This window comes from Triplophysa dalaica, chromosome 1 (assembly GCF_015846415.1).
Source record: "Triplophysa dalaica isolate WHDGS20190420 chromosome 1, ASM1584641v1, whole genome shotgun sequence".
In the NCBI taxonomy this organism is placed as follows: domain Eukaryota; kingdom Metazoa; phylum Chordata; class Actinopteri; order Cypriniformes; family Nemacheilidae; genus Triplophysa; species Triplophysa dalaica.
The window spans coordinates 19,185,817-19,317,201 of NC_079542.1; the positions used below are offsets into that span (position 1 = coordinate 19,185,817).

At 38.3% G+C, this 131,385-nt stretch overlaps 4 protein-coding genes and 3 long non-coding RNA genes across 11 annotated transcripts; 4 read left to right on the forward strand and 3 right to left on the reverse strand.

The window, feature by feature from the left end:
* Nucleotides 1-2,827: 2,827 nt before the first annotated feature.
* anp32a (acidic (leucine-rich) nuclear phosphoprotein 32 family, member A) lies at nt 2,828-8,342 on the forward strand. 2 transcript variants are annotated; one of them, XM_056760353.1, is made up of 8 exons: nt 2,828-3,286; nt 4,598-4,662; nt 6,711-6,860; nt 6,958-7,080; nt 7,222-7,420; nt 7,506-7,624; nt 7,702-7,756; nt 7,922-8,342. In XM_056760353.1, the coding sequence occupies exons 1-8, from the start codon at nt 3,271-3,273 to the stop codon at nt 7,984-7,986; spliced, it is 792 nt and encodes a 263-aa protein (XP_056616331.1). In that variant the 5' UTR covers nt 2,828-3,270; the 3' UTR covers nt 7,987-8,342. The 2 variants fall into 2 exon arrangements, with proteins under 2 accessions (XP_056616331.1, XP_056616253.1); XM_056760275.1 differs by lacking the exon at nt 2,828-3,286 and adding an exon at nt 3,699-4,212.
* Nucleotides 8,133-50,548, reverse strand: coro2ba (coronin, actin binding protein, 2Ba). 2 transcript variants are annotated; one of them, XM_056760077.1, is made up of 13 exons: nt 50,355-50,548; nt 25,320-25,520; nt 20,979-21,095; nt 15,916-16,065; nt 14,909-15,073; nt 14,447-14,563; nt 13,896-14,000; nt 13,688-13,784; nt 13,353-13,465; nt 12,419-12,509; nt 12,188-12,327; nt 11,677-11,878; nt 8,133-11,544 (listed from the first exon to the last, which is right to left on the reverse strand). In XM_056760077.1, exons 1-12 carry the CDS (start codon nt 50,367-50,369, stop codon nt 11,717-11,719), a joined length of 1,473 nt encoding a protein of 490 aa, XP_056616055.1. In that variant the 5' UTR covers nt 50,370-50,548; the 3' UTR covers nt 8,133-11,544; nt 11,677-11,716. The 2 variants fall into 2 exon arrangements, with proteins under 2 accessions (XP_056616055.1, XP_056616138.1); XM_056760160.1 differs by lacking the exon at nt 50,355-50,548 and adding an exon at nt 27,047-27,186 and having other exon boundaries at nt 8,133-11,878.
* A 12,011-nt stretch (nt 50,549-62,559) lies between these two features.
* itga11a (integrin, alpha 11a) lies at nt 62,560-110,641 on the forward strand. The gene is made up of 30 exons (XM_056752344.1): nt 62,560-62,682; nt 69,242-69,353; nt 81,145-81,257; nt 81,724-81,815; nt 82,450-82,564; nt 83,809-83,936; nt 84,028-84,176; nt 84,807-84,951; nt 85,279-85,444; nt 85,760-85,830; nt 88,676-88,820; nt 89,316-89,464; nt 90,138-90,281; nt 93,567-93,770; nt 95,633-95,763; nt 95,851-96,017; nt 97,865-98,004; nt 98,130-98,240; nt 98,370-98,455; nt 98,530-98,734; nt 99,088-99,183; nt 105,773-105,849; nt 106,473-106,556; nt 106,639-106,729; nt 106,823-106,936; nt 107,099-107,182; nt 107,547-107,657; nt 108,576-108,671; nt 109,244-109,357; nt 109,494-110,641. The coding sequence occupies exons 1-30, from the start codon at nt 62,631-62,633 to the stop codon at nt 109,569-109,571; spliced, it is 3,570 nt and encodes a 1,189-aa protein (XP_056608322.1). The 5' UTR covers nt 62,560-62,630; the 3' UTR covers nt 109,572-110,641.
* On the reverse strand, nt 90,325-95,768 carry LOC130425914 (uncharacterized). The gene is made up of 3 exons (XR_008907109.1): nt 94,531-95,768; nt 91,742-91,853; nt 90,325-90,884 (listed from the first exon to the last, which is right to left on the reverse strand). It is a non-coding gene; the product is annotated as an uncharacterized LOC130425914 (long non-coding RNA).
* Nucleotides 110,642-119,779: 9,138 nt separating the features above from the next.
* On the reverse strand, nt 119,780-121,443 carry LOC130424876 (uncharacterized). 2 transcript variants are annotated; one of them, XR_008906996.1, is made up of 3 exons: nt 121,228-121,443; nt 120,528-120,606; nt 119,780-120,125 (listed from the first exon to the last, which is right to left on the reverse strand). It is a non-coding gene; the product is annotated as an uncharacterized LOC130424876 (long non-coding RNA). The 2 variants fall into 2 exon arrangements; XR_008906995.1 differs by lacking the exon at nt 121,228-121,443 and having other exon boundaries at nt 120,528-121,220.
* Nucleotides 121,444-121,464: 21 nt separating this feature from the next.
* LOC130424885 (uncharacterized) lies at nt 121,465-123,812 on the forward strand. Of its 2 annotated transcripts, XR_008906998.1 has the most exons (3): nt 121,465-121,503; nt 122,199-122,333; nt 123,400-123,812. It is a non-coding gene; the product is annotated as an uncharacterized LOC130424885 (long non-coding RNA). The 2 variants fall into 2 exon arrangements; XR_008906997.1 differs by lacking the exon at nt 121,465-121,503 and having other exon boundaries at nt 121,589-122,333.
* Nucleotides 123,813-124,932: 1,120 nt separating this feature from the next.
* mns1 (meiosis-specific nuclear structural 1) lies at nt 124,933-129,010 on the forward strand. The gene is made up of 11 exons (XM_056751213.1): nt 124,933-124,949; nt 125,728-125,864; nt 125,980-126,204; nt 126,315-126,442; nt 126,520-126,622; nt 126,698-126,927; nt 127,064-127,280; nt 127,373-127,480; nt 127,699-127,956; nt 128,100-128,225; nt 128,682-129,010. The coding sequence occupies exons 2-11, from the start codon at nt 125,862-125,864 to the stop codon at nt 128,787-128,789; spliced, it is 1,506 nt and encodes a 501-aa protein (XP_056607191.1). The 5' UTR covers nt 124,933-124,949; nt 125,728-125,861; the 3' UTR covers nt 128,790-129,010.
* Nucleotides 129,011-131,385: the final 2,375 nt, after the last annotated feature.

Sequence of the window (131,385 nt, forward strand, 5' to 3'; positions counted from 1 at the left end):
AATTTATGTAAGTATTCAAACATAAACCTTCAGGTGAAAAGATTTTAAAGGTTGGGAGAAACATTCAGTGATTCAAAACTTTGAACTGTAGTATACACAACATACCATATAGTAGGCTACATATGAAGTACTTCATAGTATTTTTATAATTCAATTCAATTCAATTCAAGTTTATTTTCACAATGTTCATTGTTCCAAAGCAGCTTTATAGGGGCAAACAGGAAAAACAGAAAAGGTAAAACAAAGCACAGTGCATTGTGTTTATAAAACGAGCAAGATCATTCTAATAAATAATATCTAATAAATAAATAAATAAATAAAGTCTCCCGGTGAGCAAGCCAACACTGCCCTGCTGTGGCGAGAAACCCAAACTCAAATGATTGATTAATAGAGATTACACACAGGATTCAAATATGCAGGAATCATTCTTCGCACTAGCTTTTTATTTTTTGTTAGTCCTTTACGAGTCTGTATGTGTTCGTTTGTGTCGATATGTGATTTTTTCTAAAAGTACTTTAATTATAGAATAATCTTAATGAAGATACTCGTTTGACATTTCTTCCATGTCACCGGCAAAAAGCATTTGAAGAACTTCCGAGGAACAAACCAACAGAGGGCAGCAAAATGCAATGGGTTTATCACGTGTCACAAGACAAAAATACTTTTACTGCAAGACAAAAAAAATACTGGACAGCAAAATGCTTTTTTCTTTACTAATTCCTTTATTTCGTAAAATACAACAAAAATAAGTGAAGTTGATTTAGAAAAAACACGTTATGTAGTAGTGTGTTTTGATGCTAATGAATTGAGATGAAGGTAGAGGGATTGGCATAAATATAAAAGATATTGGAATGTTATCATAAACAATATTTTATACATTAAATATTTATTTATATAAACATATAAAGTTTATAAATTAAACTACATTATATAGGCTAAATTATTCTTTAATTAAAACAATTTTTGTCAGTAGCTATCAGTCTTCTTGGGTCCTCTTTGGTAAGCTGCTGCATTTCTTCAGCCAGTTAAAGACTGCTGTCTAGTGGTGTCTGAGTAGAATGCAGTTTTGACACGTTGACAAAAAATATTACACCACTTTAACGGATATCTAACAGGCAAATAAAACTTTCCACATGTTTTACTCACCATCAAGGCATCGTAACAGAATATGACTTTCTTCTTGAAAAATAATTATTTTATCGTTTGATAACTCCGACTGCATTATTCTTCAAGAAGAAATCATATTCAGTTAGGATACCTTGAGGGTGAGTAAAAAATGGGGACATTTTTAGATGCCGGTGAAATATCCCTTTAAAAACACAGGTCAGAATGTAGGTCACCTTTTCACAAACACACTTCTGCCCATCTTCCATTGGCACAACATGTTATTGGTGTGGAAAGCCATTGCAGTTCCTGGAGACCGAAATCTCCAGCAAGCTGGATGAGACAATCAACATAACTAACAGAGACCAAAACAAGATGAACTCAGTGCAACATTGGAAAAGGCTGCCAGACTCCTATTCTGCACATCTGACCAATAACAGTTTTATCACTGACTGCTCATTTCTCTTCTATGGTTCTATATTCTCCAATATACTGAGAGGTACACTGGCAATCATTTGATCTCCATCAATGGCTGGCATGATGCAAAATGTATGAAGCATTAGAACAAGACTGTTGCCAACACCTGTCATCCAGAAAATCCCCATTCATAAAGACACTTAAGAATCAAAACAATTATGCAAAAATGCAAATGGCATGAGCAGGATTAAACAGCACAGGGACCTGAGCCGAAAGATAAGGCCTAGTGTTGAGATCACTAACACAATTTTGTGGGAATCATTGAATAATTCAGTAATTATTCAAAGTTCTGAAAGATTAGTAGCATCAGGAAGTGTGATGCATTTGTAATTGTAATGCCGGTTAGGAAATGCGAAGAAGTCATGTGTTTCTTTATTGCCCTATTTAACATGAATGTGTGATCAAGGTTGCTTTTATTCTTGTTTCATTATTCCATAACTGGGATTAGCTGGAATTCCATAGCATGGAGAAACAGGGGTCTCGTGTATGGGATGCAAATTTGATACCCACAAGAAGCCGTAGGCTATATGAAATTTCACCATTTGTGTATGTACACCACTAAGTGTACAGCAAATCAATTTGGTTAACATTGGCTTTTACAGATGACTGTCTATGAAACGAATATTCCTGGATTAAAAATTGAGTAAATATATTGTGCTAAAACTTGTTCTTTTGTCTTATGGAGCATAACCTGGCAAGAAAGAAACAGGCACTTGCGTCAAAAAGTGCCCTATTGATTTTCACTATAATTGCACACTAGTGTTATAATGTCTTTTGTAGTCTACATGTCTCACTTTTTCAATCTTGCATGTAGAATAGTTGTGATGTTTTTGAGAGTAATATAACCCAACAAAATACTTATTTGAGGAACACAGTAAATGTTCTTCGGATACTGCAAAATAAATGATCTGATGTAGAAAGGTAAGATGTAACTTAAAAGTTCATTCAGGCTAATTTTGCAAGTCACTGAGTTCTTGTCAAGGTTGATGGTTGGTGACGTGACACTTTGTGATCTTTATCACAAATAAACAAAAAACCTTTTCAGTAAAATGTCAAATGTGGTGGGCAGTACGTGTGGTCATTTCACATTCAAAACACGGTAAAGCCATCCGCGTAAAAAGTAGATTCCTGGAACTACTTAGTATTACATGCTCAAACATGTTCATGTAAATTGACTAATACGGTTTGTCCTAATGACGTTATTTGCCATTCGCGCACATAAAAGATAGCCGTCCGTGGCGTGAAAAGGAGAGACAGTGCGCGTTCGTGTGCCACAAACCGTGCGAATACAATTTGGCTCTGCGCACATCTCGCACGCACTCTGCAATGCAATCCACACACAGTTGATGCGGTACTGCTAGCAAGGGCGTTCAGACAACGAGTGAGACACACCCAGAGGAAAAATGGTCTCAACTAATGCGCAAGTACAATCAAAAGGGCTTGAGAATAGCCTGCTTGCGCGGGTTGGAGTCAATGGCCAGATCGAGGGAAGAAGATTTTTTCCTGATTTCTTCAAGGGCAAAATGTCCTGGTATGAACAGATTTCGAAATAACGTTATAAAACGACAGAGTCGCCAGTGAATTGCGCTCTCGCAACAAACAACCCAGGCGGTGCACTTGTGAAAACAATCATGCGCCAAGCAGTTGCTCTACAGTTTTTTCTAAGGGGTAGCGGAGCGACACACAGACATGACATCAAATATAGGTAAAGTCTACTGCTTTTTGTTCGTTTTAAGAGTCAATAAATGGTTTAATAAATATTTGAATGTGTTGTATTTTGCGAGTCAAGATGGCGCCGGGCACAGTCAGGTGACCTTGTTTTTTCCCTGATTACCAACAATAGTCAAAGCGAGAAGCGGAAGTGAATGCTCCCCGAAATATGATTGGCTGGTTTGAACTGTAGGAAAAAAAGCGTGGGCCCGTGGTTGGAGTGTGCGATGTGGCAGTCAAGTGCTTGTGATGAGCTTGTTTTTAATAAAACCAGCGACTACTGGAAACTTGTGTGCGCTGCTGTAGCACGAGACCTGTACAGCGCGATCAATCGTAAAAATAAACTGCGTCGATTTTTAATATATCAATTTATTTGTATTACAAATGCATGTTTAATGCTTTAAGCGTTACTCTTATTTCATTAAAAACAGCCCTTCTTGTCCAAAAAATACACCCTTGCTGCTCGATCTACTATAATACTAGTTGCATTTACATATTTCGGGCTCAACGAATCAGTTTACAATGATGATCGGTCAACTCACTTTCCACGGGTGAATGTTATTGTTAAGTTACGTGTCTGGATAGATTAACGATACGCAGAGCATGCGTTCACTGCGTAAACTAGAAGAAAAGTAATAAGGTTTTAGCGCAAATGCCTCTGTGGTTGCCACTGTGCATTCCCTCCTGAACCGACCCTCAAAAGGGGGAGGGGTCGTGTTTTCCTGATGGTTTAACATCTATCAGTCCAAAGTGACTACTACTTGCCAAGAAACTATCAGCTGTAAGCCCGAGAGCAGTAGTTTATTATGTTTACATTCATCGTCAACTTCTTTCACGTGACTGTTGAATTTTAATCCAACCAACGCAACGGTGTATTTTAAAAGATGTTCAAGAGGCTCTATGTGTACTCCCGCAACTCATGTAAGTGTACATAAATTTGTAAAAACAGAAGTAACCATCCTACCCTCGTTTAGTCTTTTGCGCTTTCGACAGTTCGGTTGATTTTTTTTTTTTCGCATAGATGTCACCCTAAAACAAATTCGCCGAATCAACCTAACAGTTCATGTAACCCCACCCAGTTTCTGGTCGAGCTTTGATTGGTCGCCGTACCAGTTGAAAGTATTTTCACATTCCATTTTGCGATTCTAATTGGTCGCCGGTGACGACAATCCCACACCCAACTCCCACCCATTGAGGCATCATGTTTGTGAGACTCGCAATAGCTAGTTTGTTAAGAGGCTATAGCTGAATGTGCTGCAAAGACTTCAAGTCTAACTGCGCTCTTTGGTTTAAATCACTCATTTAGCGTTCAGTACGATGGATATGAAGAAGAGAATTCACCTGGAGTTGCGGAACCGAACGCCGTCAGACGTAAGCATCTTTATTATTCCCGAGGGGTATAATTTCTTAAAACTGTTGGTTTAGAGGAGTTATGCGTGGATGGGCAACGCGAGATGTGCACGCGTCAAGTTGATGATGTCTTGAATGAAAAGTTCGCGGCGACTTTGTTACAAGCCTAAACCCCTAAATATTGTTATCTCAGTATAGCCATATACGAGGTGTAAGTTTGAGTTTTACTGCTTTTTACTTCAGTTTTGAGAGAGCTTTTAATTGATGATGTGGTCGGAAACTGAGAGCTCCATGCAGTCGGTGTATAAACAAGGGAAGCGGCGTGAGAAGCCATATTTGTAACTTTGTAGCCCCCGAACGCGCCCTTTTCCCTCGCATCCTTAGTGCTGCAAAAGTAGCCTGCCGTCAATTCATGTCTCTCACACTTTTCGCACATCCATTTTCAAATCAACATTCATACATCCCAGTCAAAGTGGTCGTTGGCCTGTTCGGTAACTTGTTGTGTATTTCGTGAATTGGTGTGCAGATGATTTGACAGGTAGCTTATGATATCCTGATCAGTCATTAAATGTCGTTGTATCTCTTTAACGAGATGGTTTACTATAGATTAAACCTCAACGGAACACATTTGTAGTTTTTTTCTATTCACAGAAAGTTATATAAATGCTTAGGCGGGATCTTACCGTGGGGGTTTTGTTACGTTACTAAATGTCACATCTTGGTTGAGAGGAAAATGCGCGGAACCACGCATTTGTTGTTCAATCGTGTTGTAGAAAGGAATCCGTGCCACAACATATCTAGTTGCGTAAATGTAGTCAATCCTATCTAAAACTGCATTATATGTCGACGACATTGATTGACTGAACGCAAAGACCAAATTAGCGCTCCCCTCTCTTTATAAATAACCCCGTGTTTGGGTTTTTTATATCAATGTCCCCATACGTGTAGCTGCCGCGTTATGTGATCAATTCAGTGCAACATAAGATGTCCCTGTTATTGCTCCTTTACGCATATCTAAACACTTATCATATAACTCGTAATTAAAATGTCTTAACCGCGTTCAGGTCGGTTGTGTGGTCTCTGTGCATATCCAGTGGCGGCAGAAGGAGATTTTCAGCCGTGTGGCTTTGCTTGTTATTGACACAGACCGGTCGCTCATGTGAGCCCTACGCAACTTGAAGCTGCGCTGCTCTAGTTCCCAGATCTAGGACAAGCCGCCATTTTAACCAGCAACAAAGACGCACGGTATTTAACAGAGCAGAGTCCTCGTTGCCGCTTAAACCCTTTGCACGACTCTGAACAGTTGACAATCGAGAGTGGAGTGAACACGAAGCCTTAATTTTCGATTTTATTTCATGGAAGTCAATACCTTTGGCTTAAAGATCGACTCCGTTGCATTGTCATGCGCTTTTTGCCCCTCCTACTCGAATTCTTGTGTCCCTCCTCGTGTCTTTGCTGTTCCGAGACAATGTAATGGATTTTGTGTAACACGCAGCTTATGTTTAACGCGTCTTCTCGTTGCCTTTTAAGCATGCAAACACTAGTAAATATACTCTACCGTGAGCAATGTACGCCGCTTGTTGCGGAGTCAGCCATTTTGTTAGACGGGGTGAACTGAGTGGGAGTCAAATGTGTGATTATTGTCATTTACACGCGTCGAACATACTCCCATATGTCTTACTGTTGACCGCATACTCCTGTTGTGATTGGCCTCGGTGCGCATATTTCAGCACTTTTATGTCTTCATTTGTAACATCTTAATTGTATTTATCTGCTGTTCAGAATGAACATTAATTTCTTCCAGTTTAGCTCAATGTTGATAATTATGGGCTAACATAAAGTAAACTATATGAACATTAGACATTTCTTAGATGTATTACCATTTGTTCAAACCATTCTCAGTGTAATATAAGCAAAATTATACAAGCTTCTTGTCATCTAGCAAGTTATTAACATGTGTCTGGTTTTAGCTGGTTTCATCCTGTCTGCATTAAGTTGTTAGCAGGTTAGCAACAGACTGTTACAAATGTTGCGAGAAGTAACGTAATGTTGCTTTGCCCTGTTAACAGGTGAAAGAACTTGTGCTCGACAACTGTCGGTCAAATGAGGGCAAAATCGAGGGCCTCACTGACGAATTTGAGGAACTGGAATTTCTAAGCACAATCAACGTAGGCTTGACATCAGTTGCCAATTTGCCGAAGCTAAACAAACTCAAAAAGGTAAATAACGTTCAGCTTAAATGCTGTTTCTATTAGTTTTAGTACACTACTAAGAATAATTTCGGATTTTTTTAGTAATATTGCACATTCTCTACAGCTTGAGCTTAGCGATAACAGAATCTCAGGGGGTCTGGAGGTACTGGCAGAGAAATGTCCAAACCTCACCCATCTCAACCTCAGTGGCAACAAAATTAAAGACCTCAGCACCATCGAACCCCTGGTAAGAGCTTATGAACTTGTTGTAGATTACTTGTTACACAGTTTCAATTAAGAGAGGTTGGAATATATTATTTTTTGTCTTGGTGACAAATTTTTTGGTTTTCGTAAGTGCTTAAGAAATTTTGACTTTTCACCCAAACAGAAAAAATTGGAAAGCCTCAAAAGTTTAGACTTGTTCAACTGTGAGGTGACAAACCTGAATGACTACAGAGACAACGTTTTTAAGCTACTCCCTCAGTTGACGTTTCTCGACGGCTATGACAAAGATGATAAAGAGGCACCAGACTCTGATGCTGAAGCATACGTTGAAGGGCTAGATGATGATGACGATGATGAAGAAGGTAAGACTCTGAAGGGTCTAACTAAAATTCACTCTTATTAATATTTAGTAATTTATTTGTCATTGACGCTTTTTTTTGTCTACAGAGGGGGAGGAAGAGGAATATGATGAGGATGCAGCTCCAGGAGATGAGGATGAAGAGGAGGGAGATGATGATGATGAAGAAGAGGGAGAAGAGGAAGAAGAGGAGGAAATCAGTGGAGAGGTGAATGCTGCGAAATATCGATGGGCTTGCATATATAAACCCATACATGGTTTAATAAATTTTTTTCTCAATTTTAGGAAGAGGAGGAAGAGGAGTTAAATGATGGAGAGGTAGAAGATGAGGAAGAATGTGGTAAGTGAATCGTTTTTGATAGTATTCTGCAAATTGTAAAAGCTACTATCGCTAGTTTGAACCTTAAATGCCGTTTCCCGATGGCTGTTCAGTTGTTTAAGCTGTAGGTTGGAAGTAAAACAAAAGAAGCATTTAAAAAATGGTCCTCCATTGTTGTGCTTACAGAGGAGGAGCGGGGTCAGAAGAGGAAAAGAGAGCCGGAAGAGGAAGGCGAGGAAGATGATGACTGAACCCCCAAATCCCCCTTGTGATCTGACCGTTTAGCCCCTGTATATCTGTCCGATTGTCACTCTGCGATGGTTTGGGGAGGTATTCAATGGTAGGGGTGGGCTTAGTATAAATGAGGATACAGTTTAAATATTTGTTTTTAGCTTCAATTTTATTTTTATTTTTTTCTTTTGGTTTGGTTTGTACTTTCAGTTTGATTCCCTTCATTATCTCCGAAAGCTCTTCATGGCTGACAAGACCGTGTGGAAAATTATTATTGTTTGAAAAAGACCAGTATGCTCTTTGTAATTTTGCCCTCTTTGCTGTTGATGCCTAAATGCTGGTGATGACTTATGAATTAAAAAAAACCAAAAACCTTTTAGAAGTGCATGGCTGACTCTATTTTAAAGTTGACTACTGGATTTCAATGAAGAACATTTTCTAACCCACTTTTTTATTGCATCTTTTATTTGTGTAATGCGTTTCTTTTGGCGTTTTCATCATTCTCGTCATCATCACCACCATGTGACATGCTGTTTGGGCATGAAGAATATATCATGATGTCTATCTGGACATGCACAGTTCAACCTCTCAATGTGATTTTATTTTATTCCTTTTTTATTTTAATGTTCAGAGCCGAATGTCTGCCCTTGTCAAATGAGTCCCAAATCCCTTTCTCCCTTGTGTGGATAGTTCAGAAGTTTCGTGTTCTTTGTAAATAATGACCAAATATATTTTTTTTCTGATTCCCTTTGATAATGGCAGACATTTTCACAAATAATCTCAGTTGTAACCATTAACTGTAATAAAATGAATGAAAACAAGCACCTGTATGGTAATTTGAAATATCTCTGTTCTAGCAGCCAACATATTTTTGGCCATAGAACCTCCACATATTGTAATGGCTGTGTTCTTCGAGTCTTGTTAAAAGATGGCAAATGTTTAATGTTGCCACTGATATTTTGGGCTAATTTAAGATTTTGAGGTTAAATTGCATTGTGACGCTCAGGGAAAATAGCTTGTGTATTGTTTTGATGATACATAACTGGATATTATGTAAATACCTATAATTGACTGGCTGATGGTTTAGAAAACAAGTATACGTAATCTAACTGCGCTGTATCCAGTTGTCAGGTCGTTCTGGTTGAAATTTTTATTAAAAAGAAGACTTTCAGATTGCTCATGTACAGAAGTCAGCATTTTTGTCAAAATTTAAGATTTACTTTGAAAGCATGTGTTAATTTAAACATACAAGCATTGAAGTCGTATCTCAGTTTATATGAGGTGCCTTGCTTTAATTGCTTGGTTGAAACAGACCGCTTCAATGAGTCAAGACAACAATAGGTTTCAACTACAGCAGCTGTAGTTTTCCTCTTCAGAAAGGCCTTTTTATTCTGCTTGGTATGCTGTAGTCAGACTGTTAATCGCAGAAATAGAGATAACCTATAAATGTACTTCAATTTATTCGAAGACAGGTTAGCCTAATGTCGTCCCTTATAAATCTTAACCAAACTCATGTTTGTGTAGACAGTGTTTAACCAAACAAAGGGGCCAGACATTTTCATAGATATTAAGGCACTTCACACCAGTAACATCCAAATTTGCACAGTTTTATAGACTATCCACTATAGAGCATGAGAGAACTTGGATTGTACAGCTCAGTGTGACAACAATGTTTTAGGCCCACACAAATACTAATTTAAGCAGTGAGTAAAAGGCCAAGGTACTAAGTGTCCCCACTGCACCACTGTAACAATGTCTGAATTGCTCGAATGTTTCAATGTAGCAATATTAGTATGCTGTGTAGTATGCTGTATCACAGTGCGTAGGCCTTTGCGTCGCTATCTGCAAGACTGTGCTTTTACTGCCCCCTAGTGTCGGACTCCTCAAAGTGCACCCTTTCTTTCACAAGGCAAGACTAGGCAAAAATGAAGCTGGAGCTCACAGGAGTTTGCGTTATTGTTTTATGAGGCAAACTATTTACAAAGCTTGAGGCTCATAGTGTTTCACTAAACAGTAAATGCAAGAAAACACTCATTGGCTGTATACAAAGTTAACTTTGACAGCCACTTGTATTACACGCTGGTCAATGGGGGTCTGAGGCCTAATTTATAATCAATGGATCATTAATGAATTGAGCAATCAGAACATTTTAGTAAAGATTAGGGAAGAAAATGTTGATAACGCTCGAAAACCTGATCACAGCTGGTGCAGTAAATGGTAAGTTTAGCTGTTCAAGATCTTGGCTTTATCTATTTCAAGACTATAATTTATAAGGTAAGCTTGAGAGGAGGAGTGATTAATTACACATGTATTTTTTGGCATAATTTGTCCACTTTGCAATCAAACATTTGAAAGGGCAAACATTCAAATTTGAAAGCTGAATACAATGCACAATCATTAGGTTTCTAATTTCAGAAGCAATCGGTATAATGATTAAATTTTTGAATATTACATGTAGAAGGATAATTCTAAGCATCAATCTCTTCAACAAATAACATTTTTTAAAGGTATACGCGCTGAAAAAAGGTAAGAAACACAAATAATGGAATCAATAAATAGGCTTGTTTTTTATGAAACGTTAAGAAAAAGCAATTCTTCATTTTGCCTTTTGAGTCAGTCTTTAAAACAGTACCAGCATAAATGCATCTTATTGCTGGCCCCAAATCAAGAATTTACCAGCACAACTCTATCTCTCTCTTTTCTGTCGCTCTCTCAATTTTGTCCCTCTCACTTTAAGTCCCTTTCTTTTTTAAACTTTTCCAGATCCTTCCTCTAATGTTTTTATTTAGACATTACTTGCTGTTCATGTCTCTCACTTGGTTCTCTTAATTTTGTCTCAAACCAATTTAAAACACTCTTTAGACTGACTTCAACATATTTTTTTGTGTTCTGCATTCAAGTAAACTACGTGGAACAACACATAGTTCGCCACAGTGCCCAGCTCACGTTAGTAAAAACCCAATTATCAGAGATTGTGACCACTTGGATAAATACGATCTATTGTGTAGTATTACTTAACTGTGAGTTTAGATATTTTACATGAAATCACTACTTAACAAGCCTATTCAATGGTCCAATGAAAAGAATAAAGCCTGTATATTTGACCTTATTAAAATACTGTCTTAATGGCTATGGCTCTATGTTGAGTTTATAAAACTATTGATAACAATGATGTATCAGGTAAGGTAAAAACGAAATAAATAATACTAACAATTAAATAAAGCAAAGTCTAAAATGATGAGATGATAATGTCAATAGCCTGTACCAAGTTATTTTAAAAGCAACCCAATGCAAGACTATAACTCTTGCGGTAAACTTCCATATGCAAGAAAGAGAGAGAGAAAGTATGGTTAAAAAGCAAAAAGAGCCCTCTCGGTTCATAACCCTCTACACCCCCCTTTAAACCACACCTCCCCTGTACGTACATGTGAGTTTTGCATCTTTACTTGAAACTCTTCATTTCACAACATCTGGAGAATCAATCCACTGCAGGTTCATGGAGGTATGTCATTGGATGGAAGAATTTTCACAGGGTTAGTGAACCATCACGCCGTTAATGTCCGTTTAGCACACACTAGCTGTGGGGCGAACACTGGGGGTTAAACACTGCTAAAGAAACTGCCTTGATCTTCTGAGATTTCTAGATATTTGTGTGTTTGGAAAAAGAAAGCCCATGTGGACTTTCAGCAGTGCTGGGGACCTCCAGTTACCGTAGGAATGGAGATCAAGAGAGACAGTACAGATTCCATATCAAATGCTGCAACCATTGCTGTTGTTATTGTTGTTGATGTTTGGGCTGTATCTTATGTTATTGAGCTCCAGCTCAAGCTGTCGGATCTTAATGTCCTTATGAGTGAGTTCATCCTTTAGTCTCCGTAACTCGTCCTTCTGTCTGAAGAACATTCGCAGGAGCTGTGGAGCACAAAGCACAGGGTTATTACACACATGGATTTTAATGTTGTTAATAGCTTCTCAATTGACAGTATACATGACTTGTAAAAGCAAGACCGTATTGAGTTTCATCCCTTTCTACAATCACCTTTAGCTTCCTTCCTTATGATATATTAAGGCTGTTTTTTAAGCTCTAAACAAACATTTTCCATAAGTAAAAGGTCAATACACTTCTCAGCAGTAATAGGTACCCACATGCACAATTGCATTGCCCTTTCATGAGATCAACCCCAATAAATCTTCATTGTGCTTTAGTAATAAAATAGTCACCTCATTTTCAGTACGGGGAGGGACGTTTTCCAGCAGGTCAATTCCATTGACCACCACACTCTTTTTTTCCTTAATAGGGGCCTTAAAAACCAGATTATTGGGTTGTGTGTATCCCTCCTTCAAGGACATGAGCACAGGACCTAGAAGCGCAGACAAATTTCAATTTCATTTCAGCCTTTAGGTTTCATTTCTCCTTCAAAGTGGTTGTTGAAAATAAATGTGAGCCGTTACCTCGGTTGATTCCACTAAGCCACTCATCAGCTGACAAAGCAGGTTCTGTCCCAGCAGTCATGGGGTATATGTCCTCCTGATATGTTTCTGACTGAATAGAAAGAGGTCCTCATTACTGTTTTTACACTATTTGCATGGTTACATTTAAATTATTCAGTAGCTTAGGTTTTAGGTACATGAGAATGCAAAGTTAAACAAACACATGTAAACAAACATCTGGAGGGTCATAGAACGATCACCACTTAGCAGGTGGGCTTGCATAGTCGCAAGGCGTCTGATACATAGACCTACCGTCGTTGGGTCAAATGGGGACAAACCCAACGGCTGGGTGAATCGAGGTTCAATAAAACGAAGGAAGGAGACGTTTGATTACGTGATTACCGGTGCACGCACAGCTGGCGCTCATTAACAATTAATCACCGATCTCGTACCACGGTCCGCCCCGCCTACTCAACTACATTGGGTTTGTCAAATTATGGTTATATTTTACCCAACAATGGGTTGAAACAACCCAGCATAGGTTTATTATAACCCTATGGTTGGGTTTGTCCATTTTTTACCCAACGCTGGGCTGAAATGTTGAACTTTGAATAAATACTGAGTTATGGGTTTAATTCTTGATTGGTCCAATGTGTCATTCTGTCATTTTTGTCAATAATTAGTGGATGGAGATCATGCATTACATTCGTGGGGTTGAGAAGATGCAATCACTCTGTGCCTTAAAGTCCTTAAGATAATGGGCCGGCAAATGTGTATGTAGCACAATGCTGTATCACACGGAGGATATTACATGGCTCACGACTCTCATCTTAGTGAGATGACATTTACAACTGCAATTCAGAGATGATGGATAAAACTAAATAACAGATGCAACAAGTGTTAATAAGTTATAAGGGAACACAGTGAACTAAAATAGGTTGAGAGTTTTGCTCACCCTTCTTGGAACGATCATAGAGATCGGCTCAATGAGGCCCTTCAGAGTCACCAACTTATAGAATCTGAAGACCTCACATGCTCCTACTTCCAGTCCGTGTTTCGGCATCACTCCTATCAAAAGACATGTATGACAAAACAACAGATGACGTTGAAGACTGCTATTATTTGCCTGGTCCAGAGCTTAATAGATAGAACATCGCATTAGCATTGCAAAGGTACTGGGTTTGATACCCAGGAAACACACATACTAATTAAAAACATGAATTCACTGTAAGTAAATGTATTTAAAAAAGGCATATATAATTGTTATTAATGGGGAAAATTCAGTCTTACCAAGACCTTTCTGAGGTGCAGGGGACCTAAACTCCATGAGATATTGCAGATAAGGTTTCTCCTGAGTTATCTCGTAGTACCGGATGTTCCCATCACCCTACAATCACACTGTCTTAGTCAGTAAATTAGTTTTTTCCCCTTAAGTCATTATTGTATTCATACATTTGATTATGTTTGAGAATCCATATCTGTACAGGTTAATGTGTACCTTGCCTGCTAGATAGAGCATATGTGTGTCTGGATCATAGAAGGGAAAAAGCAGTCCTGAAAGTCCATCAATCTCTTCCTCAATGATAGGCATCGACAAATCCTCCTGTCAATGAGAGGTACACATAACTTTAAAACACAAAGAGCCTTTTTCCAGAAGATAAGTGTTCATATATGATGCACTGACTGTACACAGCAGGACTACACATTTGTACATATGTAGTTTTACCCCTTTAACAAAACTGTTTTGGATATGTTACAAGATATTCTCCGAGCCCCAGCAATCATCTGTTGGTAAGGACAAAGCGATACGCTTCTTTGTGAATATTCTCTCCTCATTGTGGTGGGTGTAACTGTTTAGCTTGAACAATGAATGTGATAATCAGACAGTATTCACAGGGATAAAACAGGGATGAAGAAAACATAATGACTTTCTAAGGGGTGATATCTTTAGGGCAATGCAGACATCGGGGAAAATATGTATTCCTGGTCGAGTTTAGGGAATGAATTGCATAGAAAACATACAGACGTGCACACACAGGTTGTTCTCACCTGGTCCCAGAGAGCAATCTGACGTGTGTTCCAGCGAGACACACCTGTGGTTAGGAGTCGCTTCATGTTGCCTAGGAACACAACACGGTTCACTTTATGGTTCTTAAAATTCGCCTCCTGATGGACAGAAGAAAAAGGCAACAAAGATTTCAGTTATGCAAACTATTTTCTTACAAGCTGTCACAGTTCTGTTCTGTAAACATCAGGGTTCAAGAAAAAAAATTGATTATTCAAAAATGTTCCCTCTTTCTCAGAGAGCAGAACATTAGATTTAATCATTGTGAGTGAACAGGTTATTGTGTTAATTGGATAGGCCTCTATCAATAATGTATTTCATATAGGAAAATGAATAAGTATAGTAGCAGTCAATATTAAGGCTGAGTTGATCTGAATGTTTTATACAGAGCTTTGAGTGTGTCTATTTAGCACATTAATAAATATTTGAACGTTACTAAACCACACCTGTAGCACCTTGCCAGAGCGCGGCTCAATGACACGGAGTTTCTTGTCTTTGCAACTGGTGGCCAGCAGGCTTCCGTCAGTGTTAAACGTCATGCAGAGGATCACATCTGTGTGACAGTCAATCATTTTCACTGGCTCACCGATCTCAAGATTCCAGATAAGGATCTGCAGGAAGACACAATCATCAGATACAATTTAGGGTTTTGCTGTTAAATATGAGACATTATTTACTTCTCAAAAGTCACGATCACTGTAGACAATTCTGAAGAAAAAAAGATAGAAGAGAATTGAACTTTCTACGGAGCCCTTTTAGGGACATGGTGGTGGAAAAAAATGAGAGGGAAGAGAAAAATATTTTTTAAAGCTTTTGCGTTATCTCGCTAAATTTTTGCGTTCCTCCGAGAAACATTGCGTTATCTCGCAAAACTTTTGCGTAATCTCGACAAAACACATTTGAGTTATCTCGACAAAACATTCGTCAAACGTCCGAGGGGCTCGATTTGTGGAAAATTAAGTTCAAGTTCGTTTTCAAGTTCGTTTTCAAGTTCAAGTTTGTTTACGTTACGTAGAATGAGGTGTCTTTTATGTTATAAGAATGTTCAGCTCACTAGTTATTAGTCTGTGAATCTGCGTCTATAAACCAATGTTTAAGGAGCTAGTCTCAAACTCAGCCAGCAGAACATTAAACATGAAGTGTTTGTCCGAATTCAAAATGGTTTGCGAGATAACGCAATGGTTTTGCGAGATAACGCAAATATGTTTGCGAGAGAACGCAAAAGTTTTGCGAGATAACGCAATGTTTCTCAGGGGAACGCAAAGATTTTGCGAGATAACGCAAAAGCTTTAAAAATATTTTTCTCTTCCCTCTCCATTTTTTCCCACCACCATGTCCCTAAAAGGGCTCCGTAACATTCTGTTTACTGTTATTTGTAAACTATGAAATAATATCTGTCGCTTTTTTAATTACATGTTAGAATGCCAAACGACATTGCAAAATAATTCATTACCTTGTAGTCATAGCCAGCACTAAAGAGAATCCCACTAGAGGTTGGATGCCATTCTATAAGTCCCACACGCCTGCTGTGGCCATACAGTTCTAATACAGCTTCCGTCAAATTCCTTCTTAGTCCACCATCTGGAATCTCCCATATCCGCACCTGAGACATACAGTTTATACTTGACTCGAAATGCCACAATTGACTAATTCCAAGTTTTCCAGAGCACTAGAATATAACCTTTTTGTCATTGTTAAGGGAAAAATGAAATACAGTTTAGCATCTCTTCTGGATGACAGTTGTTACAAACATAAACAAACAAAGGTATATATACACACAATATTATAGAAAATATAAATCCTCTGAGGTAGTGCAGTAAAGCAATAGTGCAACAGAGTAATATAGTAGGGGAGGGTTCTCTTTCTGTAGGTCTCTCAACGTTGTGTCAAACCGACAAATGGGGTTTGTCTTGAGAAAGAAATCAAATTAGACTAGACTTAGAAAAGGCCAATGAAATTGACAAATTAAATTTGCATGCCAGACTCCGCTCCCGGATAAACGGGTTTAAAAGTGAGACAGCGTGATGCATTCATTCAACTTTTGTTCTTCGAAGCCATGATTCATGATCGACTTCAGAACTAGCGTTTCCTACCACACTTCTACCAGATTCTTACGACGTGGTGCAGCTCACTGTCCCTTCCTGCAACGACTTCCCCTGGCCATCTCGGCGGTTCCAGAGGTGTTGATTCTAAACAGTGTTGGGTGTAACTAGTTACTAAGTAATTAGTTACTGTAATTAAATTACTTTTCCCTTGAAAAAGTAAAGTAAGGGATTACTCATATGTTTTCTGTAATTTAATTACAGTTACTTTTGATGTAATTAAACTAAATACATTGTGCAATATATTGGTGTGCAATAGTGTAATGGACATCAAAATTCAAAGTCTTACTTTAAAATCTGTGCTTTCATGTATAATTATCACATTTGTAATACTTTGGTCAGTTAATAATATTATTTATTGGAATGAATTAAATAAGCCGTTTCATGTCTATCCTTGAATCACTTAACTAATAAAGGTTGATGTAGGATAAAGAAAGTAATTAGTAATGAGTAACTAAATACTTTTTGGACAGAGTAATTTGGACAGTAATCTAATTACACTATTGAATATGTAATGAGTAACTAGTAATTAATTACTTTTTCAGAGTAACTTACCCAACACTGATTCTAAAAGAGCTTATTTCCTCCAGCATGGCATGTCCCGCTGTTCTCGTGGGTGTGATACCCTCATCATCTGCCTCAAGTGTTTGGGTCTTCAGCAGACTGTGGCAGCCTTTGTGGAGACGTCCTGCCCGCACTTCTGGCAGATGGCGATCGAGACATTGCAGTCACGGGTGGCTGTGTTCTTCTGAGATCCAGCCACCACCTCGCTTGCTTCCCGGGCTGTGACAGCAGTGGCCAAGACCCTGCTGTCCGTCAGGTGAGCAGCGAGGGTGATATGGGGACTACTGAGAGCTAAAAATCCATCAGCAAAGCATTCGGGAACGGTGCATGACGACAATGAGATGTCTATCGCAGCATCGGAGGGTGACTTGCTGGCATCCGACCCCAATGATTTCTCGGAACTGCCCCATTCGGGGGGTAGAGCCCAGGAAGAGGCGGACGTTGAGACGTCAACCGTGCTTTCCTGAGCAGCCGTGAGCATTGGGCTGCAGTGCTCTGCCCCTTCCCCAACTCTCATGGCTGGACACATGTAACCCTGGGTCGGAGTGCAACTCTAAGCCGCGCCTGGCTCCGGTTCCATTTTTCCCGGAGGTGCATGAGGAGCTTAGTAAGACCTGAAACGCCCCATTTTTTGGCTCGTCAAACTACATTCGTTGCCCTTACTTCCCCAGATGGTGGGGCAGCTTGTTGATGTACCCCAGGTGGAACGTGCAGTCGCGGCCGCCTGGAGAGATCGACCTAGACTCCCATCCAAAGCGTGTACGTTTTATATATCCTTGGTGTCGAAGGCTTACACTTCTGCGGGCCAAGCTGCCTCCTATCTCCATGCCCATCCTGCAGGTACACCAGGCCAAGGAGTTGAAAGAGCTCCACGAGGATAAGTCTGACCCAGGGTTGATAAAGAACTCCGCACCACGCCCGACCTCGCTCTACAGGCGACCAAGGTGATCGCACAGGGCCACAGCCACTAGGCAACTAAACGCCTATAAGTTGCGCCTCTTCTTGTCCTGGTGCTATTCTCGAAGAGAAGACCTGCGTTGCTCGATCGAGAATGTGCTGTTCTTATTACAACAGAGACTTGTGAGTCATATCTCCCTTTCAACACTGAAAGAGTATGTAGCCACCATTGCCACTCATCACGACCCAGCTGCTTGTAAGTCTCTAGGACAGGAGGCCCCCCTTCGAGCCCCTCGGAGATACCTCTCTTTGTCAACTCACAACGAAGACGTCTCTCCTGATGGCGCTCGCTTCCATCAAGAGGGTAGGGGACCTACAAGCAACTTCACATTTTCTGAGGGGTATGCGAGATCAGTATTGGCGCCCCCCCATCGGCTACCCCAGTATAGAAAACACACAACAAATAAAAAATCCGCAGACAGATGGAATATTACCTTTTTTGATCATTGTTTTTTTTAATCGGATAACATGCTAAACTATTTTTTATTTGATCTTTTGCTTATGATAACTGAATAAAACACCAAATAAGGCTATTTATTGTATTCTTTGAAAAGTGAGTTTCACTTATGTACTATAGAATTTTGACATCCATCCATCCATTTTCTACCGCTTATCCGAACTACCTCGGAGAATTTTGACATTTAATACCTTTAACAAAAAAACATGTCCTGTTTTAAACAATAAAACGTCTTTAAATATCACAAATAAATGTAACAATAGAGTTGTAGCCCATCAGAGATGTGCTGGTGAGGAAATAAACTTATTTTAAACTTATCACATGACATACTCGTGTTTAATGCAAATAAACAAACAGTATTTGTTTTTTCCCACTTAGGTCTACTTTAAAAAGAATGCTTAGTTTGTGGTTCATTAATATTTAATAAAAATACATCAATAAAATAACCCATGTTAAACATACTTTTACTTACACTTTATAATTAAACTTTTATTGAAAAACGAAATAAGACGGATAACAGACATTATAACGCAAATAAATAAATAAATCATTGGATTTTTCCCTTTCCTTAAAATATTTTAGTTTGTCGTTCACATTTTATGAACACACATCATTAAAGTAAAACAAAGACAAACTCACTTAAATTGAACTCACAAATTATAACAAATGTTCTTTTGCGCTCATGTCTCTGTCACCCTGTAAATCATTGCGCTGTTTCACTGTCCACACGCAATCTCTTCGGTCCTCTGTGCTGCACGCTGTTTGCAGGAGACGTATCTGCTTGCGTTATATGAAGAACACTGGCCTGACGTTAAAAAACTTATTTACTTATCCTCAATCCATTTGGTCATTTGACTGTCAAAGAGTGATTGGTTGACTTAATAAATAAATAAATATTTATTGAACTCATTTAAAATTGTAGACAAAAGTGAAACTAAAACGTTTTAGATGATGACTTTTTCGTAATTTTTTTTTTTTATTTATAACGTTTTATAAAAAAACCTTTAAATAATATTTTGACACAATAGCGCCCCCCATGTGCAGTACCCCTATTCACACATATACTGCATACCCCATATACTGGGCCCGGTGATTTTCAATTTAGCCTGAGACCCCAGCCTGGCTACGTGCCCAAAGTTCCCACCACTCCCTTTCGCAACCAAGTGGTGAACTTGCAGGCGCAAGGAGGAAGACCCAACCCCATCCGTGTTGTGTCCAGTATGAGCATGGCGCTTCAAATTGAGAGCTTCAGGCGCCCTGAGCAGCACCTTGTCTGTTTTGGAGGTCAGCAGAAGGGGAGGGCTGTCTCCAAACAAAGAATGGCGCACTGGATTGTGGATGCTGTCACTATAGCGTACCGGTCCCAAGATAGCCTGTTCTAGGCAGTGAGAGGCCACTCTACCCGGGTATAGCCTCCTTGTGGGCACTGGCTCAGGGCGCCCATCTGGCACGCATCAGCCGCCTCTGCGTAGAACCGGTGTTAGCTCGAGTCTTATATGGCAACAGGCAACAGGGACCCCCATTAAGGGAATATCACTTACCCAGTGTCCTTACGGTATCTTGCTGTTAGAGAAACAAGGCTGCCGCCTGTGATGACCAAAGGCAGGGGCATCCCACCTTTCCAAAAGCTCTGGGACCCCCTACCTAACCACTGGAAGGTTACAATTTCGCGCTAGCGCTCACGTCTGACTTTGCTAGAGATTGTGACGTGCCACAGCACCGTGGCATTTTCCATAGGAACCCAATCTGTCGGTTCGACAGAACTTTGAGAGACCGACAGAATGGGAACGTCTTGTTGCCTCGTGCCACAATGCGTGCCTCCTGCTGCAGTTGTGTTGAGAGGCTCTCAAGCTTCTCAGCCCAAATATGAATGAATGCAGCACGCTGTCTCCCTTTTATACGCGGATATCCGGGGGTGGAGTCCGGCCATGCAAATTTCATTCACCAATTTCATTGGCCTTTTCTAAGTCTAGCCGAAGTTGATAGGTTCTCAAGACAAACCCCATCTGTCGGTTCGACACAACGTCTCGTTCCCTCCACCGGGGAACTGAGGTTACATCCGTAACCAAGACGTATAGGAGTTACTATGCAATGATATTGTTGTTTGTTTAATAATGTTGTAATCCATTTTACTTTTACACCAAACACTGATGTTTTATTGTAGACATTTTCATGAATTTCATCCTTTTATTATTTTTTCTTTATTCCTTTCTTTGCTGTGAATCTGATATTTTGACATTTAGTTGCTATTTGTTGAAATGTCTATGAATGTCTGTCACATGTGTGTACATGAATACATTGTAACACCAACATAATGGAAATAGCAATTTCAATTAATAAAATCAGAAATAAACAACTGCAACAGATGTTTTCATTGCACCAGAAGGGGCTTCTTAATAGTTTCACCTGATGTACACATGACCAATTCATACTCACAGAAGAGTCTTCTGAACAAGAAGCAATTATGTTGTCATGGAAAGGATTCCATTTGATATCCAGCACGTTGCCTTGGTGACCGCAGACCTTTGGATGGTGAGCTTCAATACGGCCAAACTATGGGAGGGAATCACAGGTTAATGATGTCCTTTCAATAGATAGACTGATTGAACTGACTGTTTTAACATTGTAATGTTACAAATGTCCACTGTATGGCGCTACAACATAACTACAGTCTTTGCAGTGAACAGTAGAATGTCGGTCATGATGTCATGAATGTTTGATGTCATGTTAGTCCATTGACCTCCTTCTGAGGTCCTTTGGGATTTGTAGTTTAGGTCATGTTTGATTAGAGAATGAATTGGTCGGTTGATAAAGAGTCTTATACACTTTTAAATCTGGATTTGTTTAAAGCAATGCACTGGGATAGTGTGACGTTTGGAACGAAAGGGGTTAAGTACAAAAGTTCCTTGATTCAGAACAGCCTGTTTTCTTTATTGCATACGTTAAAGCAATGAACTAATCTCAGAATGAATGTCACAAACTCCTCCAGCTCCTCATCTCTATGAGGTCTCTGTGCTATTTTATTAACATATGATAAAAGCTTGTCATTTTCCAAGAGTATTTAAAGCTCTTGCATGGATCCTGTGCCCACTCATAAAATAGATTCCTTGTCTCTAAAATATCAGAAATAAAAATGATGTTGGGTAGTCAGAAACAATGGAAATGCGGGGTGATGAGGAGAGAAAATAATAGATTATTACGGTTTATTAAGAACAGATTATTGAGATACAAATACAGTACTTTTACATCAACTATTAACTATCAACTATAAGTGCCTCAGAATGGTTTGCTTTCCAACATTCTTCAAAATATCTTATGTAGTGACTGGATCATTGAGAGGAAAGCTATAAACTCTCACTCTCTTTTGTCCTGGTTTCTAAATACCATCATCAAAAGACCATAGCAAACCTGGCTCCATGAGTCTGGTTTTAGGTTTTGAACTCTCACCGAGAGTGTGATAACCCTTTGGTTTCTCTGTAGGATATTTACGACTCCTTAGCTTCAAAGCATTGGTGATAAGTCTCTGTCTCATCCCTAACTTAACATCTGAGGCTAACCAGAGAAACTTCTATGACAAATAGGAACTTGTATGTTATATGTTTCAAATATATCTCTTATGTCCAGACGCTGTTTGCAGTTGAGCACCTACTCAGAGCCCTGACTCTTCTGACGTTCTTGACTGCAAGTGGCAGGGATATAAAAAAAAAAAAATATTGCGATCACGCAAAGGAGACAGTATAATTTCTTTCTAAAAATTGATTAAGAACAGCACCAAAAACTAAACACTGGCCAAATCAAAAACAGCTATTTTTTTGCCATGAGGGCTTCTCTATGTTATGTTTTGGTTAAGGTCTTGGCTCTTCAATATTATTCAGCATATTCCAATACAAAATTTTTCCATGGTTCCCAATTAAAGTTATGAGCAAAGGGCATTTGAGTTCTCTGAGCTTATTATGTGTGTTAGCCGAGGCATTATAAAAATGGGTGTGGGTCTAGTAAAAGAGCTTTTAGGCACAATAAGGTAGCCCCAACTGGTTGGCAGTTTCCTATCAGTGTTGCCAGATGGCCCAGGCTCCCTCTTATGTGTTTATGTATTAGTGTATGTGCGTGTCTGTAGCTGTTTTCTCGCCTGCTTCTGCGTTTTAATGAATGTTCTACATTATTTTAGGAATTCTGATATCATCCCAAACTGTTAGCGCTACCTCATTACCATTTAAAGACAGTTCTGTCGACAGCTGCCTGGCAGGTCAAACAAACAAACTGTATTTCCAAATGGTTAAACAGTTAATGATGACATCATCGCAAATACCACAGACTTCTATTCATTCTCTTTTTTTCTCTCCTTCCACGGGCCATCCCATCATGGTTTCTGTATGCAGTTTCCATTCCACAACTATAGCTCCTTTGTCATATGAGGAATTCAATTTCAAAGGCCAACGTTCTGCTACTATATTGCTCCCATGTGTCTGAATCTCTCAGGGAAATGATGATCCATCAGTTGTCGATCTAATACGGCCTTAGGAAAGGATTTAAGCATTATTATGGCTCAAACTTATTTTGGTTAGAATAAAGATATAAGACCATAATATTTATGTGATTAGCATATCCTGTACATAAATACATGCAAAATGTCATTGAATTGGCAGACATCTTATTGATCAAGCTGGTAAAACATGGCTTTAGCAACACCAAGATAAAGGTTTCAACTCACTTCATTGAAGAATGCAATGAAACTTGCTTTATGAATTAATTTGGCTGCTAAGTAAATAACATATACATTTAATGTAAGTGATTGTAGATGTTTGTCTGTTTGTAAATTAACCTCACAATGAAATACAATAAGTGGATTTCAGTGCTGTCACCAGTCTACCAGTATTTAAAATATGTGACAAGTGATATGGAATACGAAGATGTAAAAAAAGCTCTCCCCAATGTGGTGAGAAAGACATATTGGGAAGTCCGATGGACTAAACCCTGTCAACCGCTCTTTTCAGGCCTGGGAGCACAGCTGGAGTTAAAAACTTTGTAAATGAGCACATTAAGGGCGCAATGCTGGCCTTCTACATCACACATTAACTGGATGGCTTCGAATGCTTATCACAAAAGGGCTATTGATAGTTTCTCTAATTTGGCTGAGACTATTACCAAGGATTTCTAGGCACACTGAGCAGTTAAGCATTACCGGATGCTCCCAAGAAGCGACACAGAAGAAAAGTCAGAATAAAGAGAGGAGATGACTGTGGGGTATAGCTGGATATGAGAGACTGCGTGCTACAATCTCATTGTCAAATGATTAAGTGTGTGTCATTCCTTCTGTTTGAGCTCCTAGTGCAGTACAGTAACTGGCTGGGTGGTGGAATTTGAAGTAAGACGTGCAAATTCACTATAATTACACACAATATTTTAAGACAAAAACAACTTAATCTTAAAATTCCTTGAATTAAATGCATGCTACCATTGCTACACTGTCTTTTAGGTCAAAACACATGTTTTTTTAGGCTAAACTTGATCGTAGAATTTAAGGCTGAATCTTGATCAAAATGAAAGTATGGTTTAAATAAATTATCTGCAGTTTTGCATTATAATATGGCACAGATGTAATGAGTAATGAGACGTCAGAGAAATGTTAATATCAATGTCAGTAGCCATGAGGTTACAGCTTTCAGTTCTTGTCTAATTTACAGCATTAAAGCAAGTAAACGAAGTAAGAGCATCTGCTTCTGTCCATTATTAAGACTCTGACACAGACAGTTAACAACATGACGGAACTTTGAGCAACAAACATCAACACAGCATAGGATGCAACAATAAACACTTCTGATCTTACACATTTTAACACTATATTACTTAGCTTTATAATTTATAGCACAACAGGAAAAGCTTTTTAAACTTATTAGTGTGACAATTTAAAATTTGGAAGAAATATTACAAATAAGAAAGAGATAATTTTCTTTCAGAACAAGATTGTTTTAATAAAGCATATTGGTATTCATTGCTGCTTCCTATAAGTACAACTGAAACTATGCAAGGAAAATATGTCCCACACCACAACAGAGTGAACTAAACAGTTTTCTGTGTGTACTGTAGAGTGTGAGAGGCCTGTGGGTTTCTTTCAGTATGCGCCACATGTGCGTTTGTACATTTATAAAAACTGTGTGTGGAATGATTCATCAGTGTGCAGTGAAGTAGTGAAGATGTAAATAATTTATGCATTGCATCTATTAGTACTTCACTGTAACGTTGCTTGGTTTGCAATCACGTTATTGCTGCTTGTGCATTGTGCATTGACATCAAAGTACAAACACATGCTCAGCAGTATCAGGCTTGTGGAATGTGCAGTTTAGATGACTTAAATGATCATGACTTGAATGATCATGGATTACCAGTGTTGTTATTTCGAAACATCTTTTTGAAGTGAATTGTGTGACATTTAATTAATTTTGATTTCATATTGTTTTAAAAACAGTATTAGTGGAAGTTTAGCTGCAACTCTTGGAAGCGACTGCTCTGAATATGGCGTTGTAACTTGGCACCTTTACATTCCCTCGCAAATTCGATAATTCCCACTTCAACACTTAAATTATTTACGGACGCTACTCTTTTAATGTTAACAGATACGTCTAATGTTTTAAAGTTTCCTGAATAGGATCCTGAAAAGTTAACAACATTCCCTCCATGCTCCTGTTTGTGACAGTGCATTGTGGTGGTCACTGGCCACCCTGAGGAAAACGCTAATACGCGTGTGGACTTGATTTAATTTGGACTGTAGCCGGTTACCTGAGTAACTGGGATAACAATGAATGATCCTCCTCCGGCGCTCTCCGTTACTATGGCGAGAAACTTGGCGTTGACGGCGCAGAAGTGGTTGTCATGGACGTTCTTTGTGATCGGGATACCTTCGAAACAGTGCTCCCGGTTGGCCACTTTGCCGTAAACGTTTCGAAACTTGGAGCTTCGGTAAGTCGGCCGCCATGACATCTGCAACACATATGAAGAGAGAAGTTGTGAAATAAATAAAGCGACAGAAAGTGACATTGTTAGTTCAAGTTAGTTAAATATGGACATTTGATAAATGAGGACATCTCCAAAAGGAGGATTGGGTTCAAATTTACCCCAATATATGGTTTAACAAACATGCATACCTAATAAGAACACTTTAAAAGAAATATGTAGGCTAAACAATGATCCAGAAGCACTTTCAGTTTCAGATTTTTTAATTTGTATTATTAATATTATATTAAGTCGTAAATATATAATACATCTTAAAGATATTTGTTAAACATTTTAAATCGGTTAGGCCTATTCTGTTGGTTGTATTTTGTAAAAACATTTGAACACACACACACACAATCCAAGATTGCAGTGCTTTTGAGATATTGGGGAGAAACATATGTATTAAATACAGATTTCAGAGATAAAACACATATGATCTGATATGTCAGCAATAGAGATAGGCAAAATATAGAGATTTGACCGTTTAGAAGAACTTATTTTGGCTCCTTATTTGAATAAAACTTCATACTCCAGCACTCAAACAGGAAGTTGGTAAATGCCTGTAAAATTTAACTTAGAACTCAAACCTCAAGACTGTTTGTAGTTTAGCCTAAAGGGGTGTGTAAACAGGGGTTTAGGCTGAGGCTCTAAGGAATGAGAGATTGTGGCATTCATAGTAATCACTAAGCAAAACTGACCTTAAGTTAGAACTCATGCAACGAGAAGATAAAGAGGAAGTGTTAAATCATTAGTGAAAGATTTATCACCAGTGATCTAAAGCTTTATGTGAGATTGACAACACTCATGACTGAGTGAATTGTCTTGTAAATGTGTGTGCATGCTACTTGTTCATTCACATAAAGACGTGTACAACCATAATGTTCATTTGTAAATGTACATGCCACCTGATCAGAAATCGTGTTAGTAATAGCTTACTTAAAAAAAGTGTGGCTGGAAATGTTCAATAAACAGTGGGGCATTAAACTGTAAAAATGATCTTACTTCCATCTCATCACTTTTTTCCTTTCTCCCTACTGTCTAATTTTCAGTTCTCCCACTGTGTATGTGTGTATTTACAGCTGTTCTATAAAGCTTTAGACTTTTTTTTTGTGTGTGTGTGTGTGTGTGTCTGTTGTCCTGCCTGCTTAACCATAAACGCATCAACAGTAGAGAGAAAGGCCTTGGGCAGAGCTGCTGTGCCTTTGATTTGAATACAAGGACATTTATTCAGTTGATGCTGCATGTACACGCACACACACACACACACACACACACACACACACACACACACACATGGCCATATTTTTTTGCTTATAGTCAATGTTTTATGTACAGCTGCTTTGTAACAATGAAAATGTTCAAAAGTGCAATACAAATAAAAGTGGAGACACACACAGTTATTTATACTCTTCATGTATTTACATATGTAATATTTTAATCCCCTCAAATTTGTTTATCCAGTATATGATAATCCAATAATCATAATCTAAGGTATAATGTTAATGTCTTACCTTTCCCCTTGGTTTTGTATTGAGGACCCTCTGATAACAAATGACTCAGCGAGCTCCAGGAAGAGCCTGTGTCCTCTCTGGCTTCCTGCGTGCTTCTACTCTACAGGCCTGAACTACTTGCCTCTGTTTCACGCTTTCCCTTTTCCTCCAGGACTTCTCCTCCCACAACCTCCTTCCATCCCTCCCTCTCTACTTCATTCCCTCCCTCTTACCAAGGCAGACAGCCCCACATCTACTAATGTAATACAGTGCCCTCCACTATTATTGGCACCCTTGGTAAATATGAGCAAAGAAGGCTGTACAAATAAATCAGCATTTATTTTCCTTTTGATCTTTTATTAAAAAAACTACAATATTCCAACATCTCATTAAAGTAAACCAATTTGAAGTGGGGGGAATATAACATTAATGAAAAATGTTTTTCTCTTGTACACCCTGGTCACAAATATTGGCACCCTTAGAAATTCTTAGTAGCGAAATATCTCCCAAGTATATTCTCATTGATATTTATATTTTCTTTGCACACCAAGGTGACTAGAAACATGATGTTGTCCAGTCATAACTTCTTGTTGCACAGGAGAATAAATATTACACAAAGCCTAAACCGGCTTAATCATTTATCACAATGGTTAAAAACCAAATAATAAAGTTCTGATGTGCTATATAGTTCTGTTGAGCTACACAAAACACATAATGGCTTTAAGGAAATAGTCAAAACAATGAAAAATCTAATTTCCATCATCAGGGCAATGATCAAGAAGTTTTAATGGACTGGAGTTGTTGAAAATCTGCTTGAAACAGGATGTGTGTCTATATTGTCTCAATGCAGCGAGTAGAAGAATTTGAGTGGCCAAATACTATTTAAAGAGCACAGATGGAAAATTGTAGTAATCAGTTGTATTTCTGGTCAGAAAGCATATTAATAAAAATATAGGAAAACTGCACCTCCATCACCAAAAGTTGTTTGGGACACTGTTCAAGAAACAAATCTTCTGCTCTCATGCAATAACAATCTCCACCATATTAATCTGCCATGCTGGAACTACAACCAGGACTGGTTCTACGGCCATATGAAATGAAAAATATATCTCTTGTCAGGAATAACTCAAGATAGGTTTGGTGCACACAGGGATAAAAATCCACATGTCCAGAGTTAAATATGTCGCCAGATCTTTATTGTTGTGAACCTAGTTTTATGCCAGAGGTCCTGGACATCTGTTCAGATCCATGGCATCATGTTTTATCAAATACCAACAAATTTAAAAATTTAAACCTGACTTGCTCTTATAGAAATATTTTAATTGGTCATGATTAGATCTTCCATCAGCACATTGCTCAAAATAAACATTAAAATCAACAAAAATGTGTCACTGGACGCAAAATCAAAATCCTGCCATAGCCACCCCAGTTCCCTGATCTGAACACAATAGAAAAGGAGTGGGATGAACTGAAGAAAAGAGAGCACCATCATTTGAAGGTTTTTAAGAGATTCCCTATGATGGAATGGACTCTGATGACTTGCCATATATTCTCAAACCTCTTCAAACATAAAAGAAGACTCATATTGTTTTTCTTTAATGCAAATGGAAAATGAAGGTTGCAGTTTTGAATACAAGGATGCCAATAATTGTCATCAGGGTGTGTTAGAGAAAAAAAATCATAATGGGATAATCCCCCCCACTTGTTTTACTTTAATGAAATATTGGAAGATTGTAGATTTTTTAAATAAAAGATCAAAAAGAAAAACATGCAGATTTATTTTTACAGCTTCTTTGCTCATATTTGCCAATAATAGTGGAGGGCACTGTATAGAGGTTCAGCCTATCTTTCTATCCCAAACATCCAGGGTCTCCCTTTCCATTTTAACATCTACACAGCTACAAACTGCTTCATCTTTCCCTAAGGACAGTGGTTTTGCAGTGTCCTTTGCAGTGTGCCGTAGACTTACTTCATGATTCATTATAGCACTCATTGCATCAATATGTAGCGATCAAAACTCAAAACATGAGGCATTTGCACTTTTGTCTACTTCTGAGAGTGGAGTTGACACTTGTCTGAGACAATAATCCTAATTTCCTCTAGCCAACATTATCACTGATGCTGTATCTGCACCCACATGACAGCTGTGGCCTTACAAAACATCATTATACAAGATTTATCTTTGTTTGTTTTGTTTTCTGTTTTGTTCTTTTTCTCTTGCCTAGCTGTCCATTCAGTGTTTCCCAAGTGTTATGTTACAGCCTTGCCTCTGAAAGCTAAATGCAGGTTCGCTTTGAATGCAGTCACATACATCATGTTCAAAAAAGTAATCATCTTTCTTTCTGCTTTTATTCTTTTTACTCTGCGTCTAGTTTGGGAAGGGTGTCCCAAACTGACCCCACATTAATTACATGTGAGAGATTGTTGATAGATAATTGCTATAGATATTTTTAGCAAGAAACATCAGAATGTTAATAAGACCTAAAGGTCTATAATAGAACATGTGCATGTTCTGAATCTCTCTCTCTTTCTGTCTAATTATCCTGAATGATTAAATGGGATATTTGGCTAGCTGTTGACAACCACAAAGCAGGCAGATGAGATTTATTTGATTTTAGTTAGATCTATACTTGGCCTGCCCTTCAGCTTTGCTCTCTGCTCACCATGTGTCTCTCAAATTCCTAACAGATATTCTGTAGTCTGGGCAGTCTGGTAGGTACTACTACAGACATTATAACAAATTCTGTCCGGAGAATATTTTCATCACTATGATAATAGACCACTTCAGAAAACGTCCAAAAAACTCTGGTCCAGAAGAACTTTTAACACCACACAACCGACTGAGCGTTTATAACCAAATCAAAATATTAAATACAAATATCTTTAAAACATAAACTAAATATTAATGAAACTGGAAGTGCTTCTGGACCAGAGGTCTATAGATTAATCCATGTTTGAGTGTCTACTTGTAAGCGTCTGTGGACTGATTAACAAGAAGAACAATGGCTGTATTCAGTGTTGAACTTGAAAATACAAGAAAGGAATTTGTTTAGGTGCACTGGTTCTTGTATCTCAAGTATGCTAAAGAATTTCAGTATGAAGAACTTGAAGAAGTCTTTATTCTCATGTGTAAATAAAAAACATTTTTCTATATATTACCTATCAATATATTAAATCACTTAATAAATGTTTTAAAATATGAAGAAGAGTACATTGGTAAAATGGTACAATAATGTAAATACCTAAGAGGGGTCAAGTGTGCGACAGTACACCCACATCAGGGAAAATCTTATTGAGAATAAAGATACACATTTTTTTCATCAGTCCCCATTCATGAGTAGCAAGTTAACACACATTGGGTTAACTATCTGATCAGAGAATCCTTGGCCACAAAAAGCTACAATAGGGTGAAACTGGATGCCACTAGTCTAAAGGCTGGTTTTGCGAGACTACTGGAGCGTATATCATTTTGTCTGGGCTTGTAAAAGTGCAAATTTAGCAGGCTGCTTAAGAGAACTTTATTTGTGTAATGTGCGTATGTGTGTGCACTGATCAGCTGTGTGTGCGCAGGAGATCTCTTTGCTGCAGGGTTGAGAGACTCTGGAGATTACACAGTTTATTGACTTTCCCAAATCTGGCCTGCAGTCTTTTATTGACTATATTACACTGCTCTGTTATGTTTTCTTTCTTTCCTCCATTAACACATCTTTCTACCATTAAAGCCCAACCTGCATCACAACCTTACCTAAATCTCACCACCCTGACCTAAATCTGAATCTATGTTCACTTTTATAACTTGCAGCATTTCCGTCTAACTGCACAGACTTGATCTCCAGCACTTGCTGATGAATCCAAAAGCATTATTCATCCCACTTTTACAGCCCTCCCCCACCCTTGTCTTGATTTGAATATTGTTCATTTTAATAATTAGATTAAAATTCCAGCAACATCCAAGACAGGAAGCAGGCCTCCTCTTTCCACAAAACGAACACAAAAAGGGATGAAAAGCCTTCAGTGGGTCACAGTTGTTTATCGATTAGACTGCTGTCAACCCTTCATTTCCCCAGACAGCCTGTTTTTGTTGAGCATTGGAGTGTTCATAGAAAAACTCTAGCTCCCATTTTTAAATGAAGGGAGTGAGTTCCGGTAGCGTTCTGTGTCAGTGGGATTAAATGACTCTGCGCCTGGAGACCCGCTGGCTGTTTTGGAAGCTCTAGTTCCAGCTGTGAGTGAAATACAGCTGGGAGAGAGCCAGGACGAGCATGCTGTCCTTTCAGACACAGAAGTCCGAAATGAATGCTGGTGACTTTGGAGACAGATTTTGGTGTAACCTATAATAAATCGTATCCTTATATTTGTCCCAAGCGCCGAATCTGTCAGTTCTGAACTTTAGTTAACATGCCATAAAGAATTGAACATTTACTCGTTGTGGGTAGACATGTATCGAACACGACATAAAGAAGTTGATATGATTGCCAAAGGAAGCTGAATATGAAAATATTTAACTAAATTCTAAATAAGTATGTTTACATGGTTAGTATTCAAAAACACCACAGGTTTTTGTTTAGTCAAGCTGCAAGATATATCTCTGATGTGGCATAGCCTACATGACACAATGAGTATTGAATTGTACTCCCCTTACCCCTCTTTTTGGTGAATGTGTGTAAGTGTGTTCAGTTAAAAGCACTTGTGTGATGTTTTAAAAAGTCACATTTTTGATTGTGGACTACAGGAAGCTTTGTGAGGTCCAAATAAAGAATAGAATTAAGTAAGAACTGATAGGTTCTTAAATACGCAGTGGGAGGAGCTGCAAGGTTTTAAGGAAAACAAAATGTATTGTTGGGTTTATATGACTTATACCACAGAGCTGTTGAATGCTTCGATCTGATTGGTTGACGTTCTATAGGTATGCATTAAAGGTCCAGTGTGTAATTTTTTGTCGGATCTATTGTCAGAAAGGGAATATAATATACATAACTATGCCTTTTTAGGTGTATAAAGCGCTTACACAATTATGTTTCCATTCCATTCCATTTTCTACCGCTTATCCGAACTACCTCGGTTCACGGGGAGCCTGCGCCTATCTCAGGAGTCATCGGGCATCAAGGCAGGATACACCCTGGATGGAGTGCCAACCCATCGCAGGGCTATACTGAAATCGAATAAATAAAATATATAAAACATACTGGTTCGTTTCCTCTTCCTGCTGATTATAGAAACAATATGAGGAATAAATAGCCTAATTTATTATCATCAGCTTCTCTGTCACATAACTTGAAACATGCGGTCTCTCACACGCACGTGCGTACATACATGTAGCAGTGGCTCAAGCTTCCGTATCGGTTCACTCTTACAGATGCTTGAAATGTGATGCGCAAGAAAGTATCAACAGCATTTTATAGGCGATAACATGACTAATGTTGAAATTAAACATTTGAACAATGTGCTGTGGTGTGGTAACCGTGGTATAAGTAGAATAATTGACTGTTAAATTATTCGAAAGTTAATGCACACCCGAGGTATAACGGCCAATCCGCTTCGCTTCCCACATATCCCTTACTTATACTTCCTCATAAACACGAGAAACAAGAAACCAGCTTCCTCCTCTTTGACTCTGTGGGTGATCGGACACAAACAGACAGGATGGGTGCAGTCAAGCTACAGGATCTTTAGCTGAAAGACTGATAATGCAAGAGGGAAAATATTAGGTCCTTTTTTTACAAGTGGAAACGTTTTAGCGTGGCAACACAAAATCATTTTTTATTGCATCCAAGACTTGTCAACAACAGCACACCCAGCATTAATGCTTTGCCTAGGCCCCTTTCCTTAAAATGAACGGTTATTAACCTTACAGGTTTGCATTTGATATCTCATGGACAGAAATCTTTGGTAAAGTGTAAAGTGTGACAGTTATCTGAAGATGAACACTGGGTTGTCTTTGCACTTAGAGGGGACAGTTTCCCTCAAAATAAAATTCTGTCTTCATTTATTCACCCTTGAGTTGTTCCTAATCTGTATAAATTTCTTTATTCTGATGAACACAGAGAAAGATATTTGGAAGACTGCTTGAAAGCCAACAGTTTTTGGCCACCATTGACTACCATAGCAAAACAAAATACAATGGTGGTAAATAGTGCCCCAGAACTGTTTTCTTTCATGCATTCTTCAAAATATCTTCTTTTGTGTTTATCAGAATAATGACATTTATAAAGCAATTTTCCCACTACGGTAGTCAATGGTGGCCAAGAGCTGTTGGCTTACAAGCATTCTTCCAAATATCTTTCACCCAAAATCAATATGTTAGTCAAACTCTTCAATTTATGCATTTCAAAAAAGAAACAACTGTACAAACATTAATTTTTTCATAAAGTAATGCTCGTGATGACCAAAAGAAATCAAGCGTAGTTTCAGTCCTGGCAGGTCACGTTACTCTAGCTTGCATCAGCCGATCATATCAGGTGCAGCTAATCAATGTTAACCAATAGTCATACAACACATACTAGAATGTGTCCTTGTTAAGTTGCATTTCTCTACTCCTTATCAGCTGGGTAAATGGGGCTGCATTAAAAACCCACCTCCATCCTCAACTCCTCCATATGTGCCTGTATCTGTTGGATCATTTTAATTTAATCCGGTTAAACATCATGAACTGCTATAGTTCCCAGGTGGGGGGACATGTATTGCTGCGCTCCCTTTCTGTCCATGCAAGGCTGCATGAACAAGCGGGAATTTCCCCCAAACAGTTTCATTCCTCCAACCTTAAATATTGCTATATTGTTCAAATATTTGACGATAGTGGTCCCGACAGAAAAACATTTATTGTAACACTTAAATATATGCAATTGATTCAGCAGTGTATCATGGCACAATATTTGCAAACATTGCCCTTTTAAAATGTCTTTTCTTGTCGTTGTGTTATTGCATTGACAGCAAGAGTGTCCCCTAGAGACTGACATAAGATGAGCCGTGTGTTGTTTTGCTCCCTCTAACCTCTCTGTGTTGTTAATGGTCTAAGTTTGATAAGCAGATATGAACAGATGGAGAGATGGCTATTATGGAGTGGGGGGGTTGGTGGGGTCTGGGTGCAGAGAGGATGTACGAAGGATGGCACTCATTAAGAGACAGAAGGGGGCTGAATGATAAAGAACTAGAGGCGGTTGATCATTATGGTCACCACTGAGACTGACAGTGCTAGATATTGAGTTATTGAGTGACTCTTTGCTTATGTGTCGATCAAATGAGGTTGCAGCATGAAAAGTAAAGCTTCTAAATGAATTATAAAATTAGACATTTCGTTTTTTGTAAACGATTTGTTTGGAAAGCAATGCATTGAGAATATAGAGCGACTGTTATGCGTGACCAGGTGTGAGCTGTGTGACGCAGCGTGAGATGTGCCGATGCCAACTCTAAACCGCATGCAACAAAAACACAAGCCCCAGTTACAATGACTGCCGTCTGGCAGGTCCTCAAGAAAATGTTCAGTAGTGGCAGTTTGCCTGCAAGGGACAAACAAACATGGGCAGACACAGGCACATCACAAAAACTCAAACAAAATAAACCAAGACCACTGTGGTATTTTATAATACACTGTTGCAAATGAAATCTACTAAATTTAAATTTAAGTTTAATTGCTGCCTCAAATTATCTCCGCTTCAGACGGCACACCCGACAGACTGCCCCCGTCTGTTCACTAATGCATAATGAAAACAGTACTGTAAAGATTTTTTTCAAGCTTCGCCAGCACTAATGCAATGTGTTTTATGTATAAATGTTTGTGGAGAGTGCCATAAGGTAAAAAACTTAACCAGGTCTATTATTTAAGCATAAAATATCTCTGGTAACACCTCCAAGAAACTGCAGGCAAAACAAATCCTGTCACTGAGTGCTTTACATGCCCGTTAGACTTTTCCTAAGGGTCTTTGTCAGTTGAAGCACCTTTAACTCAAACTTCTGTCACATTCAAAGGTCTGGCTGTAACTATCTGTTAAAATGATAGTTCACCCAGAAATGGAAATTTGTCATCATTTACACACCCTCAGGTTGCTAAAACTGTATAAATGTCTTTGTTCTGGTGAAGAAATGTCAGTTATCAAACAGATCTATTCCCCCATTTACTGCCATAGTAGAGAAAATAAATACGGGGTCAATCGGGGTGAGATCTGTTTGGTTACTGACATTCTTCCAAATATCTGTAATGTTAATGATGACAGAATTTTCAGTTTTGGGTGAACTATCATTTTAAGGATAATGGATTTCCTCTAATTAAAATTCTAATAGCAAATAATGAAATGGATGGATAAAAAGATATTAAAACATAGTGATGATAAAAATGTTTGTTCTTTATTCTTGGCCTTATGAAAGATGAGTCAAATGGGGTTAAAATCTATTCTGTCTGTGCTTGGCATGCAAGACTCTTTCTACTGCAAAAGCTACTCTCTGCTTCCAGAATACTTTTCATTATTTAGAGCACTCCAGCACAGATGTAGATGCACTTTGCAAAATGATTTCTATCCTAACCTACATAATTCTTAGTTTTGGAGTCCCGCAAACATGCATAAAGATTAACAGCTTGTCATTTCTGATTCAGTAGATGTCCAATTCACCTGTCAGTAATAATTTATTGACAGCTTGAGAAGTTATAACAGCAGTTGGCAGTTTTTGATTAATAATAGCTAAAACAAACCCAGCAGTCTTAATAAATTTCTTAGTGTGACTGTAGATATAATAATCATGCATGACAGCAAGATCGGTTAGTTACGTGATATTTTAACACTAAATTTCACATTAATTTAATCATTACACTCCTAAAGTAAAGGTGATATCAAGAGTTCTCTAAAGTGATGCCATAGAAGAACTTTTTTGGTTGCTCAAAGAATTTAAAGAACATTTCACTTCTGTGAATGTAAATTGTTCTTTATAGAGCCCAACCATCTTGCAGTCTTATTTTTAAGATTCCAGTGTGTGCACATCATTACTTTTAAGTGCACTTGCTGAGAAACTCTTAAACGTGGGAGTCACAGTTCAAAATACTTGACATGCTTTACTGTTCTTTCTGATCCTATGAAAGCTGCACAGAGGTAAAGTCTGTTCAGTGTTCCTCATCATAGTGAATGTCTTTTTACAAATTGGATCAAGGTATTCAGATTTGGCAGTGGTTTGCTGAGTGGACAGACCATCTCTCCTGCAGTCTGTGGCTCCCTGTGTAATTTAGCAGTCTGCTCCTGTATGATGCAGAGAGGGAGGGCATCATAGCTCAGACGTGCCATCTGCCCAGACACACCACACCCAAAACTCCTCTCTATTGTGCCACTATAAACTAAGCATTGTATTCATTTCTGTATAGAAGGCAATATCCATTTTTTTATAATATTCCAAATCCAAGCAATTTTGTTACATTATCTATCAGTACAAGAAGACTGTCAAATGTCTTGTTCACAGTGGCATGCTAATACATATTGGTGTCATCTTAATATTTGCATTTTGAGCATATGCATTGATTATATTATCTCTAAAGGATCAAAGTGTAAATATTATGCTCAGGTTTCAATGAGTTTCTATTATACCATCACTTTTGTATAAGGATCTGCATAGCCACTTCCTCTCACTGAAGGTGATTTAGACAAGGACACTCATTTAACCTTGCAGAGCACTGATGATTCAGATGGTGCTATGACAACAGCAGCTCGGTCGCAGTGGTGTAATGATGTTAACCATCTACTGATGAGCACTGTGACCTTCCACACTGACATGACAATGTCGTATTAGCCTGTTGTCTTCCTGCTTTGCTAATCTCATCTGACTTTGTCAGTGCTGGCAGGATTGTGTTTCAGTGTGATTGCTAGCACAGCACTCTTGCCTAAAACTGGCTTCTGCAAGGTGTGCTCTGAAATGTTCTCAGGCCAATGTATAAGAGGATATTTAAGGATGTGTCATTCTGTTAATAATGACTGCATTCAAGGACAAAAAAATAGTAAATTAAGTTTAGTGGAAAAACTGTTTGGAAAAAGGAGAAGAAATGATGAAAGACATGCTTAATGTCACAATATATATACTCTTAAGTAATTCCTACATTTTCTGTTTTGAACACAAATACATGTTTTTCAACAATTTAACTGAGGTCATGTCAGGTTTGTGAAATGAAAAGCTGATCTATTTTAAAATGTCCTTAAAGAAACCAGGTAGTTTGCCACAAGGTAATGCAGAGGGAAAAATATCTAGCTAGTCAAATGTTGATGACAACAACCTGATTTGCTTTTGTTTTATTTCCATTCATTGCGATCAACAATTTACTTGTTTTACTTGCTTGTGTCATGGATGTCATCAGCTGTTAAATTCAATCTTTCCCATTGACAAATGGATGTTTGTTTACATGTGTCCTATATCTAAAAGCTGAGGATATTTAAATGATGCATGGGAAACAAAATTGTCACGGATTCTGAATGAATATCATTTACTCTATGCATTGATAATCTTGTTCATGATTTAATATATTATGAATTGTTCATAAATATTCAGACTATCCGAAATGTTTAGCTTTGAGAAATTTATTTTCAAAATATAATGACATCTTATTTTTTACCGGTAATACATTCCACTTATCAAACACTATGGTTATGCAAGGAATTTAGTGACAGGACTGTTTACTAGTGTAAACAGTACAGTGATCTGAAACCGTTGGCAGATGAAATGGTGCTTAAATTGATACTTCACCCAAAAATGAAAATTCTGTCATCATTTACCAGGATTTTTCCTGGCTAGAAAATGTGGTGGAGGTGGTGCCATCCTGAACTTATGCACACACGCACATGAAGGCCTACCTTAAGTACCTTTTGCATGAATGCAAATTAAACAATATTCACATGAACAGCCGCGAAATACAGCTAATAGAGCTCCTAATATTGCAGAGGAAAATAACAACTCTCCAGCACTTACTGTGCTCATAATGAAACTGCGCCTCCATCGTGGTGCAGTGTAGCAACTGCCGTTACAAATAAAAGTCCATTAAGTGAACGCAGTGTTTTTGTGAAGACAGACACCGTACAAAATTTGATGGGAGTCGGAGTCGGAGCCAGCATGAAATTTGACAATTTTTATATGCAGGAAAGACCCCGTTTACTCACCTTCAAGTTGTTCCAAATCTGTATAAATTTCTTTATTCTGATGAACACAGACAACATTTGTTTGGAATAAATTGAATGCTTATCACAAATCACACTGCACATGCCACAAATCACACCGCACACGCCACAAATCACACCGCACACGCCACAAATCACACCGCACACGCCACAAATCACACCGCACACGCCACAAATCACACCGCACACGCCACAAATCACACCGCACACGCCACAAATCACACCGCACACGCCACAAATCACACCGCACACGCCACAAATCACACCGCACACGCCACAAATCACACCGCACACAAGACAAACCCACATAGACCAAAAGAAAAGACAGAATTAAATAGGAATAGGGAAACGAGGAACAGGTGTGGGCTGTTTTGGCGTGAGGTGCCGCAATTAGCTAATTGCTGCCCAGTTGGGGGAAATTGACAAACAGGTACGGAGGCGGAGGGTGACACAATGTCTTTGTTTGTGTTCAACAGAAAAAATTAATAAAGAATGGTCTGGTTATAAACATTCTTCCAAATATCAGAACAAAGAAATGTATACAGATATGGAACAACTCGAAGGTGAAGAATAATGAAAGAATATTTATTTTTGGGTGACTTTAAGAACACAATTTCAGCACATAAACACTATTGTGTCTATTGATGCAGGCTTGAGTACTTGTTAACTAGCACTCTTTCCATTGTTCTCTGAGATTCCAGTGTTTTTCCAGACATCCACTCTTGTGTTTCTCTGTCTCTTACCCTTGCACATTATCATCTGTACCTCTGCCAGGTTCTCTGAAAGCAGCCTTATGGAAGTCTGCTGTGTTTCTGCTGTATTTTTAGTTCAGACTGCCCTCTTTAAATCTCATTCCACAACAGCAGCTTTCTACCTGATACATGTACAATTAACGCAGTTGTCATGTTTTCTGTACACACTGTATTAAACATTTAGTCTATTGATCCACATCTAAGTTGGTTTATGTTGGGCTTGTTGCTATAGGAAGCTTATCGAGTTATTGAATCTGCTGTATTTCTCGGTTGATTGTATGTGGTAGAATGTCCTGGCTGCCTGGTGGTGTGAATATTGATCAATCTCTGTTCAATCTAATCCATGCAGGTGTAAAATTGCATTCTCTAACAGATGCTCTTAAACACACGCATACATGTTTTTTGAGCTCCTTTGCACTTTCTCACTGATGCGTTTTCTAAGAAAATAAAAGGCTTGAGATTTTGGCATATCACTTCAAAAAACACTGCTTAGGGCCAGAGAATGCTGAGAAGGAATGTGAACCTTCGGAGTTCTCAGCTGACCTCGCTTTTCTCTCTGCTCACAAAGCAAGCTTCTCTCTGCTCCTTTTACAACAGCAATAACCTCAAAGAACATTTAGGAGTTGTTTACCTCAGCCTGAAGGTGTATTTGTAATGTTTCCATTGTGCATTCTTCACTTATGATTATTAAATCTCTTACATGTGAAGGGGCATCCACATTGACAGCTAGTATATTGCTCAAGGTAGGCATTTGAGTCAAGCTAATGTTTTATTTAGTTAATATTTTGAACATTATTTCCAGACAAACAGGGTAGGTTCAAATGGAATCAAATTTTTGTCTTGTTTAGAAGCTATAAAATAAGGAATTGTAAAATATTTTTACATACTGAAAAAGTTAAACTTAAATAACCGAACACAAAATAATATCTACTATGTGCGACATAACATCTATATACATTTACAATTAGTCGTCAGACGCTTTATCCAAAGCGACTTACAGAGAGTTCAAGGAGCAATAAAGTGATATGTAATACAGGAGCAATACTACAATAGGTGCTAATACATAGTACCTAGTTTCCACAAAAGCTAGAAACAATACTGTTGAGAGATGGAAAGAGGTTTAGTATTTTAGAAACCTCAGAAGTCCAAGAAGCGAAATGAAATGACATGGTCTAGCTAATTAGATATCCTGATTGCGTGACTTGCGTCACCTGCTGCTCCTGTCGCGATGCCAGAAAAATTATATTTTATTTTCGATAAAATGACATGTTGATGTTAATTAAAACATCCCAACTGAATATTTAATGAACTAACTTTACAAAAAATAAAAAAAAATAATGCACCAATATTGTTTATTAGCAACATCATATATGTAGGATCTGGTCGGAGCAAAGGTTACAATTTGCTATCGCAAAACACCACAGGCTCTCACAAGGGCCGCTACCAGGCGCCATTGAGTCTGGTCCAACTGCCCCATCTTAACACCTTCCTCACCTCACTGACCAGGACAGTTTCCAATACTCTCCCTTGGACTTCAAAGGGGGTTCTTGGGGAGCACAGGACGTTCACCAAAGTGAGAAAAGCCATGTGGGCCGTAGAGACTGAGAACCTCACATTCTTCCATAAGAATTTATCGTTCTCTCTCCCTAGCCACGAAAGACTGGTTTAAAATGTAAAAAAATGTATTCCCACATTTGTATGCTTGTCCCCATGTTATGTTGCCTCACCTATAACCTCAAGGGCATGTGTGTTTCATTGTATTCCCTTTATATTTACGTTCTTGTACAAACTACAGGTCAATGTACTTCTAATCCTTGCATGATTCATATATAAATGTTTCCCTATTCATTCCTTACAAGATGGTGTATCGCAAAGTAATGTATTTTATACCATACTCATTTTATCTTATTCTAAGAGTATTACAGCTCCAAACTTCTAGGCAACCATAAATGCAAATGAGCTAGTGAGCAGGACATAGAATAATGGCTTTTGCGCCCAAAATCATCTCATCGCATTGGATCGCCCACCTTGGAGGGGCATGTCGCCCCCAGGCTTAAAACATCTGTGTGTGGAGGAAACCAGGCTCATGTCGTGTTCACGCGCTCGTGCTCGGTCACGTCATCGAGACCTGTCTCTCGCCTTGGAGAAAGCTCCTTCCGGCAGTTTCCTTCGGCTAAGTTCGTTCTACCTTCGTCAACCAATCCGGTTCAAAGAAAGAATTAGACGGACTCACCCGCTTGCTTTGAAACCATCAGGACTCTGATAACCCCTTTCCACGCGCAAAAGAACTTGTCCCATTACACTCAGGAAGCCAGTGCAAGTATCTCAACTATATTCTAAATAGCTGCGTTTAAGCTGTAACCCCTTTTAACTAAGGAAACTGTCCTCGATGGTTTATGCAGATGTGAATAGCTGTTTGTAATTCTACCACTTTTTGCTTTGTCTATTTCTTTACTGCTTTTACGTTTCATGTGTTGTTTGTAAGCGTTTGTTATTTGTTAGTAAGTCGGTTTGTCTTCCCATTGGTGTGTTCAATAAACTCGCATTTGTATCCACGCTCAAATTGTTTCTGTGTTTACTTATCACATATTAACGTCACTTAAACTGCTTGATTTCGTTATAATTTCTGAAGCGGTACTGCACTACAGTAAAAGTGTTATGTTATGCCAGGAAAGTAATATTTCTTAGAGTTGATATACGATCTGCTGATCACTCGCTGGACGAGTGCATTTAGTTTGTCGCTATTATTAGGTCTACTGCATCAGGTAAAGTGTGCAACAATAGGTATGGTTAATCCCCATGAGTTGTATGTATCCTACAGTGGTTAAACCCGTGTTTTCCCCGAAATACACTACATATATTAAATTTAAAACCCTGAAATGGACTTTTTGTGAATTACACAAAATTTACCTAAAATCTTGATAGATTATTAAAAATTTACAGTCGCGCAATGAATCTTGGGATAGCCGAAGCTGTGAAGGAGACATTCCTTCTATCTTTAAAAACCTGCAGAAATAGTCGCATTTTGGGGCTGCTTTTGAAGCAACTGTCACAGGTCGGGATGGGTCAAGCCGGACTACGCCCACCCCTGAACCAGGACCACCTCGAGGAGCGTATCAGAGGGAGAAATCGGAGACAGAATAAAATTTCAACAAGTTTTATTTAGAAGTAAAAGCAATTTGAAAATCCTAGTCTAAAATCTTCTTCCTTCTTGCCCTCAGGAATCGAAGGTGAACAGTACAACAACCAGGGTCTCTCCCGCTCTCTTCCTCAGTGCGGGCCCTGTAGTGAATGGGGCGGTGGACAGGTAAATTGTCAGGTAGGTCTTTCCCAGGTGGAGATGCAGTAAACAGGCGAACGGCCCGGTAAGTCTCTCTGGTAAGTAAATATTTCCAACCTCCCTTCCTTCACAGGTACGAGATCCGGAGCAGATGGCCGTCAGTCAGGTACGTATACAGCAGATTCACACTCTGATGATGGGGTGGTGAGGGAATCTTTACAGGGTAGGCGAATAATTTCAACCTCCCTCTCTCCACAGGCACAGAAACTGGAACAGAGGAATACTCCAGACAAAGTGTACCAACCCCGTTCGTAACAGAAGGACAGCCACTTCTCTCAGCACAGGTGACTATAAGGATACAGTAGACTCGAAGTCAACCGGTTGCACAGGGCTCCTACTGAAACAGACAGAAGGGATACTTCAAGTAAGCATACGGTTCACATGAGTTGGAAGGGGACGAACACTTCTCACGATACAGATGAATTGCGGGAATTCCCTAGACTCAAGTCGACAGGCTGAGCAAGACCTCTTCTGGCCTAGATGAAGTGGATATTCCAGACAGAACGGACCGGCTTTACGTTCACAGCAGAGGGACAGTCACTTCTCCCCACACAGGTGGGCTCCCAGGTTGCAGCAGGCTCAAAGTCGATGGGCTGAACGGGACCTCTACTGGAGCAGACAGAAAGGGTGCTTCACACAAGGTATACAGTTCATGTGCATAGAAGGGAGTGAGCACTTCTCACAATACGGCTGCGTTGCAGGAATACAGCAGACTCAACGTCAGCGGGATGAATGGGACTTCTACGGAGACAGACCACGAACAATTCAACAAGGCATCTCGTCTCTTATTCACTCAAACAGAGGGGTTAATTCAGAGTCCAGATGATAATTCCTCAACATCCACTCAGTTAGAACAGAGCAATGACACAGAACTCTCACTATTGACAGTAGACCAGCGTAGCACAGGGAGAGTGCACAGCAAAGGGAATGTATTTTCCACACACACAGCAATTCCACTTCTAGCATATAAGGTGGGGGAAACGTCAATCTTAGGCACTGAAATCTCACTTCACGACGTGCAATTTAAAGCCCGCACTCACCCTTGGGTCTCTGTCCGAGGGGGCCGCGTTCATCAATGCTGCAAAGGGTATTTCGGGATGTTTTTCTTCACAAACACAGGCAGAGTTCACATCACCATTTATGATGGAGAAAGAGACAGGAGGTCGGCAATGAATCAGTACAATCCACTCGGTGACATTTATGATCGTGATCCACACACTCCAAACCACATCCAATTCAGTGTCGAATACATGCAATTACGAGACTCAGTTCTCGACTACCTAGCTCCTCTCCAATGCAAACAGGATATTTCACTTTCCCTCTGTTGCCCTCGAGTCCCTCATCAAGTCCACACTCTCCTCTTCATTCGTCCACACTCTCCTCTTCATTCACCCGCACTCCAATAACTGCAACCACTCGATAAAACGACTTCTCACGAGAGAGAACCACCCCGACAGTCTCTTTCTCTTGCTTTTTATACTCTCTCAAGTGCTGACAGGACCTCACTCAAACCCCCAAGGTAAATTCCCCACACCTGTTTCCAATCGGTCATTTGGGGTTGTCATGGCAACAGACGCACACACAGGCCTGGGACCGGTGTTACACTCAAAGTGTCCCAGCGGAAACACGGCTTCAACGGGAATAAGTTCCATATACCATTTGTCACACCGTGACACAACCTTTGGATCAGGATAGCCTTACCAGCCTTTAAAGCACGCAGCCCTCGAATTGGGACACCGCCGTAGTAACGCGCTCACCTTTTGTGAGTGTTAGCTTGTCAATGACGAGCTGAACTGTGTGCGTCCACGAGAGCAGAGGGAAACATCAGTGATACGTGACACGCGCAGTGAACCAATCACACACACAGAGCCTACACGGTTGGGCTCAAGATCTACTCGTCTTTTCACGCGAAATAACAACTGGAAGAAATTCAAAATGTGCAGGTCATACACACACAAATGCTTGTTGAAAAGTATGCTGTCTTGAAAACTGGTCGCAAAATGTGATTTGGTGTCAGTCCGGAGCCCCGATATAATTGTTTTTAATGTTTAAAAAAAAACTGATATGACCCCTCACACCGCCCCCCGATGTCATCGTCCATCACAATGTTTCACTGTAGGCATCATCCGATGTCAGTTTGGTAGACATTGCCCAACCCTAGCCTGGACAAGGAGTTGTGCTGCATGCTCAGTGAGATAGGGTCTAACCTTCCTTATGTTAAATAAGGCAAATTGGCATGACCGTGTTGTCTTTGCAATGTGATCATTGAAGGACAGCTTGTCATCAAACATGACTCCTGGCTGTTTTAGGAGTGATTGTGGCATTGCCAAGTTGGATGGTGAGATCGTGTTGCACCGTGGGGTGTGCCGGAAATACAAGGAGTTCTGCTCAGCTGGAGGTGATGCTCTTTCATCCATGCTGAGATGTCTTCTAGGCAGGCTGTAATACAAGCTGTTATAGTAGTATCATCTGGGTGAATTGAGATATCAATAGCATTACAATAATAGCCTTGTGCCTGTATGATGGTCCCAAGGTTGTAGTGTAGAGGGAGAAAAGGAGTGGTCCAAGCAAGGATCCCTGAGGGAGCCCAGTGATCATGTGGTCAGCAGTGCACTGCGAGCCCCTCCATGACACCCTGATGGATCTGCCGAAGAGTTATGATTTGAACCAAAGTAGAGGGGTGCCTGAGATTCCTTGTGATGACAGGGATGCTAGCAGTATCTGGTGATTGACAGTGTCGATTGCTGCAGATGAGTCTACCAGAATCAGGACAGAGGATTTAGATTTCACCTTGGCTAGTCCCAGTGCTTCTGTGACCGATAGCAGTTCAGTCTCAGTGGAGGGGTTTGTTTTGATGCCCGACTGCTTGTTGTCCAGGGGTTTATTCTGGGATAGGAAGGAAGACACCTGGTTGGTTAGTGCCCTTTCAAGAGATTTCACAATAAATGGGAGGAGAGATACTGAGAAACTGTCCGTAGTAGAGGGGTCCAATTTTGGTTTCTTAAGTGGGGGTGTGACCTGGGCTTGTTTGAATGTGGATGGAAAAGTGCTGGTTAGCAGGGAGGTGTTGATGATGTGTGTGAGTGTGCTGGATATGGCCTGAAGGATATGGGAGGGGATGGGGTTGAGGGGACAGGTGATGCTGTGGCTGAAGAGAAGTCTGTAAACATCATGGTCAGTCAGTAGGGCAAAGTAGGAGAGTTATATTCAGCAATGGAAAATCTTAAATTATTATTTTCAGTTTTTCTGAATTTACTATTTAGAGGTATGTGTTCATTGATAATTGCTTTTCATTCTGTGAACTACTAACAATATGTCTCCCAAATTAAAAAAATTCATAAAATTATTGTGTCCATTTATTATTTATTTGTTTATTTTTCAGAAAAGGAAAGTAACAGAAAAGATGCACTGTTTTTTTTTCAGACATCGAATACTGCAAAGACAAAAAGTTTGTAATCATATTTAGCAATACAACAGTAATATTTGTACATGTTTTTAAGAAATGTTTAAATATTCTTTATTTAATAACCTCTTCATCTTTCACATTACCTTTGGATGACTTTATGTCCTTCCTGAGGTTTTATTTTGTTGAAGTTCAACAGACACTAGACTGGAATGATTTTCCATTTTTCTATGGTTGTATATGTTATGTTATGAAACATAAGTGAGAATGAAGATTACAGAAGTTTTATACAGTGCATTGCAGTGCACTTATTTTGGCGAGCCCATTTCAAAGAGTCATTGAATGGAATGTGGTGCTGTACTGCATTTCAGAGAATGAGATTCATTTTCATGGGACTGTACAAGTATGAGCAGTGTGTTGAAATCCCGAGAGCGGAAGCATATGATCCATCTTTATCAGCTCTCACGGTGTAGTTCTCTCTCCCACACTATTTCATTTGTGTGGGCTGTAGCGTTTCCTTCTGTGGTTCTGTGCAACAGTGTGAACCTCTTACACGCACAAGGATTCCTCTTGCAGGAGTACTGTTCTACTAAAACACTATTATTTCAATCCGCATACCATTAACAATACTTATTCTAATGGAACTTAACATTCTGTTATTGCACAGACACAATTACAGGCGTCATACTTTCTTCATTTTTGTGCTATAAAGTATAAGTGAAAAAAAAACATTTACTGTATACTGATGCCCCACAGCTGCTGTTTATCTACAGTACTATTTCCCACTTTGTTCAGGAACCCTAAACAGGAAGCACATCCTCTTTACAATGGCTATACATCATGCTCATTCTTTATTTCTGCACAACTAAACTCTCTGAGCAGGATATTTATATATGACATGATCTCCTTTCCTTTAACGAAAAGTCCCACTGAAACTCTGCGTCCCTGTGGACACAAGGCACTGCTCTGCCGAAGAAAGACTTACGTCAACATTCATTTCTATGCTGGTTCAGGCTGTTGAATGACGGGTATTGCTGGTGTAGTGCAGGCTAAGTTGGTGGACCAGCAAAATTTAACAAATGAAGCTGGTTGACCCAAACAGTCATGTTGGTTGAGCTAAATGGCTGATCGGTACTCCCGCATCCAAAACATAGGTACCATGAAGTTAAAAGTTACAGACAAAGGCTTTATCATATCTGCAGCAAAACGGACCCCTTGTTTATAAAAAATTGTTGGTATAAAACTTCATTATTGGTTGTCTTCTCTATAAGCACATTAGCCAGCAGCAGCTTTGGGTTGGTAAGTTAGTTGCTAGGACTTAAATCTAATGTGACACTTCTCATCGTGTGCACAGCAGCCACCAAATTCAGAGGAGATTAAAGGACTGGTTCACTTTAGAATTACAATGTTATGCTTATTTACTCTTTAAATACTAATTTACTAATTTCCAAGGTTGTTGAGAAAAACTTTTCCGGATCTTCCTCCAAATAATGGATTTAATGGGGGGCAACCTGATTTATGGTCTAAATATCATTTTCTTTGCATCTTTAAATGGCTACACGTGACACCAGCCGATGAATTAGGGTGTTTTATAGCCAAACAATTAGTAATTTTGTAGGAAAGAATTCTGCTTTGTATAATTTTTAACCACAAATACACAGCTTGTACCCAACCGTGTTGCGCGTTCATACAATAGGTAATCACGTTTGAAAGATCACACGTCTGACTTAAGCGGATATACCGACCCATTGTTGATGAGTGGTGAGAAGGAAGACGGTTCAGATGTTGCTGGATGTTTTGTGAAACATGTTATGTTTTTGAGCCAGAATATTGTTTAAAATGGTCTGTTCGTGTGCTTATCCGGGATGTATAAACGTCAGACACCTGACGTTTCCAACGTGTTTACGTATTACGGGAAGTCGTGAACGTGCAACATGGTTGGGTGCAAGCCGTGTATTTGTGTTTAAAAAGTATAAAAAGTAAAAAAATCTTTAAAAATGATGAATAGTTTTACTAGAAAACACTCTAATTCATCAGCTGGTGTCGCATTTAGCCATTTAAAGCTGCGAAGAACCTTAGGTTGCCCCCAATTAAATCAATTTATGTGGAGGAAGATTCGCAAATGTTTTGTTTCCGGATTAGTTTCTACAGAGGAAATAAAGACATGGACGTCTTAGATGACATGAGGGTGAGAAAATAAGCAATAATTCTAAAGTGAACTATTCCTTTAAAAGATTTTTCGAAAACGCATCATACAAAACAAGTGTTCTTTATATTCTCAGGCTTTTGGTCTGCTTTTACTGTATCATATTTGATTATTTGTAATAGTTGCTATAATGCAATTTGAAAATATGTCATGCACTATTTGTCAGAAACTATTATTATGTAAGCTAAACAGTTTTAGTATAATTTGCGCGTCTACTGTATATGGACATGCCCTGCCACACTATTGTTAAGATTTCATTAAACAGGTCTGGTGTTTTCTATTCATACTACATGATATGCTGAAATTGAAGATGATTAATACACGTCAAGTATCTTTACTGTACAATATAGACACTGAAAAATCTATAGAATCCATTATAATTAATGATGCTGAATCTGGACTGCAACACTTAAGTATCTGGATAGGCTACTCTCCACTTCTCAATACTGTACCGTACTGCTGTACTGTGTTATACTAAATTATATTATACTATACTGTAATAGAGACTGAAAAAACTTTTATGTACAGTAGCCACAAATTATAATCTGTATTATAGGTGAATATAGTTTAATGGATAATTAGAATGGTCTCTAGAAGTCATGTTAGTGTAATAAGATTTTGTATTGAAAGTTGTTTAGAAAGGTTTTGGTGCTTTTTGACCACTGACCAATGTACTGTACTCCACTAATGCACATAAATATGAATATATAATTTGGATTCTTGAATAGTTTGTATATGTGTGACACGTTGGACATGCAAAACACATATACTGAAGTGAATTTTAAACATGTTAATGCACATAATATGTTCACCTAATGTCACATCTCTCCCAGGAAAAACTCCCACACACTCATGCATGAGGTGATATCTGCATATGGAGAATAGTTTTGATAATGTGTCTTACACCTGTGAATTTGAAATAACAGCTCTTCTACCCACACAGTGTTATCTTGCGTGTCTGCGCATTTTTTATCTTCTTTGTTTTAATCTATCAGCCTTCTTGCCTCTCATCCATTACTGCACACAGGAAACTGAGCCAAACATATATTGGTCAATCTGATGGCTGCTGGCATTTCAGTTCCAGTGAATTTTGTTCCAGGGCTAAATATAAGCTAAGCTTTATACAAAAGCGTGAGGGCACATGTGTTGACCTTCCACCCTATGAGACAGAATGACCCAACCCCTCCCTCTATCATCCCATCTCGTATGAAATGGATCATGGATCGTTCTTTTTTCTGCACATGCACAGTAAAGGAGAGAGAATCCTGAATTTAAAGAGATTTTTCTCGGTAAAGTGATGGCCTATGTGTTTTAAATGCAAAGTAAAGTTTTGTTTAAAAGAAATCAGGCTATACTATGAGTGCTTCTATAGTTTGTGATATTGAGTGAGGGTTTTTGGAAGTAGATTATTGTTGAGGCACTTATTTGAATAAGATTCCATTAATTAATGGCATTGATTTTTACAAAAACAATCATCACTTCAATAGAATATTATTAAGGTCCAGCATGATTTATTGGATTTATTGTGCTAGTGTGTGACAGGACGTGAGGTGCCGGTAGCTGCTTTATAGTGCTGCAGTGGGAGATGCATCCTGTCCCAGTCATGACAGTCTGGGCGTGACCACATCAGTCCCAGAGGTCAACATGAACACACTGCTGGGTGTATGTTTGCACATTTGTTTGTTTGCGTACTGTATGTGTGTGTGTGAAAGGAAGAGAGTTTAAGATATTTTGAGAAACTCTGGTATTTTGTCCATACAGTGGAAGTCAATGGAGCCCCACTTTTAGGGCACCAACATTTTTCAAAATATCATCTTTTGTGTTCAGCAGAAGAAAGAAAGAATTATAGTTATGGACTAACAGAAGCCTGAGTGAATGATGACAGATATTTCATTTTTGGGTGAACTGTTCCGTTAAACACACCAGAGGCAGCATAACACCTGCTATACTCTAAGGGTGAAAATGAGCATGTTAATGTGTCATCTCAATATCAAAAAGAAGCCCAGTTTACGTAATTAACCTTATGCCTTTGTGTACTTTCTGCTGCCTTCTCTCACTTGCTCTGCTTTTACCTTTCTTTCATGCATAGTTTGTACAATACTATCAGACCAAAATTGCACACACTACTGCTCAGCAGTCTCTCCTCAGCTCAGGCTTTATACAGGACAGCACTGGATTAAGAGCTTCACTCAGTAATCAGACTGCTAAACATGTAAACATGCCTCACCAAGCCATACTGCGGGACAGTCACTCACATATGGATACAGGCAGCCATACACACATATACATCCACAAGTCTGTACTGGCTGGATGATCATGCAGATATTAAATTCTGTACACCTGCATAGACACACACTCCTCATGCAGCTCCACCTGTCCAGCACTGCAGCACACAGTCACAGATTCAGCAGAACATCCCACTGCAGTGAAGCTCAAACCCTGCAGCCCCTCCCCGCTTCACACACCAAACACACTCCAGCACGCTCTTACCTTTGTGACAGTCATGCAGAGATCAGTGAGGAAGAATCAACTTCTGTTCCTGAAACGCTGAGTGTGACAGCAGGACAGAGAGACAGACTCACTGAGCGTGTATGTGTGAGTGAGACACGGGATACTGTGAGAGAGGAGGAGAAGCAGTGAGTGGGTGAGCGAGGGCGAGGGAGGGAGGGTCTGGTCGCTGTCTCTGTCTCTGGCTAAGTAACTGAGCCTATTGGTGCAGCGGCTGCCCTGGTCCCTTAGTCAGAATACTGCGGTAAAGTGAGCTCAGTGTGTAACTACTACTCCTCCCTTCTGTCCCTCTCTCGCTCTATTGTCAATCTGATTTCTGCATGCTCTAATGAATATGGTTGATGTCCACTACAGCAACACTCTGTATAACCCGTCAACCTCTGCTTTTTCTCTTTGTATTCAGTATAAAACTAAACTCATCATCTATCCTCCTATAGTTAGTAGTGGCATACAGTAGTATCCACTGTTACTACAGAATAGCTCCAATCTTGGCCACAACTGCTATAAAAATGAAAAAGTAACAAAAACAGATTTATTAATGTGGGTTTATTAATTTATTAGTAAAAGTAAATATTTTTTTGCTTATTAATACTAATAGTAATGGGCATAATGAATGCATGTATTTTTCAAAAATAGATATTGTATTCTCTTATATGCAGGCCTCAAACATTTTAAAATTGATTGCTGAAAGAGCTCCATTGAAAATATCCAGGATGAACTCGAGAAATGATTATTATTTTGTATTCTACTGCCCCCTAGTGTTCTTCGACAATATTACATAAACATTTACATTTCTTGACCAGCAATTTTAAATATGAAGCATGTAATCCCTGCACTATCAGTGCATTCTTTAGCAGTGGTTTTCAAATGGGGGTACGCGTACCCCCGGGGGTACTGCAGGGGTACTGCAGGGGGTACGTGAGAGAAACTGACATTTAGGAATAAATAATGAAAATCAATAAATTATGATAACAGTATTATATATGAAATTAGGACTACAAAAAGATCCATAAAAATTAATTAATAAATTTAGATATAATAAAGGTTTGACTCTCATTTCACTGTATTTTAAAGTAAAATGTTGTTGTCTGTCCTGAGATAGGCGCAGGCTCCCCGTGACCCGAGGTAGTTTGGATAAGCGGTAGAAAATGGATGGATGGATGGATGTTGTTGTCTGGTCAAGGGGTACTTGTGTTCTCAATATCAAGGATGCATCGAGTCCATTCTTTATGTTCTTGGAATTGAGAAACGGCCAATAATTCTACATATTTCAGTGGTTAATAGATGTTTCAGCAATGACTTTTTTTCATAGAAAGGTCGAAATTCAACCGGAATGATGATAATACATGATGACAAAAGCCTTGTTTTGCTTAAAACCATGTCACCCAAAAATGGCTGCCCTACTGTTTCCCAAAAAGCACCAGAATTTCGCCTCTTTATATCTATACTCTTTGTTTATACTATGCAGCATTTATTGGAGTGTGTTGACCTATGTCACAGCATAAGGTCCCCATATCATTGCCGTCATTCTGAAACCTTGGCTGTCCAAATTTGCTGCATTTCAGGAAAGGAAAAAACAATACTTTTTAAATGATTAAATACTGTATGGTCAAAGGTAAACTTTTTAACTTTTTATTACTTTTAATTGAATGGACATTTCCAAATCCCAGTAAAAAACAAAAAAGGTGACTAATCATAATGTTTTATGACAAAATATAAACACGACAGATACTGTATATGACTGGACAAAATGACTAATTGAACAACAGGATCTTCACTTGGCCTACACTGGGATATTCAAACGCAACATTTGGCATATAAATAGGCTAAACTTTCTGAATGAGGAGGAATCACTGAGATCAAAGCCAAGATCAGAAATATTTAGTTACTGGAACTCAGAAGCAGAGATAAGAAGGCAGGATGCAGTGAGATGACTGAAATACATCTTAATAGGCCTTAATGGTGTTTTAGGTGGATCTGGAAAGGGAAATTCTACAAGAGCTTCTAAAAATTGACTTTAAAGGTTTTTATGGTCAGTTTTATATTAATGTAAAAACATTGACTTTGGAAACCCAAACATAGGTATCAGTGTGTGCCTTTGTGGGTGTTTCACGTGCAAAGATATTCCCCTATTCTCTATCAGCTCACTAACATTATATAAACACTAGGGGGCAGCAGTACCCATTTGAGTCACAGCAATAAAATAGTCACATACATGTGGGTAAATTCAAGGCAGACAGACCCCCAGTTCTGGCATGACTGTCCACCAGATCTATCTGTGCAAAAAGTGTTACTCTAGTGGAACTTTTAATGTGCAGTTCTTTGGTTACAGCTTCCCATGTACACAACACAATGTTCCAGCTAAACGCTGTCTGCACAGAAACCACTTCCTCTGAAGTGAGGGGCGGGGGAAAATGTATAAGGGCCTCCGGGAAGGACAGAGGATGGGAACTGAGCAGATGAACAAAGGCTCTTTGGATGAACAAAACATAAGGTGTGTAACAGAGGAAATGTAATATATTAACTAGACTTATTTAACGGGGTGCCGAGCATTTTTCTGAAATTATAGGCTCAGCTGACATATTGAGAAACGTTTCAGTAAAGGTTGTATTTGATGTATGTAATGATTAATGAAAGGTTAATTGAACTATACCAGTCCTTATTTCCATATTTATTTGGAAATGTTAATTTCCAAATGGATTATTTAACCTTTTGTCTGTAGATGAGCTCCTTTAAAACACTAGAAAACCACATGACTCCGCCCCCCACATTAACTGTAACTCTCTTAACATGTTTGCTTAGAATGATACATAAAGGTTTGCATCGCACACATGGCATTTTCCCCTCATAAAGAAATTAGCCTGTTAACCCTGTCACATCATTACAGGCTCATTCTGCTGATTTACAGCTCCACAGGGTTAACTGTATGTCTGGAAATACAGCTGGCTCACATGGTCTCGCTGCCATAACAATAGCTGATAACTTTATGACATGACATGATTTTGAACGTTTGTTTAAAGTATTACGCACATACACTCACCTAAAGGAATATTAGGAACACTTGTTCAATTTCTCATTAATGCAATAATGGTGGTGGTGTAATGGTGTGGGGGGTGTTTTCTTGGCACACTTTAGGCCCCTTAGTGCCAATTGGGCATCGTTTAAATGCCACGACCTACCTGAGCATTGTTTCTGACCATGTCCATCCCTTTATGACCACCATGATGTACCCATCCTCTGATGGCTACTTCCAGCAGGATAATGCACCATGTCACAAAGCTCGAATCATTTCAAATTGTTTTCTTGAACGTGACAATGAGTTCACTGTACTAAAATGACCCCCACAGTCAACAGATCTCAACCCAATAGAGCATCTTTGGGATGTGGTGGAACGGGAGCTTCGTGCATCCCACAAATCTCCATCAACTGCAAGATGGTTTCCTATCAATATGGGCCAACATTTCTAAAGAATGCTTTCAGCACCTTGTTGAATTAATGCAACGTAGAATTAAGGCAGTTCTGAAGGCGAAAGGGAGTCACACACAGTATTAGTATGGTGTTCCTAATAATCCTTTAGATGAGTGTATACATGATGTGACATTGACCAATTCAAGAAGTGCATTGAACAGACATTTTTTTTAGATAAATAATCATGATGAACCAGAGCTATTCCATTATTTTGAATATCCATCATTGTATAATTAATATAAAATACTATAGAATAAATGGTAAATATACTGAATGAAGTTGCAGCAAGCATAAAGGGACATGACTCCTTTAAATGTTTTGGTTTAGATAAATAATAGTATGTCAGAATGTAAATAATATCTTTTGTGTGTGAAAAAATCTCCTTGGGCTTTATGCAATCATTTGTATTGATTCTAATATAACAACTTTTTATTTCTTAGATATTTTGTACATATTTTACAGAATAAAAGCTTACAAAAATGTTAAATGTTTTTGCGTTGCACTTTTCACGGCGGTCAGTATAGATTTAAAGTGGTCAGGATCTATTAATCCGTGCTTTCATGTTTGGTTAAGTGTTTGTGTGCTGAGAGCTGATCCAGTGCCAGATGCTGTTTGGTATTCACAGGCAACTCTTTCATATGTGTTTAGAAAAACTGACAGTCCACACAACTGCATTTGCTATGTGAGTGTGTGAGCACATACGTGTGTGTGGTCTGTCTGCTTGCTGCAAGCTTTACACATAAGTGCAATGGTCTTATTGTAATTACAGTAGTGCTTTCAGTCAGCTATCACCTTTCACATGGAGATCTGGTTGCAAAGCTTTATTAACAAACCAGAAGATTACAATGAAAGGAGAGGAAATACTGAATTCTGCAGATATACCTTACAGGCGTCAAGTTGACATAACAGGTATCTCTGCATAGAATTGCAATTACAATTCTGTCACTATTTCTGCCAATCATAAATACACACCAGTAAAAATATTGATATGGAGCCTATGAAGATACTTAAAGGTCCAGTGTATGAGATTTGTCTAGTGGTGTGGTTGTGAATTGCAACCAATTGCTCACTCCACCCCACCCTTTCGAAGCACTACGGTGGCTGACACAGAACTAAGATGTCCTCACGCTTTCACTTCTTCCCCGAAGGAGATAATCAGAGGTGGGTAGTAACAAACTACATTTACTTTGTTACATTTACTTGAGTAACATTTAGGAAAATATTTACTTTTAAAGTTAAATTAAAAGTCCGTACTTTACTCTTACTTGAGTATATTTCTAATAGAAAATGTGTACTTTTACTTCCTTACAGAGAACGTGCAGAAATATACATTTGAAGTACAGAAGGTAGAACACTTTTTCATGGGCGTGTGGTTCACTGATCACTGTATGTTTACAAGTAAGGGCTGTTCGCGACACAACATGAGAAAACATGAGTTTTGTCTGAAATCAGTTTGTATTTCATATTAGAGAGCCCTGCAGATGTTTTAGATCATCTTAGGAAATGTACGGAGCCCTTTTAGGGACATATGGAGTGGAAAACATGTGAGAGGAAAGAGAAAAGTATTTTTTTATGCTTTTGCGCTATCTCGCAAAACGTTTGCGTTCCCCCAAGAAACAATGCGTTCCCTCGTAAAACTTTTGCGTTCTCTCGCAAACACATTTGAGTTATCTCGCAAAACGCTTTGCGAGTTCGGACAAACACTTCATGTTAAACGTCCTGCTGGCAGAGTTTGAGACATCTCCGTACATAAACATTGGTCCATAGTCGCAGATTGCCGGACTGAAATCGTGAGCTAAACGTTCTTATAACACAAATGACACATCGTTCTATGTAACGTAAACAATGAAATGTAACTTAATTTTCCACATACCGAGCCTTGTATAGATCATTAGGCTACAAAAATTGTAATTAACTTTACTGCTACACAGTGTAGTATAACTAAAACCAGTTTAAATTCAGCAGGAGAGCGTAAATTTGTAATCTGAATTAGGTGAGATTACACTGTGAGATTTTGGCTACTACAGTATACCCCCCTCTGGAGAGAATGTATTTATGAAACTGCTTCTGTAGAGCAGTTTGTCCGTTTAGGGCTACTGTAGAAACAACACCGTGAATTCCATGTAAGGGGACCCGCGGTGCTGTAGATAGAAATAGCTCATTCTAAGGTAACTCTTCATCTTCATAAGATCTTTATACATCTCTGAACACAAAGTTATTTACTGTATGCATATTTCTCAATAGATCCCACAAAAACACACCGGACCTAATAAAATAATAAAATAAAAAAAAATGGCAAATGTGGGCACAGTTGGCATTGGCACATTGAAATGTATGTTATCACTATGCAGTCATAATTTAACAAAGTTATATCAAATGTCTTCTTCCAATCCAATTTCAGAGAAAAACAGAATCACACACTTTCTGTCTTTTGTGCATCACATCTATGGAAAAATTAGGAGGAAGAAAATCAACACACCCTGCATTCTACCCATATGTGGACACCTCATGAATGTTTTCTCAATGCAAATACACTTTTAATGACTGTCCTGATCCTGTTCCAATATTCCTGGTTTGATCGGGACATTTCTGTTGAATTCGCTATCCTGTGGCTCAGTGGTTAGAGCATGGCACGTACAATGCCAAGGTCATGGGTTTGATTCCAGGGGATTACACATTGTCAAAAAGAAATGTATAATACAATGCAATTTAAGTTGCTTTGGATAAAAGCATCTGCCAATTGCTTAAATGTAAATGTAAATTAGCATCCTCAGTTTGTCATGATCCCACTCCAGTGCTGACAGCTTGAAAATAATTTACCATTATGCTCTGCTAGACAACAACATTTTTTGTGCCCTTTTTATGTTTCACATACATCACCTGTATTTGATAAAAGCTTAATAGGAAGTTTTATTCTTTCCATAGCTCCTGCTGCTAATAACTATGCCTCTGGAATAATCCTTACCTCCATATTACCGAACGATCAGTATTTAAAATCAAGCGCTTGAAAATCTGAGCTGGTATTTCCAGCTAAACATTCGCTCCAGGACTCCAGCTGTTTGGCCAGGTCCAACCCTAGCCATCCAGCTATATTTCAGGGCTCTCTGTGAAGATGCCCATACGATTTTTCCAGACCTTTTGAAACACTTAGGAAGTGAGTCATACCCATTTGTAGCGCTTGCGATGTTAGTTATGTGTTTATTTGAGCTTCTATCCATAGAATATTTGCCATATCTGTGGTGTCTGTACTTCACATCCAGGAAACTGAAATAGTTGAGTACTTAATTCTCGGGTTGTTCATTCTTGACATGTGGCATTACAAGGCACGATTATCATATGAGCTGATGATCCAAAGAGCGAAAATCTATACCGGGGTATTAAGTCACATTAGGAAAAAATCTAAGATTGCTTTAGTGATTTACCATTTTTACAGTAGTTTCCTTACTGGGCCATTGTATGTGCCATTTCAAATGTTTACGTGCCAGCATTCCGGGCAATTTCTTGTTACCGTAAGTGGTCATTTCAGGTCAGATCAGCATCAAAAGGGATTGCTAATTTCTCAGAAGTCTGTCCAGCAACCCTTGACCTGGCCTTACATCAGAGAAGCAAAAAGTAATGAGAAATGTCTCCATTGTTTACTTCCCTCTTCATAAATAGGTCTTTTTTTAGCTTCTCGTGAGAAACATTGCCTTTGCTTTACTCTTATGGTATATTGGGTTATTGCAGTTCCAATTTTTGTGGGAACGAGCAGGATTTTTTAAACCAGAAGACCAAATGTCTGTTCTTGCTACCGTCTGATATATTTCACGGCTTTGCTAGTAAATAAGAGGACAACAAAACTTTACAAGAGAAATGACTCTGCATTACTCCAGCAAAAGCCACAAGAAATTGTATGCCCTCTTCCTCTAAAATGTCATCATATGGGATGCATTTACAGGGCCTGCCCGTGGGGGCTCAGTTTGGCGTTTAAGCGGTCAACCCTGAAATAAATAATTACGTATAAGTCTCCTCAAACCTAATAATTACATGATGGAAATGATGGAGTTTAGGTTTTCCATGGTGATGCGGGAGAAAAGAAAGATATGATTTTCCCCGTCTTACATTTTTCCATTGCGTTTCATATGAAGTGAAGCGGAAGCTCCGTGAAACAGGAGCGCACGTTTCCTTTCAGCAGGCACGCACAAGGCATCGGGTGATTTTTAGACCACATTATGAGCTAATAGGTCAAAGCTAATTGGTACTGCTTGGGCTTTAGCGCCCGGTGAAAGGCTGACTAGAGGTGGATCGAACCATAACCAAGCCTATTTTTGTATACTGTTTGTAAAAATCTCTATCAAAAAGAAGTTTTTCTAAACACATTGATTGTTTGGTAGATGAGAGCAGAGAATTGTACCTGTCCCTGGTCAGCTTTTGGTTTCCAGTTCTGTGCCTTCCATATTCATGCATTTGTTCACATGGTTTAATGCTGTGTGTGTCAACACTGCTGTTTCTAAGCATGCATGTGTGTGTCTACACGGCTGATTCTAAGCATGCATGTGTGTTGTGTGGTGCAAATCATGTGTGGCTGTTGCTGCGGTGTGCCGTTTCACTTTCCACATCTCCCAGTGTTGCTACTGGCTCTGAACGCCAGTCAACAGAGCTGCCAGATATCTGGAAAAGTAAGAATGACTCACTTCTCCGACTAGACCAATGCTCGCTTGATCTCCATATTTATATTAAGGGCCCCTGCCATTTTTCACTTTATATGAGTATTTCTATTGGTACACCGTTGCCCTGCTTACGGTAAAACGGCTCTCCGTTCTTTCCGCAACCAATGAGAATGACCCTTCAATAATAAAAAAAACGAGAGTGACAGAGAGTTAAATGGTCCTAGCACATGGCGCTGCAAGATGCAGGCGTTCCATAAGAAATGTTAAGATTTTATGGGTCTTTTGACAATTCGGTCCATTTAAAAAACTAAAAGTAGAGCAGACCTCCATAGTTGTGGCTCCATTATTGATAGTGATGTGTATGTTGTTTGTCCTTTGAGTTGTTTGAAGAGAAGGCTTTGTATAGATACAAGTTTGCTGTAAATTGAAAAGGCCAGGATTTGGGCTTGATAACGTTTTGTCAATGATGCAGATTAATATAGCTTCCATTAGATTAGTGAAGGAATTCGGTGAGTCTTTAGCTTCATGTGCTGCTGCAGTGAGTCCCTAATAACTAGAGCTTTACGATAATGGGTCAGACGATTGATTATTTTTCTTAAAATTGTAATCCCAAATAATATGATTATTCTTTTATTTTACGCTTCAACATATTACACTTTACTGCCAATTAATACATTATATTATAATCTGCCACTTTGCAACTTTTAAAGTTTTGTGCTTGCTTTTAACATAATAATATCATTACGATTATGCATAGAAGACTTGTAAACAAATATGTGATTGTGATTAAAATATGATTAATTGTGCAGTTATAGCATTAACACTGTTGTCATTGTGAAAATATTTTCTTAAAATGCTTAAACAGTGTGCATGTGCTTAGTGAGTATAAAAATCTTGTTGTATACATGTTTTATTAATAGCTCAACAATCAGTTTTAGTAGCAGTTGATCTTGAGGATATAGTTCTGTACTTTGTTATGAATAGCATCACCAGCAAAAATAGCCGCTTCACAGCAGATCCCATGGAGGGAAAGAGAAGCAGGAATGCAAATGGTTATGAGATCACTATTTACAGTCCAAACCACTGGATTTCAACACACTGAGACTCGATTTTAGCATATCAAGATTACACAAGTTTAGTTCTTGCAAGTACAGTATATTGGTAAAGCAAAGCGAGCGACAACTTGCGATCGTGTGCGTGGACAACAGTGTATACGCTCAAAACCACCAAATTCCTCTGGTTCAATGTTGTCTGTCAGTCAGACAGTCAACTTCATCCAAAGTATATCACACCACTGGCATGTCTGATTGGTTGACTCATGCTTCGGTGACCTAACCACAATCCCTGATTTCTGGTTTCATTTTCTATGATTCACTTTTATGTTGGGCTTTGAAAGTCACACAGATGTAGTTAATGCAAGCTTAAATTTTTTGTTAAATATTTCTCTCTATATAATAATAACATCATATATTCTGTTGTTTTAATAACTTGCATCTTGTTCCGATCTGTTTAGCAAATTAGTGTATCTGCTTGCTTTTTGCACAGTCACTGGACAGCCCGTTCAGTAAACTGTTTGCAAAAATTTTAACTTTGTTAGTTTGTTTTGCAAGAATGGTGTTTGAAAATGCTTTTGAAAACAGACTTTTCACAACTGTTTCAACTTCATACTATAGTACCTCTATCTCATGAGTGAAGAATGAGATTTCCAGAAAGCATATATGCTGATAAATGCACAAGTTGTTTCAGGATGAAATCAGTTCAGATAGAGCACACAGTTCAGTATTGTTGACTGTAGTTTCCGCGTTTGAACAGCATCATACAGAGACATTGAAAAGGTCAAGATTTGGATCAGAGCTCTGTTGTTGGGTTGTTTTGACTGACACTTGACACTGTGGTGACTCTGGCGTTCACAACACATCAGTTTTTTCCTCTGTGTGTCCTCTGCAACAGTTTGTGTTTATGTGTTCATCAGCACAAGCCAATGGAAAATTTCAAACAGAAAAAGGAACCTAGAGACGCTTCATTCTTGTGTGTGGTAAACCAATCTATCTGAGAATATCTGAAATGATGTCACTTCCACTTAATTATGTCTTTTATTTTGTTGAGTTTATATAGCAGATTTTTTTACAGCAAGTAATTCAGATTGTTTTAACTGTGGATTGTAAATCTGAGATCTGTTGAAGGTCAACATCATTTTTTGCAGATGTTTTAACTTTTATATTATTTTACATGACTAGGCATACATAATGCAACAGGTTAATAGAGGTTATTGAGATGATTGTTTGCAGTTGCTGCTGCTGTATGAGACATTGTCCGTGGTCATGAGGTAAGTGGTGCTACTGCAAAGGGCAGGAATTGATTTCCATCCTCTCAACGGGGGGCTCTGGACCCCCACATTTGAGAAGGAGGAATGAGGGTCAGTTTTCCAAAAACAATTTGCACTGCTCCGACAACGTCTTTCTGCAGTTCTTTCTCTATGGTGATCCCTCTTCTTACAGAATTCTGCCGTGACTGTAAATATCGGCATGGTAATTTTGGTCAGTAGCTGAACATCACGGACAGAGCACATTTCACCTCCATGTGGAAACTGTGACTGCAGCAACCTAACTCCCTCATAGGCTCCTTTCCTCTTTTGGAGACAGAGACTTGCATTTTAATTGTAGGTTCTCTCCGATTTATCATTTGTTTTAGTCTGTTGACATTTTGCAAACTGACAGTGGGGATTCTTAAGCTATGAGCTGAAACCCCAGAATTCTTTATGTCGTATTGTTGTCTTGCCATCTATCCAATAACTATCCAATAAGTCTTTAATTATCATCTGCTTGTCTTTATCCACTTTAGAAAAGGACAGGAGCATCATCTTGCTTGCTTCTGTTCTTATAGACCATATTGAATGAATAAATATATTAGCTCAGTCACAGAAGCATTTGCTGCTTTAAATGTCTGGGGGGGAAAACCATTGGATTATCAAAATACATTTTATGTCTCACTCTCTCTTTGCCTCTGTAAGCATCTTTTTGAGTAACAACTACACTCTTCCTGAGTAGACTATACTCTTCTGCAAAATGTGAACAATTTCAGCATTCCCATCTGCCTCAATTCCAAACAGGGTGAATTAGTTTGCGCTTTTAGGAGTTCCAGCCTTAAAAGAAAGAAATGATTAAAGGAAACAAACAATTGCTTTTTAATTTCTCCTAATGAAACCAAGAGCCTTTGCTCTGGATGTGTAAAGAGCTTTAGTCTTTTAAAACAAATAAAACATTTTAAGGAATTTGTGATATGTATAATTACTTGATATGATCCAGTATAACAAGTGCATTCTTTTAATATTTTCATTATGGTTGTTGTACATTAAATGTTATAAATATAGTTTTGTTCAGATGATCTATTCATTTAAAAGAAAGCCATCAGCCCATACAAGACCTGTCAAATTGTGTGTTTTTCAATCAGTTTTTTTGCTGTATAAGATTTACGTGTAAGAGTACATTTAAATGGCATGTTCTTTTTAATCAATTTTAATAACTGCGGTTTTGTTTCTTTCAAGGTCAGGTTAAAATGGAGGTGCGCCAAAGCGGACTGAATGTCGGTATCAGTTATTTTATAATCTGTAATTATAGGTTTGGTTAAGGTGGTTTGGATGGAAGCTGAGGATGTGATAGAGTTTGTCAGTGAGCTTTATAAGATAACATGCAGCTATGCGAACCACAAATCTCGGCATGAAAAAGTTATATATTTAGATATATGGTATAAATCTGAATGTATGCCATTTATATGTTACCCAAATAAGATTATGGAAAGTCATTATTCGATAACTATCCCTAATCCTTGAATTTATCATCAAAGAGTCTGCATGAGCTCATGGTACACTGACCCAGCTCAACCATAGATCAACAGTCAAAGTGAACTGAAAGAGGGAGGAAGTTGAAGGGAGAGAGAAAAAGGGAGAAGATCAGACTGTTGGCTGAATGAGCACCTCCTTTTAGTTCGGCCACAGTCCCTCCTCCTTAACTCAGATAAAGTGAGGGTTTTTAGCAGGAATAGAGGCTATAAGAGCCGGTGGTAAAGGAGAACTCACTGTCAGGATATTCTATCCACACGCACGTGCACACACGCACACAGACTAAAACACACTCTTTCACGCATGGAGTACTACTGCACAATCCTACTCTGGATTCTCTGCAGCATGCTGCCAGGTAAGTGTGTTTGTGTGTATAAGTATGTGTTTTAAAGAGATTTTTAAAATAAAAAACAACTATAATCTCAATGGCCAGTATAGTCTTCACTGTCTGCAACTTTTAACTGTATGAAAGTTGAATAAGTGCCATGGATGTGATTTGTGTGTATGTTATTGTATCCTGGCATTCTGTTTCTCCCACGTCTGCTTTCCACTGTCAGGCTCTGTTACATTGACCTCCGTTGATAAATGAAGATGCTGGATTGGCTGGTGTTTACACTCGCTTCAGTTTTTATTCTAACACTTGCATACTTTATAATTAAAGATGTTATCAGGCATATACTGGGAGCTCATAGTTTCCTGTCTGGGAAAGAGCTGGTGAGCAGCCAGATTAAAGTTCAGTTGTGTGCAATGACAATCTCATAAGTAAATTTAAGAAGAGACCTGGTGTCTGGTGCCATCCTTGGTCAGAGGGTTCTGGAGAGTTTAAATTTGAATTCTCATTTTAATTTCTATTGAAATAGGCTATCAAGAAGAATTTTTGAGTATCTGTTTTATAATATGATCATAGATAAAAAGAACGCTGTTAAAGGGCTAAGAAAGAGTGGGGAGCTGTGTGGATTAGTCTGTAAACACATGCATGTTTCTTTTTGAGAGTTTGTTAGTTATGTGGTTACTTAGCTTGTCCAGCTGCCAATAAGCCAGCTGTGACCCAGGGACATTCTTATAGCGTCCAAAAATGTTACCTCTACACTACTATAATACTGCTTATTGTACCAATGTCAGTCTTTAGTCCTATCTGTACTGTTGATCAAAACTGATGTATGGTGTAAACCAGTGGTTCTCAAACTTTTCAGATCAAGTACCATCCTTTAATAAAATTAGTCGTTCCAAGTACAACATAATGGCCGCCATAGAAAAACAAGTAGAGCTGTGAATCTTTATCTTTAAACCTCTTCCTTCAATTCTAATGAATTATTAATATTACAAACACCTTATTTACCAGCTGTTTAAACTAAAGAACATGTTTTTCCTGGTTTTCAAGATAGTCGGCAATAATAGTGGACACAAAAATCTCTTTTTGATTTTTATATTTTAGCATAAATTATTATTATTAGACACCCTTAATGTTTGTCACTGGGTTTGGCAACAAATAAAGAGTATTAAAAAGTGCCTGTCAACTTCGACAACACAGAATTTAATTTTTTGTTTTTCCATTTCGTGAAAACCAGTAAAGGTTTCGGAAGGATGGGGTTATATTTTATTGTTGTGTGTTTAGAAGTTTTGCTGTCAATTTTGGTTGGGAATAAAAACAAATTACAGTGATTTCAGTAGCCTCTACTTAGGGTTCCACTTTGTTTTTGCTAATAAAAAAAAAAATTGAATTTGTGTAATTGAGAAATTCCAGAGCTTAGTAAGTAATGCTTGACTGTGGCTGATGCCACATGCCTCAGATAGTTTACTTTGGCCAAAGACCCCGTCATTGGTCATCATGCTCATCCAGTCCTACTCATCTCTCAGCAGTGCTTCAATGACCTTTCCAGACCACAGAGCTCACGGTAAGAAGTCAGCATGAAGTAAGCAATGTCTGGTCATTTTGCTCTTGATCTGTGAGTGTATAATGTATATTAGTCCCAAAGGAACAGCACATAGGCTTCTGTAAAAGCATAACGCTCATGAGATCTAAGGCAAAAAAGTGTTTCAACGCAAGGGTTTAAGATATGCATTTCCGGCATGTGGAGTTTATTAAAAGACAATCCGCTGTCTCATAATCCTTGCCAGTGGGCATCAGTTAGGCTCATTGGCATCAGGGCAGTTCCTCACAGAAAAAGATTTGTGGTGGAGGGAAGTGATGGCTGAGGGCTGAACAGATGTGTAGAGAGGGTGTCTGTCACAGCAGATGGCCTTGGCAGTACACATCTGCATCTTTAATTAGACTGGAACAAATCTAAGCGTTTGGTTTTGGTGGCATTCTTTTGGTTGGATTGTTGTGGGTTCTAGTTTTGATTGTAAATTTGATTTTGGTGTGTGGTGTGGTAGATCTGCCCTGTAATAGATGTGGCCTTTGTGTCAAGATCAAATTTGGTTTAGCCCTTTTATATCAGTGTCCATGCATGTGAGTGTGTTTTATAACTTAAATAATTTATATCATAAGATCAACGCGATGTAGCACCTTAGCTTATTTTTGCTGTCTCTCAGAAGATTATGTTATGTGTAAATCCACAATGCTAAATAGTAATGCTCTATTAATAAATACAAATATAAAATAAATAATTGCTGTGACTTCAGTGAGTTGTTTGGTGTTTCTTCTTAAGGTCTTGAGATTCGGTCTTGATATGGATATAATGTTAAAGATTTAAAGTTGCATTCCTTAACTTTTAGGGTTGTAACAATATATCAAAGTATCGTATATCGCAATACAAGAACATAAAGATATGTATCATAGACCTATTAGGATATGTGTAGTAGAGCTATGGGAAATCTTCTTTAAAATGATTTTTTAAAATATTTTTTTATGTTAATTTTTTTTATTTTTCAGTGACAATCTATTCGGTTTTGATTAGTTTACATAAAAGAAGGTTGAATTAAACCCTGAATGTTAACATCAGAACAAATGTTATTCAAAATGATCCATGTTTTAGGAAAAATCATTTAAAAAGTGTCAATTTAAAAAAGTTTTTTTTTTTACAAATTTTCAGATGCAATAGTAACAGTAAACACAATATCGTGTAACCTGACATATCAAATTATACATTTTAGTTATACACTGAATGTGACGGGTTGTTCTTCACCCATGCTGGGTAAATATTTGAACAGAACACACAGGTGGGTTAAAACTTAAAATTGCTGGGTTGTTTCCTCTCATGGTTGGGTAAAGACAATCCAGCAATTAGGTTAAAAATAGCAATTAGTGGGGTCTTCCCAATATTTACCCAGCATGGGTCAAAAACAATCCATCACTTTTTAGAGTGTAAGCTTACGTTCCTTCAGAGCACTACGGTGGCTGACGCAGGACTAAGATGTCGTCATGTTTTCGATTATTTGCCGAAGGAGATAACGTATTCACAAAACAACATGATGAATTCCATGTAAGGGGACAGATAGAAATTACTCATTCTTATGTAATAAAATCATAACGCTTCATTATGTAAGGTCTTTATACACCTCTGAAGACAGTTATTTATATTATATTCCATTCCTGTCAATAGATCCTCTAAATATTTACTTTATTATGTACTTTTCTCAAAAATTGATTTTTGAACAAAAAAGATACAGATTGCAGCTTTAAGAGCATTTTTGTCAATACTCTGTTGAAAACCTGTTTCTCACTGTTGCGATGAGAAAGCGAAAATAAGACTAAAACATGAGGCCAGATTTGATTATGGATCATGTGAACAGGCATATTCACAAAATGTTCATCCCTCCTTCATTTGTACAATGTTTTGTATAAAAGTGGCCTGCTAGAAATACCCTTCTGCATGCAAAGACGCTCGTAGACTGGTGATTCTTCATCAGTTTGACTGTCGTGTGGCTCCTGTAGCTTGATTGTGGTCCTGAAGAAGCGCTTGCCTAGCCTGCACACTGATCACAACCCTTACAGCCGCTGTAGTGAGGTTTATTTATCTGGGCAAAAGATTTCATACACTGGAAACCCACTCTAGCCTGCTATAGGACCTGCTGACATTACACAGAATATTAAAGCATCTGCCACGTTAGTGCTTTTAAATGGAAAATAGAACCTCTCTGTTCCACTTTTTCTCAGGCTTTTTCCTTAAGTTTTTTAGGGGTAAATCTTTTCCTAGATGGTGTGTCTGGGACAGTTTACCTTGACAAACTGCACTGAAAGCCTATTAGATATGTATTAAATACAGCACTGTGGAAGAAATAATCAAAATTATCATTGATTGGGACCATTGACATTCATTGTATGGACACATAACCACTGAGATGTTGCTCAAAATATCTTCTTTTGTTTTCTACAGACGAAAGAGTCGTTTTGAATGACATGACGATGAATAATTGATGACAAAATGTTTGTTTTTGGATGAATTTTTCCTTTAAAGATTTGACTCCATTCATTTTGATTTTATTCATCATACCTATTTGCCAGATAAACATGCTTATCAGTTTCCTTTTTTCTCTATAGGGGGATGAAGGATTTGATTTGAAAAAGTCATTTTGTGAACTTTGAAGCAGAGGTCAAATATAGCTTCTCTACGTGAGCCTTCATCGCTGGTCTCAGTGAGACACACTCCTGCTCAGAAATAATACTCCTAAACTGACCGCCAGCGTCATTCTCACACAAAATTCTTACCACCACAGCGAAAGGCAAAAGTAACGCTCGGAAAACATGTGGTCTACATTATCGCCTATGCATTCTTCTGACTGACCTGATTAATGTGCAAATAGGGTTTTACATCATCCTTAACACTACAGTAGCCTGTCATCATTTTTATCCACAGACAGGGAAAAAGGGAAAGAAAGCGAAAGGCACTTTTCTCTTTACAAGAAAAAAGCTATTGTCAAGTCATCCATTGATCTTCTCCATGATATGATACACTGATGGAAACTACTTTCTGTGAAGCATTATTACAAATAATTGTTGCATTTTCACTGGTGACAGCTGGAAGATAAATTATTTATTTGGAGGGAAAGTTTATTAATAGAATCCAGGGGAAATGTTTTTATTCACTCCTTTTTATTATGGAGACCAAACTGTATGGCAGGTTGACCTGGGGCCACTATTGAAAATCAGGCTTTTCATCAGACCCCATTGTACTTTGCAATTATTTTTTTTCACATGTATACATTCCTATACAGTGATTTTCACATGTTATGACAGCGCATTCAGAGTAAAGATTAACAGTATTATTCTCAGGAAAGTTCATCATTGTGTGTATATTTAAATCAAAGTTTGCTTTTAGACCTGATTTAGATTTATTTTGAAAGCCAATGCTGATAGACACTAAACGGTATGATATACCACCTTAGCAACATGCTTTTGGTTTGAATTTTACTACTGTACACTGCATTATGATTAAAATTGGATCTGTCTCAGAGTTCTCTGTCAGACAGAAAGTCAAGCCTCTTGTGGTTATTGATAGCTTAATTGTTCTGTCTCGTCTATGATGTGGTTCAAATGGTCCTGTGTCTCCCACAGTAGAGTCTGTTGAAAGAGTTGGAGGGTGTCAGGTCGGGCGGCTTTCTCAGTGATCTTGAGCATCAGACTGATTATGAAGGAGCTTCAGTGGAGGTCCTACATGGGAGTGTTTGTTAATTCGATTTACACCAGTGACCAAGAAGGTCCTAACTTAAACAGAAGTCAAACTAGGCCGTGTGTAAAGAAAGACATCTTCATAGACATGTAGCAAGTGAATTCTGTTTTCAGAATTTAATCTGTATTTCTGATTTTTTTTCTTCTGCAGAACACAAAAGAAGGACACAATACTCATGCAAGTCAATGGGTAACGCCGCATTCTTCAAAATATCTTCTTTTGTGTTCCGCAGAAGAACCTATCATATAGGTTTAAAATGACAAGAGAGTGTGTATATCATTTTCATTGTGGGGTGAAATCTATTGACAAATAGATTTCAGCATCACACCTTAGACCCCTTAAACTCAGAATGGCAAATTTATTTTATGTGCTTAAAGTTACTTGCATTTACAAGGCTACTCATTGCTGTTCAGCCAACCACTGAATGTTCGTAGTTAAGAAATTAAGTATTTGAAGTAGGGATGCACCAGTATCAGTATCGGGCCCGATACAAATCATACTAAGCTCATGTACTCGTCATCATAATAATGCGCTGATACCTCATGTGACAGAACTGACAGAACTGACTGAAATTTGCTGTGAATTTTGCTTTGAAAGTTTGTGAAAAGCACATACAATTATTAATTTTTATAATGTGTTTTAGGTGGAGTTGTTTATGAAGCTATAGAGAATGTGAAGCTGACGTCACGCCCTATGTCGCAGTTGCGCCGCCATCTTGGAAGGATAATACACCACTGCTATTATTGTTTTGATGTGTACCGTTAATTGTTTTGTTTGATATATGGAGAAATCGAAAGTGAAAGAACCAGGGGCCTACCATAGTTATATTTCCTAATCAAACAAGAATAACAAAACACTGCATTAAACACACACGCAGCCATCTTACCAAGATGGCGCAACATTCAACGCGGCGTGACATTGATTAGCCAGCTCTATTCTATTTCATAGTCTCACTGTGCTGTGAAAATGTACAGACATCGGTATCGGCGAGTACAAGAAAACAAATATCGGTAATCTTACTCTGTCTTTAAAAAATGGTGTCGGTGCATCCCTAACACAGCGTGACAAGTAAAAATATCAAGTTAGCAGTCTGTGTGCTTTGCGGAAACAGTAAAGATGTGCAGTTAACATATATGATTACTCTTCAAGACTTTATTGCTGGCAGCAACTCATCAGTCACCGTAAATTGGGTTACTGGAGCTCTACAGATCCTAGAACCTGCTGCCAGTGCTGGTAAATGCAGTTATATGTCCAAACACATCACGGATGCCTAATGTTCGAATTGCTTGTGTCTGTTTACAGGGTTCCATGACTGTTTTAACATTGACACCACAAATCACAGGATCATAAAGGGGCCCAGGCAGACGCAGTTTGGCTACACTGTCCAACAACACACGGCCGGGGGAGAAAAGTGGTAAGAATCCCCCGCATACCTTCTCTGTTACTCCTCTTCCTCCTAAAACTCACTATTTTACAGACAAAGGTTAAATATAGTTAAATTAGTATTAATGAAAATGCTAATGATATGATGTTCATCGCAATTAAATTAACGTTTGATGATTTGGAGGTAGTTGTGAAATATAGTTTAGAGAGTTGGCTGTGAATATATCTGTGAATATGTCTGATGACAATCACCCGTCCAGTAATGTAAGTGTGATTGCGTGTAGAATCAAAAAAAACAGTTTACCTCTCATTCACCTTCTTATTGTCATATCACTAAACCAAGTGCCACTCTTCGTTATATAAAATATAAGAGCATTTCCAATGGGAGTTTTACCTGTTCCTCTTTATAATGATCCATTTTTTCCCATTCTCTTTATTGTAAGGTCCCAAAAATAATATATCTACCTCACATTCCCCAGATAATAACTAAATGGCTTGGAATGTACTTTAAATGTGAGTGTGTGTTGTAAGTTTAGCTGTAGACTGATGCGGGGTGATATCAACAAAGACTTTCTCAAGTGAGCGGCTGCCAAACAGACCCCCGTTCTGTCTCTGCCCCATTCACGCTGCATCTGGAAGCCATTAACAGGCCAAAATAAAATTTCAGTGTGGCATGTGTGTCTGCCTTGAGTCGTGTGTGTGTTCGTGTGTATCGTATTCTTGGTGATGTGTGCTGTGAATGAGTGAAGAAAAGTGTTTCGCAGGAGTTAGCTGCAGACAGTAGCTAATCGTCATTATGTTGTTAGGCTACATCAGATCATTTGAAGAGGGGAAATGCTTTGGACACTGAAATGTGTGTACTGATGTCTGACTCAGGAAGTATCTTGAGTAGCAGATCCTCAGAGGAGAATGTTATGCCCAAGAAAGTAATGGAGTCTTGCTATTCTTACGACCCCTGAGTGTGGAAAACACACAATACATTCAACTTTGACAGTTCAGGTTATTTATCATAGTTTGTGGCTCTGGGCAGAACTCCTGCTCATTTAAGTGAAGTGACTAAAGTGTTTTGACATACGCTTGACTGGGGGTGAGTGGAGTATTGCTAAACTACTTCTGAAGTAGCAGTCGCTGCAGAGGCAGGGTCTTCATAAAAGGGGTATAAACGGGAATGTTGTACCTGGCCCTGTGACAAGAGAGACCTTGAATGCATAAGCTACTCACTTGGTCCCACAATATGTTGTTCCGGGCCCGTGAATGTAAAAAACAGTTTTTGTTCTGAGGTAGCTTTCAATGTTTGACAATCAATAGTTCTGCATACTGTGTATTACCAAAGTCTGTTTATGGAAGTCGTGCCACTCGGCGGCCATGTTTGCAACGCCTCTTGGCAGCTCTGTACATCATAACAAGAAAACATCTTGTCAGTCAATCTCCTTGAATGGTTGTTCAAGGTTGCTTCAGCTAGTGTGCATGCACACAGGCTGGCAAGCCCCTCACATTCATCCCTGCTCATTGTAATCTTGTTAATATATCTTTGGTATAACACAGTATGTAGTACCAACATTTATTTTATAGCATGTGGAACATTGTGTAGTCCATTTTGTCGAATTACAGTTTCATCATGCAGTGTCAAAATAGACAAGAAATGTACGGTTGATAATTTTACTACTGGTTTATTCGTCATTTGAGTAGTGCATAATGTCTTACAAAAACTTGTCATTATGCAATCTACAACCATATTGCTAAATATTGGTAAAATATGACTTATTCTTTATTAGTGAATCAAGGGTCACCATGTCAAACACATCAGCATGCAGTTGAAAAACGTGTTCTTCCTCTGCAATTGTAAGAGGCACAGAAGGGGTTTTAGTGGTGAAGAAAAATGGGGGAAAGAGGTTGGCAACACACACATCAACTGTGGTTACTGAAACCAAGGAGTCTGTGGACTTTAAGGTAGCATAATGTTTTTGCGTATTCTCCTCTTAAAACTATATAGGAATATGCATTTAACTTTTGTATAACAGAAACCTTTCAGTGTTCATGTACGAGTTCCAAGACACCAACGTTGTACTATATATATCAGAACAGTCTCAGCCGTTCCTGCCATATTTAATAGCAGATACAAAATTACAGGCTAGTAACTTTGAAATAATCATGTTACATCTTCTGAACAACCGTGTTCCACAAATGAGTGTTTTCGTTTTTTTGCAAAAGGATAAACCATATGAGGAGTTCAAATGATGAGTATACACATTTTTTGTTTCCACATGTCACCAAGAATTACATGCATACATTCAAATTTAATCAAATATAATATTTTTTGAATTCCTTGATCACCTCTGTTTAAATCTGCATCGTTTCCACATCCAAATATACCCCTTGCACTACAAATATTAGTTATTAGTTAAATATGAGAAATCTGTTCCCGGCCTCTAGCTTTGTGATTATAAAAGCAGATTCAGTTTGATACAGCTCCCATTGCACAGCTCATAGGAAGCATGTGGGTGTTTGGTGGCGAGAGGAATTTTCAATGTCCAGGACTACAGTGTTTGTCTTTTTGGAATATTTTAAAGAACGTTTTGTGTTTATGTACTTTAACTCTCTTGTGCACTGCTTTAACTGCAAATCTATTCTTTAATATAGTTGCAAATGTCAGAACTCAAATTCAAAGTCCCCTTCAAAGCTTAAAATCATTGACTTGAAACCACTGCAGTAACTTCACTTGTTTGTAATCCCAGCTACTGCAGCTAATCCCAAATACTCTATTCCACCCTCTCACTCTTTCTACTGTGGTACTATAAACTCTCTTTTGTTTTAAATTCATGGAGATAAAATGGCACCATAAATAGGTTTTTAAAAATTGTAATGCAGTACAGTAGTGGAAACTGAGTTGAATTTAGTAATGGCTTTGTGAGTGCATTTATGAATGGATATTCAAATTCTGACTTTTAAAGGGTATGTTTTTTACTTATCTTTCTAATTTATATGGTCCAATGAAAGGTTTGATAAGCTTCTTGATAATGGGTCATTGATTTCTATGAATGTAGTAAAGAAATAACCTTTGTAAATATGTGACCCCGGATCACAAAACCTGTCTTAACTGCAGGAACAATTTTAGTAAAAGTCAAAAATACATTGTATGGGTCAAAATCATTGATTTTTGCCAAAAATCATTAAAGATCATGTTCCATGAAGATAGATATTATGTGGATTTCCTATCTTAATTATCTAAAAACTCAACAACTTCAAAGGTGATTTTCTCAATATTTTTCAGATTCCTGAGTTTTAAACGATGTATCTCAGCCAGATATTGTCCTATTATAACAACTCATACATCAATTGAAAGCTTATTTATTCAGCTTTCAGATTATGTAAAAATCTCAATTTCGAAAAATTGACCCATAAAACCAAATTGACTGTTTTTTGTTGTCCAGGGTCATATATCAATTTTCTTTGTGAGGCCTGTCATTTCAATGTTAAGTTAAATAATTGCATTTTAATGACCAACATTAATGACCTAATCACAGAGATAACATTTTTTAGACGTTCATAAAATAAACAATTAGAGAAGCTAATTAGATGTTTTAATAATGTCCATTAAAATTAAGTCTTTCTCCAGAAGAATCCTTGGCTGCCAGTGCAATATTTTCCCTGGTGGCCACAGCTAACATTTGGAAACTCATAGAATTGTCAGGATCAATCCCTTGGAATTGACGTAAAGGCAAGCGTGGACATATGCAGACACATTAAACACACAGTCTGTTTATTTTTCGAGAGGTTGCAGTTGGAATTCCTTGCTGAGTTGTGACCTTTGGGTGTGCTGTGAGCTCTGAATTCCACAGGCAGCAGGAGTGTGAAAGTCTCGTCATCCCCAGATTCTGCTGAAATCTAGTTGTACTTAAACAGTTTTCACATTACATACAGTATAGTGTATTGTCAAAGCAGCTTGCAGCTTGAAAGCAGAAAATAAGTATTTTTTTAAGAATGTAAATGACTAAACGAAGGCGGTAATCATTCTAATGTATGGACACAAAACCAGTGCAAGTCAATGGGTACCGCCGTTGTTTGGTTACCAACATTCTTCAAAACATCTTATGTTTGTGCTCTGCAGAAGAAAGAAAGTCATACAGGTTTAAATGTCAAGAGGGTGAGTAAATGAATTTTCATTTTTGGCTGAACTATGCTTTTAATATCTAGACTGGGCAATGTGAGAGTGTCAGGGAAGAAAACTGCCAAGGAAATGATTTATGGACCAGGTTTTTGCTGCGCAATGAAATGAACCTTTTCACTGTTGTGTTCATATTAGTTTGCTGTAATTATCAATTCATTTATTTGTATTAGATAAGAAACTGAAAATGTAACTCTGTCTGATAATCACTCAAAACATGACAGATATTTATTGAACAATCATTTCCAAAAGATTAAAAAAAAAGTAGTATAGCATGTTGATGTCACTCAATAACTCATTAAGTCACAGGCTGTGGTTTAAGAAGGATAGTTTGTGGTCCACCTCTCACTTTCTTTCCTAGCGTGCAGTGTGATGAAATAGCAAGTCACTGCACTCACAGACACTTCTGCAGACCTCAGCACCATAGTACCAGCAAAGCAAGATCTTCTCTCTTTCCAAATGTGAAAAACATTCCCTCATTGATGACTTTGTCTTTCCTCTCTGATTTTTCCAGAGGGTTTGGGCTGGTAGTGCAGAGTTTTGTGGGAGACTGCATGTGTAAAGGAGTGTGTATTTGCAAGGCTCTTTTATTCTGAGCTATTACCCCCTTTGTTGCCCGCCACAGAAGAAAAAACAAATGAGTTTGAGTCTGATTGTTAAAACAGATCACTGTGTCACTGCTCTGGAAGTTTGGCTAGACCATTGAATCATTGCAACAATAGGCTACATTCTTAAGCTCATCTCATTCTTTTGCTTTCATTCTTTTTTATTTAGGTGACTGTGTCCTGAGGTGAACTCCAGCTTGAAGTGTTCAGCCAAAGGCTGCTATAACACCAGTAATAATCCCAATATTAATGGCAGTGGAAGTATGTGCACAGTCTGCACTCATTCTGTGAAAATTATTTCCAGGGACGTTTGAAAATATTTGCATGAACATTAAGATGAAGTCGTGTGGTGGTTTTTATGTGTAAGCTTATTTTCTTATATCATGCACATTCACACTGCTGTCAAACTGTGTATGGACACTAAATTGATCTATTTAGGCTGACCAGTTGAAACATCAATGCCTCTTATATATTTAAAGGAATATTTCAATACTGAATGAGAATTCAGTCAATAGTAATTCACCCTCGAGTCATTGTACACTTGTAAGACTTTCGTTTATCTTTTGAACACATCATTTACTCACATTTGAGTTATTCCAAATCTGTATATAGTCCTTTGTTCCTATGAACACAGAGAAAGATATTTGGATGAATGCATGTAACCGAACAGTTCTTGGCCACCATTGATTACAATAAGAAAATGCACTTTTTAAAATAACCTTTCTTTATGTTGAACACAAAAGAAGATATTTTGAAGAATATAGTACAGCAAACAGTTCTGTGGCACTTTTGTAATTTTTCCTACTATGGTTGTCAATGGGGTCTAAGAAATGAAACTCCATTGATAAATAAATGGAGAAAAAAATCCTTGGGAGAAACCAGTCTCAGCTGGTAGGAAATAGCTGTATTTTTAAGTAGAAATAGTAGTTGGATGCTATTTGTACCATTAAACAGTGGCAGATAATGTTACTATTTGCACCTCAGTAATAACTATTTGCACCTCACTTATAACTGAGTGTAAATCATTATATTTCTAAACATTATTAAAATGATGGCAAGTTATTGAGATATTCAAACACAGCAGTTTCATCGAATAATGGATTGTATAGTTGATATAAAACACTTGATGAGTAAAAAACGTTTTATTACTGAAGTCGGACAAAACAGAAGTGTTAATAATTGGACCGAAAACCGCCTCACGTAACAACCAAGAATACTGCTTAACTATTGACGGATGCTTCATAAAACCCTCATCATCAGCTATGAATCTTGCAGTTCTATCCGATAATTATTTGTCATTTGAAAGTCATGTCCCCAACACCTGTAAAATTGTGTTTTTCCTTTTTAAGAATATATCTAAACTACGTCATATGCTGTCACTGTCAGGTGCAGAGAAGTTAATTCATGCATTCATGACATCAAGACTAGATTTTCTGTAATGCACTGTTAGGTGGTTGCCCTACAGGCTTATTACAAAAACTCGAACTGGTCCAAAACTCAGTAGCTCGAGTTCTTACACGTACAAAAAAGTATGAGCATATTAGCCCGGTTCTGTCTACCATGCAATGGTTACCTATAAAGCATCGCAATAACTTCAAGATCTTGCTTATTACCTATAAAGCCCTACATGCTTTAGCTCTGCAGTATTTGAGCGAACTTATATTGTATTACAGTCCTTCATGTGCATTATGCTCTCAGACGTCCTTCCAGTTGGTAATACCTAGAATTTCAAAATCAAGTGCAGGTGGTGGATCGTTTTCTTATCTAGTGCCTTAACTTTGGAATTGTCTTCCCTGGACTGTCCGGGAGGCAGACATACTCTGTCAGTTTAAGTCTAGACTAAAGACACATCTTTTTAATCTTGCACACACTACAGTTCCATAATATACATTTTCTGAGGGTTTAGGCTGCATTAGTTAGACCAACCGGAACCAGGAACACTTTCAACAACAACTTGTTGCATCAAAGAGTGGAGAACAGTACTCTACTCTCAGCCATTCTTGTCTCATTGTTCCAAGGTTACCACAGAGAGTGCAGGATGCAGTTCATGCCTAGACCTGATGGTAGAGCGGAGAATGGGAACGGGCGACCTGACAAGAGCTGAGCTGATAGAGCTGGATAAAAAAGGATGTGTCAACTTGACGCATCTTCAGTACAAAATTTCAAATACTATTAAATTATTAATGATTCACTTAAATCTATAATATACAGTTGTGTTCAAAATTATTCAACCCCCACTGAAATTGATTGTTTTGGTCGGTTTGACATTGATTATGATCATTCAGTCATCCTGCTTACAATTAAATCAAAGAGGCACGTGTAGGTCAGACAAATATAACATAACATTTATAATGAAATAACCACAAATGTCTTTTCTGAGCTCACATCATTATCAGTTTTATTCAACCCCCAAGTGACATTCAATCTTAGTACTTAGTACAATATCCTTTTACAATTATAACAGCTTTTAAACGTGAAGCATAGCTTGACACAAGTGTCTTGCAGCGATCTACGGGTATCTTCGCCCATTCATCATGGGCAAAAGCCTCCAGTTCAGTCACATTCTTAGGCTTGCGCACTGCAACTGCAGTCCCACCAGAGGTTCTCAATCGGATTTAAGTCTGGTTACTGCGATGGCCACTTCAAAATGTTCCAGCCTTTAATCTGCAACCATGCTCTAGTGGACTTGGAGGTATGCTTGGGATCATTGTCCTGTTGAAAGGTCCAACGTCTTCCAAGCCTCAGGTTTGTGACGGACTGCATCACATTGTCATCCAATATCTCCTTGTACTGAAGAGAATTCATGGTACCTTGCACACGCTGAAGCTTCCCAGTACCTGCAGAAGCAAAACAGCCCCAAAGCATGATTGACCCCCCGCCATGCTTCACAGTAGGCAAGGTGTTCTTTTCTTCATAGGCCTTGTTCTTCCTCCTCCAAACATAGCGTTGATCAATGGGCCCAAACAGTTCTAATTTTGTTTCATCAGTCCACAGAACACTATCCCAAAACTTCTGTGGTTTGTCCACATGACTTTTGGCATACTGCAGTCGACTCTTCTTATTCTTTGGGGACAGCAAGGGGGTGCGCCTGGGAGTTCTGGCATGGAGGCCTTCATTACTCAGGGTGCGCTGTATTGTCTGAGCAGAAACTTCAGTACCCACATCTGACAAATCTTTTTTCAGTTCCTCAGCAGTCACACGGGGACTTTTCTCCACTCTACGCTTCAGGTAGCGCACAGCAGTCGAAGTCAGCATCTTCTTTCTGCCACGACCAGGTAGCGTTTCAACAGTGCCCTTTGCCTTGAATTTTTGAATGATGCTTCCTATGGTGTCTCTTGGTATGTTGAACATCTTTGCAATCTTCTTATAGCCATTGCCCTTCCTGTGAAGAGTAATCACCTGTTCTCTTGTCTTCCTGGACCATTCTCTTGACCTCACCATGTTTGTAACCACACCAGTAAATGTCTAGAAGGAGCTGAGTATCACAGTCATTTTAAAGCTGCCTAATTGGTGCTTATTAGGCTTTATTGCTGCTCCCTGATATCCACAGGTGTTTTCAATACCTGATTGAAAACACTTCATTGAACCTCTGTTCTTCAGAGTGGTAGTCTTTAAGGGGTTGAATAATTATGTCAATGAAGAATTCACAAAAGAAACATTTACTACTGTATTACAAAACTAATTGATGTCATTTTAGTTGCATATGGTTCTTTAAGAAGTCCTTGTAGGATTTCATTCTGAATACAATTACAAATGTACACTAAATTCCCTAAAACCATTTACAGCATTGGGGGTTGAATAATTTTGAACATAACTGTACCTATTAGTACGTTTATTTATTTAGCCTTGTTGCGCAAGCACTGTTGAGCTTGTGCAGAGGCAGCAGCTTTTGCCAGAGGGGAACTGGAATCCCCTGGGTGGGCCTGGGATCTCCTGAGTTTTTTTTTCTCGATTGGAGTTTTGGGTTCCTCGGCACCGTTTGCATACTGTTTTGAACTATTTGCCTGGCCAGTGGATCTGCCTTAGCGTTAGAATTTTTACATAATTAATATTGCATATAGGAATTTATAGTCTGTTTAATATTAGACCTGTGTTTCTCTCTCCTTTAGCTTAAATGTGTGCTTTTACTGTGAGTGCATGTCTATATGTGTGTGTGTGTGTGTGTGCGCGTGCTTGTCTGTGTGTGCGTGCGCGTCCGTGTGCATATTGTGTGTGTACAACGTTTGTATGTGGGTATGTCTGTCTTCTGTGTTATCACCTTTTCCTTGTTTTTACAGGTTTAACTTTATTTGTTTTGCTTATAGTCATTATGTATCATATAAAGTTGCTTTGTAACAATGAAAATGGTAAAAAGGGCTTTATAAATAAAGTTGAGTTGAGTTCAAAGCTATACAGACTTTACACATTACGCCACTGGAGTCACTGTTTGAAATGGCATCATTCTTTCTCTATTCCAATCACATATTGGTGGGCGTAGCTAGTGGAAATAGTCGGCTCTCCTGTTTTTGCCAAGTGGTTGATATCCTTAGGACAACATCATGTTGACCCTGGGACAACATTTAAATCAACCAATCAGATTTCGGAAATAAATTTACTGTTTATTTTAACTCATTCGCCGCCAGCTTCTTTAAAAAAAAGTTGCCAGCCTACGCCAGCGTTTTTTAACATTTTCACCACACTTTAATGGCTCACAGTAAATTTTCTGTAAAGAATATATGGACAAACAATATGTCAAATGAAATGAAATGTTTTTTGTCACTCCGTAGATGTGGGTAGGTTTCATCAAAAATGCATCATTTTAATTAAACAGCTGAGATAATGAACGTTTTTTGTCAAAGATTCCGCCCAGATTACACTAAGAACAATCATTAAAAACCGCTAAAACATATACGTTCTAGGTTCTGGGATTCTGTACTTTTTCCCAGAGGTGTGTAATAGCGCCACCTGCTGCAAAACAGTACTAACACTGATTGCCGTAAAAACTAGTCTTCAGCGTTTTTTTTTTTTAATGACGAGATAACTCGTCAATGGCGGTGAAAGAGTTTAAAAGTTTAATCTTACAACCAAGATTACGTGCTTCTAGACCATTATTACTCACTTATGTCAACTATTCAATAACTTTTTATTCCACATCCACGAGTGCACGAGACCTCATCAAAACGATCTTAATTTGTTTTTGGAAGATAAACAAAACTCTTACTGTTGTGGAAAGGTTCGAGTTTGAGTAAATTATGAGAGAAAATTCATTCTTTACTGAACTATCCCTTTAATTCCTTCAATATAAAAGGCCTATGTTGTCTTACATTTAGTATAACATTAAAGTCTTTATGTTAGGAATGTTACATTTAGATTTTCACTGGTGACTCTTGCCAAACACAGAAATATTTGCAAGTCGAGGGGCCTGTGGCGGTGACCCCTGACCGGTGTAGAACACTCGTGGAGGTCTGGATCTTCAATAAACGAGTGTCAGATATCAATTCCCTGAATCGCACTCTTCCTGAGTGAGTTTTGCTGCTGTGTAGAGCATTAACCTCTACAACCTGTCAGAATCAGCTTAAGATGTGCTCATGTTCGGCGTGTGTGAGATTTAAACAGTACTTATGTCAGTTTGGCTTTAACATATAGAATGCTTTGTAAACCTATAGTGCATATAACCTTTAACCAGAGACATGAATATTTATATGCAATGACTCCAAATAATTGTACCCAGCAATGCTTTTAAAGAATGAGTTAATAATGAAACCTGTTGTTTAAGATTACTGTTAAAGTTATTAGGTAGCCTCTGGGTTACAGTGAGTGTCGCTCTTGAGAAAATGTAGCATTTTACAAGAAAGCCACTCTTTAAGAAAGGCAGACAAATAACCCATGGCTCATTAAAATGGCTCGGCCTGTTTGCAGTCAATGGACTTTTGTTTTCCACGTTTTATTGTCACTGATTAGTACTTATCTACATCTGATAGCATCATATTGTTGTCCTTGCTATAAACGAATTATAAATTTGAGTGATGTTTAAAGGAATACTTAACCCAAAAATGAAAATTCTGTCATCATTTGCTCACCCTCAAGTTGTTCCTAACCTGTATAAATTTCTTTGTTCTGTTGAATACAGAGAAAGATATTTTGAAGAATGTGGGTAACCAAGCAGTTCACATCCGCCATTTTCTGCCATAGTAGGGAAGTAAATACTATCAGTGTCAATGGGGGATGATATCTGTTTGGTTACTGACACAATTGCAATATCTTCCTCTGTGTTTCGCAGAACAAAGAAATTTATACGGGTTTGGAACAACTTGAGGGTGAGAAACTGATAACATTTTTGGATGAACTATCCCTTTAAGGCCTCATTCTGGCCTCCCTCTTTGACATCTACGCACGGAGTCAAGCTTGTTTTCTCTTTCCCCTGAGAGGACTGTCAACTCAAAGGAATTCTGTGTCTTTAACATAAACAGTGGAAAGCTGAAGCTCCCATGCTGCTGCGTTTAAGGATGTCTGGTGATCTATAACTGGGTAATTGTGCCCTTTAACGCCACTAATTGAAAGTGACGATCTGTGCTTTTAAAAACTGAATGCTTTCATAAGAGTTACTGACTGCCTGCGCAGACTGCCCCTGCACCTGATGCGTGTCCCTGGTTGCTCCATGCAGGAGCAATATTACGTGCCACGCCGCTGTTAATGGAGCGAAGCATTTAGTCAGTCTGGGTCACAGTGCGCAAATTTCAACAGGCACACAAACAGCTCTCAGCGGCATGCCGCATACCTAACCGCCCTGTGAGCCTCTGTTAATCCATTACCTCAGACGTCAACATCCAACTGAACCTGTTTAAACATTCCTGTGCTGGTAGATTTTACTTACCTGTCATCTGTTGTTGATTCACTTCCTCAAACCTCCATACACGTTAATGTTTTCAAAGGAAGCTTAAGTCAACAAGCTTCCGGCTGTTGTGTTTCTTACAGGAAAGTGAATTACACATCTGTGTTGTGCTTATATGTCTATGACATTGAAAGTTGCGGAATGTAAGTGTTAATATTTATCCGATTGTTGATGTTTGTAGGTTACTGGTAGGAGCCCCACTGGAAACAAATGGGCAGCATCAGACAGGAGACGTATACAAATGTCCGCTAAGCAGAAGATCTGGAGGGCCCAGCTGCACCAAACTCAATCTTGGTATGGCGACTATGGATTGTAATTGCTTGATATATAATTAACATAACGTGTTTGAAATTAACTGTCTTAAATAATTCCATCACAAAGCGTCTATAATAAGTTAAATAAGGGGTAGAGTTGCGGTTTGGTAAAAGTGTTACCAGGCATGCCTTGTGAAACCAAATGGCGGCACCACATTGATCTTAATAGGGTTTACATGTGCATATCTGGGTTCTTCAATCTGCAGAACACATCTGCGTTGTGGCATATGTTCATTCAATATGTACTACATGTGTACAGATCTACAGACATAGGAGATGAGATGCACATTGCTGATAAAGTCCAGAATGTCTAAACGGGATTAACAAATATGTTTATGGTTGGAGGAAGTCCTGTGGAGAAGCCACATATGGATAGTGGTCTGATTTCAGACTCAGCTTCATATTTTGCTTGCATGTTTGTAACTCCATACATTAATTTCCTAAAGGAAGGATATCCTTGACTAATGTCTCTGAGCGCAAGGATAGGATGAGGCTTGGAATGACTCTTTCCTCTAACCCTAAAGACAACAGCTTCGTGGTGAGTCCGAAAAAAATGCGTACTGTCCATACACATGTATATATTAGTCTTGTGACCCTGCTTGTGAAAATGCATCTGAAGTATTTTTTGGTGATAGTTTTCTGATATCTTTGAATACTGACTAAGGTCATGTAAAAAATGTATGGTTGAAGTCAAATTTTGATGATCCAACATGATCCATTAAAGGTCCTGAAATCGCGCTTAAAGTCCAAAAGAGACTGTGCCTTTTCGATTGCGGCAACCCGTCTCTGGAACGACCTGCCACTGGAAAACAGATGTTGTGCAACACTAGATCATTTTAAAGTACTTTTAGGAGGACATACTTGCCTGGGCATTTGGTGTGAGATAGTCTATATTTGATGGTCTTGTGTCTTGTGCCTCTTCATGTTGTTTTATGATTTTTGCTGTCTTCTTTTTGATTATTCTATGTTTATATCTTGTCTTACTGAAAATCACTTTGGTCAACAAGAGTTGTTTTTAAACGTGCTATGTAAATAAAACAAACAAAGAAATCTCATAATGAGATCATGAGACTGTAGTCTTGATTTCACAGACAGGGTCACATATGTTTGGTATGTAATGTTCCTTGAGGAAATAAGCATATATTATTGGTTCTTATTTTGATCATTCATAGGCTTGTGGTCCTCTATGGTCCTACGAATGCGGAAGCTCATACTACAGCACTGGAATTTGCTCCAGAGTCAATGCCAGCTTCAAATTTTCCCGCACGATCGCTCCTGCCTTCCAAAGTAAGCACAATGCACCTGCATGCTCTGTGTACTACTTGATCTATAGGGGTCATATGGCGCGAATATGTGTTTTTCTGTGTCTTTGGTGTGTTATAAGTTGCCCCTGCATGTAATACACACATAAAATTCCAAAAATTAGAGTGTCGGAACAAAAGATGCATTCTATCTAAAAGTGAATGCTCACCCAGACCTGCCTGAAACGCCTCGTGTTACCACACCCCCACAAATCTACGTCAGTTTGTGGTATGATTTGATTAAGACCCCCCAAATGTATGCACAAGTAAGTTTGACATACCTGTCAGTACACTTGCTTTGGAACCTGATGTTCCAAATATGTTAAGAGGCGTTACATTACCATCACACAATTCCAGTATTCAACCAATCACTATGCACTGGTTAACTGGCCAATCATAGCACACCTCGCTTTTCAGAGCGATGAGCTTTGTTTAAAACCTGCGCGTTTCAGAGAGGCGGAGCAAAGAGGAGATACAAACATCCACGGTATGTGGAAATGTTTTTAAACCTTAAATCATGTATACACATTGCATTACATCTAAAACAAACAATAATATTTCAGCCATGTCATGTGACCCCTTTAACTAGGGCATACTTTTGGTAATGACATTTCTTTAATATGTTTCCATTTTCCGTCTGAACCAGGGACTTGATTTTTAATGTGCATTTGGCCCTGACCATTTCTCGATCTGCCAAAGACAAATCATTTTTTTTAAGGAAAATTATCTATTAATAAAGAAAAGATGAGGATTTTTGTGAAATAACTAGAGACCTTGTTTTTAGAAAATGAATCACTTAAGGTTCAGTGTATGAAATTTAGCGGCAGTCAGGTTTCAAATTGAAACAAACAGCTCGTTCACTCACCCCTCCCCTTTCGAAGCACTATAGTGGCTGACACAGGACTAAGATATCATTATGTTTTGCTTCTTTGCCGAAGGAGATAACATATTTATGAAATGTGTTCTAGAGCATATTGTTCGTTTAGGGCTACTGTAGAAACAACATGGTGAATTTCATGTAAGGTGACCCGCGATGTATGTAGATAAAAACTGCTAATTCTAAGGTAATAAAAGCGTAACGCTTCATTAGACACCTCTAAAGACATAGTATTGCATTTTTGTCAAAAGATCCTCCAAAAAAGGACACATTGGACCTTTAAATTATGCTTTTGAACCGAGCAACTTAGTCTTTTGGTGGTTTTATCTTTTTCATCTGATTTTCTCTATCAGGGTGTGAGACATACATGGACATAGTGATAGTCCTTGATGGTTCAAATTCAATCTACCCCTGGAATGAAGTTCAGGATTTCCTCATTAACATCCTGAGGAAATTTCATGTCGGACCAGGACAGATTCAGGTGTTTGAGACTTTCAAAGCGGGAGTTTGTAGAAAAATATGTGTCTTTAATTTTGTCATGTGATGATAATCATGTGATTTATACTGTACAGGTTGGAGTAGTGCAGTATGGGGAAAAGGTGGTAACTGAGTTTCAGCTGAATGACTTCCGCTCTGTAGAGGATGTGGTCAAAGCCGCCAGTAAGATTGGTCAGCGAGGAGGAGAAGAGACCAACACTGCACTAGGAATCAATATTGCACGGTATTGCGCACATATACATAAAAATTTTGGCACATTGGCACTAATACACCATCTTAAAAAAAGATGTATTACATTTAATGTATTAATATTGAAACACCTTTGAGCGTTTTCTACTTAAAGGGATTGCTCACCCAGTAAGGAAAATTTTGTCTTAATTTACTCACTCTCAAGTTGTTCCAAATCTTTTCTTCTACAGAAAAAACAGTAGTAGGAGACATTTCTTTGTAAATGTCTTTGTTCTGTTGAACTCAAAAGAAGATATTTTGAAGAATGTAAGAAAGCAAACAGTTCTGGGGGACTATTGACTACCTTTGTAGAAGCCATGGTTATGTTAACATGCTATCTATGTTCATTGTTCATTGATGCATATTACAGTGCTCCCCCTGTGGTAGAGGGGGGAGTTGCACCTGTCTTTGCATTTCCTGTATGTAGCCATATTAGTCAGGAAATGATGTGGAAAGGCAGGTGGGAAGGGAGATTTTTGAGCTGCACGAAACGATGAAATCATTATTTTTCCTACGATGGTAGTCAAAACTATGGTCTTCAAAAAAAAATTGAAGACAAAGCTGTACTGCATACTGTATGTTTATCAACAGAACACATTCTTATTTATTATTGACATCTCTACAGCACACATGCCTTTACTCAGGGAGGCAGAAAAGGAGCCAAGAAGGTCATGATTGTCATCACAGACGGTGAATCACATGACAGCCCTGATCTGCAGCATGTCATCGAGGAAAGCGAAAAAGACGGGATCACCCGATATGCCATTGCCGTATGTCCCGCCTTCTTTGCTCACAGTTCTTTCCCTTCTGATTTTTTTCTTTGGCATGTTTTTGGGTTTTTCCTTTGGTTTGGCCATTGATCTGATTCCCAGTCTCTTGCTGAGATGATGAGGCGACCCATTTTTAAAATGGGCATACTGTACTTACTTGGGCTGGAAATCTTTGAGGTCATATTTAGATGCTGGCACTAGTAAAACTGGTGACAAGGGCCAATCGCTTTAAACCTATTTAATGTGCTTTACATTTGAGCTGTTGGTTTGTGTTGGCATCCAGAAAAAATGAATCATGTTAAATGATTTGAGCTTTTCTCATTACAGGTACTGGGCTACTATAACCGCAGAGGCATCAACCCTGAAGCGTTCCTCAAGGAGATCAAGTACATCGCCAGTGACCCCGACGATAAACATTTTTTTAATGTGACGGATGAAGCAGCTTTGAAGGACATCGTGGACGCTCTTGGAGAGAGGATCTTCAGTTTAGAGGGTGAGACGTTTTTACCATGACCGCCTGCAAAAGCACCACATTACATCAAATCTATAATAAACCAGAAACCTCAGTCCATAAAATGTTTACATCTCTGCCTAGCACTACACTTTAAATCTCACTGTAGCAATTTTTAAAGTTGAAACCACATCTCTATGAAATATATCATGACTCCTGCTCTTTTCCTATAAATGTAAATATCCTAAGATTTATCTGAGAAGCAAAAAGTTTTTTACCCTTTTGGCAAATCTCTATTTTGTTTTTTTTGTTCTCACAAACAATGCAAAATCTCTGATTAGATGTCTATATCTGCAGGTACCAGCAAGAATGGGACAGCATTTGGTCTCCAGATGTCTCAGGCTGGCTTCTCAACACACGTAGTGGAGGTGAGTCTGTCCATGCTCCACCTGATTTTGCCAATTGGTTGATGTCCTCAGGACAACAAATTTTGTTGACCTAAGAAAAACATTTTCATAAATAAAGCCCTAAACCCTCATCAAACCCTAACCATAACTTCCCCTAAAATCAGAGGGAAATGATTAGTGAAAAACAATGGTCTAGAAGCACCATATCCTGGTTGCAAGATTAAATTTAAAATAAACTGTAAACTTATTATTGAAATCTGATTGGTTGATTTAAATGTTGTCACAGGGTCAACATGATGTTGCCCTAAGGATATCAGCCACTTGGCAAAAACAAGAGAGCCGTGTGTCCATCAGCCTGTACTGAAAGTTATCTGCCTACACTTTGCTTCTTCAAAAGCCCAGAGATTTTTCTTTTATCTTCCCCTCATAGTGAATAAAAACTAGGTAGCTGTGATTAGAATAAAAGCTACTTTATGTGAACTGTGGATTAGACCTACCAGGCTCATATTTAAAGTGATAGTTCACCCAAAAATGAAACTGTCATCATTTACTCAATCTCTTGTCATTTCAAACCTGTTTGACTTTATTTCTTCCCCAGAACACAAAGATATTTTGAACAACGTTCTAAACTGGCCCCCATTCACTTGCATTGGTTTTTGTGTCCATACAATAAAAGTGAAAAGGTGCCGATGCTGTCAATTACCAACATTCTTCAAAATATCTTCTATTGTGTTCTGCGGAAGAAAGAAAGTCATACAGGTCTGAAATGACAAGAGGGTGAGTAAATGATGACAGAATTTCTTTTTTTCGTGAACTTTCACTTTAAGTATGAATGTTTACATTCATCTTCTTTCCCTCTTATTGCTTCCCTCTTAAAAAACCTTGGTGATAGTTCAGCTCTCATCCCAAAGGAGGGAAATTAAAGCTCAGGCTCTCTCAGTGAAGGGATTAATATGGTAGGACGTGTGGAGGAGCTGTAGCTCAGCGGTAAAGGTTGTTCTTTTCTGTCTCAAACCTATTGTTGATATGGTTGCCAGAGCTGGCTTGTTCACTAGCATATCCTCTTCAGAGACACTCATATACTGTACCTGCTGTTCTGGCAGGCGGTCTGCCCCAGTCCATCCAAATGACAGTCCAAACTGTACCTGATGGCCTTGAATCCATCCACAGCCTGCTACCAACTGTATCGCTAATAATCTCTGTCCAGACTGCTCAGTGTGCTGATGCAACCGCTCCGATTTTCCACTCCATCTTATGTAGGCAAGCACAACCTGCCATGGGACTTATAAATATGTATAGATGTTTTCTTTTTGTGGAAGAAACAGATAGGAAAACTCTGGATGGCCATTGGGATAACTGGAAATCCAATCCCTCGGCCTTCTGAATGCCTGGAACAGCATTCGCAACAAAAGCAACTCTAGTGTTGAGATGAGGGATAAGTTGTTGGAAAGAATGTTTGCACTTTAGGAGAAAATCATACCCCCAGAAAACAGATGGTGTTCCCAAAAGTGGATTGTTTCCATGTCAAAATCATCTGAATTTTACACTTTCATGGTTCTAAATTTGTTGGATTTTCCTAATATTATTTGTTTCATTTTATCCTTGTCAGCTTAATCACTTTGATTTGATCTGTTTTGATTTTAGGAATATAATGAAGCTACTGTATAGACATACTTGTATAATCGTGTTTCATAAATGTGGTTTTGTGAAATTTCTCTTCCTCCATTAAGCAAAACATGCTGTATGGGTACATCTGTTTCGGGGCATTCAGAAAAGCTGCACACAGAGGCAAAATACTAGTTTGAAGTCTTAACTAGAGAGCAGGTTTAAGCAATCTAGGATAATTTCCAATTTGAATTTAACATGACATTCACTAGCCGTATCATTACATTTGCATTTTCTGATTTGTCCAAAGTGACTTACAATGCATAATGCTATACATTTTTATCAGAGTATGTGCCATCCCTGGGATCGAAGTCAATGAGCTACTGGAAAGCTGACATCTGATCATCTGCTAGAATTATGAAAATAATTACGTTTTCAAGATCTTTATGGGCATCTCTGCTCTGTACCCGCAAGCTGGTTTTGTATCACTGGTCGAGACTGTACTTGTGAAGGGTTGACTGGAAAAAGGTGATGGTGTTTTTTTGGTGGTACTTAGGGCAAAACAGGCATCAGCATATTATATTTTTTTTGCAAATTCTTCATAAGTGTGTACAGCATGAAACTTGAACCCTCTCCATCGCAGCACAATGGCACACAGTGCAGACAGCTTTCTCATAACTCTGGTGGTTTGATCCAAGCCATGGTGCATTTTGTTTCTAAAAACATATGATTACAAGCTCTTGTTTATATTGAAATTCTGTTCTCCGTGGGCTGCAATTCAGTAAGAATGTTCTGTCTTGCCTGGGATGGATCGGAACATTGTTTGTTTATGTGTAAGTATCCCAGGAATTTTGGTTCTCTCTAAACTTCACAACCCGTTTCTCACATTCTGACTACTGTCTGCATACTGTAGATTAAAGCAGAATAAACTTGTCAGTAAGGAGATAAATAAGATGGAATGTGTGAATTAATGTAGTATTCGTTCATTTAAAGATGGTCAAGAATGTTGTTATGTATAAACAATTAGAAATATCTTTATTGATTTTTCTTTACTTATGTACCATTACTGCAGTTGCTTTCAGCATACATAAAAACACATTTGAAAGACCTGGCAAAAAAATCACAAAGACATCTATCCTTCCCTTAAAATCCCCAAGCTGCAGTCTTATCACATTAGAGTTGACAGAAATTAGGTATTATGTTAGTTAGTTTCCTGAATTAAATGCGATTAATTGTAGATATGTTGACATTCTGTCTGCAGGATGGGATTTTAGTGGGAGCTGTTGGGGCTTATGACTGGAATGGAGCTGTGCTGAAGGAGACACGTCAGGGTAAAGTGGTTCCACCAAAGTCCTCCTATGAGCAGGAGTTCCCAGAAAAACTGAAGAACCACGGGGCATACCTGGGTAAATAATTTGTGCTTAAACTTTAAAGGAATAGTTCATCATTTAGTCACCCTCATGTCATTCTCCTCCATGACTTTCTTTCTTCTGCAGAATACAAAAGATATTTTGAAGAATGTTAGTAACAAAAACAACATTCCCTACCATTGACTTCCATTGTATTGAAACAAAACCACTCAAAGTGTTGTGTTTTTTTTGCACGGAAGAAAATTACACAGGTTATGAACAAAATGAGGGTGAATAAATGATGACAGAATATTTATTTTTGGGTGAACTATCATATTGGCATGCAGTCAGTACTGACGATTTAAAATCTCAAACCATGGCATTATTGCACTAGTTTAGATCCTCACATAAATAATAAACAAAGCAAAATATTATTAATGTAAAATTCTTCTAAACACATAGTCGTTAGCACCTTAATCAGGTTTTAGATTTGATAAGTATCCTTTATATTTTATGTATTCAAATAAACGCTTTGACTTTTGGCTCCATTAGGTTACACGGTGACATCTGTGGTGTCAGCTCGCAGTGGTCAGTTATATGTAGCAGGAGCTCCGCGGTTTAACCACACAGGAAAGGTCATCATCTTCACTCTGAAGAACACAGGAGAACTCACTATATTACACTCCCTGAAGGGACAACAGGTAATGCACTGGATAAAAATAAAGCATACAAAGACATGTAGCACACTGTTTAATGGACACCCATCCTTCTTTATGCAGAAGCCCTCCCTTTCTGCTGATTTGACTAATTTTCAGAGCTTATATTGTATGTTGCAATTCTGCTGTTAATGTTGTTGAAGGGCCTTGTGACATGAACATGGAACACTAGGTTGCACTATACAATGAAATTCGTGGGCTTATTTAAGCAGCCCAGGAATACACAGTCAAGTACAATACACAAAAGTGCAATATACAACATTACAATAAGGAAAAATACAAATTCTATCATAATTTCTTTAACCTTGTGTGGTTGAAAACCTGTCATGCAATTTTCCTGTTCTGCTCTGTAATGGTCGCCCTTAACAGTAGCATATTCTTAAACTGTAGCAGCAAAGATAAGCAGCAATTGGATTGTGTTTTTCTACTGCATCTCTCTCCTGGTATTCATTTGCAGTGAGTGGACTGTCTAGACTTCAAACCCATGTGCTTCTCATCACAGTCCCAAAACATGCAAATAATACCTAAAACAAATTCTTTCTCACAGACAAAACACAGACATTGAACAATATTTTTAAAGTGAGTAAACGATTATCAGGTTCTTTGCCCAATATGTATTTGTCTTGTATGTATTTAATCCATTGATCTGTTTGTACAGATCGGGTCATACTATGGCAGTGAGATCGCTCCAGTTGACTTGGATGGTGATGGAGTGACGGATAACCTTCTGGTGGCTGCACCCATGTTCTTCAGTGGAGGATGGGAAAAGGGCAAAGTCTACATCTACAGAGTAACAGAGCAGGTAAACACTCGTACCTCTTGTTGAGTTCTCACCTTAACCACAATAAATGACTCCTACAGCTGTTTTCTGTTATCTCAAGGCTAAGGTACACGGGTTTACATTAATGTACTTCTTTGATAATGGCCCTGCATGAATTCTGACAGACTTTTACCACCTGCAAGAGCAGAGCAGTGAACTCAGAGGAAAAATATTTCCCCCAGTGAAATGTAATTACGTGAAGCTCGGCAAGATAGCTGCTCTAATAAATGGAAAAAGCTGGAGCACATGCGAGAGCAAGGCTGTGTATAAAGCAGACGTCCATCTTTATTCATTTAGCACTTAAGGACCAGTTCCTGGCTGTCTTAAAAAGGATGCTATATTATATGCTGTATTATATGTCTACAGTAGTCTCTGTATCTCTAGTTGCATCTATAAGCATCTATATCTCTAGCTGAAGACAAAACAAAGTGGATATAGAAGGGTAGATGATGGTTTGAAGGCCTCAAGAAAAGACAACTCATTTTGCCATTGTTCTTCTAGTCTGTGTTCCTGGTCTGCTCTTCTTCTGTAATCTGATGCTCTCTAGGAAGGCTGAGAAAACAACTCATTTCATGTGCCTGTCTTCTATGGCCATATATTTCCAGAGAGAGAGAGAAAAAGAAAGATGGAATTTAGGAGGAGGGTACTTGGCCTACATGAATCATCTTTGCTTTAAGAAATGCACCTTTCCCTCAAACTTTCCACTCATTTGCGACTAATTATTTTGAGGTCTTCTCACTGACCTTTAAAATAGATGCTTATCACTGCACCTTTAATTCTTTCTGCTTAAGTGATATTACAGGAGTTACTTTTTACTCATTTTACATACTTTGGGAAGTCTGGATTATCATAGACACTCATAACTATAAATATTTACCATTCCATTGGCAATTTTATTTCTCTCATGTAAACGTTGTGCACTTCTTAAATTGTTTTTTATTTAAAATTATGTGGCAAAGCAGTCTCTGTGTAGCATCTTTGTTTTTGACTGTGTTAAGAATTTTTAAGAGCATGAACAACTCAATGATAAACAACTGTTGAATAAAATAAGGTAATTTGTGGAAAATCAAGACATTGAACAACTTAAACAAAATGCCTGACAGTGCTGATTTTCACAGTTTTCCTTTGCTGAAAATATTTGCGTATTATAGAATGCATATCACAGGCATTTTCTGCCAATCTCATATTAATCTCGAGTGCCTCACAGTAGTATTGCATAAATCGTATCTTCGAAGAGTATTTAGTTTGATAAAATTTATAAAAGAGAGATACAGCTGTACGATTATTTCCGGAAAGGCACGAGCTGCTAGAGGTGGGACTAGTGGGGAGAGTGGGACGGAACTACAGCACGAGCAAGCAACACTTCCCTTCGTGTTTTTTACATTATGCACATACATGCGGATTGCCAACAAAAAACAGACGTATGACTTATTTTGACTTACCGCGTGCAATTCATGTCCGGCCTCTTTTAGCACTGGTACCATCTATCAGTTTCAAACAATCTCCAAATTCAGCGTTAAATCCACCGTTTATATAACATCCATCACTGAAATGCTGTGAACAAACAAACACACTTCAAACTTCTCTTCCTATCGCAAGAGTGAGATGCAGGTCCACAGCTGTCACCAGAAAATCTTGATGGTAGGCTGGTCTTTCTATGATCATCGGTTGGCGCGTAGGCGGGCTCATTCTTTGTTACGAAACAGGGATCCAGACTTATAAAAAACTTTCCGAAACAAGTTGGAGTGCTAGGGGAGTGTATCGAGCACAGAAATACTAAGTCATACGTCCAGTTAGTTTTTTAACAAAACGATAATGTTAAGCATGAGAAGCCAGCAGGTTTAACAGTCTAAAGAAGTCTGTATACATGACATAGCATGATACCTCCACTTTAACATATTTGCATTTTTAAATTGTTATGTAACTGGAGTGGAGCAGACGGGCGAGACCGTGGTTCGAGACCGGTGAGTAATTGTGAATAAGCGCCAGCTGTGCGCACACCGGGCTAGAATCACGTAGGAGATTGGGAGCATATAAAAGGAACGAGCGACCGGACCGTCGATGAGAGAGGACCGGGCCCGAACTTGTGTTTGTATTTATGTTTATGTTATTTCGCCGGCGGTCGTCCGTGAGGGGCCGCCGGCTGTTTTTATTTCTCTTATTAAATGTTTGCCGGTTCCCGCCTCCTTCCTTCCATGTCTGAATCTTATTACAGTAACATATCACATATCAAAATTTACTCAAGGCTTAAATAAAATTTTAAAAAAATTATTCATGTAGCTCGTTGTTCTCGCAGACTGAAAAAAAATTGATGACTAACAGATAAATAACAGATTTATGTAACTGTCTAAATAGAAATAAATTGTTGAATAGAAGCAACAATGTTCTCCGAAGTTACATAAACACATGGCTGGCAGTCAATATGGTCTCTGGATCTTTAACACATTCCTCAAAAGATTATCTCTGGTTCTAGAAGTTTGAAAATATTTAGCTCTTTTCCATGACCTGAACGAATAGATGAAACAACTCTTACTACAGTTACTACATTTTCTGTTGGTTTGTAAAACAAAATGTAACCTCATTTTTCAAAAACTTTTGCACTGAAAATCTTTGTCTAAAGCAGTATTACCTAGATTTAAAGTGGGCTTCTTTTATATCCCTCAAAACCATAACATCCATACATACAGTAACTTCCCTTACACCAAGAAAATGTATTTTCCTATCTAATATATATATATATATATATATATTTGAAAATATATAGAATAGTACATATTACGATCTATAAATAATACAGAAGGAATTGCCGCCTTTCATATACTGAAAACTATAAACACTAAAATGTATTTCATATGTTGCATTATATTTTCTAGTATATTCCCATCTATTTTTGTTTCCTATTAAACCAAATATAAATTAGACAATTTAAGATTTTAAGCAAAACAAAGATCACTGGATGAATGTTATAAATATGAGTATTTATTGTCTAGCACAGTCAGTGCTCTTCATGTGTATATGTGCCCAGAGCCAGACTGTTCTGTTACCACTTTTTCAAGACATTGTGGGTGTAGGTGCCTTCATTGAATGCATCCCATCCGCACATTATTTTAATGTGAAGTTCCCCATCAACTGCCAAATGTGGTGTACAAACAAACAGCTTTATAGGGCAGAGAGGCTGATTTTGATCACATCATGGTGGGGCAGATGCCACAATGTTTTCCGCACATGTACCTCACAGCAGTTCTACTCTTGTTTTTTTCCTCTCAGCCACGTTTCATACTGGAGGGCTCGCTGGAGGTCTTAGATCAGGGCCAGAACGCCCGTTTCGGCTCTGCACTGGCCCCTGTGCCTGACCTTAATGGAGATTCATTTAATGACGTAGTGGTCGGTGCTCCGCTAGAGGACGACAACAAAGGGGCTGTTTATGTCTACCACAGCCAGCGCAACAGAATACTGAGGAAGTACAAACAGGTACCACATCATAGAGCATTGAGATGGGCCTTTCCTTTATCTGTTTTCTTGTTTTGGGTGTGCTTTAAAGGGATTATGTCATTATTTATACACCCTCATATCAATCTGTTGGACTTTCTTCTGTGGAACACAAAAGAAGATATTTTGAGAAATGTGTCTGTGGTGTTGTGTCCATACAATAAAAGTTGGGTTAGCAACATTCTTCAGAATATTTTTGTAACGCCCCCTACCCCTCTGTATGGTGATTTACCCAAACTTTGCTTTAGGGCGGGCGACGGGTTCAACTATTTTGTCTCTCGACTAAAAAGATATATAATACAACTATCCTACTCTGATGCAACTACCTAGTACTTAGAAAATGTAAATGAAGGAACAGGGGTAAGTACTATTTCAAAAGAATTTAATTAAAGAATAAAGTAACTGTAAAACCAGTAATAAAATATTAAATAAAAGATTTGGTTCTTGTCAACAAATAAGTTCAGCAAAACAGTACTATTAATTCACAGTATAAAGAATAGTAAACAGTGAAAATACCTGAATGAATATACAAGTTACAACAGTACAAAAAAATACTGAGTGAACTACCTGGTATACGCTTGCACAATACTGAAGCACTGAAATAGTACACTTTACATGCACTAAAATTAACAGCCGGTTTTACACATGTTAACAAACTGTATTATCTTCAAACGGAATAAGTAAATGATAACACTTACACAATAAAGCAAGTGGGCCCACTCACACACTCAACAGTACTCACACAACCCCCCGATGCAGGCCCGTGTCGTTGCTGGAGTGCGTAGAGGCCTGTGAAACTTAAATTGGCCGCTTCGCTCAAGTGAGCAGATAAAATGTAGAAACACAGTACCTAGGCTCTTTAATCCAAAGCGCCAGTATAAATCGCCTGCTAGGATCCTCCCGAAAAGCACCGATCGTCCCTCGTAGCCGGAGAAACACCCAACGCTTCCGGTGGCTGGGTGCGCTATCCGGTTATTTCCGTAGCTCTCTCCCTCGAAGATAGAAACTCGCACGACGGTTTTAAAATAACTCGTTTTACTCTCTCCAGCTCTCAAAGAGAAACAAAACACGAGAGAACACAAACGCTTAAAAAAAAATCCAATGCTGTTCTACATGACACAGCAAAAAAACCTCTTCTCAAAAGTCGGCGCATGTACAAAACACACCAACACGCCTCGATACTAAATTTTAACCCATGTCTTGAGCTAACTTTAGCTTCCAAGTCAAAGACAACGTACTCAAATTTAAACTGAAATAAAATCGCGTTTTGATTACAAAAACTCGCAAGTTATTCACCTGCGAACGACTTCTCCTCTCTCCTCTCTCACTTTCCCTTTTTTTTCCTCCACTTAACCAATAGCATTACACAACACACCTTGGAGGCGGGTTTTAAGCTATTAAGCATCCAATGACATTACACACAGCACACTAGATTGCACACACACGTGTTTTACATGTGTAAATCAACCAAACCTTACGTAGAAAGACGTAGGGGACATTGTGCGTATGAACGTAAACGTTTTAAATTTAACATTATCTCGGAATTAGAGACAAGAAACACAAAATGCTTATACATATAATAAACAAACCAAAAAAACTGAAAAATAAATGATTTAACCCCATTCCTCCTAGTACTAGTGTTCTATACGGGTTACATCTTCTTTTGTCTTTTGCGGTAAAAAGAAAGTCATACAGGTTTGGAATGACATTCCAGGTGAGTATACGATGAATTGGTGAAAATGGTGAAAATTATGAATTTTCATTTTGAGTGAAGTGAACTATCCTTTTAAGATGATTGTGTGCGGTTTAAGATTTAAAATTTTTCATGAATCTGTCTTTGTTAGAGGATTGGAGCAGTTCAGCTGGCTCCTGGACTGCAGTTCTTTGGCCGTAGTATCCATGGGAAGATGGATATGAATGGAGATGGTCTGGTGGATCTTGCTATAGGTTCCCTGGGAGCAGCAGTACTTCTTTGGTGAGTGAAAAGCTGAATCTCTTTCACTGTTTTTATTCACAATGTTGCTATTTTCCTTTAAGATCTTGTGTAATTGTTGTACCGCAGGTCTCGAAGTGTTGTTCGAATCCACGTCACTGTTCGATTTGAGCCCAGCAAGATCAATATATTCAATAAAGACTGTCGGAGAGGAGAGAAGGATGTGACCTGTATGTCGGCTATTGTATGTCTGAATGTCACAGCTCGGACACCTATCAGAGATTCACAGGAAATAGGTCAGTGAATGAATCGCAATGAATCATGTTATTAAAAAAGATTTCACATACCACTTTCAATAGATATTTTTTTAATCGTTCTTCTCTGGAAACTGGATACATGGAAATGGTCAAAGGTGAAGTTTCTTTCATTCACATCTTTCATTCATATAAAGAACTCTTTGTATAGTGAACCTGATCTCTGTTTCTCTGCTGAATTGCTGCAGTACTTTGGTCAATGTATTGATTGGAAAGTAAAACAGACATTACACTTACTGTTCCCTTCCTTGGGAATGTTTTTAGAGAAAAGGCAGTTATGTTGAAACTGGAAGTGCTTTGAAAGCAACAGTTTCCTCTCATCATGAAGTTCACTTGAATATCTCTTGATTACATTATTAGAGACTAAACAGTGGACATCTGGAGGGTTTCTCATTCCATCAACCAGCTGGATATTCACGGTCAAGTTCAGTTAAGGTTTTCCTGCTCAGCACGCAACGTATTAGCATGAAGAGGATGTTGTCTGTAGTGACGAATTGTGCGACACATAGTTATATCTTGATTCGTGTTGCTTTGTTGATTCAGGATAGGCTTTGGAAGTAAAAAAAGAGCTTAATCTGCTCAGCTAGCCCTGAATATTTACAAGCACAATAGACACCGTGTATAATACAGTGGGCATGCCTGAAACTAAGTTAATGTTTGATATGTCACTCTGAGACCGTACTCATACTATCATTTCAAATGAATAATTGGACGTCTGCATTGATATTTCTTTCATATCTCACACTAAAATCTAAAGGTGAAGCATCTAATGAGCCCAAAATATTTGGACAGTTCTGAATTTTGTTCAAAGTGAAACTATTTTTGGTGTATTGGCTCATTCACATTTAGAAAGAGAACTAGAAAAAAACTGTCAAGATAATGTTTTACATTGTAACATTGACAGGCAATCAAAGTCCACCCCATTGTGCAAGCTTAGAATAAATAAGGTTGTCAACCGTTGATGTGAACACCAATATATTTATCATTATAGTTCTCTTTTTTAGATGGTTTCAGCGGCAACAACATAAACAAATGTAATGTGACTCAAACTTAACCTCTGGTAGACCTCTGCGAAGAATCTATAACTGTTAAATAGTTTTAATTTAATACAATACAATGGAAATACAATCATATAACACACAGGCTTGTGTGTGTGTTCGATGAAACCTACAGTTACCTTTTCGGTGTGGACGGGCCATAAAAAGCAGTGTTGACTTTAAGTAGAAGCAACAAAGTGTGGCAGAGGGCTAACGGCATTGGATTGCTGCTTCAAAACACCACCGTCTCTCAGGACGGCTCTAGTTAGAGCCCACCTGCTGTTTGTCATAAGGCTTCTGTGACCATATATTTGTTTTGAAAGACATGTGCTGGAAGGTCAGGGTGTTATATGTAGTAGCGTGTGGGACCACAGGGCAGAACAACTGTTTTTAATTAACCTTCACAACCTCAGAGTATCTCCATCACCAATGTCATGGGTGTGAAAGCAGGGTAATGGTCGCAGAGAGATAACATGTCTTCATCTTTATGGTCATCCGGGGAGATCGAGAGTGTGTGTTTTTTTCTTAGGATGATTCTCTTCACATGTGTTGAGTAGCATTGAGTATACTGTTTATTGGTACATGTTTTAAATATAGAGTATGATATTTGAAGTACTGTATAGTTTTTTTCTGCCCATAAATTAGGTTTATCGTCTGGTAGCTTATATTAACTCTGTAGTATAAACATGGTACAGCTATATTATCACCATAAATCAGGTTTAATCTGTATGTCCTTCATGTAGTGATATGGATAACCAATGTCTTATATAAGATTTTCTTTCCTTTCCTTAGCCCTCAGATACACTGCATCCATAGAGGAAAAGCGTTTTAACCCTCGCGCCGTGTTTGATCATCCAGATCGCCAGCAGCCTCAGAATCTCACACTGTTTCCCGGACAGGAGAGATGTGACCACATTTACTTCCATGTGATGGTTAGTTTTCACTCAAGTCAACATCATGAAATGCATTTTGTCTTGGATTTGATAATGGTGGAGGTACTTGATATTTGGTACTTATTTAAATTTGGAGATTTCATGAATTTTTTATGTTGGTACAGGAGACTACCGACTATGCCAGGCCCATCATATTCAATGTAGATACTGGACTGCTGGACCCGGACCAAGGCCCAGTTTTGGACGATAGCTGGCCAACTACAGTAAAAACAGAGGTGAGCGTAAACAGAGCACTGTATGTAAACAATATTAACCTTATTCACATATCATTACGTGATGTTCATTTTTATTTGATTAATTCATTGATACATATAAAACATAATGGCCATACATGTTTTCTCCAGCTTCCTTTCTGGAACGGATGTGATGAAGATGACCATTGTGTTCCAGATTTGGTGTTGCAGTCTCAGACCGATCTGTTAAATCGCAAGTAAGATGACAGGGAGATTAAAACACTAGCTATACACAAGCACACAGACTTATGTCTACTCTTATCATCCGTAGGCAGTTTTGTGCACAGGCGTTTCGCGCAGGGAGTGTGTTGTGTCGGAGTCAAAGTTCAGCTGAACCTCCTGAACGCATCGTGGAGGGTTCGAGAAGGAGGATGGTGGTGGATGTACGTCTAGAAAACAGAGGAGAGAATGCTTATAGGACCCAGCTAAACATCTCTTACACTTCAAACCTACGCTTCTCCAGCCTTATAGTAAAGGTAGAACATCACCAAGATTTTTTGTTGTTTGTTAATTGACAAGAATTGATTAGCTTATTGATAATAAGCTGTTAAAGGTCCATTGTATAATTTATTTGGAGGATCTATTGACAGAAATGCAATGTTTTGTAAATACGTTATCTCCAAAAGCAAAAGCGCTACAACATCTTTGTTCTCCGTCAGTCTCTAGTGCTTCAAAGGGAGGGGTGGAGTGAGCCGTTGGTTGCAATTCGCAACCTCACCACTGGACCTTTAAATGATGCTAATACTAATGGCCTTTGATAAATGCGTTATGGAAACAATGTTTCTGTAAGTCAAAGCCAGCTAATCTCTCTTTTTCTCTTTTTCTTTAGGATAACTCTGATATACATATAGACTGCCGAAGTGAGAAGAGAAAATATGTGAAAAATTGCAATGTCAGCGCACCCTTTATGAGAGCAAAGTCACAGGTGAGTTGGTTTTATAGCCACTGTTTAACAGTTAGACTATTGCATTAAACATTATGGCCTAATTTAAACCAGGATTATGCCTTAGTTGAATTAAGATATTTATGTCGCTTTTATAAAAATGCCTTTAGTCTGGGACTTGCCTTAAGCCTTTTCCTTGAAACAGAGCCTATGAGATCCTTCTGAGAACTACATATTTACCTCTGCACACATATTTACAATGTAGGTTACACTTTACATTAAGGTTACCTTTATAAAGCATTTGTTAATGTGTTCATTAATGATTAATAAGTAATTTACAAATGCATTATAAAGTACTTATAACTGGGATTCTAACAAAATACCTTCCAAGTAGTGAGCCATTTTTAACTTGCATGATATAAATGCCTAATAAATGTATTTATTCAATATTTATTTGCAAAACAGGCTGTCAGACTGGAGACTGTAGGGCGTTATGTTATGCTTTTCTTATTATTTTATATTTCATAAATGGTTCACATGAATCCACTATATGAAGGCACACTTTGTGCTTGCAAACATTTTTAACTCTTACATTTTATTTTAAAGTTTAGTGTTTGTAAGTTGTGATTGAATACTTCACAGGCATCCACTTTTCTGTAAAGTGCACTTTCATGGGCTGTCAATACTTCTAAATGTTTGATTCAAATCAGAGATGTAGCCTCATGAGCAAGCATTCTGTTTCTATACTAGATAATTATGTTTTTTGGTTTTTATTAACTATTGGAAGTAATTGAATCATTAATAAAATATCGTAAACAAACAAGTTTACAACAATCTTTGTTCTTTAGTGTTAAAAAGTGATCAAAAGTTTGATGAATTTATCTTGGTAAGCAAGAAAATAATGCTTTGGATAAGCATCATGATCTGAAAGCATTCTGGAGGGCACCGTAAGACATTCAGACATTCGGAAAAGTGAAATAAGTTATGAAATATACAATAATAGGAAACAGTCTCCGTCTGATAGCCTATTTTGCAAAAAAACATCAAGATAATAATGAATCTGCTTGTAGTGAAATAAATAATTAATAAATACATTTATTAATCATTTATAACATGTTAGTTAAAAATGACTAACTATTTGGCAGGTATTTTGTTAGAATCCTCCTATTTATTTATGCAGTTATAACTGCTTTAAAATGCATTTGTAAATTACTTATTAATCATTAATTAACACATTTATAAATGCTTTATGAAGGGAACCTTAATGTAAAGTGTTACCACTTTTTATAATTCAACACAGTTGCCAAGCTTTCTAAAACCATGCTGTTGAGTTTATCAGGAAATTGAGCCAGGTCAAATATTGTGTCAATGTAATAATATGATTTTAGCATGATTCATTATGATGACATCATTGTACTGAAGTCATAAATGCACTTTTAAATATTGACATCAAGTCAGTTGCAGTAAAGTCTTTATGAAAACATTCTTTATGCCATGTTCAGCAACACTAGACCTTAGAAGGTTAAGCCAGGGTCAAAGCTCCCTTCATATACTTAAGAAAGCAATTCTTTCTCAAACACAATAGACCACTCAGTCCAAAACACTAACAGACATCTTCACGTCACCCGTCTGTGCATCTGTCAAAAATGGACTCTTCCACATTGCAAAAACATACTCACAAAGTCAAACAGATTCACTCAGACACCTATGTCTGTGTTTAAGCATCTCTATAAAAAGAAGACATACTGTATTATTCTGGAATGTAACAATAACACTGTTGCTGTTAATTTACTGGATCCATACATATAAAGTCAGTCAATCACTCTGTCTGAACTGGACCACAGAAATGTATTGTGTGTTAAGTAATGCTTTGATACGAAATGGGTCACATGCTTCTCACAGAGTCCTGATTCATTGAGTTGAGGTCTGGAGGTCGTTGGAGCTACATGCTTGTGGAGGGGTTTTATGGGCTTGCTGGGGATCCTGGTTCAGCTCAGAATAGATTATGATGAGGTGAAAGTGAAATAAAAGCAAGAGAACTCAGGAAGACAGGAAGGATTTTCCATGCTGTTCTGTGACACTCCAAAGGAGAATGAAGCTTTGCCCACAGTTTCCAAGTTCTTTCATTTCCTCTAAGCAGAGAATTTAAAGCAGTCCCTTCATAAATACATGTAACTTTTAGCTAACAGAGTTTGTATGTAATCTGTATTTGTCACGATTCAGTCTGTGTTCCCCTGTCTTTTGGATTTTTAGTTTGTAGTTTTTGTTGTTTTCTTTCCTGTTTCCTGTGTTGTCCTGTGTAGTTCTTTTATTCACTGGTTCTGTGTTAATGGTTGCCCCAGGATGTTGCATGTTGCCCGTTGCCTGTTGTCTATGAACTTCTTTTGTGAATTACCTAGTTTTGTTTTAGTTTTCCTTTGTTTGAATAAATCCAAAACTGCATGTGGATCCGCTTCCTGCCTGGATTACTCGTATGTTACAGAACGACTGACCACTTATGGATCTAGCAGTCCGTTTGGCCCGTCTTCGCCAAGATAAAAATTTCCTCGAGGACCATCTGCAAAATTTCTTATACATCGCTTGTTTTTCTCTATATCCGGACTGTGTACTACTTGAACTTTTCCATGATAGTCTCAACGACAACCAACCGTTATGGTCCACGAGGGTCCTTGGCTTATTTCATTGATTATGCACTGTTGTCTTGTGGGTCACATTTCACTGTGGGAGAGGCGGAGGAAGAGGCTGAAGCTAAATGTTTCTTTGGGGGAGGGAAGCAGGCCTCAGGCAAGCTCCACGGTAATGGTGGCCACCCCGGTTATCAGGGCCGTCTCACCAGAGCCCGCTCACATGATGTCCACTAGCCCAGAACAAACTCGCAAGATGGCCACCATTCCAGTGCCCGCATGTAAGATGGGGTCAGTCCAGAGCTCGCTCGCAAGATGGCCTCTAGTCCAGAGTCCCCTCGCATGATGGCCGGTTCCAGGTTTGGCAGTCACTCCAATGGCGTCTGTGCGGTTGGCCGGTTTTCCCAAGGTCTCAAGTCCAGTGGTCCCAGGTCCGGTGGTGTGCGTACCTGAGGTTCTACCCTTGGAGTTTGCTCTGACAGTGGTGGCTGCTGCCCAGCTATGTGTCTGGGCTGTGCGCTGTTCGTCCGCACAGGGACAAGGCTGTTTCTGAACCCACTGAGGGCCCTGCTTCATCCAAGATGGCCGCATCTGAGTTCCCTGCCTCGTTCAAGATGGCCGCATCTGAGTTCCCTGCCTCGTCCAAGATGGCCGCATCTGAGTTCCCTGGCTCGTCCAAGATGGCCGCTTCTGAGTTTCCTTCGTCGTCCAAGATGGCCACCACTCCCCTTCCTGACCAGCCTGCGCCTCCCTGGCTGCCTGACCATCCTTTGCCTCCATGGCCGCCTGACCAGCCTGCGCCTCTGCACCACACCTAACACTGTTTCCCTTCATGGGCCTGGCCCTCCATCCCTCCCCTGTTCCGCCTCCACTTCACCATCCTCCTGGACTTTTGTGAGCGTCTGAAAGCCGACCTGAATTTTACGGTCTGAAAGTGTGAATTTGAATAATAAAAACCTGAATTTCACAAACCGAATTTTTAGGACGGTGAATTCATACAAAAAGATTTTCAAGTCATTCAAATTAAGGACAATAAAATTTGATGTATTAAATGTTTTAAAAATGTTAGTCCTGGTGATATAAATCTGATGCCATACAGGCATCACTTAAGTATAGGATTTAGTTTTAGGGATCAATTCTCACTAATAACTAGTTGCTTATTAGCATGCCTATCATTGGCATATTGGCGGTTTATTAGTACTTATAAAGCACATATTCTGGATGACCATATTCTACGTGGGCTAAGACCCGTGCTATTATAACAATATATATTAGATTCCACTACCCAGTGGGATAGGGGCTGACGAGAAATAGGTTTGCCCTTATGAGAATCAGCCACTGATACAAAAAACTGATTACTCTTTCTTAGTGCCTTTGTTATATCCACATAGCGACGCAGCACACAGACAGGGCACAAGCAGTGAAGCCACTCTTCTTCCTCTGAGGAAAAAGGTGGCAGATGATAAGACAGTAAAATCACCTGCCTACATGCGAGAGCCGACTTGTTGACTTTAGGCACAAACGCTGGATTAGTTTTGAGAATTACTCTCAAATTATCCGTAGAAATCACCATACAAGTGTTATGAACTGACAACGCATGAAATTCACTAACCTGCTCTGCGGTCGAAGAGCCAATAATAAAGCCACCTTTAGCGAAAGAAGCATTTAATCAATAGTCTCTATAGGCTCAAATGGGATAGAGAAAGTACATTAAGGCCAACAGACAGATCCCACGGGCAGAATCAGTGGCTTTGAAACCTTGTTCAGAAGCCGCGCATCTCACATAAACCTGCATACTAGCGGGTGTTGACCTAAAGTATTGCTGTCCATCCCCACATGGCACACAGAAATAGCAGCAAGATATACCTTTACTGTAGAAAAGGATCTGCCTTTGTCTAGAAGATCTGGCAGAAAGCATACCACATCCGCAACTGAGCAGAGAAACGTAACGATATGTCTGTGCTTGAACCACTGCTCAAACGCGCTCCATTTCCAATCAAACCCAGAGTGTGTTGAGAGTGCTCTAGCGCTGTGAATTGTTTCAATCACCCTCTGGGGCAGACCTGTAACCCTTAAAGGTCTCCTCAGACGACCACTTTCAACAAGTTGGTATGATTTATTAGGGTCTTCATGAAATGTCTGGAACATATTTTGCTTAAAAACAATCAATGGCTGTGTAAACAAAACCCTTCTTGGCATGTCAAAAACAGCTTTGCTCACAGTAACCCGTTTTGGTGCATGTTTCTTTAAATGATAATGAGTTACAGCGCACCCCACCCCCCTTCCATCCTGCGTGTCAAGACAGCAAACATGTAGGACTGCAATGGCTTAGCTAAATTATGTTTCCTTATGTTTTCCTCTGTGGTTAGTTTCGTTTTAAACGTCTTAAATCATGTCAATAGTCCGGAGACTAAAAAATATGTCACAGCAAACAGCGCTCAGGTTGTGCGTGTATGCTTGCCTAAAATCCACGGATTACGTACCTGCAGATCTCAGCGGAATAACGTGGATTTAAGCGTTTGTCCTTGACAAATTAAAACGTTACACACACAATGTGAAAGCATAACATAGTAAGCTGTGAATGATTTTTCAGCCGTTTTGAGCTGAAAAAAATTTGAGACGTTTAAAACGAAACTAACCTGCAGTGTTTGCCCCTGTTTATTAGCAAAACAAACAGCTTTGAATGTTCTATTTAGCCCGTGACTGACTTAGCTCCCATTCGCTATCATATGCTAATGTTATCCTCCTATATATACGTACATTTACATCAATTTAGACAGTTGATAAATATTACTCACATTAGCAGTATTGTCTCGTTCAGTCGATCTCGATCCCTGTTGAGGAACAACTTCGAAGCTAATCCTGTTTGTACTGTCCCAGGTTGAAAAAGCACTCTGGCTTTAACTGATGGAGGGGAGCGATCTTTCAAGAGACAGAAAGCATGCAAAGGGATATAACTATCACTTTGTGGTTGAGGTGACGTTTTGGACACAAGCACTGTGCCACTTTCCAGTGCTAAAACTCTCTCATTCGCAACAGTCCCTGCGGAATGACCGAAACTGTCGAGGCCAACAGCCCCAGTATACGTAAACATAGCCTAAATGGGACTCCACTTTCCAAAAAATGGATATACAGCCATGAATCGACCTGATGTGTCACTCCGATAGAAATGCTTGATACAGGACTGAGTTCAGTCTGAGACCCAAGTAGATAATTTCTTTCCAAAGGGGACATGATCTCTCTCAACTTGTTCCTGTGATGGGGCGAAGATTTTCCAAATAGGCTAGCGAGAACCCGATTGGTACTGTAAAAAACTCGTCAGGCAAACCTGCTTAAGTGAAAATATGCGTCTTTGAGAGACATGTTCACCAGTCTCTGGGACTAATAAACTGGTACAGGGCTTTGACCGTTAGCATTTTGAATTTGTACTTCCTGAGGTGTTTATTGAGGTTCCGCAAATTCAGTATGGGCGGAGACCTCTTTTGGGATTGACAAAATATTGCGATTAAAAGCCGTGATGGCTGTCTTCCGGCGGTACAACCCAAATTGCTCTTTTGCTCAATTAAGAGTTTATTTCCTCTTCCAATATCTGTGCTGACTTCCCTTTTTCTGTTGACATCAATATACTGTTGAAAATAGATGTTTTTACAGCAAACTGTTTTGCTCATACACGCCAATTTCCTGCCCAAAAACATACAATTTTCTGACGGTGCCTGGTGAGAGATACCTTCCAAATTAGATCTTCACGGGGAAGAGATTGAGAATGAAGTTTGGACCACCGGCAGTGGTATATATATCAGGGAGGCGGGACTCCCGCATCACTGTCGTGATTGATCTGTCAGCTGACAGACGTGTTGCAATTGGTGATTCCAGGATCTGTCGCACTAGAAGCATTCCCAAAGTAAGATATCGAGCGAATGTTTGAAAGGGAATATCCAGTGGTCAGTCACTTGTTATGACAATACTTTGTCTGTTATTGATATTTCTTTCTGTCTCTCATTCACTAGGTTACGTTTCGTTTGGAGTTTGAATTCAGTAACTCTGTGCTGCTGGATCACGTACAGCTCATTCTGGAGGTCACCAGGTAGCACCACACTGCTAACATTCATCACAACTAAATCCAAGTTTGCATAACCATAATATACCATAAAATTAAATATGAAAATAAAAATATTATACATTGATAGTAACAGTATAGTTCAGTAGAATGCAGAGGTGGATTTGGATGGTATCACGTTTTACTCGTTTACATTTCGTAAATGCATTTTTACTTGTTTTTTTACCTTTGATACTTAAGTAGATTCATTTTAATATTTAAGTACATTAAAATGAAGTTCTTTCTTGCTTTTGCTCAAGTAAATATAAAATACTTGTAAAAAAATACTATTAAAGGTAAAAAATTACATGCATTTATGAAATATAGTTGAATAAAAAGTAAGATGTACACTTTAATTTAAATAAGAAAAATATAAACACTTTGATAAAGTACAAATATTTCTAAATGTTCTTGAGAGTAAAACAACAGTCCACCTGTGAGATGAGCCCCCTGTTTGGATTGTTATGAAACTTAGAGAGAAAAGTAGCCTGGACACCGATGCTGTCTGAGCTGGAATATGAAACTATTCACACACGCGGCCAAGTGTTAGTGCTTCGTGAGTTACAGGATGACTGGAATGTTTGTCATGCTTGTTTTTATTGTCTCTGCAGTGAGGGTGAGGAAGTGGCCTTACACGATAACGTTAATGCTATTTTCTACATGCTGAGATATGAGGCTGATCTGCTCTTTACAAGGTAGGATATATGCACGTTTCAATATTTTTATTAACTGTGTGTAGTTCTGGTAATAAATGACTATAGATTTTCTCTCTTTTAGGGATTTTTACCCAACCCGATATGAACTTAAACCAGACATTTCGTTAGAAGAACCAAGTGATATCAATCCTCCTTTTAACTTTACTTTTCAGGTGAGGTGTAATAACTGATGATCTGTTACTTATAAGGCAGGGAATCACAAAATGACCCTAATGGTGACGCAATGTTTTCTTTATGTATTACAGATGCAGAACCTTGGTTTTTTCCCGGTCCAAGATCTGCAACTGTACATTGCAATTCCTGAAGTTACAAAAAATGGCAACCAGCTCCTGCAAATAGGAGATTTTCACATAGACCAGGTAAGAGGATAGCAACTAGACTTATTATCCGACCCAGATAATATCAGACTCCTTAGGACTACCAAAATGTTTCTAAACCTACTAATAGTAATTATTCAGATATAATATAGTTCTATATACTGCAGTGTAAGGTAAAGGTGCTTCCTGCTTTTTTTCCATTAGGTAGGTGGTAGTCACTGTATCCCCCCTCAGCACGTGGCACACAGTCGGGCCTCTCCAGAGGACCTCTCACGAATATCACAATTGGTAAGTACTGGAAACATTAGGGTGTAACATGTTGTGTTTGATCCTTAATGTGATTTTAAAAGTTTGCGTTGTGCTGTCTGGTTGAACCAATAGAAATGGAATGTGCCCACATTACAAAATGTGATTTAAAGCAGATCTGTACAAAATATTTAGTGTTTTTTCCTCTAAATAAAACCAGTCAAGTTTAATGACTATTCCCATAAATTACGCATACTTTTCACAGAACTTCAATTCTGTAATGCATGTTCTTGTGTTTTGAAGATTCTCATTTGTCTGATGTTTGGAGTTTTATAATGCATCTTAATTTGCGTTTCATCTTAAAAAGAAAATGAATTAAATTAATGAAAAATGTTTTTTTGTACAGAACTATTCCAACACCCTGGCTATACCAGTGCAATGCACCATCAACCTGCCGTCCTACAGAGATGTCAGTGTGAAAATTAGTGGATCTCTGTGCACCGATGCGCTGCATGCTGTGAGTAAACATGACATTGAAATAACAATCGTGTGAAGTTACTGTAAATGCTGTTCAGTTACAATTCATTGTACAAAGTGGGGAAAACTTTCAAAACCATTTCCAAATTATCATGTTGGGAGCTCTAAACTGTAGCTCATCTTGACACAATATGGCAAGCGTGTCATGTCTGGTGACTGTATTTCCTAACCAGAGCTGGCCATGAGCCTGAGGGATGCTGCAACACTACATGACGGCTTTCCTCAGGGGAAGCATCTCCCCAAATCGTTTTATAGGGACAGTTCACCCCAAAAAATTTGTCATCATTTACTCACTCTATAGTTGTTCCCAATAAAGATATTTGGACTAAACCTTGTAACCAAACAGTTCTTGGACCGCATTGACACCATAGTAGGAAAAGTTGCAATGGTAGTGAAAAGGGCCCCAGAACAGTTTGCTGTCCTATATTCTTCAAAATATCTTCATCTGTGTTCAGATTTTTTTTATAAAGTAATGTTTCCTACTATGGTAGTCCATGGTGGCCAAGAACAAATAGTGCAAAACCTCACACTATGACTAGAGCAGTGACAACAAGTCACATGGTCTTTGTACGTAACTTAGAATTTGTTAAAAAAAAAATTCAGTGAGGGCTTAAAATAAAATGTTTAAAATAACAAAACAATAGAGGGTATTTACGAGTCGTGACTTTCCCATGTGTTTCACACATGAACACACCAGAATGCACCAGCTTTAGTGGTAAAACACTTGGCAAATTGAATGGTTACAATATCACGTATAATGTTTTCCAAAGATATTCTTTTAGATTTTTTTTCTACCACATTCCTAGACCCTCAGCTCTCGAACTTGTTCGTTTTCTTTCTCACATGTACTGGAGTAAGTGTCTAAGAAACTGAAAACTGTTTTTCTTGTCATGGTCAGCTGAAGTTCAAAACCCTTGAGCTGGTGACGACAGCCTCAGCGGAGCTAAACCCATCCAGCCCCATGTTTCTGCATGAGGAGAGGCCGGTCAGACATGTGAGTCAGACACACGTCCACATTTGCAGAAAACCACATTACAGAAGCACTGCTGGACAACATGTTTATAAGGCTGAATTTGTAGACGTGCTGAATTTGTAGACATCTTTACACTGAATTGGTAAAATAATTCTCTCTTTAGCAATTTTGATCAACAAAAGCATTAACAATGTAAAGTTTAATTTATCTGTTCACTTCAAGATTTCCATCAGTGAAGTCAGATTAAGATTCAATGTTCACATGTTCAGCAAATATTCCAGTGAGCATAACCAGACACACTGGCTCTCCTGCCAGTTCCTTTCATTCAGAGATAAGTGCGTCCTCTGGTGAGCTACAATGTGTAACATTTCACCACAGTAAATGAATTTGGAGCCAAGGGGACCGAAAGGACCCGCAGTGCAAGTCGCTTCTTTTCCATAGTGCTGCAAGGTGCTGCCATCTATAGGTGTGACAGAAAACTGAAATAAATAAAATCAGCAAATACACTCAGCAGATTTACAACAGAAATTAAGCACCAGAATCTACAGAAGATTAAACTCCATGTTAAATTTTGCTTGTCTGTGTTTTTTCAGATATTTCTAGAAATTAGGAAAGAGGAGGATTACCGTGTTCCCATCTGGATTATCATAGGCAGCACACTCGGTGGCTTGTTGCTTCTTTCTCTCCTCATTCTAGCACTTTGGAAGGTAATGTGTAGTATAAAGGTTCATAATAAATTATTAAAACACATTTTAGTTTGATTGTAATATAAAAATAACCAACAAACACGTGAAAATGTAAACACAAAGTCATGTTCAGCTTTTTCCTTTTTCACTCCCGTAGTTGGGATTTTTCCAAAGGCAGAAGCGACGTGAGGAGGCAGAGAACGACGCAAATGGTAAAATGGCAGAGGAAAGATAACGCAGGGTGCTCCAAAGGGTTCAGACAGGCCCGCTTCTCAGGGACCGACCCACAGCAACACACCACGTCTCTGAAACAGAGAGAACGCAAGAAAATGTAAGACTTGTGGCAATGAAGAAATGTAAGACAGGAGAGGGACACGCTCTGTGCACTGGACGACCTGTTGTTCCCTAAAAACACTGCAATGACCCTCGCCGTGCCCGCACTGCTTACTGAGCCGACCCCGTCGATGGGTCTCCATCACACTTCTCACCCCAGATCAAAACCCCCACAGCAGGACATTCTTTTGAGAGACACATTTATGGAAAGCACACGTTCAAACGGACAGCTTTGTGAGGGGAAAGAATTTAAGGAACACCAGGCTTTCACATGGTCTTTGAAAGCTCAGTCATTACATTTGATCCTCGGCCAAATCCTATGTCTGACTCTTCAAATATACAAAAAACCTCAAAGGGCTGTGACTGAAACATTTAGATTTTCTGGTGCTTGCTTGGGAAAGAAATGCAAAAGTTGGCTCACTTTATTTTGTAATGACCTTACTTGTAATATTTAATACTAGGCACTGGAGTATGTAGCTCTACGTTTTTCCACAGTGGTCATAATTTATTGAATAGAAAACAAATTTTGTTATAGACTTTACTACGTATGTTTTTAAGAAATATCCTCCTCTAGTAACGTAAAAGAATTATACAGCATTATTTTACTCTTTCATATGCATCATTCTTCATTATCAAATTAATCTAGAGGGGGACATTTACTCTTTTTTTTTATATATTGATGCACTTTTTCTTATATTGTATTGATACAAACTTGAATTTTGTAAATATACCAGTTACCTTTTTGACTGTGGTTTCAAGGGAATTGTGGCATTACGATTAGTGAGATATCAGTCCTAGTTTGGCTTCCAGGTTGGGGCAGCACGTCCATTAATTTACTTCACACAACAACAAAGCTTTTGAGAAAGGGTATGCTTCTGTACAGAATGTAAACCAGACCAATGATTTTGTCTGTGCTGATAATGCTTCATTCTTTTATTATATAGAAAATAAAGTATTGAGTATATTCTCAAATGTTAAAATTAAATAAGATGCTCAGTGTTATAGTGAATTATCATTTTAATTGGCAGACTCTGCTAATTAATTTTTATAAGAATGGACACAAATGTTGATAAAAATATTATTATTTTAAATATTTCATTTATTAAATGAGATCCTTATGTAACATATAGTACAGTAACTTTGTGGTTGCTGTTCATTGATACAAACAGTAGCATGCTGCTTTTAGTTAGTGTAAATCACTACTATTCGTCACTCAGCTTTCAGGACCAGAACTATCTGCTTTATAAAGTAGTCCATTCCCATTTCAGTTCACCTTACAATAGATCACAAAACCAACTTAAAACAAAGATTAGTTTTTAACAGATTATAATTATTTTAAATATATATATATAATATGTTTAATACCATAGTTTAGGTCCTCTCCGTTCACCCCTACTCAACTGTAGTCAATCTTCAAGAGCAAAAGAAGACCTATAGAACAATAATACTGACCAAATCAAGAACCTAAAGAAGATCCTACTTCCTCAATCAGGTAAAATTTAAAACCTGCACATCAGTTCCACACATCAATTAAAGAGTTATTTCTAACTATATCTTATAAAATATAGTTTGGATTGACCACCAACATATGTAGGAAGTCTAAAAACATCCATGATCTGTATGTGCAATATGATAATTGCAGTATAATATGCAGAGTGCAACCAAAATAAATGTTGACTTCTCATACATCATTCAGCAGTGCACTTACAAATACAAACTGTTAAATCTACAATGTGTAAGCTTTTTTGGGAGGATCTATTGAGAGAAATGCTATATAATTTACATAATTATTTATATTACAATAGAAGTTAAAAGGAGGGGCGAGCGGTGGAGTAAGCCATAGGTTACAATTCACAACATCAATGAAAGATGTCGCTAAATTTCAAACATTTGGACCTTTAAAGTTCACAGAGTCATATTTTTTTTCTACAATGCATTAACTGCATAAGACTGCGGAGTATTTTTGCTTATGGCCTGGAGAATCTGTAGTAGGATACTTTTGTATTATTTTAAAATTAATAGTTCTGGAAAACAGAGCTTAGTTGTTTATTTATTCATAGCAGAACATGTGATGAGTAGTGAGAAGTTGTTATTGCGGAGTTAGCTGTGTCACAAAGGAAAGTCATTTAGTTACTTCTGCTACTGCAGAGTTGGCATTTAGAGAAAAACACAAAAACTTGAGAAAGTCTTGTACAAAAATGACCTCTTTCAATGCCATATTTCACTGTCACTTCACGATAAATCCCCTTCATCTTTATTTTTCAAGGTTGCTTTGTATTTTTCTGTGCTATTTCATTCGTGGATGTTAAACGTGTATGATTTCCCTACAAAACTATGCTTTGTAGCAATGTATAACTGAACTGTAATTGAACAAATGCCTGAACACTGGACACATACACTACACCAGTGGTTCTCCAACTGGGGGCCCCAAGATGGATCCAGGGGCCCACAGATTTTGTGGCAGAACTGTACCATTTTGTAGTTTTATGCAATCAAGCATCATAAAAAAAATGCACCAAAAGTATTGATGTTCCAACATTGTATAAATGACAGAGAAAGTTCTGATATGAAACTCTAGATGGCGCAGTCCTATAGTCTAACCAAATCTGACATAATAACTTTACCAGCTGATTGGTTCCTTCTGCATCAGCAGCCAATGAGCTTGCTGCTCAATGTTAAAATCTTGGCTAGTGATTGTCCTAGAAGTGCAGTGCGCTTCAGAAACCCTCCTCCTTCCCCACCTCCACATGTACAGATATTTTACAATGTGATCAAGTATGCTTTAAGAGGGTTATTCATATATGTTATATGTGCAGTAGCAGCACTCCTTACATCCACACAGCAGCCTGTTGTGAGGTATTGGCAGTAGCAAGTCTCTGTACTTGCTCCACTGCAGCAACATACCAGATCTTTTCCAAATACATTTCTAAGCCATTCAAAAGTTGTGATGACAGAACTGAATAGGTTTTTGGTTTAATTTAATTTCTAAGTTTAAGAATATAAGTTTTTATTTGGGTGGCTGCAAAGTGGTGCACAAAGGGGGCCTTACAGTGAGAATGTTTGAGAACCACTGCACTACACCCATACTATGGACATTGCTATTGTTTATTCTGAAAACAAACTAATAGTTTGGTTATTATTATTACTGTAGGTCTGGCTCTCTGAATTAACTCACGTTTCATGTCACAAATTTAACTGTCATATACTTTCATTAAGGGGAGTGTTCAGGGTAGGTCACAGAGTCTGTTGGTTATAAACAGTACAAAGATGTACGCAAATACAAAAAGGAGAAGCGGCTTCATCAATAGTTCAGCTAATACAACTTCAGCTTTTACTCCTCTACATTCAAGGTAAGGTGGTTCCGTAGATCGTTTATATTATTCTGTCACAGACATAAAAACTAATGATTCAATACTATTATTCAGTGATTCAGTTCTAAGTAAAGGCTCTGAACACAGATTTTTTTCACTTTTTTATGGTTGATTATTTAATATGGAACATGTTTAGTAACTACCAAGTAAATTTGGTTAGCATTTTCTGTGTCTACTTGTAATTTGTTACAGGAAACAGGGTCATAAGCGTTATTACGTGATAAAGTGGTTTATTTATTTCTCTCTTTAAAATACACTTTAAAAATACCCAAATATATTAAATGTGAAATCTTATTTAAAGTTACCTTTTTAGAGTAATAGGTACATTATTTATTCAAGATACAGGAACGCCATGTATTGACACCACTGATGAAGCTAAAAATCTTCAGGATTAGATATGTTGCTTGAAGCTTCAAAGAAATTTGTGACAAGTATCAAATTCATGATGATAAGTTTCTTCTTTATTTTATTTGAAGCATTAAAATTACACATAAATGCTTCTGTCCATACAGATGGCCTATACTATCTGACCACAGCAAATGGGGTGCTTTACCAGACGTTCTGTGACATGATAACTGCAGTAATCCCAGCCGCCCTGATGGAGAAGGAACATGATCAAACACATTGACTTTTGGAACAGTGCTAGCTACTACAAGCGATAACTAGTTTTTAATTGTGGATATAATTTATGACTTTTTATACTGCTTTTCAAAGATGAATATTTTTGTTCTGTGATTTCTATGATCATTACCTGGAATTATAGAAAACGCAGTTTTTTACGGCGTCTTTGATACACAGAAGCGGCGTCATTTACGGCGTACTATGGAGGTCCAAACGGCAAAATGAACGATGCTGTGCATTTCGCTTAAAACGCTGTTATTAATGCCGTAATTTACGGCGCGTGCGCTACAAATGCCGTTTTTTTCGGTGTCTGTAAATCTTAAACGCCGTAAAACCAGACGTCTTCTGAACACCAGGCGTCTGGTTGATGGCAAAAGATGACCCAAACGGCTTTCCATAATAAAATGCGGGTTTTAGTTTTCAGCGCACAAGAGAGCTTGTGATGCGCGTGGTTTGGGCTTTTCCTCGGAGGTAGTGCTATATGCGCATTTCTCAATCAAGTAATAACAGCGCACGCAGGCATCAATGACGCATTTGAATTAATGCGTCATTGATGCCTCTAGATAGAAGATGTCTGTAAAATGTGTATGATTAAGAATGGATGTAGGCTACAACAGCTCTTTCCAAGATGTTTAGCAGATGTTTTTACACAGCAGATTAGAGGAGTGAACCTACACCGGTGTCACGGTTCAGTTCGATTACTGTTATCACGTCATCGATTCGGTTCAATTCGATATCACGATGCATTGATTACTCAAATTTCAATTTTACTACATCACATTTATACAATTTTGTCAATAAGTACAAGCAGTCAGATATATGAACTGAACCTTTATTTGTACCTTCTCTTCTTCGATGTATCAAACATCAAACAAAACTCAAGTCTGGGCATGAGCATGAGCATAAGCAAATACACAAAAGTAAATACTTAAAGTGCATAATGCAAGAAGGAGTATACTTTAGAACTTATATAGGGCAATGTACTTGTAAACAAATGTATAAACATTAAATTAAATAATACACCAAAATAAACAAGAAGGCCACACCTACTTGTGGATATAGTCAATCTTAAAAAAAACTAAATTTGGACTTCAGCATTGTTTTAATAAACAAAAGAAAAGCAAATAACAAATATAACATAACAGTACTGGACACAGGGAACTTCCTGAAACATCACAAACTGCTCAGCATGAGTCACTGCTCAGCATTTGGGAATTTGTAGGTTTTTCTTGAAGAACTGGTCCACATGCTCTGGTTTAAGAGTGCTTCTTTTAATTTTAATGGCTCACAGTACATTTTCTGTAAATAATATATGGACAACAATAATTCCAATCAAAGAAAAGAGTCTCTGCTTTTAAACAAAGGAAACCATATTCTTCAATCTTGATTTGTTCTTTTTTATCACTCCTTGGAAATGGGTAGGTTTCTTCAAAAATGCATTACTTTGATTAAAATATAATTTTGAGATAATTAACGTTTTTCGTCAAAGATTTCCGCCCAGATTACACTCAGAACAATCATTAAAAACCGCTAAAACATATGCGTTCTAGGTCCTGGGATTCTGTACTTATTCCCAAAGGTGTGTAACAGCGCCACCTGCTGTACAAAAGTATAAACACTGATTCGGGTAATAACGTCTTTGGCGGGGAACAGTTTTTTTTTAATGACGAGATAAATCATCAATGTCGGTGAAAGAGTTAATGAAAAAGAGAAAGTAACAGAAGAAAATATATAGATGTAAGATATAAGACTCCTATCACTTAACGTCCCTCTCTTATAATCATTTTCCTCTCATGTAATACCTAATGTTATACTAATCAAAACAGGCTTCACTCATAAGCTCGATCAAAGCTATATACTTTGCAAAAAAAATAATAACATTGATGTAATTATATGATTATTGTTGTTATTATCATTACTATTATTGCATTCTCTCATAAAAAGATTTACCGCTAAGTTAGTTAGTTAACTCTAGATGGAGAACAGCCACCTCTCTCCTGCTCATTCTCCGGGATGTTTCCTTTTTAAATGCTCCAGCATGCAGGTTGTGCTGCCGTGAAAGGCAAGTTCCGCCTTGGATGCATTGCAGACAACCGCATTTTATTGTTTTCAATTTGGTAAAGCTTTCCCACACTTTACTTGTTCCCATTCGTTTGTTTTCCGAAATAATTGTGTCCTTCTACTGCGATATCATTCGGGAAGGCTGCATTACACTCTAGCGCTACAGTGCCGTAGCGGTCAAATTGTGATATTGCAGGCCCTTAAATTAAGTCACGTAATCAAACGACTACTCGATAACAAGAATATTTGTCGACAAAGTCTCCATCAACTCTGTGCTGAAAGCAGAACAATATCCACTCCACTCATATTTTTGCTAACCTTTCAGGAGGACAGTTTTCAGCAAAATAGATCTGGCAGAAGCATACTTGCAGATGGAAATAGAAGAGGACTCTAAAGTGTACCTAACAGTAAATACCCATAAAGGACTGTATCACTAGAATAGGCTGGTTTTCGGCATCGCCTCAGCCCCAGCGCTATGGCAAAGAGCAATGGAGCAGGTACTTCAAGGATGCCCAGGCAATGCTACCTTGTTTACATTATAGTCACAGAAGAGAAAGTCTGCAGTCATCTGGAGAATCTGACACAAGTCCTACAAAGACTAGAGGAGTATGGACTATGAGCAAGACGTCATAAGTGTGAGTTTTTCAAGAGCACCATCACATACTGTGGACACGAGATTGTGTCCACGAGCCTTTGCTTCACGCTCCCTAAGTGCTGAAGAGAGAAATTACGCACAGATAGACAGAGAAGCTTTAAGCCTGGTCTTGGGTGTAAAGTGGTTTAATCAGTATCTGTATGGAAAGGAATTTATCTTGAATACGGACCATCAGCCCCTGCTTTCCATTTTCAGTCCTCAGGAAGGAGTACCACTGTCAGCTGCTGCATGAATGCAGAGATGGGCACTGTTTTTGGGAGGACACAGATATCAAATTGAGTTCAAAAGAACGCTCAAACATGCAAATGCCGAGGGACTGTCACGTTTACCTTTAAATGGTCACGGCCTAGAGTCAACAATGGAAAGCACAGCCCTGGATTTATTTACTCTGGTGCAGCTTGAGAATTCTCCTGTCACAGCTGAAATGATCCAGAGAGAAACCAGAAGAGACCCTACCTTGTCGCAGGTCTACACAGCCACTCAAAGAGTGTAGAACAAAAAGCTCGATTTCCGCAGTTCTATCAGCGGCGTGATGAACTGTCTCTAGACGGAGGATGCATCATGTGGGGGTTAAGAGTCGTGGTGCCACCAAAATTGCGCACTCAAGTTTTGGAAGCTGCATACTGGCCATTTAGGAGTGGTGAAGATGAAGTCGATCAAACAAATTTCGTTTGGTGGCTGGGAATTGACCAGCAAATAGAACAACTTGCCGTGTGTTGCTCGGGATGTCAGCATGTTCAAAAGATACTAAAGACTGCTGCGTTACATCCTTGGGAATGGCCTACATCGCCATGGCAACGGATACATGTTAACTTTGCAGGGCCGACATATGCTTCTGTTCATTGTTGATGCATGCTCTAAGTGGCCATATATGAAATGACCACTACAACGGCTAGTCAACCCATTGCAGTACTGAGAGATCTTTTTGCAAGGACCGGTGTTCCACAGCAGTTGGTGAGTGACAATGGGCCCCAGTTTGTGGCTGAGAAGTTCAAGATGTTTTTGAGGAATCCTCCACATTGACTTGATTTGCAACAACTGAATAGAAGGAATAAAAATATATATAATAATTAAGCGGGACATTATTGAATTATTATTAAATTATTTTGTTGAAAACAAGTTGTATCTGTTCTTAACATGTTCTGAAAACAATTTATTTTATAACTGACTTCTTATCTAGTGGGAGGAATTGTAGTGTATGGAGTGTTTAAGAAACTCAGGGATTGTTAAGTATGTCAATTCTAAGAGAGTAACTCTGCGTACGTTTGTGGTTGGCAAACCCCGTGTGGGGGCTTGGTTGAGTTTGTTCAGTAAAAGAAATAATACAGTTCGTTGGTGTCTCATCTTTATTGTGTAAAGGAGTACAAACACAACAATTACAATGCTTCCTTCTTGTAGAGAATGGGAAGCTGACGTCAACCTAGGGCTGGGCAATATATATCGAGGTTCACGCTAATTATACATGTCTAAATCGATTCTAAAACCGATTCGATATTTATGCAAAGCTACTCTGTGAACTACGCCTCTTTGATCCGTAGGAGAAAATGCTTGATCTAAAATCACTACGAGATTGAGTAGTTTATGACGTACATTTGAAAAAGCAACCCTCGTCAAACATCATCACTACAAGTGTACTTTATTATCCTGAAGATACCTGAAAAAGTTTGTAGAGCAGCGATAAAATATGACCACTGGCATTTCCTTTAATTAATTGTTCTTCTTCTGTTACCAATATTCGGAATTTCTGCGCAAGAGCGCCCTCCCGCTTTATGATGTGGCGGCATTTAACCGTAGGTCATTGAGAAACTGAGAGCATTAGAAACGCACGATATATCCTCCAGCCCCACGTAACGCCCTATGTTTCATGTTGCAGAGGCGCCGCCATCTTGGGAGGATAATACTCCACTGCTATTATTGTTTTTTTTGTACCATTACTTGTTTCGTTTGATATATGGCGAAATCGAAAGAACCAGATGGACTCTGCGTAATGCTATAGCAGTTTTTAACACAAAAAGACCGAGCTACCATTGTTACATTTCCTAATCAAACAATAAAAACAAAACACTGCATTGAACGTACTAGCAACCATCCTCCTAAGATGGCGCAACATTCAACTCGGCGTGATGTTGATTAACAAGCTCTATAGGGGGTCTCTCTCTCTCAACACGGTTTATATTTATCTAAGGTTAGAAAATGCTGGGGAAACTTTACATTTACGCAACATTTAAAAGTGTAACGTTAGAAAGTAGGTAGATAACACTACAATGGTCTGGTTCAACAAAATAACTTACCTGGGTGAGTCTGACTTTAAATGCTTAGAAAGCTTGTACGTTGTGATGTTAGCTGTGACACCAAAGCTCCGATGCTTGTGTCAAAAAAAATGAAGCGATTTTCAGTGAAGCTTATTATCGATGCGATCAATGACGTCCAAAGCTTCGTTCCACACAAACCCATGTGACTGCTGTGTACCTTGATTCAAAGTCGCGACTCAAGCCACGCCCTCATGGCCCACATAGCAGACAGACTCGGCCCGAATGTGGCCTCAGAATGGCACTGCTGGCGCACTGCTGGCACTGGCATGCAACAAGTCAGCCGAGTGTGGGCCATGTGCGGCAGTGATGGTACTGGATCCATGACGGCAAACAATAATTGGGCCGATTGTGGATGGAGGTGTTGGACCAATTGTTGATATTAGGTCTGTGGCCCAGATCAGTCTAGCGATTGTAGGCCACATTTGACATTGTGTAATTCACAATTATTGCACGGTTACATTTAAACATGTTTTACCTTGTACATTTTGGCAACAGGTTACAGGCAGATTTGGTTAACTCCGCTCAGCCTGTTCTACTAAAATGTTGAAATATCAAGTAAAGCAGCACTCTGTCTATTCAAAGTACTTCAGGCTGATTCTTTTTTAAAGTAACCTGGCCTTAAAAAACACTTGCACATATTTTTGTCTATTTAATGCTTTGTCATACAACTAATTATTTTCGTAGGTTACATAGATTGTGGTTTTAATAGAAAAGGCTATTGGTTCATGATGGTATTTTAATGGAAACCTTAAGAATTTTTTTAGGTTCTATTGTTTTTCAGCAGGGAACAAGCTTGCAGTATAGCAGTGTGCTGAGCTATATTTAAGGTATCAGTTACAGAATAGGTTAATAAGGTATCAGTGAAGTGAAATATCATAATCAAAATAATTTCAAAATGAGTTAACGATTTAAATAAAGAGAAAAGTTTTTATTATGTTTTCACATTTTATTGTACTTTTTAGTTTTATGGCCTAAATCAAAATAAACCAACACTTGAAAATAAATCTAATTTTGGAGCAAATATATAAATAGCAAATATATAAGTATATTTGTGAAATACACATAACAATGAATAATACGCCCACAAAAATATGTTTAATAGCAAAAAAATTTTTTTACTTTGTATAACAAACATTGAGCCAATAAAAAAATATGCTAACACAATGTAAACACAAACTGCAAGACTTTGAAAAGGTAAAAGTGATGTTGTGAAAGACAAATAGAAAACAGCAGCTCATGACAAAACATTCAATTTATTGATAGACATGTGTGACTTTAAATTCAAACTCCACAAACTGTCACAGGTTCTCGGTTTAGCTTAATGAAATGGTAGTAGTCAGTCTTTCAGGGAACATCAAAGAAGTCAGTGTAATGAACTGTAGGCCAACATCTGAGCTCTTGATATCTTCAGCTGGGTCTCACAGAAAAAAAAAGACCTGCAAGAAAAATCAAACAATTCATACCCATTACAAATCCATTCACTCACAAACTCATGTGGCAATAATATTCAATTTATTGTACAACAACACAACAATTCTCTTTGTAAAATATTCCACCTGAATAAAATATCCAATCAGTGTGTATGGAACAAAACTGAACAACTAGTTGTTTATGACATCACGGTACACACATTGGGACATCTGTTAACATAAGCTTCTAATAATTTGAATTCCAATAGTTCCTGTAGTCACATATTGTTTTTCAGCAGCCATGTTAACAGATTAGAACATTTATACACAGCACATGTGCTAAAAAAAACTTTTGAAACACACAACCGTGTCAGAGGGTTGTTGGCCAAACAACATTAGCATTTGAAGGATTTTTAATATCTTCCTCACCTACAGTGGTACAGGAAAAGCACGGCATGCAAAGCAAGTGCACCAGAACACTCTGATAAAGGGGATGTTCAGACACAACCTGAAACCATTAAAGATTAGATAAGAACAATAATGTTTTTTACATTCAATCACAGTCAGAAATTATAAGAATTCAACAACACTCAAAAGACATATGTTAAGCACAACAGTGACTGCCTCCGTTTATAGCAGTCTGTACATTTAATTACAGTGAATATAAAGTTCAACTAATGAACGCTTAAATAACTTTCAGATCTAGATATAACATACTGTTTACATCATTTGTCTCTGTTCTAATTATTTTTTGTTCTTATTTCATTACTTACTTTTTGCTGCTTTTTAACAAATAAACGTTTTATTTACATATATGAGCTCATGTGTTGTTGTAAGTTTTAGTAAGATTTAGTAATTGTTTGCTATTTGCTGTAATAAACCATCGCATCTACCTCGAGCATTGAAATAGCCAAACGCCTATCTTAAATTATGCTTTACACTTTATCGATGCTGCATGTGGCCTTTCAACATTTTCCACATCAGACAGACCGTGTGCTATCACGACAATAAATTACAAGATTATAATGCAAGAACGTTTCAAAACCCAGAACAGTATAAGAACAACAAGTTGGTTCTTATTTTATATTTTAGTATAAGGAACTGTGTAAACTCAAAACACATTGCTTACCTCAGACGAATCGGTGGCGGTTGGCAATTAAATCAAATGTGCAGTCTATGCGCGTGCGCAGAACTCCGACTCCTCCCACCAAGTTTTCAACCAGTTTGCATCTGGATCAGTTCATCCATTGGCTGGTTAATTGTTTTGGCGCGATTTACATGATCACGACAGCTTCTCGCGTCATCTGATTGGTTGATTTGAGTCAGGTTCACGGGATACTTTGGATTCGAAAACTTTATTCCCGCCCAGGATTCTTCTCGTCTCTTCTTCAACGGCTGTTTTTAGGTAAGTGTGGTCGGTGCTGTTGTTGTTAATTGGTACAATTTTCTTAAACGAGTAATTTTATCAGACTCCTCCGTGTATTTTCAGAGCCAGAGTGTGTTATTTAGTGGGGTTTGAAGCAAAATAATTTGAGTAACGTAGGTTGACTGAGGATTTCTTAGAGGGTTTTGCATCTGATATTTTAATATGCAACAGGATCAATGTTTTTCTATTATTTATGCTTACAAATATTAAGATAATCAGCCTGCATAGGGGCATTTGGAACAACTAAATGTATTGATTTAAAACGTTTAACCTTTGTTTTACTATATAGTTTAAAAATGTATTACTTGTTTGTCAGGATTTATACAATATAATCATGATACATATTCATTTAAAAATGTATTCACATGAAATAACACATACAATAATTTCAAAATGTATCTGATTATAAATGTATAAATCTCTTAATTTGTAACTGCTCAAGTGTCTGCATGTTATATACAAGTGAATGGCACTCATTAATGTCCTTTATTGTTTTAGACATCACTAATTAGGGATCCTTAAACACATTATATTCTGGAATGGCTAAACTGTTAATGAAAATCTACTTCTTAGATAATATGAGCTTTAAAATTGGTTTCCATCTTTATGATATACATCTTTGACATGGGATTATTCACTTAATATTTGACCTAATTTTTGAATTAATTTGGCAGAAGTCCTCCAATCCACCATCAGCGAGACTGAACTCCTCCAGTCCAGCTACAGATAAGCTGCTGACCCATTTCAGAGGAGGAACATTGGCCATGACCCAAAAGGACCACTAAATCCTCAACTTTTTCTTGACACTTGTAAGTGTATATTTATATCTCTAAAAAATATCTTTAATAAATATGAGATTGTGTGCTTGGTTTTATATGGATTTTAATACGTTTTCAATAAAAAACTTATTTGCAGCTCTTCTGCTTAATATCATCAATAATCAAGAGCACTGTGCTCTGTACTAATTGTGTATAAATTGCATTAATCCTTTTAAATTGTTTTTCTAAAACATGTGACCCTGCCTTTGAAAACCCAGCTGAAGTTGTTTTGGACCTAAAATCATAACATAATGTACATAACATTATGTGAAAATATAATGTTGATGCATTAAATATTGACTGACTATGGCCTTGTCAAAGATCTAAATCATATTGAAATGAATGACTGAAATCACACTTTGATACTCATTCTCTCAGAATTAGATTTCACAGACAGGGTCACAAATTGTAATGGACATTTAAAATGAAAGTTCTGTCTGATTTACTCACCCTCTAGTTGTTTCAAACATGTATAAATGTCTTTATTCGGTTGAACACAAAGAGAGATATTTTGAAATAATGTTAACAACTAACAGTTCTGAAGCACCGTAGTAGGAAAAACATTTCATTTTTTGGTTCTGTTGAACACAAAAGAAGATATTTTGAGTAATGTAGGAAAACAAACAGTTCTGGGGAACTTTTGATTACATTTTACATTTTTCCTACTATGTCAGTCAATGGTGCTTCAGAACAGCTGGTTGCTAACATTATTCCAAAATATCTCTCTTTCTGTTCAACAGAACAAAGAAATGTATACATGCTTGGAACAACTACAGGCGGATTAATCCCTCTAATTATTTCTTAAGATTAAATAATGCTGTTTATAGGTTATGTTCATTTTAATTTTTATCTAAAAAAGTACATTAGGGATTGTTTAAAGTATTTAAATAATATGAATAAAAAATTGTTACACCTTTTATTGCATTTACTTAATGTGCATTATCCGTTATTTTATTTACACCATAGTTTCCACACTTAAACATTTTTTAAACGATGAACTGAATTTTTTTTTTTTAAATTACCAAAACTATATTTAATAATTATGTATGTCTTTCAGCTGCGGTGAGAAAAATTCCCTAACAAAAAAAACGGTCATATCCAGAGATGGCTTCAGCTTGCTCCGGATTGGGATGGAGGAAGAAGAGAACGGCTGAAGAGAAAGGAGATGATAAATAGCTGTGCCTCTCATTTAGAGCCTCAATAGCTTATGCGTGCGAACACATACGAAATACATTCATTTCCTTTTCATGTGCACACACGCAGTTATGTGTTATGTTGTTTATAAAGTTTAATTTTGTCTTTCTTTGGTTTATAACGTTTTCATTTAGTCCGTATTCGGTTTCATTTTTTCAAGTGTTAAGGTACTGTTCATTTAAAGTCTAAAGGTTTCCGTTTTACATAAAAATATGTTCAACACAATGTGTTCACTTTATTTTTATTTGTAAATAAAAAATGTTTATTGAAAAACAATTCAGGTATTGGAAGTTATTTTTTCACATGATTTTGGCAATCATAGGCTGTTCTATGGCTAAATTTGGGGGTCTCTTTTTAAAAGCCAGCATTGATCTGGTTTACTTCTGGCTACGATACGGCACCCAGTATTAAAACCTACTCTGGGCCAGTTCAGGGCCAGTTATGGCTTATTAATTGGCGGAGGCTCGGACCAGTTGCGGCCCATATCTGGTCATGGTCTGTAATTTGGATCTGGGCCACCCTAGGGCCGTCATTCAATGTTGTATGTGGGCCGAGGGAAAAGTATTGGTGTGGGCCGGAGCTGGGCCAACACAAAATTGTTATGTGGGGGGTTGTTACAGCAAAATATTTACTATAGTCGTGTATAAGTGCATGTGCATTATTGTCTGAATGCACCTACAATGTATTACTTCCTCTAGTCACGAGTTTGACTTGTTTACGAACAGGAAAAATGTCCACAATACAACATGTTATGTTTATTGTTTTGAGTCATTAGGAGTAGGGCCTATGAAAAACAGATTGTTGTCATTTACTGAATATGCGGATTTATTAATTGAGTAATCGACCCAAAATTCATTCATTTATTGATTCAATATTGATTATAAAATTAATGCGTGTGTCCATAGTGAAACATTTTGAGACACGTACAGCCCTTTCCCACACTTTCAACAGCAGAGGTCATAGTCGAACTCTGATTCAAAAAGGATTCGAGTAATGAACCGTTTTCCGATACAATTTTGTTGAAAATTTCAGTGGTGCAGAAAGCTTCACTTCGCCATCACTACTTGCAGCAAACCAAATTTGCTCATTTCTATCTTTCGTCAGTCTTTAAAAATAAATATCCGATTTCGCGCTGTACAATCCATCGCACAACACCCTTTTCCGTTATAAACAAAGTGAATATAACGGTACACGTCGACTCGCTTGACTTTCGTGTGCGCTGCAGTGACGTCACGTGCAAGCATTGCCGCCAAGCGTCAAAATAAAAGCTTTGTTCCACGAGAGGTGAAGTCTGATGTCAATCAACATAAGTAGAGAATCAGATTTGGGGGTGAAACCCAAGGTGGCCAATTGGATGTCAGGGGTGTTCTGTATCCGCGCTTGGACATAAAATGCAGTCCTCTGCCATTTTGGGTAAAAGTCCGCATGATCTTCTACCGTAACAGTGCCATATTCAACATGTCAAATCCACTGTCTTGAGATCTTTACAAAGGCTAATTGTGGTTTCAGAATTACCGAGACGTGATTTAAAAAATTATATGAATTATTTTAAACAAATAAATATTGAAATGGTTTGTGTACATTTCAAGTCAAGAACCCCTTTAAAAACTCATGTATTTGTCACAAAAAGCACATTTGTTGGTCACATGTCTTTTGTAGGTCGCTTTGAATAAAATGTAAATGGACATACATTTACTATAATATATATCAAATGTATATTTATATAAATAAATAATACTATACAATATGTTTTAAACTATACAAGTATTTTTTTATTACAAGTTACAAATGCTTCCGGAAATTTGCTGACGCGCGCATTTGCCTCTGCTCAGAGCCATTGGCGGGTTCTGTCAACGGAAGTCCAAATCGCTGGAGCGTCATGTGATTCATGGAGCCTTCAGAGGGTTCCAGGAAGTTATGTTTTCTCTTTAAATGCTTTATTTCTTTCAATTTGTATTCATTAAATTGGTTTCGTCTTTAAATTGGTTAGAAGTTAACCTCAGTTGGTCTGTTTAATCGCAGCTCCATGCGTAACTAATACCTTCCGGGAACTATTGAGAGCCGCCAGGAACCGCCATTGCTGTGAAAAAACGGTTCCATTGCAGTCAACGGTGTTGACGCGACTCTCTCATATCAATGGCTCTGGATCTCCCAAGTAGTGATGACCAATACGGTTCGTTTTTACTGCCAGGTGCGAAGGCCGCCCGCCGTTTCCAAGACAACAACTCACAAACAAATGAACGTGCAGGGTTTCCCCACTTTGTTTGGTTAGCAAAAACATGTTTATCTAACAATCGACGAAGACACTTGCAGCAAACCTGAAAAATGGTAAATATGATTTCAAGCAGATTTAAGAAACTAGCTAATAATTGTTTAAAGATGCTAATAGCGCAGGATAAAGGTGTAATGTTACAATCCGCCCTTCTTTAATGTCTTATTGCAGTCGTCCGGGAGACAGCGGCGCAACAATTCTCACAGTCACCGTCAGAGGATGATCCTGGAGAACCGCAGACAGGAGGAAATTCGTGAAGATCAGGGCAAACGTGTGGCCAAAGAACGGCAGCTTCAGGCTAACCTCCAATGCGAAGATAGAGTGGAGAAAAAGCGCTTCCTCCGCAGACTGCAGGATGAAGAGTATGGAAAACACCTCGAGGAGACACTTCGTAAAGTTGGTTGAATTATTTCCATTTTTAAATGCATAAGCTGCATCAGTTTCTAAACAAATGCTACACTTTTAAACATGCGATAAAATACATTTGTTGGATGTATTTTTTTAAGGCAGAGGAGGACAGAGAGTTCAGAGAGAGGCAGCTTGAACAGGAAGAGAGGATGGCAAAGGAGATGGCGAGAATTCATGATGAGAAACTCCGAGATGAAAAGATGAGGCAGTACATTAAAGAGAACAGGTTGGTAATGAGCAGATATATTGTTTTTTGTATCTAAATAGCATGTTTATCTTATTAGACCTTTCCTTCATTGTTAGTGCTGAGCTTCGAGAGTTAGAGTTAAAGCTCAAGTCGGCCTACTTGAACAGAGAACGGGCAGCACAGGTAGCAGAAAAGGAGACGATGCGATATGAAGCAACGGTAAGTGTGAACTCGGATTGTGTTATATATTTGGGCCCATATCTTGTGACTAATGGTGCTTTAACATCACTCCAGAGACAAGAAGCTGCTATCGCCCGTAAAATAAAAGACGAGCTGGAGCAGGCACAGATAGAGAATGAGAAACAAGAGCAGAAGAGGTATGAAGAGGTGGTGCGATACCAACAAGATCTTGAGCAACAGCTTGAGGAGAAGGAGCGCAAGAGGCAGGAGGCGTATGAGGAGTTCATCAAAGAGAAACTCCTAGTGGATGAAATAGTGCGGAAGATCTACGAGGAGGATCAAATGTGAGTGTGTTTGTTTTCTGCAAATTTTATGTGTTTGTTTATTGGTAAATCATTCTAGGATCTTTTTTTTCCCACTTACATAACATTCAACACATTGGTACCTTCAGAAAAGTTATCATGCAAGCTTCATTTTCAGGGAGCGCCAGTTACAACTTGAGAAGGTTACAGCCACTCAGCGGTACATTGAAGATTTTAAGAAGCAGCAAGTGGAGTGGAGACGCATGGAGCGAGATAGGATGGAGGCCGAGAACAGGCGCATCCTTGAATATGCTCACTACCAGCAGAGAAGGGAGGAGGACAGGATGGAGAAAATTAGGGAGCGAGAGCAGGCGAAAGAGACCCTGCACAAAATGGTACATTACGACTCACACGGTCACTTTAAATGTTTTCAAGTTATGCCGACTCAAGTATTGATGTTTTTGTTCTGTCCTTTCTATTTGTTTAGCTTTCAAAGCAGATTGATATAGAAAGAAGACAGCGTGAAGAGATGGAGCGTGTCCGTGAGGAACTTGGTTTGGAAGAGCAGGCTGAGGCTGCAAGGCAAAAAGAAATCGTGAGCACTTCCTCAATAGAACATTCCTCGCAATTCTGTCATGAATTGTTTTGTTGATTGTCATTTGTTTAGCACATTTCGTACCCCTAATTCTCATTACCATATTGATTAACACGATTTATATTTTTTTCCTATTACTCTAATACAGTAATAAGTGGAATATTTTTTCACAATTACACTTTTTCACCTATGGTATCCTTTAATTCTGTCACTCACAGGAAGAGATGGAGAAGAGGATCCGGCAGCGCCTGGAACTGCAGCAGACACGCCAGGAGATGATGGCCTTCAAACAGATGCGCAAACAAGCTGAGAAAGAGGAAGAGGAGGCCTTCAGAAACATGATGATGGCCAAGTTTGCAGAGGATGACCGCATTGAGCAGATGAACGCCCAGAAGCGCCGTATGAAACAGTTAGAACACAAAAGGGCTGTGGAGAATCTGCTGGAAGACAGGAGACAGCAGTACCTTGCTGATAAAGTAAGACTTGCACCATGTTAAACTCAATTATTCCTGCTGATTCACCCTTTATTTAAAAGACTCACAGTGTACAAGACTGCAGAGAGTTAATATGTGGAATAAATTATTATGTGGAATAAATTATAAATTTGAATCTTTAACAGGAGAGAGAAGCAGAGGAGAGCGCAATGGAGCAGGAGAGAGAAGCTCAACGTAGACAGATCATTGAAGAGGAAAGACAGAGGCTCCTAAAACAGCATGCTACCAAACTGCTGGGATACTTACCAAAGGTTAGAACATCATACCACATATGTCACCCTGGATCACAAAACCAGTCTTAAGTAGCACAGGAATATTTTTTGTAAAAGACAAAAATACATTGTATTGGTCAAAATTAATATTTTTAAGTAAAGTTATTAAGTAAATATTAAGTAAAGATATTAAGTAAAGATCATGTTCCATTAAGATATTTTGTAAATTTTCTACCTTAAATATATAAAAACTTATTTTATTTCGATGGCCTTTCACAGTGCCCCTGATTAACAACTTCAAAGGCAATTTTCTCAATATTTTGAACTCATTCATCAATATAAATCATATTTCTTCAGGTTCAGATTATGTAAAAAATTCAATTTCGAAACATCTACCCATAAGACTGGTTTTGTTGATATGTGTTCCTCAAACTCATTTCTGGGTGAATTTGTTGTAATACATTATTGGTACAATCTTTGCTTTTTTCTTATTAGGGTATTTTCAAAGAGGATGATCTGAAGCACTTTGATGAGGATTTCAGAAACAATTTTAAACAACAACAGGCCGATATCTTTTCAGACGAGGCTTGGGGGGAAGATTAGCTGTGACAGTTCTTGTCATGAACACCACATTATTTTTCTTGGAGGTCTTAAGTGCTTAGTACTGGGGTTTTTAAGTTTCTAAATGCTGTTACTGTATATTTTATCCTACAAGCTATTAGAAATGGCCAATTACAATGGATTTTATCAGACAAAAATGTTTTTCTTTATTTTGCTTAATGACCAAACTTGATTGACATAAAAAAATACTACCTATAACAGTTCACAGTGTGTTTTTTAGTATACAGACATTTTCACATACATGTCTGCCTATGCAGTAGGTGTTTATATTGGAGAACATAGAATACACTCTTCCCTGAGCTGTTTTATTTTAGACACAAACCATGTTCTCCATATAGCGATCCATTTTCTCAAGGAAACATGAGCAGTTGCTTTCCTTTCATTGCTTCATTACAAACTACTGGATATGGGTTGGGAGATGGTTGCCAGCAGGCAGTATATCATACCATAAAGAATCTAATCCGATATGACTGCTCCTGCAGTCAAGCCCTTCATTGTCTCAACAGCTGTCAGTCATTCTCTTTTTAGCAAGTCCATCTGCTGCTAAAATATTTCTGAAAGATTTTCAAAATGTCAGGCATCTTTTATCTCTACTACTCTATATAAGTGCATTATACTCTGGTTGTTTTTTAATAAACATGTAATGAATTTCCATGGAAAGGTCAATAAACTTTGCTGACCCTGCTGATTTTAACACTGCAGCGTCAGCATCACAGGAAATTCTTAACTTTCTATTCTAGTCCTGATGGCCTCAGTCTTATTGGATCACATGAGTCGCTTACGTAGAAGGCTGACAATATGAGCTGTTTTGCTTGGCCCATTACATATTCCATTCTCCTAATGAGATTATAGATACGACCTTGAGCCTTTGAGAGATATAATGTTACGATTTGAATGGTCAGTAAACCTTTTTATGTGTCTTGCAGCTAATTTCCTGTGTCATACAGCGTCAGTGTTTAATGTCAATAGAAGCATAATGCCTAGCTAACAATGTGCTAATCAGTCAGTAACACTATGGTATGTGATGCAGTACATTGGTGGGAAACCCTGAAAAGCTTTTTTTATTATGTCTGATTATTTTGAATGAGCATGATACAAAAAGTTACATTCAGCTAATAATCTATGGTTTGCTCTAGTCCATTGGCCATATTTAGAGATCCTGTGTTTGAATGGAAGTGTACTTTAGAGCGGTTACAGTGCCAGGAAGTGTTTTTGTTTTCCAGGATTGTGAAAAGATAATCATATAACCCATGCATTTGGTCTGTCCGGCATTCTGTACAGAATAAGTGTTTACCAGATGCACATGCTAACGCACATGTTTAAGCCAGGTCCCATTTGGGCATTATGTAGAATTAGCTTCTATAGCTTTTGACTGCTGAATTTTCATCTTTTGGTTTTAATGTCTTAATTAAAGTTGACATTTTTCCTTTGGGCAACAATATAATAGGTCACCAAGAAAACCTACAGTCTCATTAAGTTTGTAGTCCATGCCAGAGCTTGACGCAGGTGCCTCATTGAACCATTAATGAGTGTTAGTTCTTCCTCACTGGAACAACTTTAAATTGCTCCACCTACTGTAATTAAAAAAATAAAAACACATTTTGGGGGATTTTTTTATCAGATTGTGGCCAAATAGTATGATCGTCGTCTTCCAAATAAGGATCATTGATCATATCCAGACTTAATCTTTCCTGACATTGTTCTGGATCACATACTCTTGTCTTGCTCCCCTGAAAAGACAGGAAGCACTAATACCTTGAAGGGACTACATGTTGTTTAAGTGAACTTATATATCCTTTCTTTCACACAGCCTTATTCTTGCACACAAGGCAACCTTTGTTTAATGTCCTGATATTTAGGTTTTTTTACATTTACTTGTCTACATTGTAACAAAAATCAGCTGCCTTAAATTTTAAGTTAAATCAAATAAGCTTTATGAGTCAATTGAACTTAATTATATTAAACTGACTTAAAAAAACGAGATTTTTAAGTCGTTTCATTATAACTTAAGTTTAATTTAATTATAAAACTAATTTGATTAAACTTAAAAATTGAATGAAGCTGTTTAACATATGTTTTTAAGTTTTTTTTTTTTCACTGAATGCTGGAGCTTATTTTATGAAGCTTTTCTTAATAGACCAGACTCCAGTACTTCATTCGATTAGACTGAACATTTGACTTGATTTGACTTGGCTCAATTATATAAAACATTGTTTCTATATACAGGTAGATTACCGAAAAGTAATGAACGAGCTCATACGCATATTTAAGGTGGCGCTATATATGTGACCCTGGACCACAAAAACAGTCATAAGGGTCAATTTATTGAAATTGAGAGTTAGGATAAAACTACTTGAAAATCTAGGATCCGAGGGTGCAAAAAAATCTAAATATTGAGAAAATCGCCTTTAAAGTTGTCCATCAGTTAAGAGATGAACCCAAAAGCAGAAATTAAAGAAAATGTATTATATAAATATTATTATAAATAATAATTTTAATATAACTTTGCCTCATACAATGTATTGTTGCTATTGCTAGGAATGTGCTACTCATGACTGAATTTTGTGGTCCAGGGTCA

Coding starts and splice junctions, on each gene's coding strand:
- mns1 (XM_056751213.1), top strand. Junction 126,443..126,519: donor CAGTACATTAAAGAGAACAG/GTTGGTAATGAG, acceptor CTTCATTGTTAG/TGCTGAGCTTCGAGAGTTAG. Junction 127,957..128,099: donor AGCAGTACCTTGCTGATAAA/GTAAGACTTGCA, acceptor AATCTTTAACAG/GAGAGAGAAGCAGAGGAGAG.
- itga11a (XM_056752344.1), top strand. CDS start 62,631: ATGGAGTACTACTGCACAATCCTACTCTGGATTCTCTGCAGCATGCTG. Junction 93,771..95,632: donor TACTGAGGAAGTACAAACAG/GTACCACATCAT, acceptor TGTCTTTGTTAG/AGGATTGGAGCAGTTCAGCT. Junction 108,672..109,243: donor AGGAGAGGCCGGTCAGACAT/GTGAGTCAGACA, acceptor GTGTTTTTTCAG/ATATTTCTAGAAATTAGGAA.
- coro2ba (XM_056760077.1), bottom strand. Junction 15,074..15,915: donor GTGCTGGCTATGACTACAAG/GTAATGAATTAT, acceptor GTCTTCCTGCAG/ATCCTTATCTGGAATCTTGA. Junction 13,785..13,895: donor TGCTCTATCTAGCAGGCAAG/GTACACATTAAC, acceptor GTGTGATTGTAG/GGTGATGGGAACATCCGGTA.
- anp32a (XM_056760275.1), top strand. CDS start 4,176: ATGTTCAAGAGGCTCTATGTGTACTCCCGCAACTCAT. Junction 4,663..6,710: donor GGAACCGAACGCCGTCAGAC/GTAAGCATCTTT, acceptor CCCTGTTAACAG/GTGAAAGAACTTGTGCTCGA. Junction 6,861..6,957: donor AGCTAAACAAACTCAAAAAG/GTAAATAACGTT, acceptor CATTCTCTACAG/CTTGAGCTTAGCGATAACAG.